We start from the raw sequence: 144,179 nt of genomic DNA on the forward strand, positions 1-144,179 counted from the left end.
ATTGAACCCCAGAGACTTGGCAGTATCTGAACCACTGCGTTCTGTTCTGTTTGAATCCAGCTGCTTGAACGTAATATAGTGGAACACAACCATTGAAATAAAACAAAGGATCAACCTGTTAGGGGAGAATTCAAACCAAATACCCTATAGTACGAGCCTGACCCTGAAGTTCTCGTGTACATTTAAAAATCCTCATTGACTCCAAATTATTGCCTGCAAAAAGCACTATTTTACTTTCAGTGATTTCAGTAGGGATTTTTGTTAATTTACAGTGCTACAAGGCTTATTCAGACACTGACCCCCTTCACCAGCGGAGAGGGAGACTCCTTCAGGAAATGATGCAGATAAAAACCCAAAGAGCTGCCCAAAATTGCCCTCTGGAGGATCTTCCCTCAGCAGTCAGCCTAGCAAGCTCAGGGGGATCAACTTCCCCAAGCCCAAATTAGCTTTGTAAAGATTCCCTTATATTTTTCTTTTAGCTCTCTTATAATTTTCAGGGTACCTTTCCTCATAAAACTTACTCATTTTTCCTTTGGTAAAAACTGCCATTTCCTCCTCCTCTGCTGCATTCCTTGCAAAAAAACCCAAATAAACCCATGACTCCTTAAAAATGGTTTTCACTGTCACTGTACTGCAACAGACCTGTTAATGAACATAACAAATTAGTTCTGGGTGTAACTCTATTAAAATTAACTTCCCTCAGACAGCAATTTAACTTGATTTATCGTGTACCTATTTGATACTTCAGACTACTCTGCAGCTGCTGGAATCAGAGCCAGGCTGCGTTGCATGCGCTTTGCCAAGTGCCTGCATGGCTCCAGGAAATGCCAGGGCGTTATTTACATGCTCTCCTTAAAGCCAAGGACTCTGGGGGCTCCTGCAGGATGCAGGCACTGACCCAGGGCTGGTATTTGCAGTGACAGCTCAGCTCAGACCGACGCATTCTCCTGCGCAAGAAGCAGCCGTGCATTTTGGTGGCTGTGAAATGCGGGGACAGCAGGTCCTCAGTGCTCCAGTCCTGCGAGCCCTTACACGAGGTGACAAATTCTGGTCCCATGCACAGCTCACCTAAGTAAATGGCACCTGCACTGATCTTGCCAGCAGAGAGAAGGGTTTCACTCACTCGAATAAAACTAATGCTTTTTAATACAGTTTCTGTGTGTTGATGGTGGAGTTATTACTGATTCTATCAAAACTTTGAGGATCTGGTTTTATTTCCCATTTAATAAACAGGTGGCTTAATGTTGTTGAGAGAGGTCTGCTGAAATAAGACATACCACTGCATGTTCATAATTAATGGATATGAAAAGGATTACACCTACAAAAATGGGTGAGTCCCAATGTGCAAGGCACATCAGTAATGGTTGCACTTTGTTGCTTTTCCCTGGAAGAAAGAACACAAATGATGCTGCACATCTGAGGCACTCTGGGGTTCAGCCTCTGGTATTTTCAACACATTCCTACAGTAAACATTTTACACTTGATACATGGAGTTGCTGTTTACACATTCAATTTAAATATAATATTTGGAAATTACAAACTAATTTAAAAAAAAAACTATAGAGCTGCTTAAAAATATGAAGATAAGATTTAAAGTCGCTGCCCATAAAACAGTATGCTTTGATGTTACCTTTACAGCAATATTATTAAAGCAAATCTCAATGAAATTGTATCTGTCCCTGGGCTTTTCAGCCTGAATGAAAACATACATCTGTCAGTGTATTATTCTCCTGGACTTTACAGTGATCCCTAAAATGATGGGACCAAAGGAGAACTACAAATGGAAAGAGATCAAAAGTCAGAAGCTGAAGGCATAGCAGCTGTAGGGCAAACACCACAAAGAAACAGCCATGCCAAATGTTAGCACCCCTGGAAAAAAGACTGAAATTGGAAACTGATAACTCCTGATCTCTTTAAAAGCAAACAAACAACAAAACAGGCCATTCCTCTGACTCCTAACTGCAGCCTGAACAATGATTTAACCAAATTTTCAACTGACACTTTACTGATAAACTTTAATACTGATTACTTTAATAATCAGTAACATCAACTTAGCCAGAGCCGATATGCTGTGACAGCGAGCAAAACTGGCTGCTGATATGTGTGTAATATACCCTGCAAGTGTTTGGTCTTTATAATGTAAGATACAGTGCTGTATCTTTATTAAAAAGAGAGGGCTGCTTTTTTAATTTTAAGAAATGTTAATGGAGGAGTTGTGCTATCACTGAAGCAGTGGGAGTCACGAAGTTAATTAGACTTGGATGAGATTGTATCCAGCCTGATTCATCCCATTTAATTTAATTTACTAGCAAAATCTGGTCCTGAAATGCACTGTGAGCAAAAGACATACCTGAGAAAGCAATTTGGATTTTGTTTATGTGAAAAGTGCTACAAACTCATAAATCACCTTTGCAATTTAGATGGGCCACTTGTTCCTGAGAGGGGAGGGCATGTCTTCATATCAAGGACAAACTGGAGATGATGACTAGGATTTTAGAGGACAGGAGAACAACATGACTAAATGAGAAGACATCAGCTCACAACCTGATTGGGGCTGATGATATCAAGAGACACCTTCAACAAGTCTGAACCTTGGCAATCAGCAAGTTACAAAAGCTGGCACAAGTAGCTGGGAGCAGAGTGCAGCTGGGAATACACAGAATCCTGGCTCTGGCTACAACTCCATTCCAGCTGATCCATGAAACCTGATCAGCAGCTGTTTTGCAAAATACAAAGTAGTAGCATTAAAAAGAAAAGACATCTGCAATAAGCTGAATAGTTTCAGCTGAGTTTCCTCCCCCCTTGAGAGCTGTAAATTCAGGTATGATAAAAGGACTGTACTCTCTGGTGGCATCAGGAATCACCCCCTGCACGTCCATGCCGAGCCATCTTTATCTGAAAAATCAACACCTCACAGACTTTAATCAGCTGTGGCTGTTTCTGGAGGTTTTCTGTTAGCATTGTCTCCTTGGGGAATGTTAATGGCTTTCCTTTGCTCCCTGGTCATTGAACAGACATCCCGTCCCAGCAGGAGCTCTCATGCCAAATCACAGATACTCAGTAAATTGCATTCTGCTTGCAGAAGCAATGCTTTGCAAGAATTATTATAGTATCTTTTATCTTGTTAACCCTTAACAGTTTTAGAACAGATTTCTCCACTACTTAAAAATACTCAAAATTCACAACTCTAACTTGTAGACTCATTAGCATTATTTACCTGGAATTAGTGTTCCATTATACTTGTTCAGACAGTGTCCATATTCCAAACACACATCCAAACCCCAAAGAAAGTAAAAAAAAGGCACATAAACATTAAATATTTGTAGAAACAGAATCTGATATAAACAAGCAAACACACTGCTGCAACTATAACTTACAAAAAGAAACATAGAAACTAAGCAAAAAATGCAAAAAGCAACTCTATACATGTGCAAATCAACTTGCATATATGAAATAAATGAGGTTTTTATTGGCATTTTTAAACAGTGTGTATTTACCAACTTTACCTTTCAAAGGCAAGCCTTTTATGTTAATTTTAATAAATATGTAAATGCTTCTCTCAAGTTTTCTAATCTCGTAGGAACAAGATTTTTGAAAAAAAACTAGGTCACATACAAAAATACAAAATTTTAAAACAAAGAATGTCTTGATATGAGAGATATGTTTAAAAGCTTGTAAAATGGTTTTGTATTCAATTTTTGACATTTTTTTCCCCATCAATCACAGATCAATATATTCAAATGCAGTCATGCAAAAACCTGGCTTCTGAGCAAAGGAAGCTGCAAGCTTTACTCTCAGACTGACGACAGCAGCACAGTCCCATCTCTAACTTCCTTGTTTAAGTGCAAGAATTGGACTACACCTTTATTCTTTAATTAGGAAAGAAAATACTTATGGAACCTGGACAGAAGGCTGCCCGCTATCCTGAAATGTGGATATATATTATAGGTTTTTGTAAATTACTCAGACTTTCAAATAGTCCCACATGGATTTGCCTGAGTGCTTATATGCAGAAGGATTCACTTATCTACCTGCATGAAGGAACACGCTGTGCGATGGGAGTGCTGAACGGAGTTGAGTGAGCAATGCTTGCAAAGTTTATGCACTTACAGTTCTCACATGATAATCTCCTTTTACAGAAATTTAGACTGAAGCTGTAGGTCTTGGTTCTTTTTTCTTTAAGATTAATGAATCTTCTCTACAGGTTTCAGTGGAAATCGGATCAGAGACAAGTGACTCTGAACCCAATTTGGATGTTGTGTCCCTGGCTGAAATGCAAGCGGCATCGGTGCTGCTGTTTCATTTTTGCCAGAATGCAGTAATTCAGTTCAGCAGACTAGAAACAGTGCTACAGCATGGAAAAACAGAGCTTAGAATAAACTCTCCCTGCTGTGGTAAAGGCAAACTTAGCATTGAGCAAAGCACTAGACCAGAAAATCTTATAATAACAAATACCAAATCCCTCCCATCTTTAAAGGTTTAGAGGCAAAATCAAATGCAGTGTGTCATGGGGGCCATACAGCAAGGGGGGAACAAGCAAATATGTATTTACAGCAAAGAATTACACTACAGCAAAACCCACGTTTTGCATTCTTCAGGTGCGCACGCACAAATCTTTGTTTCCGACATAGTTCTGTGATATCTCAGTCCAAACTAAATTCCTGCCTGAAGAACCTCAGGCTGAACTGGCAAAGACAAGTCCTACTATTGCCTTTACTTTTGGCACCAGCTGGAAGTACATACACTTAGATACTCAGGCTTTTCTAGTTGCACAGATATGCACAGGTAGGCAGGGGATATTTCATATAAATACAGAATTCATTGTTGCGCCTGCTCAGACCCATTTCCAATCATCCTCCCCCAGCTTTGCCAGGGTAGTAAAACTATTGCAAACTTTTGCAATATACATTTGTGCTGACTGAAGCAAATGCTGAGCTGTGGCAGCAGGAAGGATTTTCATACTGGTTTGCATTTGTTTTCTTTTCGTATAAAAACTTTGCCTCCCATTAAAGAACCCAGCTGTTCTGTTTCTGAAAAATTACTCTAAAATACAGTAGATTTTCCCACCATCAAACCCAGATCCTGGTGGCCCTGCTGTTCAACAGCTCCCACAGACCCTTTTTGGATACTCAACAATCCCCCAGGATTAGGCTCCTGTGTAGTCCAGAGGGATGTTATGGAGTGTTACAGGAGTGCTACACTGTCAGGAGTGCTGAGGCAGGAAACCAGAGGCTTGAAAAGGTTCATTCATTGCTTTCAAATTTAAACTTTAAATGTATATTGGGCTGGAGAATTTATCCAAGGTGAAATAGCATCTGCCTTGCTTGGTCTTTGGTAGGTCGCTAGACCCATCAATATTCCCACACAGATAATGAATGCCACTTACAAAAACAATCTGAACCAACCAGATATATCCAAGAAAGGAAAATGTAAAGTATCTATACTTTTCATGATTACCTGGTGACGCTGGTTAATCTTTATGAAAAAAATGTTTGTCTTGATTTGAGGGTTTTTTCCAGCATAGTGAGAGCGTGTCCCAGTTGCAAACCTGCAGACACTGCAGATTTGTTTCTCACTAATCTTAGCACATAATTTCCTGACTACAAATGGTGCTGTCAAGCACGTCACCTTCTGCTGAAAATAACAAAAATTACTTCTATAAAAAGAAGGCAGTTAAGAAGAGTTAACTTGCTGCTCTAAAAAACTGAAGTTTGATTTGAATTCTGAACTCCTGAATTGTTTCTTTCCCCTAAATTTGTAATTGGTGTGCTTGCTAAAAAAAAATAAAAAGGAAACAAACAAGCCCCTAAAACTAGAAAATCAAACAAGGAACCCATGAGATTGATCAATGCTTTTCTTTGCAGTACTTTGTTTCCTCTTACTTATTCTTCAGAAAAAATTTCTCTTTAAAAACCGAGCTAGTTATGAAGACATTTTACATTTCTACCATACAATAATTATAGTTAGCTTAGTTTTACCTTTCTATGTCATTCAGCAACACTTTAACTACTGGAAGCCATAGCAAAATGAGGTTCTAACGATAATATTGCTCCAATATGCTGAATACTTTTTGCTTCACACAGTATTTCTAGTAGACAGACTACAACAGAAGCATGGGCAAATTCCGAGGATTTACTCTCTAAATGGGACCAGTAAACTGTGATGAGTCCATTCCAAAAATGGCAGTATGTTTTTGTAGCTTTTCCACACTGAAGAATGCCACAGCCCTTGCAGTTATCCAGTCACCAAGATGTGTCACATGCTGTCAACTGCCTGTTTGCTCATTCGTTACACTCTGTTTAGACTGCTCTGATGCAGCAGCTGTGATGCAGACAATACCTTGTTGTATACAAAGATTCAATAAAAAAAAAAAAAAAAAAGGAAAAAAACCAGAACTGGGCCCAAATAACCCAATAATAGGGTACAGACCTCTCTTGTGATTCCAAGTTTTTGTGAAGTAAACGACTTTGTAGCCATTCAAGCTAAAGCTGTACCCAAACCAGTGCACCTAGAATAAAATGTTAGTCCTTCCTTCCTGGCACCCCCCTCCCTCAAGCACACTTTTTTCAATTTTCTACTGGAATGAAGTTTAAATACTTCAGCTAATCATGATGAGGGATGTCCTAACTCATTAAAAAATAGAAAACACTTCACCCAAACAACAAAACCAGAAATTTGATAGGTCTGGAAATTTTCTACAACCTATTCTGCGCTGTCATCTTCAAATCACTGTCGAACATGAAACTTGTTTCTCTTTGCAAACAGGTGAAGAAGTCTGAAGAGTTACACTGCAAACGTCCTTACAGGAAAAACAGATCAGTGAGCTGTCTATTATGAACCCCTCCTCTCTTAGAAGACAATTCTGCCCAGCAATGATAGCTCTGCCTGCAGCGAAAAAACCTGGACAAAAGTGCAGGAAGTAATAAGTAGCTCCTCTCCAAACTACTTACATTTTGTCCCCAACTCAAAGCAGCCCTGCTGCTGCTATAGGCAGTCTTTGCAAAGAGCGACCTGCCCCTTGATATAGTCTCTGCAGGGGCAGACCCTTCTGTGGGTGGGGTGGGATCCAGCACAGCTGAACAGTAACAGGTCACCTTGGAAAACACAGTGCTTCCTTCTTGCATCAAAAGAGGGGACCAGAATATCATTTGCAGACTCCATGGTGAGACATTCGATGTTATGCCTGAAAAGCAAAGCACATGATCTAAATCACACTGGAGTTTATAGGAGTTTGGTACAGTTTTCATCCTTCCTCGCTAAAAATAAAAGAAAATGCTATATTATATCCTAGATCAAGTACATTTACAACTACAGCTTTCCAGAACGTAACTTTCTTTTCTCCTGTGCAGATTTTCTCTGCAGAGGGCAGTGCTGCCTTTTCAGCTTCACTGAACTTCATCAAAGAAGTTAAAAAGGAAAAAAATGCTTTTGACTATTCCCCAAAACCTAATATTTAAATACACCGTGGATTTTCAGTAAGACAAACCCAGAGAATCTAAAAGCGGGTGATAATTCTCTCTAATTTCAGCAGGGCTTTCTCCCAGGGAAATCCACACAGTGCCACGCAGCCCTGGGCAGCTCCAGGTGAGTGAGCTGGACTGTGAGGATGAGGGATGAAGGATGAGGGATGCTGCTGGACTACAGTGGGAGCTGGGCAGAGCAGGGCCTGTCACTCCCAGGAACCTGCCAGAAACAGCAAGCTGGAAAATGAAATGAAATGCCATTTTCTGACCACAAAGCTTAAGCAGGAGGGTAGCAATTCCAGCGGAGCCTTGTTTTTCACTTATTCTGGAAACATTGGTAGCTCTCAGCACTTAACAGATTTTTTTTTCCCACAGAACTATGATTTTGTCTAGACAGCTAGAAAAGAAACCTGACCAGGTTTTTATATGAGCTGCTTCTGAACTCCACTGGAAATTATAACTTTTCAAACAAAATACAATTTTGTTTGAATTTAGCAAAAAGTGGGGATAGAAAACCTGGAAAGCAGATTCCCTAGCAGCCATTTGTGGGAGACTAGTTTTGAGAGCTTTGTTTTCATTCTGAAAGGAACACAGACATATTCCCAAAGAGATAGCACCTGAAAGCAACATTCACTTCTTTATTGCATAGCTGGTGAGCTTTATACATCAGCACCGATACCTCTAATGTCCAAGGGTTTACAATTCTTTACCCTGGACAATAGTGACAAAAGGTTTGCAGGAAGAGTCATTGCTAATTGCCATAGAATACGGTGTTTCAATGGGGATGCTGAGCGTGACCAAAGAGGCAGATCAAAAAACAAAAGCAAGACTTTATAGAAGTTATTTTTAAAATAATGGTGCACACACAGAGGAGACAGAGGGGGAAAGGCAGAGATGTGAATTTTTGCTTTGGTGCCGTACTCCTCCCTGCAAACACTCTCAGCACAGCAGTCACCACTGCCATGCACTGCCAAAAAGCACTGCCAGCACCCTCGCAGCTGCTGCAGCCAAACAGTGCTTTTCTCCCCACCTTCCCTTCTCACACAAGTCATGCATCAAATTTTATGTGTGGCAAAGACCAGTGCAATAAAAAGAGACAAAACAACATGCCTGTGCTTTTAAGTACTTACCTAAGCAAAGCTTTGTCCTTGTTAAGATGTTGGAAGAAGGAAGGCTCACAGATGAGCTGGCTTTCCTGACAAACCTGTTTACAGGATTTTCCGGGTTCAGCAATTTTTACTTGAAGGGCACTTAATGGAGGCCACATCACCTGCCCGTGACAGAAATCCTGCAGTGACAGAGGAGATTTTATTGTGATGTGTTTGGTCCCTTGACAGCAATTTTCACCATTAGTAAAATAAGTGGTTATCACCCAAACAATCATCTTGCACCTCACTTTAGTTGTATTAAAGTCAATAATTTAAGCACATTTAAAAAGAATATTTAATCTTTAGCAGGAGGAAATTACCACCTTTGATTTTTAATTTAAATGTAGTATCATTCTTCCCAAAGAAGCTTCTTTCCTACCCTTACCTTTTTAAATTTATCCTAAGCAACTCTAGCCAGTCCCTTTCCTTCCACACACCCAACCCATTTTGCATTTATCTCAGAGATTCCTGTTTCACTAACTTACTGCAGGCAGAAATATTTTCATAACAGCACAAATATCAGGAGGATGTTCTCGTGGGAGAAGAATTCCAGAGGCCAGTTAGGAGAGAAATGCCTCAAGTTGCCCATGGGAAGAGACATGTGGGAATGATCTGGGGACTCAGTGCTATGGAGTGAGCTGAACTCATAAAAAAATGAAGATTTCTGTAAAGCAACCAGGAGTTTGTTTGTTCTTTACGGCTGAACTGATGCTAATTCAAAATGCTTTCCCAACACTGAAAAAAACCTGGTTATAAATAATATCTGCAGTCAGGTGTCACCACAGTGGGAAGAGGGAGGGAAGAAATGACACCCAAACACACCTGCTCACAAAAACTATTCAAAGCCAAGTTCTGATGGTCTTGACATTTAAAATGAAAAAAAGCAAAGAAAATTTTAATCACTGGTTTTATATAACATTCCACAGTACCCAAGATTGTATTTTAACATTTGGCAACTCTCATCAAAAGGTGATAAAACAATTTTGGCCTGGTCCATCGAGGTTTGCTTTCTCTGGATAATGACAAAACTTGTATGAACAGGTCCCTCACTGTGACCCAAAGCCCCCAGTGATCTAGCAGTTCTCAATATCAGTTTGAAGTTTTTTTATTCCATTTAGATTTCCTCTGTTGAAAGAGGAAGTTTTCATACTTCCAGGTCTAACCGTAAATTTAGTATTATACAACCATGAAACAAAGAATATCCTGAGGTGGAAGGGATCCATGAATTTCAAGGTGAGACAGGCCTAGCCCTGCTGTCACAGGAGGTGTCCTCCTTCCTCTGTCATTTCTTGCTCTTGGATGAATGGCCTCACTGACTTTGCCAAGCTCTGGTGCTCAGCTGACCCTTTGCTGAGCCAAGTCAGTTTTCTAACCTAGTAGAGCCCTGCCAAAAACATTTTCTGCTGGGTTACCAAGTACTCTTCTTGACCACTTCTTTCAAAGTCAGCCTGTGTGTTCCACCAGCCCAGTCTGCCCCATCCAACAGCTCCCAGATTTGCAGCAGGGAATCCCTGCTGCTTCGGCTGCAGTTGTATGGCTGCTCCTTTGATGGCAGTGCCAAAATTTAAGCAGTCCCACCCTTTGGTTCCCATCCTGTGCTGCTGCTTTGCAGAGCAGACACAACTGTCTTTGCAACCACAGAGCAAACAGGATGGATTTAGCAGATGGCCTGGATGCACCTCACAGCCACGCTGGGCTGCTGGCAGGGGCAGTGGAGTAGCTTAGAGTGAAAGCTGGTTTAATCCAACTGAAGGTGGCACTGCTAAATGTGAAACCACAGCTCACAATAGTTCTCTTACCTTACACCATAAAGACCTTTAGCCTAGCTGCTGGATCTGAAGGTTCAGGGCATTCACCAAACCTTTCTTGTAAACACTGTCCTCCCTCCTGACCCTGAGATAAGGCCTCAGAAGAGGAACTCCAAATACCTCCTTTAAATCCTACAGTTTCACTGTTCCACAGAGTGACTTGTGGGTGAGCGTATCTGGCCCCATCCTCTTCGCACTCAAACATCCCCTGAAGACCACAAGGGGTCAATGTACCCCACAGCCTCTGAACCTGACTAGCTCCAGGCATCTTTATTCCTGTTTCCAGCTCACGCTGCTTTCTCTGTTCTGCCTGCCTCCCACCACAAACTCCTCAAAATAAGGTCTCAGCTTTTATTTTTGCTTCATCTGACACATTAATCAGGTGCAGTGCTAAGCACATGGAGCTAATAATGATGCTTGAGCATCTTGGGGGCTCTGAAACGCCACTGACTTTTGACAATTAGTCAAAGCAATGATCAAAATTGCAATGCTCTACTGATTTCTGAGAAGCACAAAGCAGGGCTTAGCCCTTGGGGGAGGGCCAGAGGGGAGAGACAGGTTTCCCCCACGGGTGCTATCTCTAGACTGTCTCTTTTTCTCCCTTACACTGAGCTCCGTTTCTTCTTGTATTGACAAAAACTCTCAATTATAGCTAACTGAGGTAGAAGAACAAAAAGCAGAAGAGATACTTTTACAGGTTATGTCATCAATACAGCAGTAAAAAGTTTTAAGTGTTTATTGGTAGGAAACTGGAAATAGCTGTGCCATGTTAACTGCACTTCTGACCTGGAACTGTGTTATTCTTTATGACTGCTTTTAGTACCACACACTTACAGAAATACAGGTACACAGAAGCGTGTCCAGTGCTTTTGAAAGAAAAACTGGCAATTAAATGACATATCAGAGACAAAAGTTATTCCCATCTCTCTTCTGCACCAGCCAGAACAAAAGGGAGAGCTGGCTCCTGCAACAGATCTGGCTTGGGCAGAAGTCCAAGCAAACATACAGTCTCTAGAAACCAGGATCCCATGTAAATCTCTGCAGTTTATTACTCCAACTCAACATCTTCAGCTGCTCTCAGCTGGCAGTATGCACAGGGACCAAAAGTCCTTTAAGTAACTGGTTTCCAAACCATTTAAAGCTTTATCGGTTGAAACTAAATACTTGAAAAATCTGCCCAGAGGCTGTAGCCCAACTGCAATTCTACCAAAGAGTATCAGTATTTACCTGATCCCTCATGATACAAAGCTTTTTTTTGCGTACACTGTTAAAGAAGTCACATACACACTGAAAAATTACTTTGCCTTTCTGCTTTCATGTAACACCAAGGTCTGCACAACTATTATTTCTACTTGGACAGTAACAACACTGAGAAGCTTTAAAATGGAGAGGGTCCTTCCTTTCCAACATACACCAAGATTGTCATCCCACAATAAAAGCTCATACCTGTTTTTCAATAAATGCATTCATCCTCTGAAGCATTCCCTCACATGTGAATTCATAGGGCAAATAAGGGTCAATCTGTGGAAACAAGAGTGTGTTAAGATTAGAGGGTTTTTTGTTTCAATCAACTTTGTGTGTTTCAAATACTCCATTACAGCTCAAGTAGCAACAATAAATACAAATAAACTCATTAACAAATCACAATTTTACTAAACCATCAGCAGTTTAAGCTGAGTTTTGCTCCTTTTTAAAGGCTGTAAAAGTTGCTTTAAGGAAACTCAAGGTGTATTGCAAAGTGGCAGATGTAAAGCCTGCCTGAGATCCTATGGGATTCCAGAGCTTCTGTTTTAACTAAGTTTCAGTTCTGAAGCTGAAGTGACAAAAAAGAAAGTGATACCTTTGAAAATTACTTCAAACTTTTTTTTTTCCCCCACCTTGAACTGCCCTCATTACCATTCCACACCAAAAGTGCACAAGCACTTCTGTGGTAGTTATGTCAAGGCTACAAAATCAGTCAACAGAGCTGAGCAGTATTTGAAGAATTTGCAATGCTCTAAGGATCAACAACGAAACTTCCTCACTGAATGCACAGAAAATATAAACTGCTGTACAATTCACATATGAAATTTACATTTCTATACAAATTCACCCATGTTTATATTTTTTCAAGAAAAAACCTGACATATCCAGTACTAAAACATGATAATTTAGAAACCACAGATACGTAATAATCATTTTTTCCTCCAATATCCTATCAAAGTGCAGTCATCAGACTAACATTAGGAAGCACTCTACATGCAGTACACACTACACCCTCAAGCGTTGATGGCAAATCAAGGACACATTTCTCACCTTTTGATTCAAAATTAATTTCACAGCCTTCTCAACTTCAGAAAGATCATTGATGTCTACAGTCCAGACATGGGGCTTCCCAATGTAAACTTCAGCATAGGGATGCTGAGATGACAACTGAAATAAAGAAATGATAATGATAAAAACTAATGTATCGAGATATTCTTACCTCTCACTCTTTTAATCACACTTTTTGGATGAAATGCAGCAGGATAATGCAAGCATTCAGCTAGAATCTAACAGTCACCATCACACCTTCTGAGTTATCTTTCAGATTTTCTCTTATTTAAAGAGTGAATTTAGCTGGAAAACCAAAAATCAGATAGTGCAGACCACAAGTAACATATGTGCAACCTCCAGTTTGAGGCTTTGATGCTCACAATGATCCACGTGACAGAGGACTTGAAATTACACCATGACTCTGCTTCCCCACAGCTCATCCACAGAGCCACCCTCCTTTTTTACAACCCATCTCTGCCACCAGTCCTGGTCAGACCTGCATGACTGGCTCCCAGAGATGTCACCCTCACCCTCTCTGTCTCTCCTTCAGATAATGTCCTCATCCTGTTTCTCCTTCAGATTTCAAGCATTTCCAAAGTTCTGTGAGCAACAGTATATAGAGAATAATTTCTATCACACAGGATGAATTCACTGCTGATAGTACAAGAGTAATATGACCTCAGGAAGGGTGTTCACTGAATTTGTTTTCTGACAAAGTGGTGAGGAAAATATCACTTAAGGTAACTAAGAAGAGCTGTATTAGAGTTCCTTTCAGAACCTGCAGGACAGCACTAAAAGTAATTTTTGTAACAGGCTGCCCAGGAGTGAAAAGGAACATGGAAATGAACACACTGGAAGGGAGCAAAAGCTACAGAAGAGGGGAGTGGTTCACACCAGCCTCAGAAGACAATTGTTTTTTAAATAAATACCAAAAAACCCCCACAGGATAGATTATTTATAGACATTGTTTATACAGCTGCCTCTTTATGCTATCTTTATTCAAACTGCATGAAATCTGAAGCAGAAAACTGTATCCGTTGGGCAGAACCTTCTCCTGCACGAGGCAAACACTGTACTTGAGCTCTTCCTCAAGTGAATGCAGGAAACTACTGCATTCACTACTAAAATTATTAAAAAAACTAATTTTCTTTTTTTTTTTTAAATTTGCCTATTGCATTTTGCTTGTGGATGAGGCAAGCCAGTCTTATAGTTACACAGTAGAAATCTGTGCTGTGAGAGCAGTGCTCCAGGGGACTCTCCACGGGCTCCCACCTCACGGCTCAGGCAGTGGGGTGGAGAAGAGGACTGACATATTCTAACCTTTTTATTTTCAATAGTATTTCTACTGCAACTAGAACTGTATGTACTTAAAAATTTGAGTTTCCAAGACTGAGTTCCCAGGGTGCTTATGTCTGCACTTCATAGGCAGAAGCTGCATTCCTACTGCTTTCTGTAACAACAAAGAACTTCCTACTGCTCCTTAAAAAATATGAATATAACCCAGTGTTTTAAATTCCACAAAGCTTTAGGAATATTCTTTAGACTTCTTCTCTACCGTCCCAGACAGACAGATGGCAACATTAAAGCCAGATCTGATCTGGAAGATGAACCACTAAATTTCTCAGACTAGTACTTGGTTTAAGTATTAAGAGTAACCAGCAACATAGTTTTACTGTATGAGTTTTTCTGTATCGATACTATTAAAAACATTAAGACTATTTATTTCCTAGTACTGAGATACTTTGGCTAGCTGAGGCTTATTTTTTTTTAGACATGCTCCCTCTGTATATAACTAAAATATATAAGAATTCCTATAAATAAATTTGGAATTAATTTCTAATTTCATGTTTGGGTTTTTTTCCTTCATAAAGGGAACAAATGAAAGAAACCATATCCATCAAGTACACACTTCAAACAGATTAAGCATACAATGTTTTCTTTCTTTGGCAGGAGGTGGGCTGGAATGGAGAAGAAATATGGGTAAAAATACTGGTATAAAACAAAATGCTTGAGGATGATTTTTCCTTTTTCTTTTTTTTCTTGTCTCTCTCCTTCAGCAAAATCCTGTCTCAAGATAAAACAGCTGCTGACCTAAAAAAAATAAATTATAATTTCCAGGTTTTTTATAGTTTACAGTACCCCATCATGGGGGTAGAGGGGACACCTCCTCCCCAAAATTCTACCTAGAAAAATAGAGAAACAGTAAATTGCAAAAGTTACTTTACAGAAGGACTAAACACAGACTTTATCTTCATATTTGTGTATGGATAACCACATCACAGAACTGCACAAGCTCTTTTTGTTCTCCTTTAACACTTGAAAAAACCGAGAGAAGCATTTAAGGACTTTCTTAATCCTAAAGAACCAGTACACGGATTACCGGCAATCAGATCTAAATGCAGTTGTGAAAACCAGTTAGAGAAAAGATTACTGTCAAGACAGGTCAGCAGAGCATGTGAACACAGCAATATTCCTGATGGATATACATTATGTTACTTTGGACTGGGGCAGTCAATAGGGATTATTTTTCTGTACAAATCAGGTGCATGGCATTTCTGTTAGTGCTGACACATGCCATCGGGATTTACCATGGCATTCCAAGCACTGAAATTCCTACTAAGGAGTTAGGTGGGTTTGGATTATTTACTGAGCACGACCAATTATAGTGTCTGGGCACAGAACAACTGGAAACAAGACAAACAGTCGAGGAACCCACCAGAAGAAAAGGTTTGAGAGGTGCCAAGACCAAGGAGAAGGTTAAACAGGATTTTGTTTCCTTACTTCTGTCTCCTTTATTAGCAACACAAACTGTGAGAGGGGCAAGTTTCAGTTTGTATTCGACAGGAATTCAATGTATAACAAACTAAAAGGCGATTACAGTCCTGGATCACAAAAATCATAATTTATGTTACTGGTTTAAAATGGGAAACTGCCTTTTGTTCAACCAGCTGATGCTGATCAGAATGCAATTTATATGGCCCAAGAGTAACCTGAATTGGGAAATAAGGCTGTACAAAGTTCTCATCATCTACATATTACCTGAGAGCTTTCCCTTCAGGTAAATATGTAAAGGAAATATGTATATACACCCATGAACAAGCCATGGTCACAGACAAAAGTGCTGATGTCAGAAACAGCTACGTGACTGTTAAATGCTTGCAAGTGGTACAGGCTGAATTTTACCTACACTGAAGACGAAAAATATTCCGAAGTCAGTGCCAGGATGAGGGGTTAGTTTACTTTGCCTCATTTTTTTCTTACTAGAGTCTAAACACATTGGCTGTTTTGAAAGTTTGAAGTTTGGTTTTCTTGTTCTCTTCAAGAGTCAGTTCTCCAAAAGTCTCCAGTGTTTAACCACAAACATGATGGGCTGTGAACATCAATACCTCAGCTCAACAGTGCCTTGAACAGGTCTTTTCTGGAGAAAAAAATAAATCCCAAAACACACACAACCACCCACAAATGCCATTTTCATAATTTACTTCAGTGCCTATTTACTTCCTGCACAGTACACTGCAATGTCTGTTTCTTCCACAAAATAAAACCACTTTCAAATGACACATCATGTGTCAAATGATGATCTGTTCCCAGGCAGAACATCAGATTTTCATATGAAACTTCAGTTCTATCAATAAGAAGTAACAAAATGTACATATAGGCAAATCTAGAGGTAAAGTTTAACAGTATATTAACAAAAACATTTTGATTATCCTATAAAAATAAGGACTAATAATCCCATCAATGGCTAAAGAAAAAAGCAGTTGCACACCTTTGGCAATAAACCATGAACATTTATGCAATTTTCCCTACACTGTGTTGCTAAAAAGAAATCACCAAGACTGATAAAGCTTACCTCTCGGAGTGTAGGTTTGCCTTTGAAAAAATCTGTGTTTTTGCTACTTTTTGGTGGGTTAAATCTTAAATTTAGAAAAGCACATCCATTAGCAATGGCCTCTAAGGGAGCCGGTCCTTCATATGGAAATCCAAGACCAACAAACAGCTGAAAAACAGAAAACAAGGTCTGTCTTAATTTTTGTTATTTACAAGAACACAAAGCTGAGTGCTAGTTTAAAATAAACAATAACGCATTCTAAATGTACCAGCTTAAAAAAAAAAAAGTAATGTTAAGAATAAAATGGGACAAATTCAACAGCTCACCTCCTCCCACCCAAGCAGTAATGGAATGTCCTGTAAAACACATTTGACAATAATCTTCTGTAATGAGCTGAGGTGGTTTTTCATGGAGCTGAGGCAACAACAGACCCTTTCACTTATTTTTTGAAGAAAAACCGAAGTTAGTGGTTTGACTGGGGTTGAAAAGAAACTGTTAGTGCTTTCCTACAGGTACAGGTTCTACCGCGGCAGACTCATGGAACAGCTACACTAGTGTTTTCCCCCTCTTCCAAACCTGCTGGGTTTGCCAACATGAACTTGCTCCTGGCACACTAATTAAGGCTCCTAATTAAAACGGTAGGTGGCAGCAAACATCAGCTCACAGCGCTGTACCGAAGCAGCAAGAGCCTGCACAGGCTTCAGAGGGTTCAACGCCTCCAAGGGAAACTAGAGCAAAAAAGCATCCTAAAGCTTTCCTTACATCGCCTGAGATTACAGGTGCTCTGGAAAATGAAAAGACATTAAATGTTTTTTTCAGGGTTGCCTGAAAAAATCTTGACCCTTTTCCTGGCCAAACATAATTAACTCCCCTGAATTAAATATAGGATTCTTCATCTTCATTTGACTGTCCAGATATAATGGGAGAAATACAAGCTCTGATTTGTAACAGCAATTTCTTGGCACTGCTGCATAACTTAATGTATGTATAGAGAGAGCTACTGCCTTTTACAAGAAAATAAAGCACAACCTTCATAACTATTAGGATCATGTATTCAGGATGTATGTATTCAAAGAGGTCAAAATATACTATTCTGTATTAAATCTTCTGCAACATGGAAATGAATCCTGCTAAAAGAACATTCACAGCTGGAGGCTCTTCCTAGGAGCTGGTGCATAAACCTGTAGTCAGTCTTGTCGTGCACAGGCACTGCAGCATCAATCCTCTCCAACCCATGGCAACAACAGTATAAATTCAGAGTTGGCTCATTTAAAAAAATGCATGTTAACACTTCTCAGCACAGTTGAGGACATACGATTTGCACTGCATGGAGCTGAATATTGTTATTTCAGTTTTCAATATTCAGGTTTAAAAAGTTGCCTGCTTGCAAAAAGTTTCCCAGCTATCTCACTGATTTAAATCTTACAGAAACTCTCCCATGGCTGATAAAAAAAAGATCTGGAAGACTATCTCCATTATCTAAATTCAGGTTTTATATATGGCATAAGACATCTGACCCGTCAGTCAGATGAGATGCATATTAAATTTCATCTAAAAAGAGGTTGAATTTACAGAAAGGTATGTCTTGAAAATAATGACTTATGGATATGGAACCATTTCATGCAATCTGCACATAAAATATTATTTATTTAAACTACTCCTTAGTTCAGGCAGAAAACCAGCTGAGAACCAGCAATTAAACCCATCTGAAGTATCAATTCTCCTATGATCCTGTGTTCGTCTGTTAGGTAGGGAATGTTGAGTTGTTTGCTTAGTTTTGCACTTTTTTAATAAACTGCTGCTGTGCACTGCTGAGTTCCGTGTCTTACTGGTCCATTTATTTAGGAGGAAGCTCCACGGGGAAAGAAACATGGGTTTATGTTTTGACAGCACAGAGCATACTGTCATCACTTAATCTATAATAAATAGCTTACCACCTGTTTCTCATCCATTTTCCAACCTCACCTCTAAGCAGCACTGCACCTTTGAAAGAAGAAAGATGTGTCTGATCACTAGAACAGTGTGTGTGTGCTGCCTGTTGGCCCAAGGTTGCAACAGCTGCCTGTAGCTCCCCTAAGTCCTTTTTTCAGCCCTCCAAAATCTTCCATCAGTCTCCATTCTCATCGTCATCAAGTCAGCTGAAATTCCCAAACTCAATCTAGACCCTGCCCCTGAAAATTGTCCTTTATGAAGTGGAAGGTGTCCTTGCTTGTGGTAGGGGGGTTGGAACTAGATGATCTTTAAGGTTCTTTGCAACCCAACCATTCTGGGAGTCTCTATGATTAACGTTTCTTGGTCAGCCATATTTTTGTACGGTATAAAGAGCAAAGCTGAGAAATACCTTAAATGCCTTTGAGAGAGTTTTGTTAATTCTGATTAAAAGAGCAGGTATTAAGAGAACATAGGCCATTTTTGTAACTCGCAATGCTCTCATTTGCTAATCATTTGAATTACATGCACCTTGTTATTTCCAGAAAGGCTAAAACAATCTGTCAAGGTACTTCCTAAGAGAATGTAAAAAATCCTGCAAGTCACTAATTGAAAAACAAGTAAAAAAAGAAAAAAGTAGAAATAACAGTCAACAGTTTTCAGGTACCATCCATCCTCAGTACAGCTGAGGCTGTGAGGAAGACAAGGCTCTGTCCCACAAAGAGTAAAGATTTAGAACAGACTGTTTTTCCACTATTTTTTGATATAGATGTACACTGTTGTCTCCACCACACTATGGTTTTTAGGATACTTTCTTACCAGTCACTATGTCTGGTAACCCATTCCACCATGGAGAGGCACCTCCAACCCACAGCTGAAGATCTACATTGCAAAACTCCAGATGTGAGTGACCATGTTGGTAACATCACAGTGGGTACATGTGGCTAAAAATATTAGCCCTGATCTCACTTTGTTAGCTGTAGCAGAATTGCTATGCAGGATAGAATTCCTTTATGCTCTGCTAGTTGATTAGTGCTTGAAACCATTTCATGTTCCGTATGTGAGCATTTTGCTCACCTTTCAAATACTTCTTAAAGCAAGAACCATCATTTTTCCTGCAGTGCTTTAAGTGGGCACATGGCACAACCAGCTCTGTAGGCTGATGCCTCATGCAATGTGATGATTGCCAGGAGGAGATTACAGTATACAAGTATATCTAAAAGGGATAACAGCAAATAAATGCAGACGTAAAATCATCATGGTGACAGCAGTGTGGGTTTTTTAGGAAAACATTCCTTTTTAGTAAGGTCTGCTACTCAGATGTGTCTGTAGGTCTGCATGAACCAAAAAAGGGTATTTGTATCTGCAATCTTACTTGCCCAATTTGAGTAAAGCAGGTATTGGAACCTTCAAGCAGGAATACTTAGGTTTTCATAAAAAAGGTTCTTCAGGAACCCTTTCTGCCTTTGCAATGAACTGAGCCCCTCGTTTGGAATTTCAGAATTTTGAGTTGGCCACCCAGCATCACACTAGTCAAGACACCACTCTTTTCTGATTATAATGTAGGCAGTCCTCTCAAAGTGTAGTATTCAAGTGGAGACTTTCTGGCACAAAAAGTGACTCACAACCACTCCTGTGAAAAAACAGTGTGCTGTTATTTTTTTTGGAAACCATTGACTTTCAGTTGATGCTAAGCAATTTGTGGAGTTTACAGGACCATATCAAACTATTATTAAAATGAGTAAGCAAACAAACAGGCTTTCTAAATTATAGCCAAAAGTATAAAATAAGGAGTGAATGCTTTACTTCAGTGACTGTAATTACAAGTAGCTGAATATTTAAGAGAAAAAATTTCATATTCCAGAGACTAAATGCTATAGTTCCATGAACAGGAGTGTTTATCTTCTCCTCTCCCCCTTCTGACATTACTGCACTTTATCTAATTTATTCTGTCAGGTTGGTAGGTTTATCACCACTTTTATATGTCTCCTTACTGAACTTATATATTATCTTCTAAACTACAGAAAGAGGAATATAGCAAAGGTTAACTATCTTGCTATATTTTCCTCATGAATATAAAATACTTTCTGGAAAAGTCAATTCTTTTGTGATTGAAACAACTTGAGAATAGAATCACTAGTTAAATGTCCTTTCAGCTGATTTTGTGAAGCGTGTGGAAGTAAAAATAGATAGTCCTTCATAAAAGGCAATATGAAAACCAGCTTGTTTTCCTGTTTCTGTCTAGGCAGGGTGTTGCTCCTGCTTTTATTAATCACCATTCAGAAATCATAAATCCCACTCAGAAAAAGAATTTGAGCTCCCTCAAAAATGTACAGTGACCTGAAGTAAAAAGTTGCATCTGAAACTTTCTCAAAAGGAGAAATATTTCTCAAGAATTCAATACTGGTTCTTCCAAGACAGTCTAGTCCAACTCCTCCAGCTGCCCACTTGGCAAGGAGCCATGAAAGTTGCCAGGAAGGCTGCCAGCTCGCCTACCCTATTTTCCTCAGACGTGATGAATGGCTTTACATCTTCTCATTAGAAACTGTAGACATGTCTCGTTTTTGTCATGCACTACACAGCTGAACTGGTCATGATGAGGCTCAAACAGCCCCCTCCTAACTGGAAAACTCACTTATTCTGAAATGTGTTGCTTTATAACACACACCAGAATGAAATGGCAGCTGCATGCTTCTGAGAATAACTGTGTCCTACAGAGACCAAATACATTTTGGGAATGCAAAGCTCTGACTAAGAATCACAGGACTGAGCCACTACCTATTGGTATTTTGCTGTCTAAGGGCAAAATGAACCAGTTCAACATAAACTGACGCTTCTGAGTACACTGAACCATCTAATTTGTTGAAGTATTATTTAGCTCTCACTCTGTGAAAACCAGAACAGTTGTCAGCTGACCTAACAAAAACTTGCTAACACAGTGTTGACATCACAAGCAATGACAGAGGATTCTTGCCTTTGGTCTCAAAATATCTGAAAGCTTCTGGAAGCCTAAAGACAAAGGTTGCTGCTGGGAGACAGCAACAGCAGCCCTTGATGGTCCCGGCCAGCATTGTACCCACAGATGTTCCCAGCCCAGAGTTATGGTTCTGATTATTCACACACTTGCAGCAAATGGATAGTCTGGTGACAAAACCTCCTTAACTAAATTCATTAGGGAACTCTGGCCATGTTGCCTAGTGAATAAAGTGATTATGGTAAAAAAGTGTCCTCCTACATCACTGCATGCATGTGCACACAAACACCGGGCTCCTCAGGGCACAAAGCTCCCATTTAAGTCAGCCTGATTTTTGTGGAAAACCTGCACTTGTTTTAGAAATTCAAGCCATGATCCATTTGATATAAACACAACTGACCCACACAGACAGCAGATGGCCACTAGTGACAAGTGAGTGGTGTTTTATAATCAGCTACATTCAAGTATTGTCTCTTAAAGGGTATCAGAATCTGAAACTGTGAACATACAAGCAACAAGAAGACTTAGAATAAGTACATGTGTTGATCAACACTGACAGGTAACCATATGCTAGGGCAGAACAGCCAGAATACCTATGGTATACGAAGCATCAGCCAGCAAAAAACATAAACCCCACAACTCCCTGCACACCCTCCCCAATCCACCTTCAACTAAAAATGTCCAAAAAAATTAGATGGTAATCTCAGTTTCCACTTTCAAACCCCGGATGCTGCTGTTTCACTTCTTCTGTTCAATTAGATACATTGAAACAGTATCAGACAGGAATAATAAGCAAAATTCCTGATGCAGTAAGCCATATTTAATTTCATTTCAGTGCAACATTAGAAATACATCGCACTCCCATTTCCCTGACAATAATAACTATGAGGAAAAGCAGATGGACTATTAATGGCTTATTATCAAGGCAAAGTTTTGTTAGCCTAGCTGCATCATAAATAAATAATTTCCTTAAAAGGAAAACAGCTTTTGTCATTTGCAAACCTGCTAACAAAAGTTCAGAAAAGCCACATAAAAATACTATTTGCAGATGTAATTTTTAAAAAAAGCTTATTAAGAAATATTGTATTAAAAAGATAATTGAGGATAATTGATAAAAATATGAATTCCTTATACAGGGTTCTGAAACACACTGATGTGTTTCTTAGTGTCATCTACTAAGAAATGCAGCAAATACTCAGACGATTTTCCCCACCATTATGAAGGAAAAACCTGACCATAACCAATGCCGAACAATAGTAGAGAAAATCATGAAAACCTAAAGTGCTTGTAGGACTCTTGATAACAGTACAATGCAGATCCATGCTTTTCACCAAATACTTCTTGTGGAAAATAAGCAACTTACTGTCTTGGGAGCACTTCATAATCACAAGACAGTCTCTTCCATCTGATATTCCTATTACTAGTCAAAATTGAGTGAAGCTACTCTGCTACTTCCTGTGTCACAGAATCCATGCAACTAAGCTGCATAATACGTAGGTATCAACTTGAATTTGTCCTAAATTGAATGTGTCTTTACATTGCATCTTCGAACACAACAAATATAACCAATAACAACTAGATGAGCTATCTAGCTAATATTGAAAAGCAAGTCTTTTATTGTGATACATGTAAGATGGCTGATAAAGAACTAGAGGAAGACACAGGCAAACATAACTATTATTATGAACTGCTACTTGTAAATTATAAGGACTGAATAATTCTACAAGAATTCCATTAGCTTCTTTTACTATTTCAGTGAATAGAAGACATTTTTTTTTCAGGAGGCACTGTTTGTGCTTGGGGTTATTACAAGGTCAATATTCTTCCCACATTATGATTAACACAGGGATTTCCTACTCCACACAGGCAAAAGCTGTGTAATCTCAGATTATCTATGACGAAAGTAAATGTTGACTTTTTAATATGCAACATTATGTGTATCTGTATGCATCAAGTACATACACACAGTGGTTGCCTTTAAAAACTCATAATTTACCAACAGCTGTCACACAGAGATGTCAAATTACAAACATTTTCCCAAGTACTTAAAGACGGAGATCTCTACATTTGTGTGGGAAGCCTGGGAGTTGCTTGCTTTTTTTTTTTTTTTTTTTTTTTTTTTAATAGATTTTTCTGTAGAAGTGCACAGCAAGAAACTATCAACAGGGACGCAGTTCCACAGATTTTGCTAATTTTAAACATACAACCCTCTTCTTTCACCAACTTAAAGTTAAACATCCTATTTAAATGTAAACTACTGAAGTGTTCTAATGTTGTAAAGTGCCACAAAGATTACAGGAATGGCACAGAATCCCAACAAAGCATTTTAACTATGGGGACAGCAGTTATTTATTTCGATTATATATCGTCCCTTATCTTGAGTTCCCTTGACTCTAGAGCTACAGGCAAAGCACACCACAAAAAGCATGCTCTTTTGCTCACTCTCTCTGCACAGCTGAAGCAGAGGAAGGACATGAATGGCAAATGAAGTGCTTGCTTTTCTTTTCTCCCTGAGAGAGCAGGGTTGCTCTGGGTTAAAGTCATTGCTAGGGCAGAGCAAGCATGCGACTGCACTGCTTTCGGCTGTTACCTAACTTTGACCTCAGGGATGGGAAACAAAGCACACTCTCAGCTGATAATCTCCTTGAGCTGAATATCACATTGAAGAAAATGAAAAATGCATTTATCCCTGTTTCTCAAGTTGGTTGTTAAATGTGCCTATAGGTTGTCACGCCAATTTTCTAATAAGAGCTGTCAATCCAAAAAACAGGGACACGATGAGAAATGTATTCTTAGCACACAGAGGACGACTTAAGATCCTTTACATTTGATAATTTTTTTGCCAGTGCTTTTAAATTAGGAGCTTATTCATAGGACGTGAAATGCATGCACTCCAGACACTGCCTATCTGGAGCTATTTTTGTCACCACTCCCACTTGACAAACTTACTTTGGTTTCTCTCAGTAGAAACTGCAAATCCCGCCCACTGAGTATCCCATGGTTTTTTACATAGCCAGGAATATACATAGTGCTTGTCCCATGAACAGTTCCATGGACCTCCATATAGGTGTGGATGACATCCAGATAAGCCTTCTTATCCTGTAATGGCAATGATAAAATATTTTCAGTCTTTACAAATTTGAAGCAGCAATATTCAATCCAGTATTCAAAAGCCAGCAAGAGAAGTTCACTCATTCTTATTTGATCTCTCTATTTCATCTTTCATTATATTATTAGTTTTGTTTTCTTCTAGACTGGAAGTAAACTGCAGCTTTTTCATTCATAGTCTAGGTATAAATAAATCTATACCAAGGTTCTCTTAATTTTTAACTGGACAAAAACCAGGTCACCACCAGACAGCTGCAATCTCAGCATGCCTAAACAACACTTGGCCTAAAAATACTAAAACCTCATTTTGAAATAGCAATTTTTCACTGTTTTTGTCAGAGACGCACAAGAATTAGTCTACCTTCTTTGTCAAGAACACTGTGAATGTCACCTTAGTAAGATGTAGTCTTGCCAACTGAAGAACTGAACACACACCTTTATCTAAATAGCCATTATTTGAGTCCCATGAGATGCCTACAAATATTCCACTTACCTTAAGTTTCAAAGGCATTTTGGAAAAAATGCAGACAAGAGTAAAGGCTTTAGTGTTGTATTTAAAAAAAAAATTATGAAAAAACTGTACACCATTCTAATTTGCAAACAAGATTTACTTTAATTTTCAATGCCATATGTTTTTTGAGTTTTAAAGACTACTGGCATTCCAAAGGCAATTAGCTAAAGACAGTATTTACATGCAGTACGCAGCACAGATCAGAAGACTCTCCCTCAATATTTGCACATAGTCTTAGTAATAGCTCTAAAATCAGGCAACAAGTTTCTACACTTCTTGGCAGCGAGTTTTTAAGAATTCTACTTTCACTCACTATTTTTGTCATGTAAATTCTGTTCCTCCACAGCCCTGTGTGAAAGCTGGCCAAAAATTTTACTGAAGTTCATTCAAAGGGCAAGTAGACTGGTGAAAATCCTGTCTTTTCAGATCCTGGAGGAGCAGTAAAGTATCAGGCCAAGGTGAATGAATGCTATCACTTCTTACAGTTTCCTTGCTAAATGAATTGTTGGGATGGATTTGAATGCACAGGGTATTTAATGTACATAATGATGGGCTCCTTGCTTTAGCCCTCTCGGTTGGGGACCCTGGCTGTGCTGAAGTGGAGGACCTGCCTCATTAATAAATCTCCTTACTCTGGCAGCTATGCCAAGGCTGCACTGGCCAGACAATGTCCTGGGCTAAGTATTATATAAAATGGCCAAAAGATGAAGACAAAGATGCTTTTTTGTTCAATGTGGCTGCTGGTATTATTAATTAACACAAATTATTCAAAAAACTAAAAGCTTGCTCCATTTTTTTGTTTTTCCCTTTACTTCAGATTTGAATTGAACATTAACTGTCCATAACATTAACTGGGAACATTACTTAAACATATGACTAACTTCTTTCATGATTCAGAGTCTAAAACCACAGATAAAACATTTAGAATCCCAAAGAGAATCAAAGTCCAAGCAAAGCCTCACTCCTTTATTTCCTTACTTACTTCAAGTCAAAAGCAACTGCTTTCATAACCATCTATCAAGCACCATAAAAATATTATCAGCACCTTATACCTTGCCTACATCTCACATTTCTCTCCTTTCGCAATTAATTTCCACATTCCTTGCAGAGTGTTATTTTTGATCATAAAGGTATCTATTGTAAGAAGCCAAAATAATTCACAAAAATAATCAGGACACTGATTCTGAACACTAAAAACACTGAAGTGGAAAATGAGAGAGTGTAAATATGACATTTATAAATAGAAAGGCTACATGTAAATAAATCAAGAAATTTGACTTGCAAACGAAATATTAACACTCCTTCTACTATTTATGCACTTCTTGAGTTTGCCTGCTAGGGAGCAGGTATAATTATTCTTTTATCTTAAATCATTTGACAGTAAACTCCAGATTTTTACTTTCTCCAAAATAAATGCAAAGAAGAATTACTGCTGGCTAGTAATGCAAACCCAGCATTCTCTGCAGTGTGCACCTAACTGCACTTATCATCCTGCTGTCCACACTGCAAACCAAGACTTTGAGCACGGAAGATAATCACATTAAAAGAAAGCAAGTTATTTCTCCTCAGAATCAAAATGGAAGTGTAACAGTGAGTAACAGCTATACAAACCTTTTCTGAAACAATTTTTCAGCAGCTAAAATAAACATGCCATTCAGGAAAGTACTTTTTGTTGATCACTGACTGCAGAACTGTTATTACTGTTCATCAATCATTTCCACCGACTTTTAAAAGCACCATGATAAGGCCTTTCTCATCAAGTGACAACTATTTGATAAGTCTTACCTAGGACAATATTGACAAGAAGGCACAGTATGAAGAGGTGAAATTTTAAGTTTGGTGTGTGAAAAATTTAAATACAAAAGCTAAAAAAACTCATCAAGAATTAAACTCTGCTCTTAGTTTTCTTGAGGTAGTAGATGGTGGTAATTAACAACTCTGCTTTACCAACACTTTTCAGTTCAAGGCAATGACAGTGTTTTGCAATTTTGGACCACCTGGGTGCCTTCACAGAACACCAAAAAGTCAGCACTGAATGAAACTAAGAAGCACATACGCATAACTACTTGCCAACGGGATTACAGAAGAGCTTCAATCAGTGTTCTAAACTGCTTTATGGGTTGAAAGTTCAGACTGTAAAATGTATGTAAAAGAGCCCATATATCCAGCCTCACTTTCTTATATTGAAAAATTCAGGGGGCAATGGTTTCATAAAGTATGAAAAATGTAATTCAGAAAAGTTAGTACTGGGATACATCTTTGTATGTATCCTAAATGCATACTGTTGAGTCTAGAAGTCCTAACATCTTGTGGCTTATCTGTCGAAGCGTCAAGTCAAAAATAAGCCAAAATGCAGTGTACCTGCAATGTTTGACAATTGAGACTGTGATGCAAACATAATCTCTGTTCAGGAACTGTCATCAAAGGCTGTTCAAGACATCCCTGAATAATGAAAATCCTGTCTACGAGGGAGCTAGAAGAGAGCACAAGTGCTGAGGAGTATTAAGAGAGTTAAATACATAGTGTTTAACTGTAAGAGTTTTACAGTGCTAAATCACAAAGAGTAGATGATGTCCCTGGGAGCTTAAATATGAAATTTTAAAACTGCTAGCCACTAAATTTAAAAATAGATGTGGAGAAGATTTAGTGATTCCTGACTAACAAGTGTGAATTCTACACTGAACAAATTATCTGAAATTTCAATAAAGTGTTAACTATGTGACTATGTAAACCCATCAAAATTACAATAGTCAATTCTTCCTGTCCAAGGAAATCCTCTCTCCCTAGTAGTGTTCTCTAAAAAGAAGCCAAGCAGCATGTAGAAAATCTTTAAGAATCTTAAAGGGACTAAATCTCTTTGGGAGAGATTGGGAATCACTCTTGTGAATGAACAGTCATCATGAGAAAGAGAACAGAGTAGTGACAAAAGTGTGCTGTCAATACACACTATTCAGAGGTGCAAAACTGAAACTAACTTCAAAATGTTGCAGAAAAACATCATAATACTGAACACTTGAAGTTTTGAAGCTTTTTGAAAAAGGCCCCTCAGTAATCTCAGTAAGAGACACAGTGACAAGAAAACAGACTATCAAATAAATTCAACATAACTAAAGAGACACACATGTTGAAAACCAGTCCTCACTTCATGCATGAAAAAAAACCTGAGCTACCCAGAGTCACTCAAGAATGAAAGCTTTGCATTACAATAATATATGATCATGGTCCATGAAAAAAACCAGTCCATTGTTCAGTAGTAGTCAGTCCATCCACCAACCAAGTAAAATGATAGGAATTATTTGGAAAGGAATTGAAAAATAAAGGGAATATTATTGAACTGTTCTATAAAAAGTTCTTCTCTCCCTCCTCGGATATCTCTGCACTTCTGGTCCCTTTTCTCAAAAAGAAGCTGAAAACACAGAACACAGTTCTGAGAGGGGTAAGAAGGATTCAAGATACAGGATGGTTTCCACTGTTACATACGGAAATCTGTAACAAAGTCATTAACAATTCTCCAGTTTGAAAGGGACAACCTGACAGAACATGAGAGAGGTTTACAAACCCATAATTGGCATAAAAAACTGATGGAGGCAGGTTTAGAAAAATCCCAAAGTTAACAACTCCTTCTGCAAAAGGTCAGAGATTTGAGGGACTCCGTGACAGAGAAAGTTGCAAAGGCAAAAAAATGTTTGCATAGGTTCATGATCAAATAAGTACTTTGAAGTCACCTCTTACTGAGATCTCAAAAATGTGCCGACAGTTTATCAATAGAGAAACAGATTTAGAAAATACACTGAATTAGAAAAGCTGGAAAGAGAGAGAATATGCAAAGAAAGTATTATGCAAGTTTGCCATGCTCTTGCTCTTCCCTGAATGTCCATTTATGGCTTCTTTTTTAGGCATCTCTTCATAAAACACACATTGGCACATACATAATTTTTGCACAAAAAATGAATAAAACATCTCAGCAAAGACTTCGATTCTTCAATCTTTGCCAGAAATCCTTATTCAGCTCCTTATCCTCATCTTTATTTATTTCATCCATGAAGGTTTGAGTTTTTTTAAACACTAACATTTTTATAAGAGTTGACAATTTCATTGTCATGCAATGCACACTAACACCTAGGCAGGAATTTCCTGTCCTTTGAATGGAAATTTCCACAACTAACAATGAGACATCGTTGTGCATTCTAAGTGGTGAAGCAGAAAAGTTCAGGGGTACAGAAGAAAATAGAGTGGGGTCACAGGAAGAAAAGGTTGTGTTGGTTTTTTGCTAACCAAATACTTCTGGATGACTGTGTGGATCAGTACTGCAAGGCTTCACTAATTCATTTTGCAGCTCAAGAGTTCTGTAAAATGAGAAGCTGATCACTGATCTGTTTGAAAGGTAAATATTCATAAAAAACACTTCTCTTTCTTTCTTCATACTAAATTAAATTCTGATTTTCATAATAAATATTCAAGAATAAGCCTTTAAAAATGTACATGCATGCATGCTTATTTACTGCACCTATAACTGCTGGTGTGCTTTGATTTACTTGGCTTTCTGATCCATACTTCTTTCAGAAGGAAATGGTGAATTTCAGAAATGTTGCTTAAGTAAAGTGTCTGGCTCATTTCAATTTGTTATGTGACATAAAGCAGGACAGTGCTCCTGGTGTCTGATGACAGCAACTAAAGAGTTTTGATCAACTGATAGGCACACAGTGCTGCTGTACATTTGGAGGAACATAGAATACAAAGAGGATGAGACAAGTTTTTGAATGCACTGACCACATAGGACAGAAAAGATGCAAAGGAACTTTTGTCCCTTTCCTAATGTTTCTTTTATTTAAAAAGTAGAAACGAAATGTTCATTCAAAGTACATTGCTAAATATGAGGTACAAAAACCAATCAGAAGAAAGGGAAGGCAATATTGCAAGCAGTAAGACACTGATTTCTGCCTGTAACAGAACTATTCCTACAAGTATAATTTTTCCTCTCTGACTTTCCTCCCACTTCATGCATATGATGGGAATATTATATGTCATCTGGAGTTCTAAAGCGGAGACATTAGTAAGAACAGCCTCGTTGATGTGCTTTGCCATTGAGAACAAACTAAAGATAACCATTTCCAATCTCCAGTGCTTCTAAACTTGTTATGTAGACAGTGTATATATTTAAGAAGAATGCCCATCTTGTCGAGTGGCATTAGTAACAAATTCACATGTTATTTTGCCTCTAAATAGACAAATATTTTCAAGACAGCTCCAATACTCTATAATAAATACTAAAGCAATCATCATACACTTATGTTATGCGTTAATGACTATTTTCTGATACAAGCAACGCTCTGACTTCTCTCACAGTCCCCACAAAAGAGAGATAGCAAATAATGCAAAATGAACCTCGACTCTTTCTTCTTTCTAGGATTAAAGGTAAAATTAGTGGAATATAATGACAGGAAGTTGCAGGAAGAAGACCAAAGAAAAGACAGACCAAAACAGGAGCTAAGGCAACATAAAAGGCTTCAAACATTCTTTTTAATTGAAATGTTCTGTAATTAAAGCCAATTTTGATAATGGAGAGCATTATGGGTTTCACTCACATTTTACTCATTCCTTTTTTTTTTTTCCCATTTTGGCAGGAATAGGACTCTCTTTACTCCTTAGTACCGCCAGAAATGCCAGACAAAACCCCAAACCTTTATAACAAACACATCCAAAACTTGGCAAATGTTGCCCTTGACAGCTTACCTCTAAATATAACCCTTAGGAATGTGGTAAAATTCTTTAGAGTCTCCTATTTGTAATCCTCAACCCACTTAAGACTGATCTAGTTATTAGAGGAAAATAAACAAGATTTCTCTTATGCTCTCTGCAGCACAAATCCTTCCTGACCTCCAGCAAGGCGTACCCGGACTTGCTGACCTTAACATGGGATGAATGTTACTGAGTCAGGTATAGCCACACAAGAAAAGAACCCATGTCCATGGCTATATAAAACCATGACAGCAGTTGGCTATACCAGCCCCACCCCCAGGGAAAAATGGTCCCATGCATACTTCAGTTCCACTTCAACCTGCTTTGTTAAAAATTAAACAATTTATTCACAACTGCTGTTCCCCAAAAACACCACAGTCTATGGAAGTGGGACACTTTCCCCTCCACATTGTGCTTCCCTAATGACTGATCAGACCCAGCAGTGACACGTGTATTCTGTGGAGATTACACTTCTTGTTAATTGGCCATGTTCAATATAAAGAACAGGAGCAGGATAAATAGATTAGTCTGGCTCCTTACAAGACATGGTGGCAGATGAAAAGAGCACTGAACAGGGAAAATGAAGGAAACGTGAAATAAGCAAATTACACAGACACAAGATTAGTTCAGGCTTTCTCTTGATCAGAAGAATTGGATTTTATCACTCCAGATAAGACAAGCCACACTGTAACTGATTCAAAGTCTGTCTGCAGTGATTTGCACTTTATATACAAGTGCACATGTGCATGACTGCAGTTACAATCTGCAAGTTACAGTTTTAATGTGCTTGATGTTACAAGAATACAGTACCCGTTTTAATATGGCCAGATATCCAATCACATATATTGGAAAAAACAAGACAGGCAATACCAAGAGAAACAGAGCACTGACTTGAAAAGCAGCACTTCTAAAACATGATACAAGGGGCTTGGCAGAGAAATCGCCTAAACATGAGTTCACAGTGGTGAAAAGGGGATCTGCCTAACAATGCACATAGTATTTCCTTTTGGATTTGGTGCTGGTATGGCCCACGTGCCCTTTGCTAACATTCACATTTCAAGAGGAATGTGAATAATCCTGAGAAGGTTCAGAGAAAACAGACATGTGAGATCACTTAAGGATTAGGAAGCACAAAGCTCTCAGGGGTTCAGCATATACAGGCTTTTCAGGAGATGACTCCAGGTTACTTTGACCTCAATCGATATATTCCTACAGGGAAACAGAACAGAAACATCAGCAGGTCAGTAGAGAAAGTCTAACTCCTACTAGGACTGGAAATTACCATATCTAAACTTGTACCAGAAACAATGCAAAGTCTTAATGGAGAAGGCAATTATTTGACAACTTTACCAGACGAAACAGTGGGGTTTAAACTGTGTGCTATTTAAAAGTCAAAATTGGATGTTCTTTTCCAAAAAGCCATGTTTTGGTCTTAATGAGTCCATGAATAAGTGTGCCATACAGAATCTGAGACTAGGTAGTCACAAATCTCCCCTCTGGGCATATCAACTATTAATACATATTTTTGAATTCATGCAGACTAAATAAACTGAGAAAGATATATATGTCAGTGAAAAAAAACCCCTGGTGACTAAGCAACTATGTTGTTCCTTAAATCCAACTAGGATTCAACAGGTTGTTCTGCTGATGTGCACTACTAATCAGGTCAGGAAGTTTAAATGCTTATGGCAAGCAGCTGTTCCTGAGAGACTGATAATGAGATCAGGAACTAAAAGTACAAGAGCCTAAGCTAGAAAAAGACTTGAAGAGAGGATCTCAGCTCTGCTCCAGCATTCTGCAGACAGAAGAGACTGCAGACAGGGGCATTATAACTTGTTCTATACCATGAGCCAAATACAATAACCGTCACAGTATTAACTACATATTTTTCTCAGCACAGAAGCCAAGCATTCAGCTCTACCTTTTCTGCTACCACTGGCAACATTTTACTGTTTGTCTTCAGTTTTAGGTTTGTTTTACCTCACAGATTGATCATTTACTTGTAGGTATCACTTTTCAAGAATTTACTCTGTATAATCTCAGTCAGACTAGATGTGGTTCAGAAAACCGTGCAAGACCAATATTCTCATGCCAAGGAAGAGAAAAGAAAAGAAAATATAAGACATGGGTGCTCTCACACTCTCATATTGTTTGGTCTTATGTATGGCACATGTCCTGATCAGTTCCTTTTTCAGTTGACAAGAGGCTTAGAATAAGGTCTTTTTAGGCAAGAGGGAAGGCACACAGAGGACACGGGCATGCAGAGCATGTGGGCACACAGAGATAGAGGTAACTTGGAAGAAATTCAGCTATTAGTAAGCAATCTCTTTGGAAACTGCATAAGAGAGACACTCCCAGGGGTGTCAGCCTGGAAGAAGGAGCTATAAAAAAGGACTGTGGACAAAAGAAAAGGACCACTGTGACTTAATAACACAATATATTTTAACTTGGTGAAAATATGACCTAATCTCAGTGTTGTTTTTCTGCTGCTCTGGTCTGCAGATGGGAGACAATACAATAATTGCAATATTAAAGAAACAAAACTCTGGTACTATTACAGGAAAGAAAATAAGATTGCTCACTTCTAAGGCTTTTAGTGAAATGTAATTTCCACTTCAAAGTGCTGCATATTTTTGGTTGCAGATATAAGAAAAGAAATAACTGAAATACACATTTGCTTATGACTGATTAAAGGTCACAAAGACTTCGACACCTTCAATTTCCCATTATGTTTACCAGCTTCCACATTTTCCAAAATTATTCTCATATCAAGACTATAAGACTATTTTCATTCTATCAGGAAGGTATACATAAATAGCAAAGGATCCACATCATTCTAGTCAGAAGTTTCCTATCAAAAAGACTTCAAAATGTTAAACTGAATTATTTAAATATATTTATTTTCAGGAAAATGGGTTTAGACAGAAGGGATACTTTTAAATTAAAAGTTATGCTTTATTCTACCGATCAAAATAAATTTGCTCGGGCATATGAGTATAGAAAACTCACCTTCCAGAAATTATCTACTTTGCCATAGACAAGAGATTGATTCTGCCTTTTGATGTCATTAATATGCTTAATGTCACTGGAATTCAGGTGCTGCTCTACCACAAATCCAAGGAAGCTGTTATCTGGAGTGTGAGCTGTAAGAAACAGAGCATATTCAACACCTTTGAAAGTACCAACTAATGTTACAATAGAGTGAATGCTGTCAGAAAGGAAGTTATAAGGAACATATTATTCAACAGATCATCTCCTTCATATTAATACTGAAAGATAAATTTGCTTGCTTTATTATCAAAACCAGTTCTTATATTTCTGCCCATGTGCCTACTGAAGTAAGCAGCTATTTTCTGCCTTGTTTCTGATAATAAAAATTCTGCAGCTAGGTTGATTCCAACGATAATGATTTTTTCTGTGTGTGCTAAGCTTTATTTTATTATTAGAGATAAAAGAAACAGAAGAAATCTAGCCTGACAATCTCAGAGATGCAATACCAACAATTTGAAAACCCCCTGGATTTATGCTTGTTATCAAAGCTGTTTGTTGCTCAATGGCATAAATAAATTTTACTGAATTTCTTGGGTTCACCTCTTACACCAGAATTGCTAACACCAACCATCCAACTCATTGTGTATTATGTATCCATGCTAATTACTGGCCAACAAAGTAACACCATGTAAATCAGAATATGAATTTCATTGCCTAATTCACCCAGATATAGCAATCATAAAATATTGAAAGGTAGCAAGTGAAGTTGGCAAAATTGTTCTTAATCCAATGCCCAGACAACAAAAGTGCACACAAAGGATAAGCAATTTACTCATAGTTTTTTCTATATTATTTTTAGCCTCTGTTGGTCTTTTTCCAGCAGTGACTTCCAGCAACACTGGCCACTGTTCTCCTTCTACAGAGACATGGACATTTAGACTCATTAAAACTGTTGTTTTGTTTGGGTTTTTTTTTGTGGACAGGGTGTTTAATTCCAGGGATGGACTCCAACATTCAAGGCTTCAGGCAAACATCCATGCCTACTATATAAAAGTTACTCCAACATGTGGGTTTTTTTGGCCTCTCTGAAAAGTATCATAACCTCACACAAAAAGGCTGCAATAAACACAGGATCTCCCCTACAAGTCTCCCCTGTAATTCTGGCACACAAGCTGACAATTATTAAGCACATTTTGCAAAGTTAAAGAATCCAAACCAAAAACAAACAAACAAACAAACAACTCCAAAGACGACACCCTAGGCACTCACGCTACACGCAATGTTAAATTTATAGTCAGTTATTAAAAGAAAAATTTATTGCAATTATGAGGTTTTGCTTTTTGATTCCTGAAAATTAGCCAACTGGATAATGCAGTAGAAGACAGAAACCATACACTGTGTACACATCCCTCTGCATTATATTCAGTCTTTCAAATGACACTGCTTTTCACAAAAAATGCCTCAGCAACTGTTTTGCACTCACTTAGACCCAAGGACTTTTTAGAATTTTGCATAGGAAATGGCACATAGCAAATATGCCTGAAAAGGGGCATTTTTCCATCCTTTCATATTTTTGGATGAGAGACTGCATTCAAAGGAGAGGCAAGGCAGTACACTCTCAAAAGAAAAATAAACCTTTGTTAAAGTTAGATTTAGAACTGGTGGAATTCAGTGCCTCAAACATCACTGACAGGAAGCACTCGGATTTTTAAGCAAGGTCATGCAGTTTTAAAAGTACCAGTGCTGGTATTTTGTGTAAAAGTATTTGAACTAAAAAAAAAGAAACAAAAACCATAAAAAGGGAGAAAACGTCTCATGCTTCTGGAAAACTCAGAGAACAGTCAAGCACTTGGTAATATGCCCACGTTTGAATATGACATGCTTGTGGCTCAGTAATAATTTTCTGCCCTTATAATCAAAGTTCTCAAAACATAATAGAGTCTAGAGTTCTTGGGAAGCTGTCCAGGGTTCCAATCTGCCATAAAATCTTTACTGATGCATAATATGCACTTTTAATCACAACCTCATAAAGATGGTGTTATCTCTGCAGCAGAGAACAAACAACAAATATAAACTTTAAATATCACAAAACACGTCAACTTTTCTGCACCTAGTAAAAAAAAAAGTAAGATCCTTGAACAATCTACAGCACTGGAACCACTCAGGTTTCATAATGAGTTTGCCTGCAATCTATTTACCACTTTTCCTGCAAAGGAAAACCCACAGTCATTTCCAGTAGTAAAAACTGGAAACAGTTACTTATTAAGATTCCAATATATTCATATGCTTTGGAAAATTCATTATGAAGTGATTTTCTCTGAACGAGAGGCTGTAACAGCAGTCTGTACTGTCACAAAAGAGATCTCTAGAGAGATTTACTTTTTTCTGCATTTCATGGAGTGGGACTGAGTGGTGCACACACACAGCTGTACCACAAGTATTCATCCAACTATTTTCCTCAAGTGCATCACCACCCTTGGTGTTATCTTGAATAGGACCTCACGTACAAATTTCCCAACAGCTGGACTACTTAAATAAAGCACGATTGAGCTCCTTTTCTGTTTAGGACATACACCAATAAATATTAGCAAATGTGGATACGAAACAAGCTCTGCTTACTAATGTCCAGAGACAAACTCTGCAACCACTTCCAAGTCACATTTCACACCACATGTTTTGTTACTTGCTTCCAAACAACTGTGAATGCAGTCTTTTATCTTTTGAACAACCTTCACTTATATTTCTCCTGAAAAACTTGCGGAGCAAATGTTGACAGACAAAATATGCCTCTCTCAAGAATTTTACAGGGCAACTGAAATCAAAAGCGTGTCAAGCAGACTGCAGAATGTATAATTCTGCTGTGAAAAGCAGAAAAGTTTGAAAGACTTGACTATGAAGTCTGATGAGAAGGAACAGTGCGTGCCCTGGCCTGAGTCTCAGACGAGGACCAGCCCCAAACTGTGGAGGTCGGCTGGTCATTACCAAGTGTTTCCTTACAGATTTGGGCTGAGCAGCTGCTGCACACAACATACACTGCCCTAAGCCTCACTTAACCCTCCAGCCAGCTGGCAGTAGTGACTTTCTGCACCTTTCAGAGATAACACACTTAAACTACTACTACCATGTGTAAACTACTACTACCATGTGTAAGACAAAGACCCTTTGATTCTAGAACCTATGCCATAAAGTCAAAGACTAGGTCTAGAGCAGGTCACAGTAATCATTTAATATGACCCAATTTATAGAGAATTTATATTAATTTTTTGTTTGTTTTGTTTCTTTTTTAGGTTTGGTTGTGGGATTTTTTGGAAGATATTTATTGATGCTTGGAAGATCTACAGCAATGCTGAAATCTACTGCTTATTTTTCAATAGCTTTGTACATTGCTGGCATTTAAATGTTAATCAGCTCCCCTCAGGATAAATACTCACAACATGAAAACCCATTAGGTGAAAATTTTGAGAAAGCCACAAGAAAGAAGAGGCAAAAATTTTTTTTTGCTGAGCGTTTATCAATCCTAAATGCAAAGAAATTGCAAAGGAATGGCGCTTCTCACTTGCTGAGGGACAGAAGCAGAAATAGAACACTATAGCTAACACAGTTACAATTTTCTGTTCAACATCATGAAATGCAGGAGTGCAGCTTATAAAAACATAATCAAGCAAGTCCGTCAAAAATCTATTGCTCCATTGTGAGATTAGAGAAGTCAAAACTAACAAAAGCTCACTGACACTTGAGGGAAAAGCCAAGCACCGCTTTCCACAGGCATCCAGAGAAAAAAGTTCCTTACCACTCTTTATATTAGGTTGATATTCTTATTTTCTGATTGCTGGATAAAAGCATGACAGAGCTTTAGCACAGCCCACAGACACTTAACTACATGATTCTGCCCATTTAGCAGCTGCATTTTATTAAACCATGAATTCGTCTTTCACGATAAAAAGATTCTTCCTAATGACAGCACTCCTTTTTTTAAAGTTCTAAATTATTTATAAACAGAGGGGTACTTACGGAACATTGTATAAAACTGCTGTGGATTAAGGTTCCACTTTCCCCATGGTGTCTTGTGCCCTTTAGACTGGGCATAGTGGGCGTGGTTAAACTCTGGTTCAGTTCCAAAGGAATCCAGAACTCTTAGCATACACCTAAAAGAGAAAAAAAAAAATTACTGTAGGTACACATACATATGTATATTTAAGAATATATATATATAGCTACGATAATTAACATGTGTTTTGTCTTCGCAACTGTGGATGGTGTAAAAACTGAAGGTACATTTTAATTACAAATGTTTCCGTTCATATTACTTTCACAAAGACATTATGAACAGAAAATTCAAGGATATATCAGACATTCAAATAAAAACCCTGGAGCTTATTTTGGGTTTCTTTGTTCTTACAGAATGAAGTTATGCTTTGGCATCCAAGTAGAGCTTATTGGAATGCTACAGTGGTCACCTGCATTTCCTAAGGCTCTGAAGTAGAATTTAGGCAGAAGAAGAGAGGATTCTTCATCTATTTTCTGAAGTTCTCAACCATTACCACAAAATAAAGTGCAGCAGCTGAGGGCCACATGCCAAGAAGATCAGAGCAGAACACTACATTGTCTTTAGACAATTGTATTTAGGCTCCAGGTTCTGCTCTTAGACCTACTGGAGAAGCATTGAAAACAGTTTAATTTGCTGAGCTCTTGCAGTCAGACAGACCATTTATTTGTTTATGAAACATTTTATCACAGACTTTTGAAGAAACAATATAGTAGTCAAATGCCTGCAAAAACCAGCATACAGAGAGAAACTCTGGCACTGGATCACAAAGAGCCTGGGATGAGAGAATTACACTCTTTATTTAAACTCCTATTAATGACTTGAAAAAGAAATCACTTCATTTACAGGTGTCTCCTTTCAAAAAAAAGGCCCTTAGTACAGAACAGGCAGAAAAAGTCTCAGTGTGAAGAAGACAGCACGTTATAGCATGTACATCCTAGAAGTTATGTTTCCAAAATGTAGCCTGCCAGACCTTTGACATGGCCTGGGCAGGAACTTTATGGTCATCACATTGGCCACTGGCTCCACTGCAAATGAACTGGATTATATGGCTCCAAAGCTGCTGACCCTGCCATTCTTCAAACCCCTAGAAACAATATTTCAGAAAAGATTTATACAGGATGTGCTTCCACACCATGTGCAATTGTGTTATAAACACATGAACTCTTATCACTGCATATTGTATCACCAGGCTTGTACATGCTGAGGAAAAAACACAACCTCATGGGTGGCAGAGAAGGGAGTTGGCTGCAAAAGTTAATGCTAATAATGGCTTTATTTTCCCCAGTTTTCAACATTTCCCATGTGAAAAAATTTAGCCCTCAAAAGGCTAAAGAACTTAGCTCCAACCACTTTTTGGCTTTAAAAGACGAAAGAATTTAGTCGCCAAAATACATTTACATATTTCTTATATACTGCTCATTTCTCTGAAGTATTCATTAATTTAGGAACTAGAAAAAAGACCCAGCAACATTTAAACTCTCATATGAAATGCTACCTTTGTATTTCAAAGTACAAATTGATCAAAATTACATTCTTTTAAACCTTCACAGAGATCTTTCAAGCAAAAAGAAAGTCAAAGTATACAACACATTATGATTCACCAAACAACAAAGTTGACAGATCAGTTTCTGTACAGTGTTTTATGTCAACTGTTCTCAATGAAAATATTTTACAACAGTGGCAATTATCTCTGCATCATACAAAATACTCCAGTAGGACCAAAACAACTTCTGCACTGATGAATCATTCAGTAATAAAAACCCTTATTTCTTGGCAGGCCTTAAAACAAAATTCCTCGCAAATATACAGCTTTTGGCCAGGTACTTGAGTACAGGGAAATGAAAAATGGGATAAAGCTACTGAAGAACTTCAACATTACTGGAGTTTGTCAAATCATATAAGTAAGGAGCACTATGTTGCTCCAAGTGCTTTGTTTCCTCTTTTTCCTGTATCCAGATTTAAGATATGTAGCACTAACGGTTCACAGGGACACATGGAACTATATCCAGTACACACAGGGTCTCTGAATCAGGGTAGGAAATGTCATGCATCAGAAAGCTAAACCAGAAAGCAGGGAAAACAAAAAATATTTACGTGATTCAGGAATAAAATAAGTCAGAAAAAAGATTGTAGCAAAAGGTGCAAGTGTGTGCAGAAATAGTATGAGAGATCAAAGCTTCAAGTGGTGAAATTAATCCCTGAAATGCAGTAGAAAAGAATTGCTAAAGATTCAAATCCTAGAAACGAATGTAATTAACACCAGTTATGCTGAACTGACATTTTAATATATGTAGGAATACCTCAATTGTTTACCCTAGTACCATATTCTCCATTTGTTTCACTTCATGGTTTAAATGTCTTTCAATATTTTTTTATTTATTTTCGCATACAATGCCTTAGCATCTCTAAAGTGAAATAATTACTTTTGAAAATGACAAAACTTTTTTTTTAATTAAATCAGGGATATATTTTAAATAAAAATCTTAATTTGGTGTACTTTTAAATTCAGTTTTTCACTCTGTTACCCCCTTCCTTCCTAAAATGTCACCTAGCTTTAGCAGTGAAGCTGCAAAGAACTACAGCGTGCCCTGAAATTGGTGTCAGACTGATAAGTCTATTCTCTGCCTAATTAAAAAGATGACTGGTGGGTAGCAAACTGCTTTAGAAACATCCATATTAAACTCTCTTTTTTGTGTAACACATTACAAGTTACCATTTTGGCGCTTATAAAAAAAATTAAACAAAAGTAACCCAGGATTATTTAAAGGGAGCTTTTTTCCATAAATATTGGGCAGAAGCACAATCTTAACTGGGGTGTCCTAGTGGAAGTATTTATACACATTTATTCATACACATTCTCCCATCTGATGTTATAATTTTTCTCTAGTTCCATCTACTTCAACTCTGTTTAAACAAGCAACCCGGTGCAGCATAAACTGTTAAATAAAGAGTACATAAAAGCAGTGGCTGCAGACACCTTCCTGGGAGTAGGGTGGTTGAAATCCAACCAGTTCTGCTTTGGAAGCTCTGTAGGTGCCCTGAGCTCTGGCACTGCAACATGCCAGCACAGACACACGGACTCCAGTCTGTCCTGACGTATGTCCAGCCAGCTCAGACCAGGAGCAGCTCCTATGTGCCCATGGAAATTCTCAGAGACAGACATACATTAACTTTCAGGTCACACAGTACTTGCATTTAAAATGCAAAAACTTAAGTTAGAAAATAACCCTCCTAAAACAGATGTATTCTAGAGAACATACATGAAGCAGGAACGCTGCTCATTTTTCAGGATAGCTGTCATGTTAATTGATTTCAAGAAAAAAGCCAGTTGGATTTTTGGCATATGGGAATGAGTCATTGCTAGAGAGACTGTAGAAAAGTGAAAAAATACCAGATTCTTATATGATGTATGGAGGATGTGGGTGCTAAGAAAGGCAATGGGCTACACTTCTCTAACTATATTAAGCTACTAATTTTTATGTTGTTTCATTGCACATAAACTGCATTAAAATATCCCAACTTCAGAGCTGAAAAACCCAGCATGTCCAGGCATTCTTCTGCTTGAAAACAAGGTGCACTCGAAAATGAGATCTGTTTTGCAATATTCATGCTATTTACAGCACCAATTATACCACAGATAAAGCAAGTACTACCAAAAGTCACTGGTGCTACAGAGCTCAGCTGTACAAAGCAGTATTTCAGAAATACCCTCTCCCCAAAGCAGGGTCATCCTTTCGAGATAACAGTTCTAGAAACCTGATTTGCAATTACCAAAAATTACCTCAGGGTTCAAGTTCACCCAGAAAGATTATATAAAGCACTCTTACCAAGAGACTGTTCTGAAGGCAGAGGGTTATTCCACTACTTTATTCTGAAGTGAATAAAAACATTTTAAATCATTTGTATTTGAGTCTGGTCTGCATAAACCAGACTGAGCTGACCTGCACATGTCTAATAAGAAACACTTCTTTAAAGACAAACAAATATTTCTAGTGACATCAAATACAACTGAGAGAGAAAACAAAGTTTGTAAAGAACATGGGCTATGCAGCAGCTTTATTTTTGATAATGTTTATTTTACTGAAATTAATTAAACAGAAACACACAACTATACTGTTATACTACACTTAGTGTTTTCAAGTTAAAAATATTTTGATGACAAAATTTATGAGCTAACTCAGGATACTGAGAGAAAAAAAAATGATTGCAAGAGGATCCTGAAATAGGAGACAGCATGCATGAAGCTATGAATTAATTCTCCTGCTTTAATCAATTTCGTAGTCTCTGCTAGACTCTGGACCCTGTTTTGGACACTGAACTTTAGACAAAGGATCAAGTAATTAGATTCACAGCAAATGCAACAAGTTTGATGAAAGGTGTACAAAACCTGAATTTTGTATGTAATGATTCAAACTCCTGAATCTATTTTTTAAAAAACAAATTGAAGTAAAAGCAGTATATAAGACATTCTAGAGTCTGGCAGAGAGGAGAAAAAAGTAATTTGTTCACCAGAACCATACTAGATAAGCAATAATGGGCACTTTGCAAGAAACTAGGCCAAGAAAAACACTTTAAAGAAAATCTTAGCTACATAAAACAATATGCTGGGGCATCTTTTGCAGTCTTCAGTAAAAGATTGGGCAAAAGTCTCTCTATATATTTTTCAGTAAGGTCATGGACTAGATGAGGTTCCTCTCCATTCCATCAAATCCAGTATTGTAGAAGAAAGGCAATAAGATATTCTTAATTCAAAAGCCTGACAAAAACTACTACTCTACCTAAGGTATTTAGAATTAAATCCAGTTCTGTTCTCCTAATCCAGAAAACATCAGCCTTTACCACAAAATAGGAATCAATGAAAAGTGGATTGATAATTCAAGATTTAATGATTCTGTGAAATAGAAAAGAAAAATTGAACAGCTAATCTAATAATCTCAGTATCATGGTGTATTTCCTTATCTTTGTTATAGAATATATCAAGTAGGAAATTGAAAGTAAACAGGAAGAAACATTTAAAATGTATAAGAAAGTTTCATATGCTGACCACAGTACTGGATGTGATTGCCTAGTGACAATTACCTCTGGCAGACAGACAACCAACTGTAGCTCAGTGGAAAATGGGATTATCTTTATTAGCAGGCTGTTAAAAACTAGAATATCCGTTTACTCCCCTGCTTCAAAAAAGAGATTAAGAGTAATCTAATCTGCAATGTTGATCACAGTACTCCCACTTAAAATCACACTGGAAAGATCCAATGCTCTAGAAAATCCTGGGGTTGTAAGAACACACTTCTTCTGCCTGCAGTGAACACCTTTCAATATCTTCCTTCAAGTAGCATTTACTGGATTTATGGATCATAAAACACACCTAATTCAACTAGGCAGAGAAGAATCAAAGTCAGTAATTTAGATCTGGTTTTCTTTTGTGCTGATAGGTATTTGTACAACACACAGGAGGCTTGCTGATCTAAAGTTATCGACAAAAAAAAATGAGGTTCTAAAACTGCAGACACTAAGGAGACTGTACAAAGTTATTTCTTCTGACCCTCATCTTCTGTTTTTAATGGAAGGATGTTTATAGACTAAAGAAGCAACAATAACTGCTGTTTATTCTTCCGGCCTGCCCCTAAAGACAACTCTCAGTATCTTAAGGAATGGAACAAAGAAAATTGCATTGGGCAATACAATAAGAATAGATAAATCTCCAGGATCATTGATCCAGTACAGTTATAAACATCAATAAGAAAAACATGCCTCTCAGCTCATCTACTAATTTACAGAACATAGCAGTGGTGGGGGCTCGGTAAAGAAGTGAGGGAAAGAGGGGCAAAGATGATAGCTGAAGAAGATAATACAATTCATTAAGATTAAAAATGCTTGAATCCAAGAATCTCAAGCTTGTTGGAGGGGATAATGATGGTATGCAAGAAACAGGTAATAAATAGCTCCTTTATACCTCAGAGCTAAAGACAACAGAGAACCACATTTACACTTTTAAAGAAATTCAAGTTCAGATGAGTGGACTCACTTCAGTATTTTTACATGTGTGATTCAACAAAAGCTCTTTAAAAAAGCAGTTTAGAGGTCAAATAAGTGTATACTTACTGGTAATGAACCCATGATGGACCAAGGGTTTTTTTAAACTGAGTGAGTCCCACGATATCAATGTAAATGAGTTCTACAATTTTATCTCCCTGTGTAGGGCAGCCAGATCTGTTACCTACAACCTTCTTCATAATCCTAAACAAAAAAAGAAGGAATATGGAAAAACATTACTTTCAAATACCTTGAGTTGATGCTGTAATACTACTTATTCCAATAATTCCAGTTTCCAAAAAAGGGTTACTCTTTTACTGTTTCCAAATCTCAAACCACATAAGAACACTCAAATGCAAGAGATGCTCAGAACTTATTAAAGAATGTTCATATCTCATTAAAGTGATAATTTTCATGAAAAATCTCACCTAGTTTAAACAAGAGAGTAATATGGTTGGAATGTTTAAAACCAGTGTACTTTAAATTACTGAAGTTATATTTAAATTATAAAAGTTATTTAAAACAAGTTCTGACTTCCACTGGCAGTTTTATAGTACAAGAGTTCTCTATGAAACAGTGTTCTCATGTTTGTTAATAAAAAATGAAAGCTACAGAAAAAGTGTATCTGCTCATGCTTAAAACAGATGTTTTATGTCTAATGCTGAACTAGTAGGAAAAGCAGGACAACCAAGAGTGAGGTAGAAATTTGACCTGACATAAGCAATTAACTACATCAAAAATAATGTGTTTAAAGGATTTAAACTTTTATTTTAAAGTGAGATACTGAGTGAAGAATAGCAGAAACTGAAGAAGAGGACACAGAATTAGGGTAGTCTGTAACATTTCCTAGCGCAGCTTGTTAAAGCACCTGGAATGTTAAAGTCTAAGCTGCTTAGTTTGAATTTTACAACATTCATTTATGAAGTCCCAGGAGCCTGGAGCTACAATGAAAACACATTATCCTTTCCATGGCACATATACTTAGCTCCTGAAAATAATCTTATCGTCTGTTTAGTGAATTATCATTTTCATTTTATGCTTCAAGAAATTATATACTGCTAATAGAAGCTTCAAGAGTTTACAATTCTTTTCTTTTAATGCCAGTTTCAAAAGTGAAAGTAATCTCCTTACTCCTTGAGCTCTGCCAGTGAAGCTGAAATCCTGATGTCATGGCCCAGTAAGTAGAGAGATGTAATTAAATCACTCCACTGGACTAATTCACCAAGTGGGCCACCACTAAACGCATTTTCTGCAATCTTGAATCCAGATTCTTTTGTCAAAAGCCCCAAATGAACAAGGATCTGAAAAGGAAAGTCACATGTTTGAGTTATCGACATTAAACATGCAACTGTTATACCTTAGGGTATTTTTTCTTTCTATTAAATTCCAACTATGGCCAAAAAAAATCCCCAAAACATCAACGAAAATGACCCAATACTTCCACCCCAATAATTTAATTTTATAATGAAGGCAAAGACTAAGAATCTCAAGCAAGGAGCTGAGATGCAGTCAGCCAGGCTTAAGAGAGGGTAGAAACATTCCTGTGCCTGGCCTGCTGCCATGAAGAGCTGGCTCCAGTAAGAACAAGGTAGGAAGGGAAACCTGTTGCTGTGTTTACAACTTTTGGCTTTATCTTAATTAGTTGAGATAATTAAAAAAAATAATTACATCAAATTAAATAGACCTTTTTCAAGAATCTCATGGTTTTAAAATGGAACTCACTACAGGAGGTCTAAACTGATCCAATCCAAAGTTGTGGACCACTTTCAGTCTACTCAAATCTAAACCTGATGTACACCATTTAAAGTCTGAATTTTGGACAACAAAGATGTACAGCTCCTATGACTACGTAAAAACTCCAGCAGTAAATTTGCAGCTTCTCCCTTTAGAAACTTCTACGTAGTCTCTGTTTTATCCAAAACTAAAGAGGTCAGAAAATTCACTCCCAGACTGACTTATGGAAAGCACGTAAAACTTCTGTAAAGCAAACTCCCATTGTAACATAATATCAAGCAGCAAAATATTTCTTGAAAAGAGGCACAAGCACAAACAGGAGCCTTTAAGACGTGTTTGGTATTTTCACTCTGAAATAAGAAGCTTGAAAGAGCCTATAAAACCACAAGTGACAGGAATAAAAACGTCCTCATTTACCTTTTTTCGTTTTCTTTTCTCCAAATTCTGTTTTTCTGCAAGTGATTTGATTGCTTCAATCCAGGTATCAGCCATTCGTCTGATGCGCAACATCATCCACCTGAACTCCTCATGTCTTGACATCATTTTGTAGAGATTATCAAAGTTGATGCGAATTTCAGCCTTCAATTAAAGCATTAATGAAAAACCCCAAACATTAGTTATCCTTCAGTGTACTTTCCAGAAGTGGTAAAAATGCTCAGATGTGAACTTTGTGCTTTATATCTTTTCTTTTATAAAAAGAAATAGAGAAAAAGGATGCACTCCTAGCACAAGTAGAGATTTTAGTCCAAATATTAAAGATATATTTAAACAGACATTTATGAGCTACATAAATTACTGTTATTTTTATTAGTGGCATTTGGTAGCTCAGAATATGTTTACAATGTTTCACAATGTGTTTCTTTCTGTTTATTTTTGCTCATGTGCTTCAAAAGGAGATTAAAGTACGTCTAAAACGCAATATAGAACAATATGCTGAAGAGTCATGTATACCATGAATCTTCCAAATACAAGAATATCTCCAAGTATCCTATAAAGGAAGAAAAATTACTAGGGTATAATTTTTAAAGGAAATACTCATTTAAAAGCTGATCTAAGAACAACTGGTTTTGCAAAATGAGATAGCCTATATCTATGTTATGTAAGCAATGTTCATACACAGCCCAGCAATTATCTTAAATTATCTTAAAACACCTAAGTGCTACATAGGCTGTAAGAATTTAGAAACAACTCTATGTGCTGTGGTGTTTTTACAGGGAAAAAAATTAGGAGTAATCAAAATGTTACTACAAATCTGAAATGGATATAAGCCTTTTCCAGTAAGGCACTTTTATAAAAAGGGTCCAGATTTATGGGACAATATAAATGGACAGCTTCACATATAGTTAATACTGATGAGCAGTCTATCAATTTGTAATTTTTCTCACTATTTGTGCACACTATTTCATAAATTTAAACACAAAAATGTTTTTAATGGAAATCTACCACAATACAATGACTGGAGAAGATACATGAGCTTCATATATACAGTCCAAGAGGAATAAAAATTATAAATTCTAGTCTTATTAGCATTTATGTGGCACAGGATTCCAGGATATTTTGCATGAATCACAATTACTGAACTATTTCTCATGTTTGTTCTTATTAAGAACATGGTTGTTCTTACCACTGTTTTTTGATCAGTCTCTTCATTAGGATTTTTTGCTCTCCAAGGTAAACGAGGACACCAATTTTCAACCTGTAAAATAATCATACAAAATAAATCATCCTATTCTACTTTCAGCTGATCTAGCAAAGCCTCTCACTGCCTTTACTTTACACCTTTCTTTGGCTTAAACAGGGCATCAGCTGATAATACAGTAACCACTTCAATGTAGAACTGCTTTTTGCAAGAAAAAGACTTTTTGCAATTCAATACTGTTTTAACCTTGCAGATTTGCAACCAAAAGTTGCATTTAGATATTCATTCATGATAATGAAAACAGAAGATCAAATCCTTTCAATACAGAGGTCAATTGTTAAATGCTCAAAATACAGTTTCTCTGAGCAGTTCTTAAATGTTTTCAAGAAGTTTTTTATGCTTCTAGACCTTACAACAATATGTATTTTGGAACATTTCCCATCTTTATAAAAAGACAAAGCTTGATAAACCCAGGGATCAAAGTTCTACCTTGTAACAATCTAGACAAAAAAAAAGAAGAATCATAGAATCAAAGCCACCACATTTGAGGGGTATGAACAATATAATTATAACATAAGTAACAATATTCGCAAGTATGAACAGCTGTAATTCTTAGAGAAACATGACCAATGCAAATGCAATACTTCTACTATTGGCCACTAGAAAAGTACCACAGTGAGTTAGGGAAGAAACAGCAAATGGATGCAAGTCACTGAAAGCTCCTGTGCTCTCCTCAGGGATCTTGCTTGTCCGGTAGAATCCTTATTATTCATGTGCCTTAGGAAATGAGACCATTTGCTTTGGGAAGCAGGAATCTCACGGCTGGAGGCAAAACCATGAAAGCTGAAACATGACTGTACTGTGAAAAGGGAGAAATGCAAAAAGCTATTGGCCAGCTAAGATACCCCATCACTACTCATTAAGTTCACAGCTCCCAGAGAATTAGAAGTCAGACTTGCTTTTATGGTTCTCCCAAACGCAGACCTGTCAAAACACAATTTTACCTTAATCATGCTGCAGTAAGCCTGAAGCATTACAGATTAAAGGCTTAAGATCATACCATATGATTGCCTAGAAGACCAATCACATGAAAATAAATGAATAGCCATCATAACCTCATTAAAGAGAAGAAATGTATCAAACTTAGGTTCCTCAAAGAAATGATAGAAAGCTAAATTTGAATGCTCTTATTTAATCTACTCAGCGTGTTTAATACAACGCTTGAAAGTAGTGACTTATCAACCTCCTCTGAAAATATCTGATTCTTCCGTGGTCTCCAACTCTGGAACCATACTAGAAATTGTAGCAATCAACAGTCCTACCTTCTAAGACCATAAACTTGTAGAATCATTGGCAGAAAGGAGTTGCAAGCTCCATGTCACAAATCATGCACAGTCGCAAACTCTCCCTCTTTCTTTGTTTTAATAATACAAATTTTGCATTATTCTTAGTGTTAACACTGATCTAAATTAAGATATGACATTTCAAGGACTACCGTATGTGCCCCTTTTCTGGCTTCATGTATTTCACATTGCACCACCAGGCATCCTAAAGGAATTGTAGATTTTTCAGAGCTGCCAAGGACAGTTAGCTGCATGCCTCACTGACTGAAAAACAAATACAGTTCTTTAGTGCTTTTAGAAACAGTCCCTCTAGTCTAAATTACATTACAGTAATTCTCATCATAAATAAACACTTGAGGAGTAGATTCAAAGTACTATCAGTGTCTGCAGTTGGTCTGCCTCTCATTTTTCCCTATTGACATTCAGTCAATTCCTCTCTCATTGGAAGGACCATCAGAAGATTTTTTTTGCTACTCTTAAAAGTATGTCAGTTGTTTTGTTATTTTCAGGACTGATAAATGCACTGGGAAGCAGCATTGGCATTTTCTTAGAGAAACAGGAAAATTCTGCTCATTTTTATAAGCCAGTGGCTCACAAAGAGCTGTTGGATGGGGGATAATAATTCGCAAGTGCACCAAGAAAGCAAAGATGAAGCAAACCGGTCTGACATACTATGAGAAGGGGAAAGAAGAAACAACATTATTAATTAATTCAATGTACTGACACAAGGGAAAGTGGACATGGAGAGGTAAAATACTGACTGACAAAACAGCCAAACCAGGATTACCTTAGTAGTGAATTTCAGGCATTCTTGGTCAAAAAAGATGAGGGATACACAAGCCCCCGTGGAAGTAATGTTAAGGCACATGCAAGAAAAGGAGGTGATCCAAGACAGCCAGAATGGCTTCTCCAAAGGAAAACCATGCCTGACCAATCTGGTGGCCTTCTGTAGTAGGTCAGGGCAATCCCAGCCAGGAGCTGAGTCTAGGAGAAGAAGTCACTGAGAGCAGCCCTGTGGAGAAGGACTTCAGGGTTCCTGTGGATGAAAAGCTGGACATGAGCCAACAGTGTGTGCTTGCAGTCCAGAAGGTCAAACACATCCTAGAGAAGCTGTGGATGCCTCAGCCCTGGAAATATTCAATACCAGGTTGGATAGAGCCCTGAGCAATCTGATCTAGTGGGTGACATCCCTGCCCATGAAAGGGAGGTTGGAAGTAGATGAGCTTTAAGGTCACTTCCAACCCAAGCCTTTCTATGATTGTGTACCAATTTGATGCAAACATCAGGATGCAAACCCATATGATAGTAAAACCAACCAAAATGCTAATACAAATTCTGTTGTTCAGAACAAGAGCTAATTTTGCAGATAATTAAAGAATCAACTGGAAGTGATAAGTGACAAATAGGCATTGGCAGCGATGCAAGTTCAAGTTCCTGGTGCCTGGAACTTGCTTTTCTCCCCTTGCTTCCAAATTACCTAAAGAAAGCCTATTGGCTTTCACTGAAACTATCAGGGACAAGAGAGCCATAGAGCATAGAATATTACACAAAGAATTAGGGACTTTGATTTGCAATACATCTTGTGGAAGCTCCTAATACAGAACAGGGCAGGGACAGGGGGACGGACTCACAACACCTGCTTTGGTTGAAAACTCAAAACAAAAGTTTTGCAGAAAATGCAACAGCATTCAAGTGTGACTTGTCCCAGGCCAGAAATAACTATGATTAAAACCCATGTACAGTGGCGGGAAAAAAGTGTGTGTGAATGTGTGTATAGATGTGATTATAAACAGGAAGATGATGTAGCACGTACTAATGCTGCAAGATGCAGTTACAGATTTGGTATCATTCCATTCATACACACCTTTTCGCTGTCATTGGCAATGATGACAGAAAGGATTATGATATCACTAAAGCAGGTCCAAATGAAAACTCCATCACAAATATAGAAATACTTCATCTTTGTATTTGTTTAGGTACAGAATACCTTCATGCAACAAATATGAGCAAGGTGAAGGAGGGCAGTGGTGTTCATTTGGATCCTGCTCTTCGAATTGTTAGTTTGATCATTTAAGACCAAACACTGAAGTTGTCTCCAAAGAAGAAACCAGGACTCCTCTTCCACCTTTCCAGGACAACCTTCTTCTTACTGGGTTACCATCAGTTCTTTCTCTATGGTTGGTCTCCATAGTCACCAACTGTTGTACTGTCATTTAAATGATTTAATAGGAAGGATGTGACACCAGACAGATTAGCAGTCAAAGACGACTGTTGGGAAGCAGCAATTGCAGATCTGAAGACAGATAATTTTTTGGATGAGTGATATAAATGCCAAGCTATTATTCAGAACACACTATATTTATCTTTGTGCTGTCGTATTTTCGAATCAGACCAGCTGTGCCTCCTGTAGCTGGTACTGAATTCTATGCCAATCAAATGCATTAGGTAGTCTTTGATCATGCTCAGGAAGCTATATGCACCTGAGAAGTCAAGTGTTCCCTACTTGGTTTTGAATCACATTAGTCACAGCCCTGCCTGGAGTATATACAGCCAGCTCCTTAAAGGTTAAGTTGCATAGCACTTTAGAAGTTCAAAATTTAAGTGCTACATGATTGCAGGTATTAGTGAAAAGCTGGTGTTCTGAATTGCTTTGAGGTGTACATGGCTAAATTTGTGACAAAAAAACCCAAACAAGAAAACCCAAGAAATTTGATGAGTATGTTTTATAGAAGCTTTGCAGGTATTCCAGTAACTCTTCTTCAGAAACTTACTGAAACTGAGGTAGAGATTGCAGCACTTGACTCTATTACAGAGCAAGTACTTCAAGCACAGTTATAAGAACCTGGCAAACATCTGTAGCACTGGAGTAGTCTAAGCATCTTCCACATTAAATCAAAGTATACTCTGCCAGCAGCTCTCCAAATCCAAAATTTCAGAAAGTCCTTTATGCTTTTAAAGAGTCACAGTGTGAGTTGAATAAAGCAGAGGCTGAAGGGTACACTCTCTGAGCACCTAGGATAATATTCATTTTGGATTCTTCTAAAGGGCAGGTGCAGCCCATCTACGGGGAAGAAAAAGCAACTTTCTTTGCAGATCAGGTGAACACACTACTGCTCAGTGTACTCCTATCCATGGTACAGTGTTGACCTTAAGTATCTTACGTCAGTCACAGAGTGAAACATACACCACCATCACCCCCCAAACAGTGCAATATCTGGTGAAAGAAGGTTCATCTTTAAATTTATTAGGCAGTATGAAGGCAGGCAGAGAAGAGAACATGCAACATTCACTTACAAATCCCTTTGAGAATTTAATGTGAAAGAACTGCTTCTTCACTTTCTCAACTCCTGTATTTTGTTTAGCATTTCCTCAGTGACAAGTGTCATTTCGAAAGTGTTACAGAATCTGCAATGTGCAAGATGACTGACTGCCTGTTTAGTGAAATGGAGGAGTGTACAGGTATCTCAAGATTTGGTTGTTTCCAAAGGCAATCTCAAACATTGGGTGTGGGGTACCCACAGCCCCAGTGACATTGCAACACAACATTTTATTACTTAATCAAGTTGCATTGATTGATTTCATCGATCAACAAATGGTCTCTCATCTAACTTCAGTAATGTCCACTAAATTTGGTAAGTCTTTTACACTGGCATTTATGCCTTTTCCAACAAGACATAAAAAGACTAGTCCTAGTTTAAGGTGACAGAAGCAGAAAAGGTAACTGAGAACAAATCACTCAAATTCAGGCCAATAAACTAATAAACAATTCGGGGACAAAGTGCTGACTATCATCAGCATTTAAATTTCTTAGGGACACTTGTAAGATGACTAAATAAGTCTAAACTTTTTCTGCTTCATATTTCAGAAGACAACATAGTTTTTGTCAAATTTCTGAGTATTTACACAGAATTCAAAGAAGTTGGTTTGATGTTACATTACACTGAAGAAATGCAAACCATTAACTCCATGTCACAGATTAGCTTACACATGGAGCCAAAGTTGTGGACAGGGGACTTCCACATAATGTGAGCACACTGCAGTAAAATAGAAAACCCACAAGGATTTAAGGAACTTCTATAATTACGATTCCCAGGAGTTTTCACTAAAATGTGCCTCAGACTACAACTTTCATTCTGGAAACAAACTGATGTTCAAAATCACCTTTGGTTTGTATTTTTCTGCTTTATCCCTCAAAGCAGAAATAACTGTAAAGAAAATTACTCCCACAACCAAACTATATGTTCTGTTTCCACCAAGTCTGAAGGACTGAAAACAAGAATTCTCTGCAGCAAATGTGCAAAAGCTACAGGAGTCTCAAAGACTGGAATTCAAAACAGCTTTAAGTCTTTTGAAGCACTGGATTCCAAGATGGATACCAAAAATTACACTTGGACCTGAAAGGGGAGTTGGAGATTTAAAGTCTGGGATTTTAAAGAGACCTGCCTGGCTCCAGCAAGTAAACACCAGTGTCATGATCCCTGGGAGGTAGTAACTTGTATCACAGCTCCTTGCTGACCACCAGGCACAGCACAAGCCCCACTCGCGTGTGCAAAGCAGTCCTCTCAGAGAAAGCAAATATGCAGATAAAGAAAAAAAAAAAAAAGAACTATAAGCCCCCTTCATTTTTTTTTTTAAAGCTGGAAAACAGCATGAAAAATTCATTTTCTAGAAGATATTTTTAAAAACTTCCTTCTTCAGCTGCAAACTGACATTTTGCAGCGAAATATATTTTGGTACTGCCTAAAAATTAATTTTTTCACGTTTTTCCCCAGAGGCAATGCCATCCGTGAAAATTATAACTGTGCCAATATCATTACAGTGTAAAAAACCTGCCTGTTTCATAACTAAATTAAAGGAAAGTAACTTCTCTATGGGCAAGTTTGCATCATGGTTAAAAGGAAGCAAGTCCAACCATCCAGATAGTTTAGCATTAATTTAACTTCCTTTTTAATTTGTGCTGTTTCTAATCCCTGTTTTGCTCTGTTCAAGACTCTGTTCGAACCTGTTTTTGCTATTCAGACCATTTGTGCCTCCAGTCTTCAAAGGCTTCAGCACAATTAGTGTTTTGAAGACCAGAGGGTGGTGAGGCCCTGGTACAGGTTGCCCAGACAGGTTGTGGATGCCCCATCCCTGCAAATGTCCAAGGCCAGGCTGGATGGGGTTTGGAGCAACATGGACTAATGGAAGGTGTCCTTGCCCGTGGCAGTGGGTTGGTAAGTCTTAAGGTCCCTTCCAACCCAAGCCATTCTGTGATTCTATGAACACACAGGTGCCTGTAATGCATCAGGAATGATCCAGTGCCTGCAGCAAGACAAAAACGCAAAATTTCTTGCAGCTTCATCTGCAAGTTTGTATGGGGGACAGCTTTAAATCAAACACATAAGCCTGAATGTGCTTTCCTTGGCTTGCCACACTTGCCACATTCTGGTACAGCAGGCAGGACACAAGAACACTGGAGAAAGGCTGTTCCTGTTTCTGCAGGAGTGCCATCCAAAATAAGGCAGAGGAGGCAGAACTGCTAATACCTGCACTTGTGCAGGCTCTTCAGAAGAGAAGACTTGGGACAGCCTGAACTTTGACAATACTATTTCTATTTTGCAAACACACATGGCAGAAGGCTGGGTTTTATTCCAACCATTTGTTTCTAAAGCTTAACATAAACTGTGGGAAAGTTACTTTGTGCCTCTGTGGTTCTGACCCATATTACACACCAAAATGCCATATTTTGGGCTTCATTGTTTACAAGTTTAAAATTGCATAACAAAGAGTACTAGATGAGCATAATGTAATACCCTAACTGAACTGCTTCAGAAGGAAAAGGTAGATCCAAAAGAGTATGACACAGCAAAGACGCTTGTCACACTAGATTGTAGAGCAAAAGTAGACATATGCACGATTTGATGCACATTTTGTCTTTTCAAACTGAGGTTGTGCAGAATTTGATGCATACATTGCCTTTTCAAACACAGCATGCACGCACACAACCATCTTACTCCTATACTGTAACCCTGAAGTAAAAAAAGAAAAATCTTAAGAGTAATATCCTTTCCAGTACCCTAATGCATTTTAATATTTTAAATCAGCAGTTTTGACTTGAGAGCTCTGTAGACACATTTATCATTCAGCTCTGCAACCATGCTATAAACTGTCAACTCTTCATCACTGTCCACTTTGACAAATTACTCTAGCAACAGCATTTCCAAGTTACCCCTAGCAGCCAACACACCTCATAAATCCATATCATTGTGGTGTTATTAGAATTTCATTTCACGCTTGCATTCGCAAACATTTAAGCTTTCAACCTCTGCTGCTGGGCATTAATCATTAAATTAATCATAGGATTAAGAATGCCAAATTTAAACTCAAGGTTAATAACATGCTCACCCAATATTAGTTTTACATTCTGTCATAAGAAAACACTTTAAAAAAAAAGGACAGGACCTTTGTCTGGAGTTGCCAAATATGCACAGACTAATTGCACTGTTGTTCCTTCATGAAATTAAAAGCTGCCCAAATTTAATATTGCTGCTTAAAGAAAAAATTCAAATCCCAAGACCCTGGAAAAAACAACCATTTGGCCTCTGTAAGTCTGCTCACATTTGGCCATGAAAGATCAATTATGAAAAAGCTAACACCATTGACTGAGTTTTCAAAACTGATGATCAGAGAAGACTGTCATGTAAGAAACTGTGGTTTAACAGAAATACAAATAATAAATGTCATTGAAGAATGTTAGATTCTCTCATTCAGTTGAAATATATCTTAATTTTTAAGATATATCTGCATTAAAAACATGAAGTACCTGCTGGTTGACAGAATACTAATGACCAAACATAACTCTGCTGATGCTAAAACAAGACCTTCTAGTAGAAGACTTAGATCAACCTCAGATGATTATGAAACCATATCTCTAACTTCTATGATAAATAACAAGATAAATAATATAGTCATCCTGTGTCTTTTCCTTCTCTAGCTTCACAGCCCATGAATAAATCAACACTTGGTACTGGAAATGCAATGAGTCAAAACTGTGATTCAACCCACCCTTTTTCACATCTTCAGATACATGTTTTGGAAATGCATTTAACTATTGCTGGGGCAAGCAATGCCATCAAAAGCTCAATGACAGTCAACTGAGTAAATTAACAGCAACTGCTTTCATTACAACTGAGTTACTTATTATAATAGACTTACTGTTCTAATCTCAGATATATAATTTAAGAAACCAGCCTCACACTGCCAATCCTGCAGAAGCTAGGAAATTAATATTAGTTTTCAATTCTGCAGCCACATTGGCTCTTGCAGTTCTTTAGAAGCAGTAAGCCACTAGATATCAATACTACCCATAAGATCAGTTGCTGTAAGTTATTGAAATTTTACTAATAAGAAAGAGGCTAAGTGATCGAATACACTTGACTGCTTCCAGCACACATACTCCAAGACAGAAATAGAGCAAGAAACAATTAACAAAATTCATTCTTGGAAAACAAGTGTTGCTCAGGAAATAGAGAGAAACCCAGCAGGACAAGCACCCGACTCCGCTGTGTACAAGACAGTTTTGGTTCTGATAGATACTTCAGCCAATATACTGCAACTTCACTCAAAAACTCAATGTTCAGGGGTTTTTGTTTTCTTTTAACAGATCCTGCAATTCAGAGTCTCCAAACAGGAAGAGGCCATGCTGCTTAGGACAATTTACCAACTAGTTCCACTTTCCAAATTTTACATTCCAAATGCCTTCCCTAAAATGCCTCCCTATTAGTACCTCAGAAGCTACACTGAAATCAATAGAAAAAGTGTTCAAAGGCAAAGATCTAAGACTGAGCTTCATATTTGGGTTTAACAGAACACCTAGTGTGGACTCCCTAGAGAGTTGCTGCTTACATCACTTCAGTTACAAACATTAGAATTCTCCAGGCTAGAAGCCCCTGGAGAGCTTATGAATAATAGCAATGCATGTCATAATAATTCTGTTTTAATAAGTTTTTCCTCTTCATTGAGTTTTTCTGAAGAAAATTATGATTTCATTTGAGAAAAGTACAGTTACCGAAACTTTGAAGGCAATATGACGTTCCCCTTCTGCAGATTAAAAGACTACTGACCTCACTGAGGTAAATAAAAAAGGAGCACGTGGACCCATCTACACCATAACTTGCATAACAGGGATCAGATCGCCACATATCTTTCATCCACTGCAACAGAACAAAAAACACAGTCTGTTAGGTCTAAGTACAATGAAATAACTTTCACACCAAACTCAGGAATAACAGAGGAAGTTGAAAGCGACTATAAACAATGAGATAAAAATTAAAATATTACAAAATAACAAAAAAGGGATTTTATTAATATTTTGTAGTATGCTGCATCTCTGCTTTCAGTTACACTGGGGAAGCAACAGCATAGCAGATGTGAGCACAGTTTATACAAAGTGGTAACCAGGCAAGCAGAGACAAATACCAAAAGGAGAATATAATCAAGATCCAGACACATGACTGTGGCTGCACTGTAAGTGTTCCCCATGATATACTCTAGAATTTAACAGATCATTTCAGTTACCAAGACTGAAATCTGCCCAATTCTGCCAGGATTATGCCATTTTGGCAGAAGAAACTCATTAACTGCAATTCATATTTTTATATTCAAATAATGCAAGACATAGTCACTATGTGACCAGTTTGTCAAAACAGATTGAAACACAGACCAGAGATTCAAAACATATAGATTTTTTTAAAAATCTCACAGTTGAAGAATTTTATTTAGAGAAATAAAGGCAACGTAATTTCACAAATACTTTGGTAGTTAAGCGATTTTACTATTGTACCTCACTAGGCATAGAATCACAGAATGGTTTGGGTTGGAAGGGACCTTAAAGACCGCCTTGTTCCAACACCCCCTTCCACTAGACCAGGTTGCTCCAAGCCCCATCCAACCTGGCCTTGAACACTTCCAGGGATGTGACACCCACAACAATAAAGCAGTATCCTTACATTTGACATGTATATTGGGGAAAAAAACTCCAAACACTCCATCTCTGCAAGTTTGGGGGGGGTTGTTTGTCTGTTTTTCTTGGGGGGGAGGGGGGTGTGTTTTTTGGTTGTTTGGGGTTTTTTTCTCTTTCCAACCAAAGTCTGATGGCTTTGGTTATTTGGCCTTTCTAAACACATTATTACTAAAATATAGGATTTATGTAGAACCCATGTAGAATTTATGTAGAATTTACTGTGAATCCCAGACTTCTGGGTGCATAGTTAGGGCACTGCCTAGCTCATGTGCAGAAGAGGCAAAACGCTTTCAACAGAAAAGGAGAAGACAGGAACCACACAGCGATGTGGGCAAAGAGAGGAAAGAAGTGTAAACCTATGTCTTACTGAAACAGAGAAAGGGTTGGAGCGAGAGACCCACAGAATCACAATCCTGGGGTGGGAGAATGTCAAATTACTCATCATGGGGAAAAAAACAGGGCTTTTCAAAAAGGAGAAGTTTTTGAATGACAAGATATAATTCAAATAATAAGGCATTTCAATAAATAAAATAGCATTTTATTATGATATGGCAACTTTTTTCTGTCTTAGGAGGATGTCATTTTATTTCTCTGCAGTAGTAGTATTAAAGGCTTGAGGTGAGCAATGCTGTAGTGACATATACTCCTAAAGATCCTCTTTTTAACGGAACACACATAAGATTCAAACCAGTTCACTTACCCTTATTTTCCCTTCACAGTGAGGAAAACCATCCATAGGAGGCAATTCACACTGCTCTTGGGCTCCATTTATGAGATCTAAAGAAAAACACAGACCATAACTGAATTTCATTTTACATAGCCTAATGAATCCCGCCTTTTATTTTCACCAATCAACAATCTAGACTGACTGAAGGGTCCTACTGTGTAATATTTGTTATAACATAAAATTTGTGCTTCTTTTTGACTATAGAAGAAAATGGTTGCGCACATTTAAACTCTGACTTGAAGTGAAAGTGCTGAATTACAAAAACTGATCTATGAAGACTTAAAAATTAAGCTAATCCATACTGAGAATAACAAGAAGAAAATATCTTTCTAATCAAAGTGTGCTTAAAACTACTAATTGCAACAATTTGTTTTGAATTGTTAAATACTTATAAGATGTATATTGCTCTTAAATATAAAAACTAGTTTTTCAAGTTCTGTTATCATTTTATCAAATACCAATGATCCAAAACTTGGTATCAGATATATGACCCAATTAATAAATGTTGCAATATGATCTAATTTTACAACTGAGTAGCACTACATCACATCTCATAAGAAATATTTCCTATAGTCTCCCATGATTTTTTTCATTCTAGATTACTGCAAAACATTAAAGAGTAGCAACACTTCTAGTTCATGAGCCAAGGAAAAAACAGCAGTTTTAAAGTCCACATCAAGTCCAGGAAGGGACTTTCTTCTTAGAAGAACCCTATAATTCAGGTCTTTAAGGCAAGAAAAACTATTACCACAGTGGAGAGATTCTTGCCAAAGGCAGTGGAGGATAAGGTTTTCAATTTAGGTAGTTCATCCCACAGTTATCTATATTATACCTGTATGATTTCTTTATTTTCCCACGGGCAAGAATCAAGATCATTAAAGCCAGACATCCATCAATCTAAGAACACTTCATGCTGTGGTAAAAGTGCATGATTTTATGCACAATATGCTAATTAGAAAGCCCAGAAGAAAATAAAAAAAAGCTGCAGTATTAGAATGAAGTAGCAGCAAGAGTGGTGGATAAAAGTTAGAATGCGGCATTACAGTATTATACACAAAAAAACACCACCTGGTCTAGCAGCACATAGGTTTTTCTGCACGGAGTTTTGCATATAGTTTCTTTCTTTTTTTTTTTTTTTTTTGGACATAGTTTCTTTTAAAGATAAAACTTGAAATGTGAGTTGCAAAATTGAGTTGATGAGAGAAAGAAGAATCACGCCAGGAAGGTGACACTTCTTTGGCAGTCTCTGCAGCAGGAGTAGTTTCACAAACTGAGCTGTACTGCCAATGACAATAGCACTGAAGGAAAGTAGTCTGTATGATGACTTTGTAATTTCAAACCAATAAGCACTTTCAAAATATTCTCTCTGTCTTCTTATCCTTGTGGGATTCTTGCAGACTAGACCATTGACATCTAAGGCTCTGATTTCTGCTCTGAGTAAGAACATACAGAGCATGCATACAGATAGCAGCAATTTAAAAGTATGCTCTCAGTCAGTGCAGCTACATAAGAATGGGACTTTTTGTGGATTTTTTCTTTCTTTATTTTTTTTTTTAATACAAACTCATTGGCCTGAATGCAAAGTAAGAGCTTTATGTAAGGCATGTCAAATTCAAATCTTCCTAAAATAAGAAAAGACGTCTGAAATCTATGATACATCAGAGATGGACCTCAAATACAGGGAAAGTTCAACTTTCAGCATCATATTGAATTTAGGGCTGAAAATGCTGAACGGCTGGGTACAGCTTGCCAACAGGAATGATCCATCAATTTTGCCATTTAAAATAAAAAAAATTCTTCTATCTCAAGCTAATTATGCTATCATATGATGGCTTTCTACTTCAAAAGGTTAGTCAAGAAAACCCCCTCTTCTTCTGAAGTCCTTCTAAGTATAACTTTTTATTTTACAGCATTCAGTACCAAGTACCATGTTGCATTTAAATGGGTATCCCATGGTCTGTCAAAGAAAGAAAGGACAGAGAAAAAAAATACAATGGTCTCATTTTTGGAAGATACACAACTGTAGTCTACCTGTTTGCTTTTGTCATGCATAAACAGGTTTTCCGCATCCAAGTGTGTTTTTGTAGATGGGCAGTGATCTGTGCTACTATTTATTACTCACAAGGTTTTACAGGATCCCTGTATTTGCAAGATCTACTTGCAAGAACAAAACCTGCCCTCTTCCAACAGTCACAGATTGCAGGAGCCACACACTTCAACAGCTCCCATCAGCTGCTGTATCTGTATGTACCACATACAGATACTTTTCAAGCAGAAAGCCAACTCTCCCAGCCCTCCCTGTTCTTGTCCATTCCAAGAAGTAAAAAAGAAGAGACAGACATTTTTGTCAGCACAAGCTACAGATTTTTCCAGGCTTCTGGTCTCCCCTGTGGCCAGCAGCACTAGGTGTTTTCCACAGCAGCCCCACTCTTGCTCTTCCATTGGGATGACTTCCAGATAAACAGCGTATTGATCTCTCTGGGATAATCTCTATGTACAGCTTGTACAGAACACTAATGCCCACCTTTATCACCCCTAACCATGTTAAAATGCATAGTGAAATACTAATGTCTCCAATAGTATTACCAAGAGCACCTGACAGATTTCCCCTCCTTGCCAGTAAAAGTAAACACTCCTAGGATTCACCTTCCTCAAAAATGTTAGTCTTTTTTCCAACATAGTCCACAGACTATGAAGATGCTTTACACACTCATGAGCTCCCCGCTCCATCTTCCCATTCAGCCTTACTATGGATCTATATCCCAAACACCTACATCAACTTTCACTTGCTTCATTTGCAGCTACTAATCAGGTAATAGCATAGTGAAGGCAATTCTATAAAGCTTAAATATAAACTGTAACATGAAACAATTTACATAAAGTATTATCCAGAGCAGAACAAAATGTAGCAATATATGCATACAAGAGGAAACGAATGTGAAAGAACAGGAGAAGGAACAGAGAAATGCAACTCTGTTCCGTCTGAGTACTCCCCAGAGAAGAAGCCTTTCCTTTGTATCTCTTCACAGGAAGTCAGCTGATGCAATCAGACTGGAAACACATCTACATCAAGGATTGCTGTCCAAAGCAACCACTGCCTGCAGAAATGGGCAAGTCAGAACTGGTTTCCACACATAAGACTCAGAATTCAATGCAGAACTCTGAATTCATTACTGAATAATTTTGATGGTTCCAGTCAACTAATACTTGCACTGAAGTCATACCCTTTCTTCTTGAACACAGTCAGTGACAGTTCCAGGTTGAGAAACACCCCTCCCAACTTTTCTTTTCTTTTTAATGGTCAGAACCTGCACAAAGAATTAGATTTCTGCTCCTCTTGCTGCTCACTACTAACTAGGCAACAAAAAGGTTCCTTTCCCATCCTCACTAAGCTACGTGATCTGAATTGTAGTTATAAACAAAGGAACCGTCCTGCAAAGCAGGAGCAGCAGAAGCAGCAATGGTTGGACAGCACTGCCTGGCATGTCTTGAGCTCAGTGTGGGACCACACTGACACATGAGCTCACTCCCTTATTCATGCACAGCCTTCAGCCATCCACACTAAATAGGAGTTGGCTCTTCTTAAACAGAAATCCAGGAGGTGAACAAATCTTGCATATCTCATGGACAGCTAGGACCAAGCTCAACCAGATACCAGCAATTTACACTTCTAAACGGATTACAAAGACAAGGGGGATGAAGAGTGGAACCCTGGAGATGCAGATCTACACATCAGGATCTTTCAAAACATGAAAAACCAAGTATTAAAATACAAGTCAAGACTTTAGAGTTTTTCATCATTTGGAGAGAACAAAAACCTCAAACACTAATAATTTCTGAAAATTCTTATTAAAAGGACTAGATATATGTATTATGCTGTTAGCAAATTCATGTTGGATAGTCTTTTCCTGAAGGGGAAAAATACATTATTAAGCCAGACATTAAAGTGGAAAAGAGTATTTGAGAAACCAAAAGGATTTTTATCCTTAATTAGGATTTATGTAATTTAAAATGCAAATTTTGAGATCTCTTTTCCCAGCCAAAACTTAGAACTTACAGCCAAAAGTTAGATATACAGCAACTGTCAAGTTAGTACAAAGAAACAGAAGTTAATATACACACTTTTTTCTCTTTAAACTTCATGTGAGCCACGATGTTAATTTCTATTTTACACCTGTTTTTGAAGTCATGAGCAGCTTATCTCCTCTTGACTGCTGTTATGCAAAGACATAATTATTAGACATTTATCTCATACAATGTTACATTAAAAACCAACACATTGATAAATTGAAAACACTAATGTATGTTATAAATCTAAGAGTATGCAGTTGTCACAGACAATGCTAGAAAAACTGAAAAATATTGATAAAACACCAACCTAGCGCAGATTTAAAAAAACCTCTTTAAATACTGTGCACTGTTTGTGAGGTTCTGGGATGTTTAAAATATAACTAACAAACTCAATCCCCATGTTTAGAAGGGAGCCATATGTTCACTTCACAAATGATGTACAGCTTTGCATCAGACATTGTTAGTGCACAGCAGGTGAACCTGAACTTGTGAACAATCATCAGTTATTTCAGTGCAAAGTCTGGCACGTCAGCATGAACAACATGGCAGATTTAAGTTAAGCCACCTAACCTTGCATGGGAAAAGATGCTTCTTCCTTGTTGCTCAATAAGAGCAACTACACCTGCTAGAGCCCCAGTCCTCTGATATTACTCTCTCTAAACACCAGTTCACAGGTACAGGTCTTCATTGTCTCTTGCAATAAAACTCCACATCCATAGGGGGTTTTTTAGTGAAGGTCTACAACACCCAGATGAGAATTATGTGGTTAAAAGCACAGTATGTGACAAGGAATTGATTTTTTGTTTGCTTCCAAGTTACTCTTTAACAAAACAATAAAAATGAGCAGTAGCGAGTGCTGCACATATATTTTATCCCTTTCCTATATTGCACACATTCTTCAAATAATGTGCTTTGTAACAGGCTAAAAAATTCTGCCTCAATTTTCTCCATCAGACAGTTAGAAGTCTAGAAATATTCCACTAAGACAGTAAGCTGAAAAAGAGTTATAATTAGTCACTCAGTAATGACTGCTGTTTGATAGGTACTCTGTTTGTCATAAAAGTTTTAAAATAGTTAAATAATATTAGTTAAAGAAAATGAAAAGGCTGCAATACTGCTGAAGCTGCAAGTTGTGACACCAGAAGCCCACCTACTCTGCTAAAGCCCAACCAGCATTCTTTAAAGAATGGAAATATATTAAGAATATAACATGACACAAAAATTGATATACTTTGGAACTTTGAGGCTAAAACTCAGATTTTTAGACTAGCAGAAAAAAGCATATTAGAGTATCTTTGATGACACATAGCACAGGTTATAGATCAAATCAAAAGTGTTGCCATCAGCAGATATCATAAAATCAGGAACCTCCTTAGTATTACAAGGTCAGAGTAATCATATCCATTCAAACCTATTTGAAAAATTTTATCTCTGTTCTCCTTCTGGTTTTGATCATTACATGTAAGTACTATTCTTACTTGAATTCATGAAATTCTTCTCTTGCTTCTATCTCAGTTCTGAAATCTCGTATCTATGGTAAGACATAGACTGTAGTTAAGGCTAGTTTAGTTTGTGTAAGGTCTCCTTTCCCTTCTCCCACTAATTAACACATTCTGAATTCAATTCACATTTTTTATCTCCAGCTGGTAAGATTTCTTTTAAGAGAGAATTTGCAGTGTGAGCTGAAAGCACTAACAACATATTCAATGAAATGAGCTAAAGGTTTCAAGACTTTTAAATGCAGAGCACAAAATGCTTTCTACTAACATTTTAGAAACTTCAGTAGCAAAGCATTGGGATGATTTAAAGAAGATTAACTTTTCTACTGCTAGTCCATCCTCACACTTGCTGTGCTGCTGTGCTCCATTAACGCCACTGAAATCAATGCAGTGTTAGGAGAATTCAAGTTGTAGTCAAGTGGTTAATCAAAATGCAGCCCAGGGGACCACTAACAGCCCCCTCCAGCATCAGTGATACAGCTTTGCACTGCAGTGGAAAACATTCACGTGTGGTCTTCTGCACAGCCACTACACTGTGCTGCAACAGTCAGGTTTGAAAGCACACAAATCTCTCCACCTCCACACTACTGCCTTTGTGGGAGGCAGACAGCACAATGGGAAAAATTTCTTAATATTATATACAGTGGGGGAAAAGAATACAATGCATAAGTCACAATAAACATGAGTCAAAGCAAAGCATCACCTTGAGAAAGCTGCAATTTTGGCTACTAGAGCCAGTGCAGCCCCACACCCTCTTGCACCTGGTACACACTGATGCTCTGTGGGGACAGCCAGTTTGTTTTCTAAGGCACAACACACCACGTTAACTAAAAGCCTACTGTAGTCCTCAAGACAGGAGAGTAGCTTTAAAAATTAAAATAGTATGCAATGTCTTAGCTTTTTTTAGTCTAGCGTGTCTCTGCAAGTACAGGACTATGTTGTAAGTGTGGTTGCAGACTGCTAAAACTAACAAGGCTGTTACACGTGTAACAAAATTCATCAGAGCCCATGGAAACAAATCCTCTCATCGTGAGGTTACCTGTGTCTTCCCCCCAAAACCTAAAAGGTTTCAGTGGGGCAGCTCCAAGTTTTTAAGAATAAGGACATGGAAACACCATGACAAAGGTCCTTCTCACCATATAACATTAAATAAAAACCCCCTTCTTACAGCACTGCCAAAGCTGACTTGTCAGCCTGCCTTGCCACATATTCACAAAGGATGCCAGATATTTGACAGGCATCCAAGCCATCATGTCTTAAATGACAAGTATATACTGAAGTCTGCATCCTAATGAGTGACTTTAAAGATGTTAAGACTAAAGTTGTTAAAAGAGAACTCAACAGCCAATACAGTAGAAGAAGTTAATGTGTAAGGCAGAAAAAGCTGTGGGAACTTTGAACAGATATAGCAAAAAAATTCTCCCTCATTGAGCAGTGCTACCCACAGGAACTTGACACTGAACTGCTGTTAGTTTTAGCAAGAGCTTTCCAAGCACCAGCTACATACAAGGGGGTATCTGAGGAGGATTTAACGTGAACTTCCACTTGTTCATTTTTATGGGATCAAAGACACAATTAAAATCCTTCGAAGTGACCCTTTTCCAGGCAAATGAACACTTTGTAAACAACAGGTCTGACACAGTTTTCAGTGCAATTATACTATCTGAGGCATTAGATGGTCATGCTTATCAAAAATTTAGCTTTTCACTGAACAAGCACAGTAGAGTGATGACAGCGCCCTCAGAGCACCTTGGCCCTTGCTTTAAATCAATATTTGTATTTTTAAAAAACTATTTTGCAAAATGTACTTTAAGAATTAATACCACTATTATTTAGCAATGTTTTAAAGCCTGAGGAACAGAAACAGTTTCTTTTAGTTTGCTTAAATGAAGTTTTTCCATAGCTGCTGGAACACAGCAAGAGTTCACAATTCAGAAAAACACTCCACCAATCACCTAAAACAAACCTAACCCACAACACACAAACCCCATACCTCCTGTTTACCAAAGAAATTCTCATGAAGAAAACAGAGGGCTGATTCTCTGACCATGTTTGTGCAAGCAGATTGCCCCATCTGATGAAATACATGAAATATGCTAGCGCAATTCTGTCCCACAAATATCAAGGATTTCTTTCATAGTTGAATAGCACAACTGTTATAACCCAAGTTGCCAAAACCAAACTGATCTTGTGCCTGTCACAGGGAACCAAAGATGCGGCTACAACAGTAGCAGCTGTGTAGCCAAGCTCTGCTTGAAAGTGCAATGGTTTCATATTTCCTCATTTCCATTTAATCATCTCCACAACAGCAACTTTGAGGGTGTCAACTGTGGCTGTGCCTCAAAGCTTCCTGTCCTAAAGGCTGATGAAAACTCTTATCTGTTAGATATCCAAGGTTTAGATTAATACTTTCCTGTGTGGTATGGGAATATATTAACCTCCCACAAATGCAAAAAGGATGGCTATCAAATATCTCAGAAGCTTTTCAGATATAACTTGGATAAATAGAGAAAAGAGGGAAGGAAAGAAGATTTTATTGCTTTCAAAACAAATCAGCCGATGCCTCATAAGCGCCTTAACAATTCACTCTTTCATAAACGAAATGGAGGTTCTGAAAAAGCAGTTGAAAATTGTCAGTATCAAAACCACCATATTGTTTGATCTTTTTGCCGAGGGAAGAAGAAAAAGCAAAATATGGTTATGATTTTACACATGGATCTAAAGAGGAAAAAAAAAAAGTAACACCTAACCTCCCACTCAAGCTACCTAAACGCTCACGGCTTTCCTTTTGAACATAATCTATGCAGCCTCACCCTCTAGCACAGGTCCCACTCTCAGCTCCTTTAGGACTAGTATTAAAGACATTTATGATACTGAGAGCTCATGCTGTATTATCCTCTCATACAACCCAAAAGAGAAGAGAAGCTGTTTTGCTCTTGGGCTTCCCTTAATGAAAGATTCCACAAAACTAACTTCTGAGGAAGAACTAGGTGCAGTACCACACTAAAAAAAACATTAAACCTAAACGCAGTGAGGATATGAATGCACACTACAGTCTACATATACATAACCATTAGATTAAGAGTCACAGAATCACAGAGTGGTTTGAGTTGGAAGGGACCTTAGAGATCATCTAGTTCCGATCCCCCTGCCATGGGCGGGGACATCTTCCACCAGACCAGGTTGCTTCAGTCCCCTTCCTGTCTGATCTTGAACACTTCCAGGGATGGGGTGTTCACAGTCTCTCTGGGCAACCTGTGCCTGTGTCTCCCTACTCAAAGATTTTCTTCCTAATATCTAACCTAAACCCACCCTCCTCTTGTCCTGTCACCCCATGCCCTTGTAAGAAGTCCCTCTCCATCTCTCTTGTAAGCCCCCTCTAGGTACTGGAAGGGGCTCTAAGGTCTCCCCAGAGCCTCTTCTTCTCCAAGTTGCACAGCCCCAGTCTCTCAGCCTGTCTTCAGTAGGAGAGATGCTCTCGCCTTGTGATCAAAACTCAAAAATGAATCAAAAGAAAGTTCGAGTTCCCCTACTTCAGAGGCAGTTAAATTACAGTCTTTGCTAAATCCTCAGCAAGTCCTCCTACCAACTGTTATCACCTTCTTATCATGAATGAGCATAATCCAGATGGATTTTCTGCAGATCCTTTTATCTGCCAAAAACTCTCCACACCACCACAGAGTGGTATTTTCCATGGCAGATTTCACCACTACCATCTCAGTTCTACATCACACTTGATAGCCAGAGGTGGAACAATTTAAAAAAAACCAAAACAAACCCAAAGCACTTTTCTCCATGTCTCACCAAATAAAGAGTATAACTGTTGAAGAGATCTTTGTAAAGTAATGAATACCTTGATTTCCAAGCAGCCCTTAAATTTTAAATAATCATATTCTTAAGATGCCTGCATGTCTGCCCGAAGTACAACTATAAATCTTGGTCAAATAATATATTTTTCTTATGGCAGGTAATCTCTAAATACCAACATATCTCAAGTTTCAGTATAGTAATGAAGAGGCTACTCTATTGAAAGAAAAGTTCATGGGCTCTGTAGCAAGTAATACCTATCACATAAATTGCTCATTCAGGCTACAGCGGTCAAAGCACAGGCTAAAAACTATCAAAACTGTTTTAAAGAAGTCAAAATATTTCTATTAGGTTGTTACAAGGCACAAATAACCACAATGGCTACTGTTTGGCCACAGATTCTTCAACTTCTAGCTATATGAATAATTCAAAACAAAGACTTTTTTTCCAAACTGCTAAATAGTTTGATTATTTCCCATGCCAGTGCCTCCTTTTTCTTTTGCTGTCAGGCTCTTTCAGAGAAGTTATTGCTCATTCCTTCAAGAAGTAATTTATAATGGATTATAAACTCCAGGTAAGAACACGTCCCAGTCTGACACTGGATCTCCCTAGCTTTTGTGGCTCCCATTGCCTTATACATTGAAGACTACACCCTCTTTTGTTGAACAGCATTAAAAAAAAGTAAATCTTTGCTGGTTTATTAACTTCTATACTTGCAGAGAGGCTTTGGAAGGAGAAATGTTGACTAATCATCATAATCTCTGTTCTTTCCTAGTTTGCAGATGAGGACTACTTTTTTCTTTTGTAAAAGTGTTATTACCACTGAAAATACACAATGAAGAAAAGCTTGTGGCATATTCAGATTGAGCAGTCTAGCCTGCCACCGTAATATTTTTCTTATCATTTAAAACTGACTATGTTTTGCTCTTGGGTTTGTCATAATCAGCAGTGAGGACAAATACTTATACCATAACCACCTTCTTATTTTAACACTTTTATCTACTTGGGTAGTATATAACACAGTAAACTTTACACAAGGTCAGTGAGGACAAAATGCAGATCTTGGGATGATTTGTGACTCCACTATTTACTACCAAGGTTTACAAGCAGTGTCAATAGATTTTAGGGTGAGTTCAAGCCTGCATGAAGCTCCATTTATTTCAGAAAGGCTTTCCACAAGTAAAGGGACATGCTTATACAGATTATATAATCAGAGGTCCCAGTGTACTGTGACAGCTCAATCCAAAAAAAAAAATAAATGCATGAAGTAGCTCCGCTGGAAGCAGGACTCTTGTAGGAAAGTCTGCTAATGACACTGCACTGTTGCACTGATGAATGAGGCTATTAAATGCTTAATTTACTTCAGAGGTTAAAGAAAAAAAGAGAAAAGATTTGCAAAAAATATAAACTCAAGAAGTCTTTAAAAAGTTACCAGAATTATTAAACACGATGCTACTAGGATGCTCCATAAATTCTATTGTTGTCCAGACAGGAAGAGCAAAATTATTAACAATAGCTACCATGAATCTGTCTAAAGTCGGCATTAAAATACTACAGCTGGTAAAGAGAGGAAGGGTCATCCTAACATGCTTGATTTCTGTGATCACAGCATAACAGCTGAATATTACAAAGAAAACAATGGAAGTATTGTGTATTTGTATACATACATGTTTCAGATCCAGGAAAACTACAAACTGTTGGGTAACAAAATGCCTTTACTACAATTTTCAGATTACCTCAAATGCTCTAGAACAAGAAAAAAAAAGGATGTTTTCGAAATATTACAGACAAAACCAACACTGCAACTGGTATTGTAATCACAATGTACTCATCCAGCTTATTTTCTGAAAAATTCCTTCCTGAGAGAGAAGATATTTATATTATGATTATACTGGAATCATACGGCTTCCAGAGTTTGCTGTCAGGAAACTACTACCAAGGCAGAAGTAGAAACAAGTCTTTCATTTCCTTTTGGCTGCCTCTGGTCAGAGTAATTGCAACTGATTGCTTCAAATGGATGAGGAGCAGGCACTTGACACAAGATTAGATCCAAGCTCTACTCTAACCATTGGTACTATCCAGCCTGGAGATACCTGACCAGTAACATCATCTAGTCATCAGAACAATACACTAACTGAAACTTAAGAAACTGTTACCAAAAGGTTTTTCTGTTGTGGTTGTTTAATAGTTTCTTCAGACACTTTAAACTCAGTGTACCAAGAATCAAAGGTAAAAAACTGAACCTCTAATAAGACGAATCATGTTCTTTGTCACAGAGCAAGCCTCAGGCAGCAAAAAGCTATGCAAACACTGCAAACTGAAAACTCCTAGCAGGCTCCAGAACTGTGAATCTAGTCAACTCCAAGAATAACAAACAAAATTAAAATAACCCTAAGAACTGATGAAAGATGTTTCCTCTAGTCAGACAAGAACAATGAACCTTTGCCTATAAATGTTAAAGCAACAACATGAGTATGTATCTTCCAATTATCTGTAAATCTGTTGAAATAACAGCATCAAGGCTCTCTTTTGTCCAGCTACAAAAAGAAAACATACAGGGATGTTTCTCATTTTATATATAGCCCAGAAACTATAACAGTGCTGTACTCCCTCACCTTCCATCGCAGTGGAATATTTTCCAACAAAGACTTTGTGCTCTATGTCTTGTGGCAGCAACATGGCTCAGCCTATTAGTAACCTGCAGGTGCTACACCTCTTCAGCTACTTCTTCCTAATCTGCCCTCACTTTAACCAAGACAAGAGAGACAGAGGTGGAAGGAAAGGTACCACAAGGCAAGCTGTAGTAAAACACACGTGCAAAGGGCTGTTGCAAATTCCTATAAGCATATTGTTACTACATGGCAAGAGAGACACAAAGGGCAGGGCACTACCCTACCAAAAGGTACCATTTGTTTCTCTGTTTTGACAGATTTAAGTAGGTAACATACTCTTAACAGAAACATATATTTTTACAAGAAAACCAAGCACAGGCATGACTTAGGAGCACAGTTATCAACCTATTTACCAAGTTGCCCTAACTCTTCTGCTCTGCTCCCTTTTTGGGACTGCAAAGATCATTAGCAGGGCAGACTCAGACCTTCCTACTAGTCAGGACTCTCAGCATCTGTTTAGACTTGGTGGCAGAACAAAACAGTCCATTCACTGAAGACAAAATTAGTGACTTCAAATGACTTGTCAAAACATGTTTTTATTTAAGATGAAGGTACCAGGTAGGCAATCTCTCTGTATCAAATCCGAAGAGCCATTAAGCACTATAGGGAAGTACATTTTTAAATCATGACCAGTAATAAATACAATTAATGTTTTCTTTCACTTAATAATCAACAAAGTGCATATGGTAGAATTTCACAGCAGATTCATACCAACCCAAATAGTTAGGCTTAGAGAGAAAACATCTGCCCACTTTCATCGTTCTAAAGCGAAACCACTTAAAGCACGAAACATCTACTATAAACAGGTGGACTGTACCCCTTTGGTAGAGAATTTGATTTTCTTCATGTGTTCAAGTTACCACAGAAGAAAGTCTTCCTCTGAGCTTAGATTTTAGATTGCTGTTGATAAAGGCTAGACTTCGAATTTCGTTTTCTAAGACATTCCATGTACTTAACACTGAAAAATCATGTTATGGTCAAGAGAGAAAAATATAGATTAAAGAGCCCATAAATACTTTTAGTAATTGCCATACCCACCTGCTACATTAAGCTTTTCAACTGCTCCTAAGATGGGAGTAGAAGTAGTAGTATTGTTGGTAGAGTTTGCTCCTGTTCCATTAAGGACAAGATTTTCCACCTTGGACTCCAGTTTCCCAATGCGCTGCAAGATATTATCCAACAGGACAGCAAGAGTCTTCTTCAAATCTGCAAAGGAAAATGAAAAGTTAAATTGCTTAATAATGCAATGCACACTTGTCAGACAGGATCAAAAAACAGATAAAAGAACAAGACTAGATTATATATAAACTCTTTCTCAGCGCAAATCTTCGCCATTAGCAGTTCTGTGCACCCACATTCCTTACCATGTTCAGCTTCACATACAAGTTTCCCTGGATGTGGAACTTGCCGTCCATTTTATAAAGCACACTGGAACTCATATGGACATCCATGTTCAAGGTAAAGTGTGCTCCCTCATGGAGACACACATAGGAATAGAAAAATGCATGTTTTGTAATAGCTCAAGCAATAAGAAGCTGCTTAAATAATAATGAGTCTACACTTAAATCCATATTCAAGCACTATCAGCAGAACAGTCAGTTCTTCAGTCACCTGGAAACTAAAATCCCCATTCCAAAAGGGGTAGCTTTGAGCCCCAGTTCAAAAACCTTCTCCTGCATCTTCTCCACATAACCAGCTTCTCCACTGGCAAAACATCCAAACACACATTTAAGTTCAACCTTTCTGTCCTATTCACAAAACAAAAATCAGGTGTTTCTTTTCTTCAGTCTCTTAGTGATAGCCCCTATTTGGTCTGACAGCACTTCCTTGCTGTGCAAAGCAATAAACAATAACAGGAGTTTGCATATCAAACAACAACACAGAAAGAGCTCTCTGATATTTTTTTCTTTTGCTTTTATTTTGTTCAGATTCCTTGAAGGAACACAGAGAGTTTCGCAAGCTAAAAGAACTGTGGGCAAGTGGAGAAAGCTAGACCACTATCAGAGTAAACTGCATAATTATAATGGCAACAAGCCAAGATGCTGAAAGTATTGTTCTTTTTTCATTTACCTTTGTAAAGATTAAAGAATTTGGCACGAGGAATTTACATTATTTTCCCATTTAATTACATAAAATAATTACATGTATATACATATAATACATTTTCTGTTTTCCAGAACTTTAGAATCAAATAACTTTCTGATCTGTAATAGAAAATTTCTCCATACACCTGAAAAGATTCCATTGTTTCTATATCAGTTGTATTTTTGCCACATTTATTTTGTGCTCCTTCTTTTTTTAATTTTATCTCAATTCTTGTGCAAAAGACAGAGTAAATAACAAAACACTATTACTTTTAGAAACCTTATAATTCTTTTTTCCAAATAAAAGGAGAGTTATATTTATTCCATGGAACTATAAAGTAGGTCTTTTTCTTTATAACTCTGTGCTTTCCTTTGTCCTGTAAAGATCAGAAAGGGGAATCTGAAGCACTAGTCATCTGGACTGTTTTAAAGGGGGTTCGGAAGTCATTTAATTGCATAGTGTGCAGAAGAAAAGGAAAGAATGGACTCAACATGAATAAAACCATGGTACAGAAGGATGAAAAAAGTCTAGGAAAAAAAGTAGTAAAAATAATTCAGGAAACAGAGAGGAAGAAACATAGCATACATAAAGGCAGACACAGATCATAGAGAAAAAAATGGCTACAAATTATTATTTTTTAACTCTAATACCAAAAAACTGATATGAGAGACTGCTTGGCAGAACAAAAAGGCAAGTGGAGGCTAGTTTGAAAAGAGGTGGGCAGAAGCACAGATTCACAAAAATTTTTGTAAAAAAAATATTTACTGCTATAAAAAAGAATCTAATTTTCACTGTGTATATCTGGACTATAACTTTTAAAAGAAAAGTGTTTCATCCACCTACCTGGCAGGTGACTATATGGTAGAATGAAAAAGTGAGAAAGTAAACAAGCTGTGGAACCACAATTAAGGAATGGCTAAAAAACCTTTTGGGTAGGTAAAAGCAGCCAAATCAAGTAAACATTAAACTTATTCTTGAACATGGAAATCACAGCTGTGCTTACACTTAAAGAAACCAGAGCATAATATTAAAAGAAATAAAAAGGCTAATTTAGCAAGAGCACTAATTTTCATAAAACAGTAAAGCAATCTACCAATTTTTATTAACATCAGTCATTAATGTGTTTATTCCTGAACAGCTAACCTGATCATTTGCTAGCAACAAACCATTTGGTATGTAAAACAGGAAAAATTAACTTACTTATTAAGTAATTACCTTACTCAGATTCATAAAGTATTATTTAATATGGTGTTATTGACTCACCACAGTGAGCCTGTAATATTTTAAATAAATACATTACCATTATTTTGCATCTTTCCAAACTACTTTATTGAAAATGTTAAGTTTGGCCAGGTGTTGAAGTCTTTAGTCTTGGCCACAGACTTGAAATTTCTACACAAAACTTAGCTTTACCTTCACAGAAGTGTTACAAAGTTATTTTACCCACTTTCAAATGCAGTTTAACTTCTCCTGGGGAACTTGACCACTGTCTGGCAGCAAGTCAACTTCTTCCTCAGCGGGATTTGGAACAGGAAATGAATGCCTCAGGCTACGAGCTGCAGGGGGAACTTAGCTTAAGGATATCCTGAACCCTCAGACCTCGCTCAGGCACATACTAATGCAGTTACCTTTCAACACCTGGAGCCAGACTATTTGGGGTTTGTTGCTGCCTTTTTTCTTCTTCAGTTCACCTACCGTCAAGCAGCCTTACACAATAACAGGACACTGGTGATGGCTATAAAGCAGACAGAGTTTTGTTTTAAACCCATGAACACAATCCTCTAGAGACCTCTACTTGCTTGCAGGTCTTCAATCCAAATATTGATCTAGTACCACTCTATTTTGCTTGTGTTGCTTTGTAAGACTACAGTGCCAGCATAGTTCAACTTGCAGTCACAAATCAGGAGTTACAGAGCAAGGCTGTTATTCAAGCGACGAAGCAACACAATTGTTAGCAATGTTCGGGATAATAATCTCAGCCTTACAGGCAACCAAATGCACACAAACTCCAAAAACTCACTTTTTAGAAGAAAAAAAGAGGTAACAGAAACAAGACATGGACAGAACCTCCCAGCAAGATATTTTCACTGCATGCACCAAAAGGTAAAGAGCATTAAGAGAAAACTAGAGAAAAATGTGCAGCTGTTATCTTTTGCATCCTAGTCTATATTCTTTGTCCAAGCATACAAGAACATCTATCCAGTTTCTTCAGAGCTGAATATTAAAGCAACTATAAAAGGAAACAAACCTAGATCATTAATTAACCATTAGCTTTCCGAACAGCCTGAAAGAACATAGGTAAGTAGGAAAGAAAGTGAGTCTGAAAAATGTTAAACCAGTAAGGTGCATGATGTGATCTTATCAGATTGAAAAAGGGGCTACATCTAACCTGAAATTGGATTATATTTTTATTTTGATACTCTTTTCTGGTAATATGCTTTGTTTTTTTCTACTTACTTTATCTCAGACATGCAAACTTAACTCTCGTGTACAAACTGGAAGAGAATCAGCATTAAAACCTACTGCCGAACAAAGCACTCAAAGTTCTCTGCCCTGAGGCAAATAGGATATATTTAAGCCTAATTTAAGATTATGCCAGATATAAACTTAAACATTAAGTAAATTGACTGAACATAGAAGTGAAATAGAGAAGAAGAAATAAACATAGCAGGTCTCTATCCACAGGGAATTTCTTAGATCACTGACATGCAAACTGAAAAGCCTTGCAAGCTTCTCAAGAACATCAAAAAAGTTTTTTAAAATGAAGTTCTAACAAATAACCTAAGGCATACTGGATATAGCTACTAGATAGATGTAAAAACAATTAGCAGACAGCTTCATTTCCAAGTGACTGGAAATGTAAAATTTGTCCTATTTCATACTTATAAGGGAAGACCACTTTCTCCATCGGTACAGAAAATCCACAGGGCGAAGAACTGTCAATTGAGCAGCATTATGAAATAAAATATTTGGACAACTTAGGAAAAAAGCCTTAATCACATTATTATGTCATTTAGAGAACACACTTACCGTAAGCTGTCACTGTCCCCACGTAAGGTCCATCAACCACATTTTTATTTTCTTCAGCTAAAGCTTTGATATATCTTTTGCTGAGATCCAAAATTTGCTCACGCAGGACTGAACTGCTTTCATGTTGTGTTTGCTGCTGAATAGTAAAATGTAGAAGCATCATTCCCCAAATAAACCCAAAAGTCACTAGAAAAAAGCCAAGTTTCTGAGAGGACAGCTTCCATGGAGAGAATGCCATGATTCCCAACAGCTTCACACAGTTACTACAAAGGTTCCTAAATCATGAAGCCAAACAGTAAGTTCATGGTCCAGGTATATAAATATCACAGAGCAGGACTCAGTCTTATTCCAACTCCTTTGTCAATGCATATCCGTGTTTCAGGTCGATCCTGTTGCAAGGAGAAAGAAAAGAAGCATAGTTACCACAAGTGAAGTTTTCACTAGCCATACGAGGTCCTCCCTGTAACTGGCAGAAAACAGGAGGAGACAATATGCTGGCTTTGTAAATGTTTAATTTGCATGTCTCATCATTGTAGTGTACTAGCCAGAGCACAAAGAGGATGAGAAAAGCCCTGGAAAGACAACAGAGCAGGAGGGATGTGCCTGAGCAGGTGTGGAACATGCCACAGGATCTGGATCAAATTCAATGCTTGAAGCAGTCTCTAAGCTGAATTCCAAGGTAAGACTGCTATTACGTACTTAGTTTTGTGTGTGTATGCAAAACTTTGTGATGGTGCCAGTGCAGCAATTTAAGACAATTCTCAATGTAATTCAGTTCTCAGAAAACAAGTAATTTTAGCTGGCAGTGACACTGCTCGGAGTTCCTGGCAAGGGCTACGGCATATGGCTAGATAGGTGATCAGGAAATCAGACTCCCTCAGGGGTAAAGAGGAAAAAAGAAATCTACATTATTTAAGCCAATACACTCTCCTGCCTTACACTGCAAGCAGGTAGAAGGCTGGAATAATCGCTTGCTCCTGTGTGGTCCCTGCCATGCATTGTTACTCCTTATTCATAAAACATAGTCCAATGACTTTGCCTTTTGCAACCATTCTGGTTGCAAAATGTCCGAATGCTACACATCTTGTGTACACAAACTAATATTCTCAGAGCTCTTCACACACTAGGTAAAAAGAATTGTAGTAACAGCCTTCAAGACACAGTAGGACCATCTTTTCATGGAAAACTCAAATTTAAAACCTGGTATAAACAACCCAAAGGCAAGGAAAGGTCTGTGATGAGGGTTAGAGGCAGGGTCTTTAGCTGAAAGCCACCAGAAGAAAGGTAATTAAAGGCAATTAAGTGTAACCTATCATGTTAGAACACAGATTTGGTAAAATGTTATCCTTTTAACTTCATAATGCTCCCAGACAGGATTAGAGAACATAATGTTCCCTTCCATTCTGCACTTGCATAGATAATGCAGATGCTGCTCTGTTTTAATAGGATAATTACACAGATGCCTGCTAGCAGTGCTCCCTGCTTGTTAAAATTCCCTTTGGATCTTCTGCTTCCAGTCGAACCAGGAGTTCTGCAGAGGGACAGGAACACTTTTGGAGCACTTATCTTCCAACATGTCCTGTGTTTGCCCGTTTCACACACACGATGGATTGTAGAAGTGAATGTGCATTACCTAGTAGACTAAAAGCAGGCAAGGGAGAGACTGTCCCATGCACTTACATTGCTAAAAGAACAATCTGCAGCTGTCTTTTGCTTAAGGAGGAATGGTACAGAGAAATTAATTCCAAGTACAGTGAAAACTATTATAAAGCCCTCAAGTTGACTTTTTCCACACTTAGAATATCTCAACAAAGAAAATGAACAGTCTCAACAGAGAAAATGAAGGACTCCATTAATGCTGCTCTCCATAAAGCAGTTAATTTTCCAAGAAATGGTAGAGGGAAGTTTTACTTCTTTATGTTTTATTTAACCATAGCTTTGGGATATTCTTGAGTTGACTGAATAGTTATATCATTAAAATTTGAATGTTTTACTATTCTTTTACAATATCTGGTGTGATAAAATATAGAAAATTCCATAGTTTAAAACAACATCAAAACTTTAAAAATACATCCAAAATATTTCAGACAAACTCCCACAATGACTTAATTTCAAGTAAGAACTGCCAGCATCCTCTATGGCAATAAGATCTGTGGTTAAACAGTCAATATTTCTTCCCCAGTTATGAGTTGTCTGTGAAGTGGAAAACACTGAATAAGAAAGTAAACCTATCACCACCCCGTTTTAACAGACAAATGCTAATGACTTTTTATGACTAGTTGTTTAGGGGAAAAAACCTCTGAACATAATAACATTAAAAACAGAAATTAAAAAATGCAAGTTTTCACAGTCTTCTTTTTAAAGTTTTAGAACAGAAACAAGGATGGTATAAGGAACAGTGTATATAACACTGAACTATGAGAATGATCTACTTAAATAGAGCTGCTGACTTTTTTATTCCATTTATCAACAGAAAAATACATCTTAAATCCACTCAAAAACTGTAACAAGGTAGACAGCAAATGTTAAAGTACTGCTCTAAGAAAGGACTTATATTAATTGATAGATGGAAGACTGGCATTCAGTATTTCAACAAACAAACAAATCCCCAAAAAACCAAACCCAAACACCACCAACCACCTTTACTTTTTCCTTAAGCAATTCCAGTGGTCAGCAACTCAATGAATGCCCAACGACATATACTTAACTAATTAAGTTTACAGCACTGCTGGTGGTCAAGGTGGTTTGTGAAGTGCACAGTAGAATCTCTGTGCTTCCCAGAGCTTCCATGGCCGGCTGCACTGACTTGGGTATATGTTTAACCCTAGGTTTGACAGCTGTCAAGGTCTGCAACACAACTATTCCACAGCTAATGATTACCACATACCTGTAATGACTCATTATTTGGTACCTAAGTGGACAGTGGACAGAAGATATCAAGGGGTTATGCGGAATTCTAGAAGACAGCAGCACAGAAATGTCTCTTTTTATTTCTGTTTTGACAGGAAATTAATAACTGAGCTGACCAAGAGTTGAAGCAATAAGCACACTTCTGTCTACTATAATCACTGATAGATTTTGACTGACAAGTTATCTTCCTGCTCATATCAAGCAAGCCATTCCCAACTTAAGGCAGTAGAGTATTTCCCTCATTCTCCCTCATGCCTTATAAATGTTCCCAAAGGAGCCAATCCTGTTAACTACTAAGGCCTTTTCCTAGTCTAGTCTCCAAAACGCACAATAGGAGTCATGTTTAAAGAGAATATGGAAGCACATATTTCTTCATTCCTCTAAATAATGACAGGTGTTCTTTTTTGCCACCCCCACCCCCTTTGTCTTAAGCTTTGGAAAGATGTGGTCTCACTCTTAAGTATAACTCTTGAAATAATTCCAGCACCCTCTGGAAACTGGATGTTATAGTTGGGAGGTTGGTTGTGAAAGTGTTAGGAAGATAATTGCTCCTGACTTAATCAGAGCAGCTAAATGTACCAAAACTAAACACCAAGCGTGAAAAACACAGACACACACACAAATTAAAAGATATATAAGGCAAGAATACCTTTACTAAACATCTCTGTTATGTTCTTCCTCAAATTCAACTCTAACTACCAAAATCGCACCACATCTGAAACAACATGATGGCATGATGGGGGGAGAGGGGAAGGTTGTTGTTTGAGTTTTTTGGGGGTTGTTTTGGTATTTTGTTTTCAAAACAGATTAACTACATCTTCTGCGAAAAACATACAACAATTTAAAACAAAACTGCCCCTACCCTGGACAAAAATGATTAGCAGATTTCTTTGGAAAGAGGCTAAACTTACACCCATTTACATAGGCACAAAAATGTTAAAGTACTAAAAGTACTATTAGAGTGCTTCATTAAAAACACATTTTTTCCTGTTCTATGTTTAATGAAACGCTGTCCAACAGCTGGTCATTTCATTAGTTAGAGAGGATAACATTACCATGCTGATGTCATCACAACAAAAGAACCCTGACACTATTTAAAATCAACTCAGATAAGTATCCCAATGCTAAAGTAATCCATACATGAGGGATGCAAACCACACATTTCTCGGCATTTTAAGACTTTGCTATTTTTTTAATGCTTAAAATAGAGTACATGTGAACAGATTTTGGTGACACATATCCATGTATTCCTCTTCACTTTTAAAGAAGGAGAATTAATCATCTACAAGAGATTAAGCAAAGTCTCTTTTTAAGTATGTACATATACACAGCTTGATGCTCTCTGTCCAATCTGTAGCTAGATTAGAAACAATACTTACTCAGGGTAAGATTAGAACACCACTATCCTCAGGATACTCAGGATTAAATTGTTCATTAGTTGAATGCAGTGCTCATGACTAGCTACATAGTTATAAAACCTTAATTGTCTGCAGCCAAAACAGAAGCTTTTGCACCCATAAAAGCAACAGCTTGAGTCATACTTAATTATTAGTTTGTTATGAACTCAAACATAAGCAACCTTACACAGCATGACTAGCAAACTAAGTATAAGCATTTTTGTACCAAGTGGCTCAGTAAAAATAGTATTGCCACTGCTAGGAACAGGTCTGTGTTCCAATGCCAAATGTGCAAGGACAAAATTCTGGTCTCTGATGCTTAAGAAATTATTCAGAGAACTTATTGGGGAGCTAGAGCTGGGTACCAGATGCCTCTTGCTACAGCTTACACATGAGATAAGAACAAAGACCTGGAAAATAAGGGCACAGGTTTGAAAGAAGAGTGGCCCAAAACCGTAAACTACTCAGTGATGGTCAATTATCAGTCACTGATGAACCTTGAGTTTTGGGGGAAAAAACCCCTGCTTTTCTTTTAATAGCAGCAAAAGCTTAAAAGGAGGCATAAAACTGCTAAGCAATAAGAAAATCCATCTTCTAGAGAGGCACCAGCCTCACACATCTGGTCATCAAGGACCATAACCATCAGTGCTAAACACAGGCACCAGCTCTGTGGTACCCTGTGCTCATTATGGGACTGTTACAGACTAATTACTTTGACTAGGCAGTGGTAATGGTTAGGAATGAGTAAAACCTAGCCATTAGCAACATGTATTGTTAATGAATATCACCCTAACCAAGTTTTGTTATAAAGCTGACTTAAAGCTGCTTTGTTTTATCAGCCTTCTAAGCCCTCAGTCACAGGAATCTCTCATTCTCCTCTTGCACACACAACCGCCGTGTGTTCAGTTGCAACATTGTGCCACCCTGCCTGACTCTGCAGTTTGTTACTGTATTACAAACAGCTCCAAGAGGTGCTCTCAACCAACCGCCTTCCCCCCAGGATCCTAATGCAAATCCTGATCTATTTTCCAGAATGTTTCCTGAAGAGGGCAAGCTGCACTTCTGTTTGCAACTGTTTGATTCTGTGGAACAAGTTGTTACATACCAGCCAAGGCAACACATCAAGACGTGAATGTCCTCTATTCTCTTGAAGGGTGTGTTAACCTAAAAGCTACGATAATTCAAGTGTCAAGCCAGTGCGCTGCCAGAGTTACAGCCAGAAATCTCAGTGGTGAGTGAAAACACCTGCCATATCCCAGCACTTCTCTGCTGAGGGATGACAGGAGCCATGCTTCATGTGGAACCTGACGTAATGCATCTTAAAAGGGATAGGCAATCCTCTAAAACCTCCTTTCTAGGAATGATAAGTCCAAACTGGGACTACTATGTTTTAAGAGTTTAAACCAGACAAGCTTCCAATATACATAAACTAGAATCCCAGGCTGATGTTAACCACTGTCTCCTACTGCAGCTGCATTGCTTAAACAGATGTGCACTATACCCCAACCGAATGCAAATTAATGGATTTCCTGGTACTGCAGTTGTTTATTTCTGCGGGAATATGGGAATATCTCAGCAGATGTCCCACCCCAGCTGGCCAATCTGTGTTCTGAAACAGTGCAATCCGTGATGTGTTGCCCTCCTCCTCCCCTCCACTTATTGTAAGATGTTGGCTTCCATTAGTTATTTTGGAGGATGAACCTACCTTTCCTTCTTTCAAAATACAGCTTAAACAACGGGATAAGCTACAGCTTTCTACTTAATGCAGGCAAGTGAAATCAAAGAGCAATCACATGCTCTGTTGGTAGAAGATAAGAAAGGATCAGAGAAGAAAAAAGAAACCCGATTTCTGATAAGATTACTTGCATTTCAACACGATGTGTGCTCACATTGTCAAGCATCTCCATACCACACACATTTTGACTTCAGTACTGACATGGCAATTAAATAATCACTAAACTTAGGAAATATATTGTACTAACATACAACCATGCACACATCTAAACAAAACTTCAGACCCTCTAAATAATGATTGTTTAGAAGCACTTCAGGTGCTGTTTAGCCACTGACCATGTCAAATGCATAAAGCAGAGGGCAGACAGCAGGACAACCAAAGGCTGAACCCACACCTGCTCAGAGTGCCAAGTGCTGTATCCTGCCTGACTGGGTCACAGCAACAAAGGAAGAAAATTTATTTTAATAGTTCAAGTCATAAATGTGACAGCACCTCAAAACATTTTTGTTTACATTAAAACAAACTTTCTTCAGTTGATCAGTCCAATAAAAGACAAAATCCATGACAGAATGTTCTGGAAGGAACAGAAACACGGCAGAAAAGCTGATAATATTAACCCACACCTACAAGTCCTAGGTCTAGGGGAGGGTTTCCAGTTGGTTGAAGGTGTACATAGTGCCTACATATCTCACAGGTGGGTTCCTCAGGAAGAAGAGGCAGCTGAAAAATCATGCAACTATACCAGACTCATCTGGCAATCAATATTTATGCACACCTTTGCTAACTACACATTTTATAATTTAAGTTCCTTAATATATAAAATGCATAAACCCATTTCCTTAACTGTATTATGGAGTCTTAGTTTTGCCCTTTCTTTTGCTGCTCAATTTTATTTTCAGCAATGCTTCTGCCAACCCATTCTTTCCTTCTAGCTGACAGATATCACTGTGTCTTCTCGCTCACCACCCATTTACAGTTGATGTGGCACCATGTACTGTGCCTGAAGTGGCAATTTGGGATGCAATCCCATGAAGTGAGAAAAGCAAAGCAACACTGGGTCTCAACGGATGCAGCAGGACAGATGGACTGAGGGAGAGTAAGAGTATAAATACTCCAGTTTGGGGTTTTTTTAGGTTGGGGAGGCATGTTTGCTTTTGTGCATGTGCATGTAGTAGAAATTGGCAGGAGGTGGTGGGATGAAAGTTAAAAGAAGGAAAAGCAGCCCTTTGATAAGGTGACATAAAAACAAGTAAATTTTCATCCTGAGCAAGCAGCTTGCCTTCACTTTCAAAAATAAATTTCTCCAATTAGAAACAATTTGGGTGGCATCCCACCTTAATTCCCTCATGTGTGTCCATGGTTTTACAGAGCACTCTGAAACGTTTCCAGTTTTCTACCTAGCACATCACTTTCCGTAGCCAAGTCCTACAGAAATTAAACCATCAGATGTTGTTCCTTTCATGTTGTTTGCTTACCATGATATTTCAGGGAGGAAAGAGTAAAGAAGGGAGGAAGGTTTACACAACAGATAAAGAAAAAAGGGATTATAAGAAAATCCATAAGGAAAAATCCTTATGTATTGAAACCCTTACAGTACAAATAGTATTTATTGATTAGAAAGACTCCAGACAATGCATTTAAAGACACAATCACAAACTAACCAAATCTTCTTTCAATAAAGTGCTTAGAGATCAAAAAACTGAATCAATGTTAGGACTAGGAATAGGACTTCAATAAACTTCAGAAAAATCAGAAATGTTATTGACCTTGAACACACAAAAGAAATGTACATTTTTACAGCCATTTACAGTCAAAGTACAAGGAATATTAATAACCTTCATCTTGCTACTCCATTAAAACCATATGCCCAAAATAGCATTTTCTCACTTAAAAAGAACATTTTGGGATGTCAGCATGCTGATCGAGATTAATAGTTTTTGTGCTTTTTGGTTGTTTTTTTTTTTGAAAGAAATTACCTTACATAGGCTGAGAGCCCCAGTCATCATCAACAAAATCCCCTAAACCCAGGGAAAAAAAAGCATCCATGAGTCATGCTTTCATGCCTTCAAGAGTCCCTGAAGTCCACTGAACAAATAAGCCTTCAAGTTACTTCATTAATTTTAATGAATTTTAAAAATAGGACTCATGGCTAGTAAGTTTTATCATCTTTCTAGCATGGATCAAGTACATTTTTCTCTTCCCCTCCTTGCAACTCCCCTCAGTCAAAGGCTAATATATGACATCCTCTTGTGTCATTCTGAATTTTACATTTGGCATTTGTCCTCTGAAGGGTACGTGCTGAGAAGCATGGCCTTTTTTTTTCAGATCACCTGGATGTTCTCCAAAGTTAAGAGCAAAAAGTCCTTGGTTCTTACAAAGCAATCCCATGAGTGCAACTTGGTTTCTGGTAATTCTCCCCAATTTCTTCAGGACACAGTATAACTGTGGTAGCAAGAGTTACAAGCATTGCTATGAACTTATTCATAAAACTATTTTTAATGAATAATAAAGTTACCTTCAGCTTTATAATCAAAGCAACCAAATTATGTTTGGTTTATTAACTTATGTTAATAAACTAAGTTTATTATATAGAAATTGGATCCATTAGCTCATTGCTTACATCAAGCAGATACTCCAGGCTCCCATCTCACCCACTACTATTAACCACAAATCAGTCTGTTACATCACATCTTGCAGTCTGTCCAAGAGAAAAAACAAGTAACACTCAACAGGAGCTCTGTCCAACTCACAGAGCAAAGTCAAAACCTTCTTTGTATTCAGCAAGAAAGCTCTCATCGATGTGGATGCCCAGCTATCAACCCTTCTAAAATCGATGGTCAACACACTAAACGTAGTTTTCAGCAATTGTGCTGGACCCCAGACAGGCAGCAAAAAATAAAGTACAAGTTTTAAGGAAAGATCCAAACACATTCATGCTCAAAATACTCACTACATTGTACTGAAAAAGTTTTTCAAAAATAGACGACAAAATATATAAGTATATCCGTGTAAAAAAATTAACTTTCTTGGATATTTTACCACTTGTTGGGGGTGGTATATAATTAAAGCAAAACAAAATTCTCATTAAATTTGCTTTAAATTAATTGTTGCTAGAGGATTCTACACACAAACTTTTTGCAAAGGACAAATGACGAGGAAAAAGAAGAGTCAAGTCAAAATAGAGGAAAGTAGAAATAAATATATAGAAAATTATTATGTGCATGCTATTAAGCAAGTGTGTATCAGATCACAGGGAGGAAAAAAACCCAAACTATCTAAGCTCAACATTAAATAAGTCTTCAGAAATATTTATCTCTTGTTGCTTTAGAATGTCTTGAACCTGGGTCAAAGTATAACATTTCTTCCAATGGATTTGTTCTTGGCAGGCACTTTGAACACATTCCAGCTTATGTGGCTAGACAAATGGCTGGAAGTACAAGCTGCATCTCCAAAGTACAAAATTTAATGGAATTAAAATTTCAACACTGTCACCTGTTTGGAAGCAACAGTGCTGCTGATTATTCCATTGCCCTAGTTTCTGCATTTAAGACCTTTTCTTTATTATTGAAAGGATGAAGTTGCAATTTGTTTAATCTCTAATTTGAAGGTTAGCAGGACAGCAAAATATTTTAACCTATTTCCTGCATCACCTGTATATACCCTGCTGCTCAATGTTGGTATTTGTCAACAGATGATACCACTCAAGACTAGAGATCATTAAAATGAAAGCTGTTAATGTTTCTTATTTTTCTCTTTGCAAGTAGCAACAATTTGTCAGACAGAGATGTCAAAATGTTTAAAGGGACACACATGGAGTTCTGCACATGTCCCATAAAGCCTGGTTAGAAACCTACAGTCAAACGGGACAGAACTTTAAAGCAAAGGGCTTGAAAGGATTGTTAAAGGAAGTAAACTAAAGTTTTGATACCTACACTGTTCTGATCCATCCAGCCATAAGAAAACAAATATTATGAACCTTCACATAAAACCTCTCTGCACATGATTTTCACAATGTTGATACGAATTTTAAAGCTTTACCATAAACCACAACAAATACTGAACGACATTGGCCATGACCACAAAGGCATTTTCTAAGGAGAGCCAATACAAGGCCAAGCACGACCACATTCCAGCCTGTCACCACTGTACTGCCGGGAGGCCATCAGCTTTCCAGTTATCTGCAAGATCTAATAAACTATATGAGCCTCCTTTGCAAACAAATGAGCTGTACTTAGTATAGCGTAGGGTACAACTTGGGAACTATTTTGAGTAGGTGGAAAACAGCCTCCCCTCTTTCACCATCCCTAGACAGCTGTAGAACAACTTGTACTGGCAGACTCTGAGGAATAGCTCTGTTTCAGCTGTAGCTAAATAGGGGGGAAAAAAAAGAAAAAAAGTGACGTGTAGAAAACAGCCAGTACAGGCAGCGTAAGGAAAATCAATCAGTAACAGGACTTTGTAGTTTCTCTCTAGACCACTGCGAGGCAGGGAGAGGTGAGAGGACACACGACTCCACCAGCACAATTCAGAAATAATGTGAAAGTGTCCCAGCAAACAACTCGGGTTTCTGAGCTGATGTTCCGCACAACACAGCACTAAAGGATGGACGCAGAACTCCATAAGCTCTCCTTACTGCATATACCCCATCATTAACAGCAGTGTTCCTCTTTTTAACTTCTCTCACTCCCAGGTTTTCAGGTCCTCTAGACAGCGATAGTCTACTATTACTTGAAAAAGCTATTTCATCTGCTGGTTCTGGTCCACGGTGCAGTAATGGCTTGGGTAATGAACTTTCTTTAATGCCTCGGTGCTTTTTATAAATAATCCAAATTACTGGAGAGACCTCCTTTCCAAAGCATGCTTTGTTGAGGCTATTATCAATACTCCCATTCAAGGTTTGGTAGCAGAAGTAGCTTCATTTTCAGTGCTGAAAGCAAACCTTTATTCCCCCTGCACAGCAGTTCCAAAGTAAATGTAAATGTTAGCATTTTGGAAAATTTAATTATTTACAATATTGAATGCTTCAGTGGTCACAAATTTCCTCTTTCTTCTCAAAGGTTCTAGTTAGAATTCAAGCAAGAAGTAAATGAGAAAATGAAGCCTGAAGTCTGTCTTTAGTAGACATAAAAATCACACCTTAGGTCTCAAAATCTCTATTTATGTTAGCAAGTACCACAGCAGAACAGGAACACATCTGCAAAAAAAACCTGATAGGTTTTGAGAATGTGACATTCACACCATTGGTATTTCAGCTCAGGGCTGTGGGTGTTAGTACCAAAGGACAGTGCTGTGGATTGTATCTAGTCTGGTCTTCAAGACCAAATACCAACAGTTCGAGGACATCATTTGCATTCCTGGAATATTTTCATTAAAGAGGAATTCAGTTTGTGATTTCTATTAGTACTCCCCTATATAAATCAAAGTATTATTAGCAGGGTTATCAATTATCTTCAAAAAGCACATCTCATTCAAATCTATGTTTGAGAACATGTTAAACTACTGAGTCACCAAACTCATTCATACCATAGACACTCATCACGGAAACGGCCAAAGAAATAAATTCATAAATCAATTGCCTGCAGTTATTCTCTCAAGTAACAATTTGTAATGTTAATGGCCAAAAAGGTTTATAAAAGCCCTATCCCTTTGTTTACATGTATTTTGGTTAGAGACCGGCACACAATCGCAGATCGACTAGGAGAGAACACACTTGGAACCAGACTTTGGCTTCCGCTTGAACGAGCGGTAACTGCATCAAACAGGATTTCTTGAGTTCCTGCAGCAGGAAACCTGTTAAGGCTGCTCATGCCACGTACAGCCCTCTGACCATTGAAACAAAATGCAAATACTTCAAAGAACAGCAGCAATTCAGTTTTCTGCATTTTATTTTTTTCCATCAACTTTTCTGATTCCATGTCTTTCCTTAATGTACTAGCAGGGGCTTTCTGAGCCAGCTACTAATTCACAGAAAGCTTGCAAAAATTTCACAACCAGTTTAACTGAAAGTCCAACGGGAATTGAAAGTATGAAGGACAAAACTGGATGATTGAAAGAGCCCTCTTTCATTGGGAAATTAGAAGAGAACAAGATCAAAGAGACCAAAATTTTGTATTCACACATTCTGTGAGTAATAGATTACAGATAAATAATATTATCAATAGGAAAACAAAGCTCAGGTCTTCCTTTTAATTATGAGCAAGAACTAGCAAATGTCATCAGCATTTCATTGATGCAGATATAGATGAAATTGCAGAACAGACAGGAGAAGAAAGTTGTAGAGAAAACACCAGGTAATAAGAAGGGGGAAAACCAACTTGAAAATCTGAGGAGTGGGGTGGTGGAAATCGGTGCAAGACTAAGTGAGACTAAACTGAAAAGTGAGGAAGGAGGAAGAAAAACAAATACCCCGAGCGAGGAGATGGGGTAAGAAAACATTTCAATGCAAGTCTAAGAGAGAGTAAACAAAATGAAAAGGTACCAGAAAGAGCAGCTGACAGACAAACTGATCAGCTGAATACACTGGGTCAGGCAAGACCAAGAAAACACAGAACATTAAACAATACTAAATCAATATTATGAGTGATATGCCAACAGACACAAAGGGGACTATTAAGTGCAACTGGTAAAGCATAACTAATCATTTTCCATACACAAATAGGGCTGTGCCCACTGATAGAGAAAACAGTTTACTTGTCAAAAGAGTTATTGCTATCTCCTGATACACTTAAGCTGCTAAAACTTTCACCTTGAGCAAGAAATAGGTGGAGTTTTTAGTTTAGAAGAAAGCCACAAACAGTGAATAGAACTTCCTATTTCAAGACCTTCCTTAAATAACATATTCAAGGTAATGGGAAATTCCTTCAGAACTCCTATTCCTCAATATTACCATTAGTCTTACCAAAATATCAACTTCACTAAAAAATTAACTTCTCATAGGGTCAGCTCTCTATGCACTTTATCTCCCAAACACTTGCATCAACTCACAGCATAAGGATCTGGACATTAGTAAACAGGGTATGTTCCACTACATGTATACACATTCACAAGTGTGATATTTTCTAGAGCTGTCAGGAGTCAGCAGGGACAAAATGTAACATTATCTTTGCATGAGACATTACGGGTTTATGTTAAGGTTGCTGCACAGGCAGTAAGAGGATGCTGGAGACAGATAGTAACAGGAAATAAAACCACAGACACTGCAAGAACATATTCAAGACCTACATTCATGATTAGGAATATATTTGGTATAAATTACATATTAAGCATTTACAACTTGAGAACTCCAAGGTCGAGGGTCACATTAATTACTTAAATAAACTGATGAACATCTTTCCACATGATCAGTGAAAATTCAGAGTAATACTTTCAAATATTCTAGAATAACCACCCTCTAACACATTTTACAGTCACATAAGCAGCAATACTAAGAAACACTGTAAACCCACAGAGTTAACCACAGGTGACAGAAGAGATAGAACTAACCATCTTTTAGAGACTTTGGTAATTTCCATTAGTTCCTCCACATTTATTTTGAGAATAAATTCCCCTCAACGGTCTGACAATGCATAATTAATTACATTCATTGACACTGAGGTTAGAACATTAGTCAAGTGTTGTCACATTACATATTGCACAAGAGTGTCATGAGGCTTTTTTCTGATACTATTAAATCTGAAGATGTCCAAAAAAGATGTTTTTAAAGCCACCCTTGTCCACAGTTGTATTTTAACAAATATAGAGTTAAGTGCAGTTTTCTTCAGGAGTCAGTTGGCTGCTCTGTTACTAGCATGACACTACCTTCCAGCCTATTTTCAAAGTTTGTGTGCATTCACTTTGTGTCAGGCTTTCAAATTCTACTTTGCTAACAACAAAATCTGCTTTCTGAAGGTTAGTAAACATACTTCATCACAGGCAGCAACGCTTTCACATCTTGCACTGGGAATCATCCACACCGTTATGCTTTAACAGGTGGCTGCGTAGTAAGTGTCAAGCAAAGAAACACTTACTTGCATAACATCCTTTTTGCATTTTTATGTAAGCACATACCAAGAAGCACAAAGTGCTAGAGAACAGAATGATTTTGGTGCACATCAGATTTTTCACATTTCTTTATCAATTATGACTTAAATACCTCATGTTTGCTCTTCCCCTTTGCTTATATGACATCAAAACTTCAAACTCAAAATCCAGCAAAGAATAACCCACCAAATACTTGGTACTTGCCATGCTTTTATAGAAGCAGGAACTGTGATTATTTAGTTTCTGAGTAGTATAATGTACTAGAGGCAAAACTTAATTAAAAAAAAAAAGTCTCATTCTTCACTGAAGGCCAAGACATCTCTGAGGCAACCCTCAACATTAAAAAAGGAACAGTTTACAATAACTAGTGGAGGAAAAAATAAAAAAATAAATCAATAAATGTATTTTTGACAAACACACACAACTACTGCACATGAGATTTAAAAAAAAATACTAAGCAAGACTTTTATAAAATCTGCTATACGAAAATACAGAAGTAAACAACCCTTCAGACTGCAAAATAATGAAAAGAAAACCTGGTAGGTTGGTATTTAAGATTTCAGTCTTTTTAGGGGATAAGGAAAAGGAAGGAGTTTGAAGGACTAAGTAGGAACCAAAAATAACAAAGATCTAACATTAGTAGCGGGTGAAAGATAAACGTCCAAGAAGTTTTATGAGCAAAACTGAAGTGACACTGCAAACACTGCAAGCAAATAACCATAAGGCAGATTAAAAATGCAAGCTAGCAAGCCTTAAGGAAGTGTCAGCAAAACCACTAAAAAAAACCCTCCCCACACTACAGCCAACTCCAAGAAACCCATTTCCAAAGAACAAGAGCAGATAGTTTTTCCCTTTCAAAAAGAGAAAGGCGCCAAGACATCCCACAATTTTTATTCAAGAACCTTGACAAGATTTCTAAACTTGGCGTTGCATAACTACAAAAACCCCCAGTCATCCACTGAATTCAATTTATCTAAAATAAAAATATATTCCCTAACATTTCCTATTCTTTCTCCTCTGCTCAAGTTTTTTTATTGCAATATGGTAAGAAAGTTTCAGAAGATCAGGTTTGGAACGAATATTATATTAAATACCTGTTGTGCAATTTTTCAAGAAATCAAAACCCAAAATAAAAAGGAATGAATTGAAGCAAGGAAGAAAACTAGCAACCCCTAGTTTTCAACAGATTGCATCATCTTATGCACCACTTACAACAAAAAACAGAACTAAAAGAAACTGAAAAAATAAGGCTGGTTACAAGTTCCAGTGACAGATAATACATTCATCTCCACCTGACCTAAGCTCCCAATTAAAGCAAGAGGGAGAAACTAGCTCATCCAGTGGAATTGTTAAAGGCTAAATAGTTAAGAGGTTTTGAGTCAATATATAAAATGAAAGGACAAAAGGACACAGTACAGCTCAAGTAAAACGTATACACAAAATAAGATAAACATATAAATGCAATTCCTGTGAATCACAAAAACCCCACAATCCTGACCATATTTTTCGCAAGTCAAGTTGCAATCCCTACATGTATTTTTCTGTCTCGAAAGTTAAAATGCTAGGTACCTAAATGTATAAAACTGGACAATATGGTACAGGCTGAAGAACAGCAATAGAATCATTTAAAAAAAGAAAGGAAGAGAAATTACCACAGTTGCTACCTCCTAGTCAAGTGGTTGGATTTCACAGGAGTACAAAATGAATATGTCAGAATTTTTAAAGCTAGACCTCCCATTTCAGACTAGTATTTGCATTACAGTAAATCCTACGTATGGATTAGGAGACCTTGGTTTCTCCAGTACCAAGGACAAAGATCTGCCTTGTGCCCAGCAATAAAACCATGCAAACAGAGATAAGAATGACTGGACAAACACAAAGAAACCAACCTCAGGAAGTATCACTACTGAGACTGAGAGTCTCATTTCATTTTTTATCCTCTAGTCATCACAGCAGACTTTTCAGAAGAGATCTGAGGACAGTGAAGTAGTTTTATGGAGATTAAAGGGAGAATTCTTAATTGTGGTAGGGAGGAACGAAGGAGAAAGCAAAAAGATGCCTTTGCACAGTCTCTATCTATAGGAAAGCCTCATGTGGGCAGCACATGGCCCAGGGGGAGGTAGGAAGCAACCCCTTATGGCTGAGTAGGACGGGGAGTCTGAATGTAAAGAGAAGAAGATGATGTTTCAGTGGGGGGAACAGGAGTGGAAGGATGGGTAAGGGGAACACAGTCAGACCAATATGTACAGGAAAATACAGAACTTGAGAGTTGTCAGCACAGTCAGCCTAGAGAAAAATCCTATTACACTAAACTGAGATTAGAAAGGGGGGAGGTGTGTTTGCCTGTTAAAACATTTATGTTACATGACAGGATGAAAATGGCCATATATCACAGAAAGTATGTCAAAACTGCAAGATTCAGGCTCTCTTTTTTTTCCCCTTTCTTTTTTTTAATATTCTCACATTTGCAACATGGAAAGAGAGTCTGATACTGTGGCTAGGAAAGACTGGGAATGGAAATGAAAATGGTTTCAAGAACATGAAGTTTGATTTATTAGTTTAATGGAGCCTTACTGTGCAATATAGGAATTACATGTAAGAAGAGTATGTCATTGCAAAAATAACGGTCATTTACAGTTTTTATTATTAAATAAAAAAGCTCTGTTACTTCCCACGTTTAATCACTATGTCTAATAAGAAACAAGAACAAATTCTGAATCTCTGCCAATACCAACATTGTCCTTTACTACAGAAGTGTGCCTTAAATGGAGGTAACACACAAAGAAAAATAAGGGAGATTTTGTCAGTCATGCCAGATGACTGTCAATAAAAAAAAAGCTCAGAATTCATTAACAGTTTCTAAAATATTTTCCTTCTAAATTTCAAAGAATAGATGTCTTAGAAGCATAACTACAGAAGTGTTGTTTTTATTTTAAAAAGGCTTCTTTTTGCATTTATCATTAAAAACTTTTAAAGCACAAAAGGTCCTGTTCCTGAATTTTAATGTATCCAATAGGTTAAAGAGTCCTACAGAAATCCTCCATGTTATGCAAAGTACTGTCCTTGAAAGTTTTTGTTGTTTCTACCCTTGAGCCCACAACATCAGGATTTCTTTTAATTAACTGAGAACTACAAGGCAAGCTCTGGAAAAAAAAAAAGTCCCTTTAATTATAGCAACTGTCAACAGCACAGCAAAAATTTTAAAGAAATCTCAATAAATATGCAAAGAGGTGCCTAAGAGATTTATGAACACGCCCAAATACACAACTCCCACAGCACTTAATGAGACACTCCCGAGTACTCCTGTAGGTGTCTGAACACCTTCTGCAAAGCATACTCAAGGATATGTCTGAGCATACTTCACACCTGTAGTCCCCATCAATGTCAGCTTGGTATTGTGGGCTTTTGGCACCTCTACAAAAGCCTACACACTTAAGTAATTTCTGATTATCTCCATCTGTGCACATTTATTCTTGTATAAAAGCATCTCATCTCTGTTTATAGTTTAAATCTCAAGCCTGGACCTCGGGCTCACACATGCAGACAGGAATACTAACAGCAATTTATAAAAGAGTAGGAGTGAGGTCTGAATTTTTCAGCACCAGCTTATTCCTTCCCTCTCTCCACCATCTTTCTTAATGTGCTAAAGGGGGAGGGAAATAAAAAAAAAAAAGGGAAAATTTCTTTAGGGTTTGGCATATAATACTTGCTACATTTGGAAAGTCAATTTAAATCACAGCTGTAACAAGAATTCATGAGAATAAGAAAGCTTTTACTGATATTTGAAAACTGTTACTGGAAGTCAGCTTTTCAACTGCTTCTTGGGATTTGCTTAAACACTGAAAAAAATGAAGAGACCCACATTTTAAGCCTTACACGCTCCCAATTATCCTCATAACAAGAAATCATAGTTCAATGCTCTGCTTTTTATATTGTATCAGTTTATCACCGGAATTTAGGATATTTTTATAGTAATGTATTTTACATTTTACATGCCATGAATATACATTCCTAATATCTACTGTATATTAAAAAAATGAATGCAAAAATAGTTCTGATACAGAGTAACATCACGACCTAAGAAGAATCTGAAGAGAAAGGAAGTATATATATATGTGATGAAAGTCACGGGAAGTAATTTTCCACCACTTGTCTTTTGAGAGGGTAGTCAAAACCTGTTTAATTTTGGTATTCAGGAAAATTTGATCAGTTCAAGGACTATCTATTCCCACATAAGTGTATATATTTAGTAAATTTTTTGTTGGCAATATCTTCAGAACATTCATATTAACAGATGGAACAAAAATGTAGTTCATAGGCAGGACAGACTGACCTTCCAGCACAGGACTCATTTAACCCACGGGCAGATGGGTCAGCACACTTTAGAAACATGGCACCAGATAGTTCAGGAAAAGTTTGTCTGGGTTAGTCACTCAAACCTGAAGACCTACAGTGTTACAACTTCTTTGAGTCCTGAAGACTCCTAATAATTCAATAAAACATAGATATTACAGCCAGGACTTCTGCACCAAAATGCTGATCAGCTGAGATCATGCCGATGCATGAGAATTTGTTGCTGTTCCTACACTTAACATTACTAAGAAACGTGGCCTTCTTGAAAACAGGACAAGACTGACAAAAACCCTGCAGAGGCTGCACCAGGCAGAGATGCTGCTGTGTTTTCCTGAAGCTCATTAGAATTGCACAGCTGATGCCACACAGTGACAGTCCCGAGGGATCTGGCACAGGTTGCAGTCAAGGTAAGGAAAAAAACATGAGGAGACAAACCTTGGAAATCCTTTTATCCTTTGCAAACTGAAGTAGATTCAGTTAACAGTGGAAGCAGGTGAATGGGTTATCACTCACAAGGTGGTCAAGCACTGGCTGCCCAGGGAAGTGGAGAAGTCACCATCCTTGCAGAGATGTATAAGTCATGCAGATATGGCTCTTAGGGACGTGGTTTAGAGGTGAACTTGGCAGTGCTACATTAATTAGAAGCTGGTCTAAGGAAAAGGATTATACCATCTACAGAAAAAAAAATAAATCATGGTTCACAGCAATTTAAGAAGGTATAATTTCCATCATTCAGAAATCCACCTCAATGATGTTACTCTAACTGAAAGTGCAGTTGTTTACATTACTGAGATAATGAGGACTACTATAAAATCATCTCCACTCAAGCATTTTGTTTCTTTTTTTTGTTAAACAGTGAAAGTAACAGACAGTTTTAGTTAGGAAAATGAAATATAACCACTGAGTGGTTACACTGACAACACTTGAGAACTCACCATTTAATGCATTTCAGCCCCTTTTTATAAAAAATCATTAACAATGTACTCCTTTGCAGAAGTACAAGAAAAAGAGTGATCCAAAATCAGCATTTCTCTTTTTATATTTATGTTTTCAGCATTATGCCTGATTTCTCCACCATCCTTAACTCCTACTGCAGTGCCTAGCAAGGCCCCATTGTTACAGCCCTGCCAAGTGATTGAGCAAGTCTTTGAATTTCTTATTTTGAAAAATAAGCTTAGGAAAAAATAAACTCTTTTCAACTTCTTTAAAACTTATTTGGTTGAACAAGAACATTGTGTTTCTCACCACAAAAAGCAAGCTTGTTTTCAAACACCTGTTAAGTGTTCATTTACATAAAAGCAAGATCACTTTTGACAATGAAGGATTTCATATCCAGTTTTTAAAATGGCAGTTGGCTTCCCCCTGCCCCATCTGAGTATTTAATTACCTTAGTCTACTGATACACTGAGCCACCACTACAAAAATCCCATGCAACTCATATTCATACATAAAAATTAATAAGGTTCCTCCAAAGCTTCTCTTCTCCAGACTGGACAGTCCTACCTCTCTCAGCCTCTTCTCCCATGCCAGATTCTCCAGTCTCTTCACAGGTATAACTTCTCCACTCAAAAGTTAAGTAGGTAAGGCAACTCATTTTGACAGACTTAAAACCCACTCAAATCCAAACACTTCAAACCAGACACACCTCTCAAAATGGTGTACATTAACATGGGAATTCTAGAAGTATCCATAAAAATTGTGGAAGGAATTTAGTCAATAGTCCTGTTTAGTATGGCACCAGTACTATTCTTCACAGAGAAATGGTACTTAGATACACTATAACATGAAATGCCAGGCATAAAGTGACTCAGGGTTTAAGGACAATTTACAGTTTCAACTGTGTTGTTAAATGTGAAGGTGTTTTAAAAAACAACAGGAAATTTAATGCTTCTCACACTTATTTGAAGAATTATACTGTTACAACCATAAGCCTGTATTTGCTTATCTCGGAAGCCTTGATTTAGTGTAAGTGAAACATTTTCAACACAATTGTAAATACCAAAGAACAGCACCAATATTAGTCTATATACAACTAAACTCAGACTTAGCAACACCAGCAGGAGTCAACATCAACCAAGTGAGAACATACACACTGGAGACACAGTCCAAGGTTCCAAGCTGGCATACTGTACAGGCTTTTAAAGGCTTACTAAAGCTTCAAAGAATAAATTAATAAGTTTCACGCTTCAAATATCTATTCCAAGAATCTTACTTGATTTCCATGCAGTTGGCTTTTACTAACAACCCATACAGATAAAGAATCTTGGAGCCAATACCAAAATTCTTGCAAACATTCACTAGAAAAAGACATTAAAATCTTGTAAAACATTTTTTGTTTGTTTGGTTGGTTTTTTTTCCCTAAGCAATAAGCATACCTTCATCAACACAATTTCTAACAAGTATCACATGCAAGTAAATGTATTTTGGCCACAAACCTTGGCTGCCTGTAACCAAGCAAATGGCACAAGTCTTCTGAAACTGCTTTGAAAACACTTCACTAAACAGCTTTTCATAATTACAGTATTTTATCAATGAAATTTTATGCAGGTTACTACAGAGCCCATTCCGTTTCCCAGACAGTCCTGGAATACACTGCACAGTATCTGTAAGTAAGTGTGTGAAAAGGATCTACTTTAATCCTTATCGATTAAGGACTACTTTGATAAGTTCTCATATTTATGTGTACTGTATTCTAGTGTTGCCTCATTTCAGGTCCCTTTCTAAAGAGCAGTCTTCCCACTGACTCTTTTCAATAGTACCTTACTTTATCCTCAGAAAAGGATTCTGGCTTTGATAAGTTGCATTATGAATAAGGCTTCAAATTCTCCTTAAAAATATCTGTTCCCAAGCATACACATATGCACTCCTCAGGAATATGTTGAAAGTGAGCAAGAACTTCACTAGGACCTCTTAAAACATATACAAATATTCCCTAGTATAATGGACGTGCTTAAACCCATGCAAACACGTACAAATTAAGTGAAAACTACTCCCAGAAATACCCTGCTTTTGATACCTCACAATCTGAGTTGTGTGATTAAAAATAAAATAAAAATTATCCAAACAACATTAATGTCTAGGCAGCATTGTCTCTTCCATGTGACTACTGCCAGTATATCTAAACCAGGTAAGTAAAGAGCAGAAAGCTGAAGCGCCATGTGATTTATACAATATTCAGATCAGCTGCATATAGATGATTAAATAAGTTTACCAAATCTCTACAACTTCAACTTTTTCAGATTTAAAACCCACAAATCACGTTCTGCAGGTATTTTATATTATTTATTTATATATTGTGGGAGCAAATAAAAACCACAAGTCCACAAGTGATATACAGAAACTGAAGAGGAAAGCAGAGGGAAAAGGAAGATAAGGAAGTAGATGTGGACAGTTGTTAAGGCAGTTCTGAAGGGCCAAAGAGGCACAGAAAGCCTCAGTGAGAGATAATGCTCCATCTACCCCAAGAGCTGATTGATGACGGTAGTTTCAGTTTCTTCACTGAACACACACTCAGTAACTCTCTAGACTTGGTGTGGAAGGCAACATGGGAAAAAAAGAAAAAAAAAGAGATAAGAACCACTCTTCTCTGCAGATCTGCAAAGTTTGTCTCGACTTGCGTGGGAGAACTCCTGGGACTCAGTTGCTGCCATTCATTGCTAACAGTGCCCACAGACCTGCAGCCTTTTCTGCTTTCAGGAGACAAGAGCATGACTGTAACTGTGGGTTCCAGGATGCAGGGATGTCACATAAGGCATGACATCGCCCAAGTGAACGTGACATCCTCCTACTCCCCTCCCGTTCACTTCAGCCCCCATTACCAATGACACGAAGATCTCACCAAGCCATTCTGAGAATTCTCTGTGTAATGGCAATAGAAGAGGTTTCAGTCTACAGAGCGTGTATTGCAAGGGCTCTGTTGAGGCAGTAAAACTTGGGGCTGGGCAGACCCACAGCAGTTTACAGCAAGCTCAGTCCAATACATGTCCTTTCCCTGAAAAAGGCAAAACCTATTAATATTAGTAGGCCAAAACTGCAACAAAGCCCACACAGTTTAAGCAACATTGTCAATACAACATGGTATTACTTATAAACTTTATACTTTCAGTGTAAGTTCTCATTTCTCTACCTCAATTTCCCCATGACAGAGGGCATAGAAAAAGGAACCAAAACAGCTACAGGAGCTACAGTCCTACATATAACATTCCATTAAAGCTACAATGGCCTTTATTTTTCTGCTTCCTTACACTTTTCACAAAGTTTAATAAAAAATCACAAAGGTGACCTCACAAATAGGACTGGTAAGCAGTATGGTCTCAATCTGCAGGAACAGGTGACCAAATGCTTACCTTCCAAATTAACACACAAAGCAGATGGCAACTCCTCACCAAGCATGGAATTGAAGAACAAGGCTCTCTCTGCCATACGCTACAAGCACATGAAAGATACTGCTAACAAGGAGAAAACATCTGGAAGATAGTGTTTATATATGGAACACAGTTGTTGAGTAAGCAAATGGAAGTGTGAATTTGCATTTGTTAGCTTATCTATAGTCTGGCTGCTTTGCCACAAGGCAAAGCAAGAAAAATCCAGAATGAAAGACTCAAAACATTCTTAGGGCAATGTGTACACAATGCTTTCCCACACCTGTTTTAGATAGTGTGCAAAATTAACAACTTCAATGGAAGATTTTACTTTTGTTTAAGCATTAAAGAAAAATAGCATTTTTTAAACCTATGCACACAGAAAATCATTATGTAGCAGAAAGCCACAGCACGAGACAGTGTGAAATAAGTAATCAATCCATTGCGTTTTCTGTACACTTTCCAGTTTTAATTCTAAAGGAAAACAGGAAGAATTTAAGGGCCTGTTGGTTTTCAGATGAAAATCCTATTCCTAAACAGGATTAGCTGGTAACCTAAAAATATCAGTCAGTAATCTCCAAAAGTCATAAGCTCAAGTACCCCACAAAGTCTTATACCAATCACTAACTAAAAGAAATTAGGTCAGAATACAAATCAGATCACACTAGAGTAGCATCAATCTTCTTATTTCAGAGCTGTCACATTTTAAATCTTTCATACAGTTTCCACATAAATTATTAAAAACAGAGATCTGCCTCTGAACAGAGATGAACCCAACATGACAATCTAGTTTAATGTTACAGTTTAAAAAAAGACATATTAAAATGTTTATTTTCAGTCACTTAAGACATATATCTCTAAATGCACCCTGTGAAGCAAACAAAAAAGGCTATCTGACAGACTGCTTTAGTTTCCTTAAAATGATCTGGGGTCAGGTAGCAGTACTTCTGACACTGCAATGGCCTACTGTCCCTGTACCCTCCCATACCTTATTTTCTATATATAAAATATAATAAACAGCATATCTTTGAATAAACTGCAAATCTTTGAAATCTATTGATGTAAATCCATACCACAAAATCACTCTCTCTACTATATCCTGGTTTCTTTTTCACAATGACAATAGTCTTCTAAGATGCAGACTCTGGGATCCTACCTACCATGTCAACTATTTGAGCATATTACAATAATTTGCATCTGGAAATCATTAGCTGTACTGTTAAAGAAGTGGCCACTTCAGCTCACATTAAGTTCCACATCTTGACTGACTGTCATTTGGGCAAGGAACTCAAAGATTCAATGAAAGCATCTCACTGGAACTGTGTTCCCAGAACTGGCATCACTGACTTACTGACAACTATCACAATTTTTAGTGGCTTTTAAAGTTGGTGCAGTGTACTGGCTGACACAGCTGATAAGGAGAGGCAATAAGTAGCTATGACCAGAGAACAAGTTTCAGCTACATCTTTTAGATATAGGCTGTCTCTTTCCATAATGAGAAGCTGCATGCTATCCAAGTCCTATGACATCTTCAACTCTAAAATTCACACTTTATCTACAAACTTGTCAACAAAACCAAACCAACTGGGTAACTAATGGCAGCAAGTCACTTTAACACTCTTATTTTGACTAATTTTATGGTGACATTTATGAGCTACATGAATCAGTGGCATAAACCTACATAACACATAACAAACTAGAGGTGACTGCTAATTAAACAATAGTTTAAATTTGTGCCATGCAGAACAGACCTCTTATTAAGTATCACCATTTTTGACTTCTTATATAGCAAGTTTCTGTCTATTCCTGGCTGAGTTACAATGATTATCACAAGTCTACAGACTGGAAACTCCTTTGGGAAGGGACATTTATTGACTGCAGTTTGAGAAAATACAAGAAATGTCATGAGAAAAGCCAAACAAAGTATTCACTCCTCATACACAACCACCAAAAACCACCCCCCCAAAGAAAATCCCAATCAAAAACCAACAAAAACAAATCCAAGGACCAAACCCTGCCCACTGATCTAACCAGTGGCCACTGCTTCATCTTCGCTAGAAGACTCAAGCTCCCCTTCCTCATGTACTCTGAGCCCATCAGAAACTAAAGTATTCTCAGCATAACCTGGCATATAAACAGTGCTCTGTAGACATCGGGTGCAACAAGAAGACAGCTGTATCACAATATCAGTTGTACAAATGGCACTGAACAAGCAGTTGTTTTGTTTGACTTCGTTCTGGTTTTCTCCGCCTTGGATCAGTTTGCTTGCAATGGACCATCTCTGTTAATTTTAGCTGCAGTCCTCAGTCATTCTGGATCAAGAGAAATCCAAATACTTTCTCAGGAACCCATATTCACAGGCATATAACATCACACTGCTTAACTCTAAGCATGCTGACAAACCAAGTTTGCATATTCTTGCTACAGGCAACGTAGAGAAATCCGAGTTCTCTTTATACCACAGTCTAGCAGTGATGCATAAAAAACAATCAAACCCTGAAGTGAAGAAACATTAACTTCATGCTCCCTTGTGATACAGCATTATAGATATGGGAGAATAAAGCAAAAACAGCCAACACAAAGTCAGTTTGGATGCATGGCCTGAGGAAGAGCTGTGCGACCCAACTTCCACAGACTGTCGTGGAAAACAGAAATGTGAGGCCTTTATTTTGGCAAAGTGGGCTGACAAAAAGGTTTGCCAAGACAGTTAAATTTTCTTGCTGCCACAGCTGTCAGAGAGCACTCCTGCCTGGCTTGTCACTTGTCTTCAAAAACTAAAGGAGAAGTTCCACAAAAAAAAGTTAAGCTCTTTTCCTCTTTTCTCCCCACCTCCCCCAGAGCTAAAAATTATTAAAAAAAGCACAGGCAACTATAAAAGCCATCAACAAGAGAGAGGAATGAGTACAACTAAAAAAAGACAATAATGTAACCCCCAAATTTCAGGCAGACAATTGAACACAGTATCCAGGGGTTGATTTCAATATAAGCAAGGTTGCAAGAGCATCATGTTACAACCTAAGCCCTAAGAGCAAGTTTCTTTAGACAGTCATATCAAAATATTAATTTCCTAATGCAGGAAAGAAAGCAGTTCAAAGCTCCAGCTGAAACATGTCTGTCTGAGTAATCATCTAACCTTTGTTCACTGTTAAAAGCTCGGTGGACTTTGTTAATGTTTATAACATTACAAAGCATTAGGCCTCCATGAATTGCTTACCTCCTCATTTGGAAATGGGTACAAAGACTGATGTTGCTTTTCAATGAAAGAAGAAACGTCTAAAATATCTTGTCAGCTCTAGCCAAAGAAATATTCTTCAGAAGAACTACAGAGCTCTTCAGTTCCAGAAAAGCACAGCTCCCATGATCTTAGAGCTACTGCTCATGGGTTTATCCCTTGATGAAAGTACTGTCAGTGACAGAGTACCTGAGTGGGACAACTCTAGAACAACCCTAACATTTCTCAGTAGTTACATCATGTCTTTTATGAATCAAAACAATTTTACTAATGTTAATGTCAGAATTATCTTCTGACACAAAATCCACAGAACTTCGTTACAACTGTAAAGAATTAATTAGACCTTCACCAGCCTAACACTTTCTTTATCAATGATATTTAAACAAAATAGTACTGCTTTGACAAAGCACAGAGGTCAAATGAATCGGCTTATACAGGCCAGCTAATCAAGTATGTGCCAGTGTACTGTGGACACATTATCCTGAAAATATATTAATAGTTGCATGCCAGTCCTAATTCAAAGAAAGTTATGACTTGCACAGTAGCTAAGTCTTCATAATCACAAACACACAACTTCCTTAAATCCTGGAAATGCGTATTCAGAGTTTAAGAGGGAAGGCGTGGAGACAAAGCCCCATAGGTGACTTATTTTCTGCCAAGGGCAAAAAACATCAGGCATTCTCAAAAGGACTGAGATGGCTCTGAACATTTTAGAGGAGGATGTTCTGAGCACATTCAGCAAAAATCCACTAAGAACTCAGGAGTCAGAGAGAGCTTCCACAGAAATAACAGCTCCTTTCAAAAAAAAAAAAAAAATCAGGGTAATTATAGAGGAAAAAGTGCATACACATAAGGAAATAGGAAAGGACAGAAGAAAATAGTTGGCAGAACATCAAGATTTTTAGATTCAAATTGGGAAATACAATGCCTTCATTTTCCTCATTTCTCTCGAGCTGTTAGCAATCCGTAATGTATTTTGCATCTTTGTAATATTGTTCCTAAATTAAGTAGGATTTACCAAATGCTTTAAGTACATATTCTGATATTAGATACTTACTCCAAAACAAGTTAGTGGGTAGTTAACATTAGTGGGTAGTTTTGCTATCATCATAATTAAGACCTGGGAAAAAAAAAAAAGGTTTTTTTGGAACTATATCAAAGAGTAGTGAGGTCTGTTGTCTACATAGTTCTTTGAAGGTGGTCATAATGGGCCATAACAAAGGAATTGTGATCACCTTGGTTAAAATCTGAAGAATTGTAAATAAAGATCACAACTGCTTATATTTGAGCTGAAGTACTTAGGCTGGAAAAAAGTATACATCCACCATCTGGTGCACAGTAATTACAGAAATTAAAACCACATTTCTGTGGCCCGCCTTTAACAATTTTTACTGATACAGTAATACTTGATCTTCTTAGGGAACGTAATCTAAACTCATGCTGTTAAATGAACATAAGACTATCCACTGTATGGCGTAAGCAGTTCATTACGCTGGAATCTTTAAAAACACTTGCTTGCTCCTTAGTAATAACAGAAACAGTTTCTGTAGGTTTACGTCACGCCGTTAAATTTAATCCACAGCCAAGGCAAGTTAATTTCACACCTGCTGAGCGATATCGTGATGGATGGCACCACAGCAGGTCATTAATTTTCTTTCCTTTTGATTAATTTCACACCATACACTGGACACAGTCTTTTGAGTTACGATGTCTGAGTGCAGTGCTTAATTCTTGCAAAGGGCTAAATCAGTTTTTGACTGCTTGCCAAAATGCAAAGAACCCAGATGTGATACAAGTGAAAGGAAGCTTCACTAGGCTTGGCACTGAACTCTGACATGGCTACAGGTGTGGCATCAGTAGTGCAAATAGCAGTGAAACTACTAAAACAATCAAGAAGTTAAATTTAGCACCTTTTTGCCCCAGAAACCCTCCCATCAGTTGGTTACTGACTTTACACCTAACAAGGCATAAAGATTTACTAAGACTACCATCTCTCTTGTTCTAAAAAGAAAAAAGAAAAAATCAAAATTACACCAGGTGAAAGAAGTAAAAGCAGAGGAAGGAAAAGTTAACATTCAAAGATGACAACAGCAGCAGCCTCTGTTGCCACCAGAGCAGAAGGGGAAGCTGCAGGTCATTTTGTCCCTCAGTAATCAGTGAAGACATCTGGGTCCTTTGGAGGCCTTGGTACCCACAGGAGAGGGTCCAGCCACAGCAGACCGCTGAGCTTAGCCAACAGCTCACCACGGAGAACAGGCTAAACTCTCTCCACTTATCCTGCTGCTCCAAGCCGCTCACTCTCACACCCTCCTTTGTGCTAGATGTGCCAAATCCACAGATCCCTCGATGAGCTGATTCAGATCATGAAAACAAAAGAAGCCTTTTTCTTACATTAGCTTTCTGCTTGTTTTGCAAACCAAGCTGTCTAACAGATGGGTCAGGTGTGTATCAGAGCTTGTGAAAATGAAAAGGAGAAATTGTATCTTTTGGTAGCAACGAACTGTTTAGCTTAGCCCTTCTCCCCCTTTTAGGGAGTGATTCAAAGCAGCAGCCCCAAAAGCCTCATCCTCTCTATTGACTATGGAAGGACCTGAGCTTCTTAAACTCAGATTAAGATGTGCTTTTGTCCCTTCTTTTCCCTTTCTCCATGCACCCCAACAATCTACAGCACAGCTAATATCAGGGAACCGTTATTGCTCGTAACTCCTCCAAAGCTTTCTCTCTTTTGTTCTTACTTTCTGATCATGAAGAATAATATTTAGGAAACACAAAAGCCCTCATACTTACCAGCAGCCATTTCTGGTAACAGTAAATATTGCAACGAAGTCAAAATAGTGGAGAGAGCAACATGGAAAATAATTCTGTGATTTGACAAATGTAAATCACATAGGACACGTGATTCAGTATGCATGGCTTAAATCCCTCAGTGTGACAGGCTGAGGAGAGGAAGGCACAAGCTATTCTGGATCCATCTGTGCTAGCAGACTTCTCCAACCAGAAGTCACTGCCCCCTCACATCTGCCCATGGAATTAACCTGAGTGTTCGTTAGACATTTCAGTCAAAATAAGTTAGGCAATAATTAATTTGCTATTTCATCTACCAAGGTGGTCTGGTTATTTTGATTAGCATAGTTCAAGCTGTATAGACTGGCCCTTCCATAAAGATTGCAGGAATCTTTCCTAAAATCATTCTGTTGTCCTCTTCTGGTTCATCATACTGACTGACATTACCACTCACTGTCAGTTACTTGATCAAAGGCTCTGCATAAAGCTTGAATAGATGCTCATTTCATGTGTTATAATGGTACCTGTTTATTTGCCAACATGCAGTTTTCAGCATGAACTGAAAAATTTTACTGTCAACTCCTATAAAGAACCGAAACATAGGATGAACTCGAAGCTGGATTAGTAGGACTTAGTTGCTGAATGGAAATTCAAAGTAAATTATCTCAATCATCACAAGCTGCAAGCAACTCCCATTGCTAGCAACCAATTATGCCAATTCTGGCAGTCAGGAGTATCAAAGGAAGGGTTACAGCTCCAACCTCATTTGCAGCAGTATGTACCTCTTCCTCATCATCACATGGTTCCCGCAACAAATGGGAAACTGAACATTTCAGTCCTTTCCCCAATTACCCAAAACACAGTATAAAAAAAGAGTTTGAGAGAGAACCAGGTTTTTGATGTCTACATTTTTGGATGTCTAGAGGACACCTCTGTACTTCCCTTTGTATCTCAGTTCTGAAGGTCTGCAGAATAAACAACTCCCTTTCTACCTAAGGTAGCTGTTATCTACCTTTGTAGCTGTTATCTCTCTGGCCTCCTTCTCCCTACAGAAACATGCAATCATTCTCCTCTTTCCTCAGTTTGGCCTTTTTCAGGTGCTTCAGGAAACTGAAAACCCAACAAACACACAGGTCATGCTGCTCAAACTATCAGCTTCCTCTCCTTCCCTGAAAAGGGTGGTACTTTCAGTGAAGAGACACTTAAGCTGCCTGCATATCATTTGAAATTAGGAAACAAAAGAAGCCCAACTGTCAAGCCAGGTCTTAAAATGTGGGGGTTTTTTCCATCTCACAAAGATAATAAATAATTAAGGTGAAATTTCCCCTAAGTGCATAGATTAATGCTTACCAAATCCCTTTAATTATTACAGCAATTTGTGAACTAAAACCTAAGTGCAATAAAGAATGAATTTTAAATTGCTATATGTTTGCATATATTCATTATGCACATCACCATATGTCAGGCAGAATCTCTGAAGGTAAATCTCAAACAAGTGATTACCACTGAAGCAACATGATGGAGAATAAAGTAGACAAGTGATATATTTAGCTTCATCCTATCTGTGTCCCTAGAGAAAAGCGTTCCTTCTAGTGTGGGAAGTAGAGAGGAAAAAAAAAAAAGGTTAGAAAATTAAAACATGTTTTTTCCCCAATAGTAATGACCCACTTTAAATAGTCTTATGTAACTATAAAATGAGATTATATTTGCCTTGTCATGGATTTAATCTTATGTTTTCTAGTCTGAACCATATCAGAAGGTTATTTACCTCATTTGTCTACCACAGTTTTCTGAATTTTCTCAAACCAATTAAATAAAAAAAGACAACCCAAACCTGGTGAGGTAATTTTGCACTTGGCTGAACTGTACAAGGATTATATAATCTGAAGCTATGTAATTATGTTAAATACCTGTTACTCTCTTCTTAAGTTTTCATCAGCCCTGGAATTCCCCCATGTGTGCTCTTCAGCGTGTTCTCAAGCATGAATATTGAACTTTTCTCCCTCCAATGCTGGGAACACAAGTCAGTTCTTAGAACACTTGCTATAAACTGAAGCACTGTCATTAAAGGAAATGGTTTTCCAAAAACAAGCAGAAACAGATCCACTTTGGTAAGTATTTTCTAAAAAGGGCACAGAAAACTTAGCATTTACAAATCTCTGCCACTGCAACAGAAGTCAGTCTAGATGTTGTTTGCAATTGTATGGATGGAAGAGAAAAAAGTGTACCTTCTAGCAGAAATTCTTGCTGTGCACTAACTAAAAGCTCCTTCACACAATAGACAGACATTTGAAAACACCTCACATGTACAACAATATATCCACATATCTGTCAAACATTATATGAATAAGAGGGACAAGATTTACAAGGCAGTTAAGTCAGAATTCCAAGGTCCATTCAAACACATTAGGTCAGTACTTAGCTTAGTTCTCTTGTGTTTCAACAATACAGATGCATTATAAGAATATAAATGTAAGCATGAAGGCTTTCTTCCTCCTTCCCCACAACACTAAAAAAAAAATTAAAAAATATTTCCTAAATAGCATCCTAAAGCCATATGGTTTCCAGAATCAGAAAGGAAATTCAATAGACAATATTGTCCATCTCTAGAATGGTGACAGTGAAAAACTGTGTATTTTCATCTAACAAGATCCAAATTTTCTTCCTAGAAGCAAGCTCATATTAGCTAGGTAAATGCACATGACATGAAATAAACCTACAACCCTGAGACATGAATACTCATCTATAAATTCACTTGCAGACAATGCATTTGAAAATTATTACAATCCAGCAGTTAATGTAAACGCACAAGGCTGCCAAAAAGATCACTTACAGCTCTGAGCAGAATTTAAATGGTCTTGAAACAGTACCATAGTAGTAGCAGAGAGTAACCCAGAGACCACTACACTGACACTACCACAGATGAATGGATTTCTTTACTGTTTAGTCAAACCTAATGAAGAGAAAAGCATAGGTAGAGATAGAGGAATAGATTTTCTAATATTAGGAAAATACTCTTCTCTTTCCACTCACTGGGGAAACTTGCTGGCAAATGTATCTTTAAAATTTGATACAAAAAACCTTCCTCTTTTAAGGCCTGTATCACTGGGCTACATTGATATATCTCTGCAGCAGCCAGGATTTGACACATAACCTGCAAATAACTATTCAAGGCATTATCTTGGCACATTTCAACACACAGAGCAGACCATTTGCTTTGTAAGCTACAACCACCAGGATCCAACACAGACCATCCTACCACTGCGTCATATCTTAACCCATGGCTTACACCTGGGTTCCACTGCCTGAACCAGATAAATGTGCACTTGAGCCACATGTGTGCAGAGGACAACAGTACCTCTAACTCTGGGGGTACACACCGAAACCCAACAGGGCCACTCAAGTGACTCAGTGGCTGCAAGAGTTCAAGGCCAGGTTGGCTGGGGCTTGGAGCAACCTGGCATAGTGGAAGGTGTTCCTGTTCATGGCAGGGAGTTGGAATGAGATGAGCTTTAAGGTCCCTTCCAACCCAAACCGTTCTGTGATTCATTCTATTATGAGGTCTAGTCTTAAAGAGAACTGTTCAAGCTACTAGCCTGACAAAATAAAGAATAAATTTTTTTCAGTAACATTTTCCTCTGTATTTCAGAGGAATATGATATTTTTTTCTACAGCTTTTATCAATAGCTTCCAGACTTTACTCCAATTTAGGCTGCTGTTTTAATGCTGAGAAAGGTCATATCCTATAGTTTGGACTCAACACAGGTTTAGATCTGAAGAGTGCTTTGGAAGTCATCTCTTATGTTCTTATAATAACTATTTTGATCCAAAATTATTATTGCATAAAGTAATTTTGGTATATGAATTTTTAACTACTTTATTTTCCAAATCTCAGAAAATATCTGACCTTCAAGACAGCTGAGCAAATAAGTTGTTTATCCCATGGTTAAAGGTTTAATTTAACTCCTAACCTCTCTCCAATTAACCGCATTCTTCCTGCTCTTCATTCTCAAGTTTGCTTTATGTTAAAGAGAGCAGTATCTGACCAGTTAATTTAATGACTCCTTAAGAACAACACCCTGTAAGATTCTTTAAAATTGGAAGGATTTTTCCTTCATTTAGTTTAAAAAATAAAAAGCAAAAACAATTATTGCTTCATGGCTTTAAGTATCTAGCTGCTATGACATTCACAATTCCACAACAGACACCTAAAATCTGTTTACAATGAAAGTTCAAGGAGGGACTCAAAATAGCCAGCTTACGAAAGAAGCAGCTTAATTATGAAATTAAAAGTTAGCATAGATTTACCAGACATTTCAGAAGATAGTATTTTAAAAGTTGTTTAAATTCAGATTTATTTGATGCCTTGTTCTGCTCAGTTTTCCAACATTCTAACAGATCATTGAGACAATATAAAGTGTCAAACTTACATTTTCTCCATAATACTTTCATTTGTTTATCCTGGCTGGCTTTTTTGGGAGGTATAACGATAGCCTTAGATGAGTTTCCTATACATATATTTCGAATAATCAAGCCAAATAAATTATTGCAATAACATATTGAATATATTGGAAAAAATATGAAAGTTAATTCTAATGCAAATAACCCCCAAGGGGAAAAAAAAATCTGTAGATCTGGACAAACTACAGGACATTCATGGATTACCCACTTCTTCAATGTGCTCCTTTCATTATCTGGAGATTCAGAGCTTGTTGAACACGGGCTGCAAGTCATACCTTCAGTAAAAATGGCCTCAGTCATTAGAGACATCTCCTGAGGTCATCTGAAAAAGCCCCATTAGAAAAAAAGAGAAAGAGGATCTGTGTGAAAGTTATTGTTGTGACAAAGAAAAAGATGCAAGATCAACTGGCCCTTTGAAGGCATGCAATCAATGCTTGAAATCACCTGTTTTCATAAATAGGCAATGAACAATCCAACAGAAAGGTTTGAGTTCATCTTGTGTCTATTATTAGCTGATTATAACAAAGACTCAGCACAACTGCACATATACCACTCAGAGACTTCATCAAGTTTGACTTAATTGTACAGAAAAAAAAAAATCCATCCAGGCTTGTTGGGTAGGTGGGGCAGGATGAGGGGTTCTATTTTAGTCCAACACTTGAAGACAAGGAGTTCAGCAAATATATTTCCTAACTGGTTTAATAAAGAATCAGGTTACACTAACTGAAAAAGAATTTCAGAAGTACACTTTCAGGGATGGGAAGGAATGCATGAGACAAAGCTTATGTGTAATGTGTGTTAAAAAATTTTAAGTCATATGGTGAAATCTCATCCTCGAAGATGAGATGTTTGAAGTAAAAAGGCAAAAGTCACTCAAGAGTCTGGACTGAGATGGAAATCATGGGTTTTTTTACACACACAGCATAGAATACAGAAAGCCTTCCTCACACATAACTGAAATTCAGCTTGACCAACAGCTAAAAGCAATACAATGCCAAAGCCAAAACAAGAAAATTAATTGAGAAATAGTTGAATTATAACACACCTTCTGATTAAGAGATTACATACACTGAAATCTTCACAGCCTAATAATAGAAGGCTACTTCCAGGGCTGAACAGAACAAAAAATACATTGTTGTCTGCATAGCTCCTGAAGACCAAATGAAAAGAGAGCACAACATGATTAGTCCTTCAGTCTTGTAGGGTGTAGAACAGTGGAGGCAGTGGGAAAAGCAATAATTAGGTAGCAGTGACAAAGAAACATGCTTCAAATGTGTGATTCTGTGATTCTGTGAAATTACACCAAGTAGGGAAGGAAGGCAACAGACACAAGCCAAGATGGAAAGAAAGAGTAGGACCAAAACCCTGAAACCTGTTACACAGTATTCTGTACATTTCTAACACTCCTCATTTTTAATTTATTTTTTTTAACCAGTTTTACAGCTCAAATATTGGTGTACTTTCCCTGACAGTATAAATAAATCTTATTAAGGAAATAAAGACCTTAACATCATAATAAACTGGACAACTATTAGCAGTGCACTCAGCCACACATCAAAGATAGTGAGACTATATTAGAAAAAAAAAAAAAAAGGAAAATAACAACATTTGACAGATTTCTTCCTCCATTTGTCAAATGCAAGGATGGCAGAGCCGGTCAGTAAAAAACAAACAATGAAAAGGTTTTAATTCTGCATTTTTATGGCCTGGACAAACATCTTTATCCTGAGCAATAGGCTTGATCCCCATAGTACAGGCAAGGTAGACATTGCAAGGTTCCTGGAGTAATTTCTGCCAAACTACAATGCTGCATCAGCAGTCTTTTTAATTAAATGTCAAATTTTAGTTATTTAAAGAATAAAGTGGGTGGCATACTTAAAAATACTTTGTAGCTTGTCAAAGGGGAAGAGTACACCTTCATTAAAAAACTATTTTCATAATACACACCTAAAATCAATAGTGTGAAATCTTAGTTGTATATTAGGAATTTATACAGTGAGAAGGATTTTTGTTTTAATTTGAATAAACAAACATAAAAATGTATATTGAAAATACTTACATAGACTAAGTCTTCTGGCAAAATAACCCAAACAAAACAACAAACACCACATTTATTTGCTACATAAAGCTGGGGCCATTTGACCCGCTGGACAGAGCATTAACCAATATTAACCCTCTGCTAAACTAACATTTTAAGAAGTAATAAGAACACAATCTTCTAAATTAGACTGATGTTCAAACACCCCAAGCCAGTACTGTCACTGAAAGCTGCATCATTATCCTCCTCCAGCCTCCTTGGCCAGCCCGCATGGCTGGAAGGTGAGGACAGGAGAGGAATGGTGTTGTTTTGAAACATGAACGGCCAAATGCCAGAAAGCCATTTACAGCCACAATACTTTGTCAGCCAGGTCACTGCACTGGCATGTAAATGCATTGATAAGAAATGGGGAGGGATTGGTGTGAGGGAACAAATTTCATCTAACTGCAGTTTAGTGAAGACCAGGAAGACTACTGACATTCCCATATAAAAGCACCACCAAGTGCTGGTGTTAATTCTCCTGCATTAGAGGAACAGAATATTTGATTAGCATAAGGTAGTACAAATTATAAAAGAGTGTTATAATACTACTGAGTTACACAGAGTATTCTGAACACCATATCCTGACGTAATAAGCCTTCAGCTGGGCAACTGAATTCAAGTTTGCCATATCCACTGGGAACAATACTCAAGGGTAGAACAGACCTGAGGTACAAACAACAGTCTGACTGGAGACCAAGACAATTCTAACAAAACTAAATACTAACAGTGGATGGGAAAAACAATCCATACTTCAAGTACATGGGATTCAGAAAACTTGCACTTCAAATGTAGGGGGAAAAAATGCCCCTGCTAATTTATATTTTTTAAAACCCCAAATAATCAGCAAGTAGATTCTTCAGATCTCAATTTAAACTCCCTTTTTAAGCCTAAGTAACACAAAATTCATGTAGAACAATTTTCCTCATATATATAAATTACAATACTATTTTTCAAGTACAGCTCTTTTAAAATTAATCTTTTTTTTTTTCATTTATAAGACTCACTGTTTTCTTTGCTCTAGATGTGACCACTTACATGCCAATATCTCAGTAAGTAAGAAAGTGTTCTCAGACATGTTTTAAGTAACTTAACAGTGGCATTCTTCTGTAACATTACACAGTGCACAAGCTATGCAACTGGTACATATGGAAACTACGATGCCAGGAAATGAATCAAGGTACAAGGACTTTAATAGAAGCTGAACAGAAGCTAAACCTGTTACAAGCATTTGCTGTGCATCAGCCAGTACAGCCCTCAAAGGAAAGTTTAAATGTACACTTGGGCCTCATTGTACTAGTTTCAACATACAGAGCCAGAGGTTTAAACAGCATCAGCTCCAAAAGAGCTTAAGTAAACTGCAATATGCCTTTTACACCAGTACAGAACTTTACCCACTGCAGTTAAACTCTCATTACATCATTGCAAAAATCCAATCCTTTCACCATAGGCTGGTGGCAAACTGAATCCCTGCTGGTAATTTATCAACAGTGCTGAAACAACTGCTCACTTACTGGACATTCAGGAGCCAGCATGGATCAGCTACTGAACTGAAATTCCAAACTTCCAGCGGGCAGGTACTATTTTCACAGAACTTCATCTCAGATGCAAGTATGCAGCAATCTGTAATGGACTCCAGCAGAAGTACCAAGCCCTCATGCATCTTCCAGCCTGAAGCTCTTGCTTGCTCCCTCAAATATTTTTTACCTTACCTTGGTGAGAATTTTGGTATGGCAGGTCAGGTGAAAGTTACTGTAACCTTTTCCCCAAAGGAATCATGGGTAGCCCTATTAGGTTATCAATCCAGAACCCAAGGAGAGTCACTTCAGAGACTCAAAGACTTCAGAAAGACTAACAACTGGAGCCAAAAAAATGAGATTGATACACTGCCCAAGAGGTCTCACACCACCGAGATCTAGATTCAGTCATACGTCAAATCCTTTAGTCAAACTAAAAATTCACGCAACCCAGTTTCACTTCTCACACCATTAAAAAATTCAAAAGTTTTTATTTTATTGATTATTAAATTTCTTGAACACATGAATGCTAAGCTACTGAAAAAAAGTAGGGAAAGTATTCTAACAAGAAATTCAGGTTACTAACCTTCCTATAAGGAGTAGAACTTATCTTTCAAGATAAGTTATGCTAACGAAACAAAGAATTTTTTTCCTATAAATAAACTCTATTGGTATTTAACAAAATGCCTATTAGAGATAACAATCTAATATTTTAATTTAAAGCATGACCATAAACATATTTAAAGTACAACCATAACATATGGTAACTTGATTACAGGCTCCTAAAATTGGGCTAAGTGTTCAAAACTGGCTGATTTTATCTATAAGTAAAATAGCTGTTAGCTTGAGCAGAAAAGACATTGGAAGTATTCTCCTGAATGTTTTTTTGCAGTCTAGTAAATGAAAAGCAGCTGTATAACACAAATAGATATGAAGTGTAAACAGAATGATACTGCATTTCACCATGCTCTTGGAGGATCAATAATACTGATTGAGAAACTGCATTTCATGAAAAGAAACACAGGGAAGTAAACTGCTCATTTTTACAAGGACTTAGAAAACCAAATCAATGTGCTAAGGGGCTGATTGTAATAATGTAATTTTAATAATGTGGTCAAATATCCTGTAAAACCTAGACTGAAGTCTGAGTGGCAAAATCGAGAAATCTTTTTTTCCACTCCACAGAGTGTTCTCCATCCTTTTGCTATTCTGTCAGATCAGGAAACACAAATACCGATTTCGCTGACTAAATCTTGCCAAAATACAGGAGTGACAATACTTAATTAAATCTAAGAAGAAATAAAGCATTAAATATTCTAATTTGGCTACATGTCTATTCAAATTTAATGCCCAAGATTTAAATTAGTTTGACTTACAGACAAACAGTTTGGGTGCTTCAAAAGCCTTTCTCAAACAACTCTATTTGCTCAGTACTCCAAATATTTTTTTCAGATTTTTCCTGATCTCTCTGGAACTTTTTTCCATGATCCCTGCAACAGAAGTAAGTATTTTAACATTTCCTACCTTATCTTCCATCAACACACAGAAACTGAGAAATATTCATTTTTCTCCTCCTTCTCATTGCTTGCAATGGTGCCTTATTTGGACTGCTCTCCTACTTGTTTCTTAAGCATCTTATTGCTAGCCAAGGAATAGCCCCATTCATTTTGCAGCCCCTCTTTCTGCCAAAATCAACTGTGAATGCACTATATGTCTACCATTGGCCAAACGCATTTTTGTCAGGGTTGTGAGAGTGTTTCAAAAGCCGAGAGGCTGGAGGTTTTGGAAGTGTGCCTTATTTTGTGTGTGTGTATGCCTTCGTGTCCGAAGTAGATAGGAAAGTTTGTATTCAATACAATGTATTAGAACCTACAGAGAGTACTGCGGTCAAGCTCCTTCATCTTTACAGCAGGAGTTTGCCAAATAGGTGTGGAAGTTCCTCTGTCAGGAATATTTCATGTATTTCCTAGGCCTGAAATACATCTGCCTACTTAGTTTCTCTCTTTTTTTTTTTTTTCCCCAAGGAGAAAGCTCTTTTGCCAGGTGGCTCATAAATTCAAAGATCTGGTAAAAACACCCAACCAAACATAAACACAGAGCAAGTAAATACTCTATATTCCTTCTAAGAAAAGGGGGCCCATTTTCATGCACAACTCATACTAAACACAAGACAGAAAGAAAACTCATCCCGAGAATCTGAGTTGATGAATATCTGGTTGCTGCTCTCTGATGAATGTTTCTAGACATATTCTATGTTTTCTGTATATATTGCTATTTTAATTATTAAAACCAGCAAGCTTCAATTACATCAAGACAGAAATGAGCACATCAAACCCACATCACGAGAAGCAAACTATTTCATGTTCATGTTACTTGGAGTAATATTTTAGGGGCATTAGTACTGGAAGCATTTCTTCTGGGCAGAAAGAGCCTTCACACTACAGTGCACTGAAACAGTGTGGGACTTTCATTCTACAGTTAGGTCATGCAAACACTTTCACTCAGCATTCAGTACAATCTTATTACAGTGCCTCGGTATGGAATGAATAAACAATGTCAAACCTGGATAACCACCAGGTTAGAAACATTCCTCACATTTATTCCAGGTTTTGGTTTGTGGTTTGTTTTTTTTAAACTTCCAGAAAAAAAGTAACGAATTGATATGACTGAATTAGATACAAAGGTGTAGTGGTACAGCATAAAACTTTCTCGAGAAACTTAGAACTAGTATTTTCATTCTTCTTAATCTACAATATAGAAAATTAAGTCATTGCACAAACTGTACTTGAACAGGGCCTATCAAGAAAGACTCATGGAAATTACTTAAAAAGCTTGTTAGGAGGTAGATAATCTGTTCAAATATTTTTGTTATGAATACCATATCAATGCTCAAATTCACTGAATGAAGGAGTTATGTGTATTTTTAACTCATGTATCCCATGCAGACAAGTTTTATGTAACTAAAGAAATATTTCTGATAGACTGCACATTTTACTCTTCATTTTACCAAAAAACAAAAAAAAAAAAAAAAAGGAAAAGGTCAAAATAGCAGAGTAAATACAAGTTTAGTTATGTAGGTCCTTAATATTTGAAATTATGTTCCAAGTAGATTACATGCATTCTGCAGAGTTCAAGGGAAACTTCCAAAAACTGCATTGAACTGTATTATTTCTCAGCAGAAAAGGAACAGACAGAGAAAGGGAGGGGACAGAAAAAAAAGAGAGAGGGATAGGACACAATTTTAAACTCCAGAGAACTACTGCCTAAGTCAATATAAGCAGATGCCTTTGCATTAACAAGGATCTCCTGTAAGAGTGTGTTAATCCACTCTGGTCACACATATTGCAGACAAGAGGACTATCACATAAGATGGCAGAGTCCAAAGGTTCAGAATCTTGAAATGGGAAATGGCCAAAAAGCATCCAGCTCACAAAATATAATCTTAGGCAGGCATGATAATTCACTGCACCTTGTACCTTTTATGACAACTTAAAATCATAAAATCATTTAAGGTGGGAAAGGTACTTGAGATTATGGAGTCCAAAGTCTTTGAATACTTCCAGGACTGCTGACTCAACCAGTCTCCTGGGCAGCCTGTTCCAGTGCCTGACAACCCTTTTGGTGAAGAGGTTTTCCTAGCATGCAATCTACTACTTGATTAGTAGCTTTCTGAGAATGTTTTGCTAGAACCCCAATACAGGTTATATAAAAAGCTGGACCAGTCACAATGCATTTATGAAGAGAGGAACACAACCTTAACAGGTAATGAAAAACAAGCAGCAATAAACTTCATTACCTAACTATACCAAGAGTGAAAAAAAAGGTTTTAATTGTAAACTATTCTAGGGAAACATAAAGGAGCACATTACATGTCAAAAATTATATATATAAATAAATGTAACAAACTACATGACCCATGAGCAACTACCAATAAAAATAAAATCAGGTTCAGCCTGCTACTTACAATCTAGGAAAATCCCTTTGTCTCAAGGACAAGGTCAAAAGAGGTGGTTGATAGCTTTGAAAGATTAGAGCCTTTTATTAGGATATAAAAATCAGTAAGACAAACGTCAGTAGGTTAGATTAATAACCAAGGTTAAACAGTTTGGAATGCCTGTGGGATGTATGAAGAAATACAGTTAGCTAACAGGAATAAGAGGTCCTTATGAGACTCAAAGGGCCAGGATCACAGGATTCTTAACTCATATAAATAATAAGTCAAATGAATCACACCACTGATTTAAGTTTTCCTCATGAAAATGACTTTGCTACTTAAGAGTACTCTAAGAGGGAATCCCTGTCCCCCAAATAACTTCCTCTTCTCTGTTCACTGCAGTGTCTCCCTAGTACACAAGCCAACACAGATGCACTATTACACCATCGCTTTAGCAGAAGTTTCTCAAAGGAGCTACGCCCTGATCTGAGCGCACAGACAGACCTTGGGATTGAAGGATTGACCTGATTAAAGCAGACTAGACTTCTCCTTGTGGAAAGATAAGAACACAACCCCACAAATTCATCTCAAGACAGCTGAACCATTCCAGCTTAAATAAAAGAATAAGGCTATCCGCTCCGATAAAAGTTTGCATTGTCACAAAAAGCCACTGCACCTTACCTGGGAGGCTGTGTCAGCACTTGTGTTACCAATTCTTCATCATTATGGTGGCTCCTCTTCAAATGCCACCCATTAAGAGAGCCTATGTCCAAAACCCTTCAACTAAATTAGTCTAAATTTGTACAAAACTCTTTGTAGCCACGAATTACAATATGTAAATTATCGATTCACATGAACAAACCAGAAATAGTCAAAAAAAAAAGGCAAAAAAAAATAGAAGTGATGGAAATCAAACCACTACACTAAAACACAATCTGAACAAGATTTATTCCTCACAGAAGTTATACCTCCTTACATTACAGGTCTGGGCTCTTCAAGAAATGAAAGTGAAACAGATAAGGAACTTCAGAACTGAAACTTCAGTATTCTATGCCAATAATAGGAGGCTTAAAGAGGAAAACAAGGGGGTTTTGAGTGTGCATGCATACATGCAGAGGCAAATATGAAGGTCTACTTTTTCTTCTGAAGTATGGAAGATGAGATTTGTTAGGTTTTGGTGGGGGTTTTTTTGTTTGTTTAAGTTCATGTGCATATGTGGTATATGAAACACAGAGATGCACAAATATTAACTTTGCCAAAGTAGAGAGGAATAAAGAATGACCTTATTCCATTCCAGTTGAGAATTTTTTGAAATTGAGGATGCAGTAATTGCAAAACTGCCTGATTCCTGAAAAAGTTTCCACTCATCAGATTCCCAGCTGATTAGCAGTGTGCAGCATATTCATTTCCTTCAGCAGATGCTTCTGATGTTCGTTACCAAGAATTGCTGCTGGAGTACTGCTCTGGTTCCAAAAGAGGCTAAGTAGAAGAGTTCAGCAGACACTTTGGGAATAATATAACTGAAAATACTATCAGCACCTAACACTCTGATATTCATCAGTGTATTTCTTTCCACCCTCTATTTAAGAGGTTACGCAAACACTAAGTCAGACAATCTGTTGGCAAACAACCATAATGTTTGCCACTGGATCTCCCTTATGACTGCTCTTCCTCTCAAAAAAACTGAACTAATTCTCCCATCCTCTCATGAAACACTAAGACAGTCTCCTTTAGATCTCAATCTGCTCAAAACATGAACACTGTATTCGCATAAGCCTTCAAAACACCTACCACATAGCTAATAATCAAGTTACAATATCGGCGAAGGACAACAACGACGACTCCTGAAGTTCTAATAAAATTTCAAAGCCAAGATGAGGAAGAAAACTGCATACTAAGCTATTGTATTCAACAGAAGCAAAACCAGAGTAAACTTGTTGGATGATGGCAGCATACAACACCAAAAATGTAACCCTGCAAATGAATTTTAAAAAAATTAATTTCAAAGTTGAAGGGAAACAAGCACTAATAAAATCCCACATACTATTTCAAGCATAGATGTTAACAGTATAAAGCTTTCTTTTTTATACAAGGGAAAAGAACGGAATCTGGTTGGAGGGAGATGACTTAAAACTGGGGAGCAATTGTCTTTATTCAAAGTCATTTTAAGAATTCAGAACACTTCATTATTTTGCCAGATTCTATTTCATGAAGCAGATTAAGGATTTTACATGATTTCCACTCAGTGTTGCTGGCTGCTTCCCAAGTTTTAGGCAGTTTAGTTTGGGGAGCTTAAACAACCTGATCTTCTTATATTCAGCATTCAGTCACTTTGTCTTTCAGCATCTTTTCAGTCCAGGCTGTATAAGCTGCCTTCCTCCAGGACAGCAAGATGGATTTATCACCCAGAAAAGAAGAAGCATATGTTCTTATTTAATCCTTATTCTGTTCGTACAAAATAAATCCATATTTTACAGAAGAGCAACAGAAAACAGTGTGCACACATTAAATCATGAAGCATAGACATTCTTTTCACTAAACATACTGTTCCATGGCTATTTTAAGAGTAAACTACTCCCTACATCATCTCATACAGGTAAAGATAAGGAAGCAGTAGTGAAATTTACCTTGTATGCAACAAAACCACCAGAAAAAAAAAGGTGAAGGTTTTTCTTCACCTACTAATATGCTTGGTACAACCAGCACTAATTATGTGAACTGTGGGTGCTGCAGTAAGGAGAGTTTCTCATGAAGTACAGTCAGAGTCATTACAGAGAGATGAAGAAAGAAAAAGGTAAATCATCCATTCAGACTAAATTGAACTTCGTGTCCCCAGGCAAAATGGTTTCAATAATAAAAAACAAGAACGAACTGGTTCCTCCTTTTTTGAAAGCTTTTTATGAAACAGCAGAAGTATTTTGAAAGAACCGAGATCACCTCATTGATTTAGGAGCAAAGATATACCCACAGCCTGCAAACGACTTCAAACGCTGTCCTCCTGAGGACAAAGATTAGCAGACTGAGTACCAGTGATTCCCTCCACCCTACTTGCATTTTCTACACACAAAGCTGTTTGTTGAGATAAAGCATTTGCACAGCACTAAGTCAAAATTCATTCCTGTATTTAGGATTATGAGTCATGCTGGAAAAGCTATCATACTATTTCATGGGGACAAGGTGACAGAGCTTTTTAGACAAATAAGACTGTATAATAACAAGAATCTTAAGAGTAAGTCTTCATTTAAAGAGTATTCTATCATTGCTGCAATTATCAAGAGAAATTGATGTAACAAGACCTAATGCAAGAATGGAGAATTCATTTTCTCAGGTTTGCTGACCACAATACCTGAAAGAAAAAAATATTCTCAGAAGATGAGATGATTTTGTACCACATCTGGAAAAGATGGAACTTATGGTCCTTATGTTAACAGGGAGAAAAGCCTCTACCAAGATTTAGTTCCTCAAAACTAAGTGATATTTATTCTTCCCTAAATATTAAAAAGTAAGTCTACCTTAAACAGCTGCTAAAACTCAAGGGAGACAATAAAACAGACCCCACAAATACTTGTTTAATATAGGTTCGCACACCTAGACAATCACATCAGGTCACTCCCTGCTTCTCAGAGACAAGACAAATCCCTGCGATCAAACCACAACATGATGTTGATGTGTAAGAAATAACGAACCTGGCAAATGAAAAGCACTGTTATTTCCAGTCTAAAGCTCAATGCATCTCTGGTAAAAAAGAAAAAAAAAAAAGTAGCAGACATGGCAGCCCAAAGCAAATTTGGCAAAGAGATGATAGCTTTCAGGAACCTTTTTCTCAAATTCACTTCCTAGAGGTTCACAAAGCATTGGAGAGGGAACAAAACCAGCAACCGGGTGGAACCGAGAGCTGGTAAATGGCATTGTCAGGGGGAGAGATTTCAACAGACTCTCGCCCGGGATTCATCCTCCCACCCACCGCACCGCCACCCGCGCTCGCCAAAACCTCCCACGGCCGCTCCGTCCCCGCGGGGCGCGCCCGGGGCGGGCACCGCGGGGCTCCCGGGGCCGCCCCCTCCTCCGCAGACCCCCCTCCCCTGCCCCGCCGGGCCGGGGGGCGCCGCCGCCGCTCCCCGAAGGTCGTTCCGCAAGGTGACGGGGGCGGCCGGGCCGCGACGAGCACGGGCCCCGCCGCGCCGGGGCGGCTGCGGGGCGATGCCCTCCATCCCTCCCGCTCCGCACCGGGGGCGATGCGACCGCGGCACTGGGCGGGCGGGCGGCCCCCTCGCCGGCGCGGCGACCCCCGCAGCGGGGCTGGGTGCGGCGGCGGCAGCTGCACCCCCCTGGTCCCCGCAGCCCGGGGGGGTCTCGGCTCACCTGGTGGCGGTGCCCGCAGGTCCCCGCGCCGAGCGCAGCGCAGCGCCCATGGCCGAGCGCGGGCGGAGGCGCGGCCGCGCCCGCCGGGGGACGGGCCAGGCGGGGGCGGGCGGGCGCCGGGGAGCGTCTGCAAAGTGCCGGCCGCGCTCGGGGAGCGGGAGGAGAGAGGGAGGGGCGGGCGGGCGAGCGGAAACGCCTGTGACAGGCACAGGCAGAGCGAGGGAGCGTCTGCAAAGTGCGCGCCCGGCGCGGGGGCGAGGGGAAAACCTCCCGGGAATGGGCACCGGGAATGGGGATGAGCAGGGGCGCCGTCACCCGTGCGCAGCCGCCGCCCGCCGCGGTGAGTCCGCGGAGGCGGCTCCCGGCCTCCTCTGCCTCCTCCTGGCTCGTTCTCCTCCGCAAATTCATGAGGTCAGGCGCGGCTCCCGACTCTGGCAGCGATGCGGTTTTGTCCGCGGTAAGCGGACGCATTGCATCAGCCAGCGTTTTACTGAGCGTTAGATACAGGTATTTTTATTTATTCATCCACTTAGGTCGTCTTAAGAACTCTCTACAAGCTCCTAGAAGTTCACTTCTGAGAGCCATTAGCGCAAAAAAAAGCTACTGTTTTTTGCAATAAAATGACTATTTTGTACTGGCGAGACGGTCTCTATTTAGCACAGCTTCAGAGCGGTCTATTTTCCCAAGCCTGCATAATGGCTAATAGAAGCTGGGTGACATCTCGTGGCCAATCCTGCTCTCTGGTATGGATAGAGGCTTCTTTCACTAGGAGAAGATCAAGATAAAAGTGGAAAAAAAAAATGTTTCTACTTACCTCCACAGCCTAATATAAGTTAAAGGGAGATACGTATAGGTTATAATCAGATGCAGAACTCTAATCAATGTCTGTTACATATTCTTCACATGCCGTGAATCATTAGAAAATGTTTACCAAAAAAAAAATAAAAATCATGTAAGTGAGTATGGTTTTGGTGACAACTCACAAAAATCCCAGCTGGTGTTCAGTGCTATTCATCTGGGGTTTCTCCACACAGGACATAAAATGGTGATGTACACAATGCATGCTGAAGGACACTTGTCTGCACCCACAAGCATCTGCAATAATGCTGTGCAATCTGGAGTTTTAGTTTTCACCCAGCATTATGCTCTGTTCCTGGTTGGAAGCACTTGCTGGCATTTAATGAGAGGTTACGGATTTGAAAATTTGACAAGGAGTTGAATGATCAAAGCTTTGGATATCTTTCTGTGTGAGATGGGTAACTTTTAAAATTATCTCCTGTGGCTTGTGGAACAGGCTTTTGTCACAAGGAAACAAAGCAGGTAATATAACAGCAACTACAGCACTTTCCATTTATTATGCTTTTAGTTTACATAGCTCGTATGCAGTCACTTTTGAGTTTTATATGTTCTGATATAGAAATATTATATATCAGAAAACATCAACACTGGTCACTTAGCAGAGCTCTTACCAAAGGAAACAGCAGCCCTCATTAGCCAACAGTTTTCAAACTGGATCATAGCAACTAGATCCTCCTTTCAGGAATAGGAAGTTACACTGGATATTCCACAGTATTTATATCTGACACAGCTAAAAGAAAAAAAAGAAAAGGAATTTATGAGCAAACTGTGTACATCGATTAAGGAAGTGAAAGCTGTGTAGGTGAGTGAGCTCCCTGCTCAAGAAGTGTTTCTTGAGAAAGACTGGATTCTTATAACATAAGGAACAAGAGACTGAAAGAAGAGAGAACATAAACCCCCGCAGCACTGAAGTTTTAGGAGAATCTGAGAGCAGTAGAGCACTTACATGTTTGTTCCTCGTTTTAGCGTGTGACAAGTACACCACCAATTATTCAGATTTTGCTGTCTCAGGCCTGTCCCACATTTAAAGCTTCACCCACCTTCTTGCTCATTCCCTGCCCGTGGGAAGAGAGTGTGGGTGGAGGCCCCAGGTGAGGCTGATTAGGACCATTAAGGCCTGTTATTGCAATCAGAGCCCTGTTCCTGGCATCTCACCTTGCCTGTTTGCATCTTTCCAGCTCCAGACTCCATGCATGTACTGATCCCATCATCCTTGGGTGCAGAGAGGAATGATTACAGAAGCAATTAAAGAAGATGGCTGATACCTCTGTTTGATGTGTGAGAACACCCAAACATAGCATAAGGCTAGGACTGAGCCCCTTAGCTATATCTGTTAATAGAGAACTTTTGGGTTATTGTGAGGTGTATGTTATTAATGAGGAAAACAATTATATTCTGGTAGAGACATTCAATATATCAGCTGCTGATACTGTTTTCCTGTTTCATTTTATGTCCAAAGGTTGTGGACAAAGCCCTGCCCTGACTGGATAACAAAAACTCCCTTGATTTTGTGCCTGTCACAGCTTTGGAGTGGTAGAGAACTCAAACAGATGAGGTGAAGAAGTCACAGCTATAGTAACTTCAGCTTGCTTACTGTGCACTCAACATAATGGACAGAAGTGATCCTTAGAAGACATTGAACACATTTCGGACTTTCCATGTTTAGAGACCAATTCTTTGGCACATCTCTATACTGAATTCTGGAGAATTCTGATTATGGACCAGCAGTGGATGATAACCTAAATGTAAGTGCACAGAAGTCACCAGTGCTAACTCCAGATTTGCTTAATGTCACCTTTAAAGTAGCATACTTGTTGAATTTTCCATCTCTTTTTGTTCAAAGAATGAACCACTGTAACATAGAGAAACGTGTCTAGAGCATAAAAGAATTCTGTAATTATTGACAGGCAATACCTACACAAGCCTTTCCCTAGTGAAGTATGTGAAAGCTGTGTTCCCTTTTGACTTGTAACACTGTATAACAAAATTACAGCACACATATAAAATATAGTTTGCCTTTCCTGGTAGAAAAATCTGTTATTACAAAATATACATTATTAGAGAATATAGATACAGAAAATACTTTTAATATAAAAATGTCTTTCTTGTGAGGTGGACTACATCTAACATACCTGCCTTTGTTCTGGTTCATATCCCCATCTTGTCTCAGGTAGACAGACACAGTGTTACATCATGTTATACTTGTATTGCTACAGCACTAATCACTACAGCACCTGGGATAGGAACTAGAGACCATTTGCATTATAATCTTCATCTCTTTTAGAGCCCCCTTGCCTGGTTTCTGGAAGGTCTCCCTCCCTCTATTCAGAGTTTCTTTCCTTCTTTTATAACTCCTCCATATGCTCCCCTGAATAAAGGATTCTTAGCTTTGCAGATACTAAGTGGACTCTTTGGTGGCGGGCTGAATATTTTATTATTAATGTTGAACACGACTTCAATAAAACAAAAAAAGAGAAGAGGAAAAAGAAGAAGGTAAAACTGAAATTTGAACCAGAGATAAGAAAGACCTTCCTGAAGAGTATCTTTGCCTGTTCATAGCCAAACACAATAAGCATGTCTTGAGGCTTCCAAGATATGCTTTTAAAGCTTTCTGTTTGATGTCTCCCTCAGCTTTATTGATACAATTGAATTTACTGCAAAATGATAACTGACTCAACGGTCAGCACAGTCTCCTCTGTGCTGGAGATCAGAAAACTCATGTGTTCTTGTTCAAGAACGTGCCTTGCTTTTTTGTTTGATTGCTCTGATTTCTAAGGACCTCATCTATATTTTTTGAAATACAGTACAATATACTTCTGAAGAGCTGCCATATTCAACCCTAGTAATATTCTGATCACAAAGTGATATTTTGAAAAGTCACCCTCTCTCTGTTGCTTCTTAACCACATTTCAAAGTTGCTGTAGAACAACCTTGGTTTAACTCTGATTAAATATCAAAATATTAGGAAATAGAAAATATTCCTGTCCTTTCCCCATATTCAGGCACACACGCCCCTTCCCCCTCACCCACCCCCCGTTTTAACATGAGTAAGACTTTGCAGTTAGGCTTTAACTGCATCCTTTTTGCCAAGGTTTTATGGATACTGAAAAGTCAGATTTTTAAAAGGTATCATTAACACTGCCCAGTACAGAAAAAACTCCCAAAAGCCCCCAACAACAACAAAAAAAAATGCAAACAAAAAACCCCTACCCAAAACAAAACCATACAAAAAACCCAATAAAAGTAAAGCAAACTAATAAATTATTATTTGACTCTTTCCTTTGAAAATTTTATTCTGTCCCCTGTCCGTAAATGTAACAACTGGGATATAAAATTTTCCATCACCAGAAAATTTTGATCGATATTGCAGCAGATCTACCCATTACCACAGATGTTGTAAATATAAATTGTACTATTCCATTACCTTTGCACTGAGTTATCAAACAGGACATAAACTCTTGGCTTTAGGTACCAAACCAGACGTTTCTAATAAGTATTTAATGTGTGCGGTAAGTGTACTAAGGAACTCCCCATTTGCAGGAAATTATTTTAGATTTCAGACATCACAGTAACATTTCAGTGCAAAGTGGCATTTAATTCTAAAATTTCACAGGCACACTATAAATCTGGTAGAGCTGATTATCCACTGTCTTAATCACTTTGTAGTAATTAATAAGAATGGTGATATTTTACATCCACCTGTCATACAGGTTTGAATGACAGCTCAGGGTACAAGGGATACTCTGTGTTCTCGTCCAAATGCAAACTGAAATTCCATCATGATTTACTTTACAGATTTCATTGGACTTGGGGGAATTAAAACCAAGTCATTGGCCACTCATGGAGATTTGCCAGAGAGACTGAGCAGCAGATAAATTATTAAGGTATAGAAAGGAGAAAGACTAAGAAAGAATAAAAGCAGTGAGGACATAGTAAGAAATATGGATGGGTTATTTGTGTTGGTGTTCACTATGGAGGTAGTAATTTTCTAAGTTTCCCCTGCAGTAATATATTTATGAAGCTGTTGTCTCAAACTAAAGAATCAATAGAAGACTTATTAGATTGAATCAGTAAAATTAACAGTACCAGGACTTGATGGTATTTGTGTTTTGAAGCAACTTAGGTATGAAAATTCTGAGTGGTTGTCTCTGCTACATTGTCTTATCAACCTCTTTTTGTAATTATCAGAAGCACCAATTTCAGAAAGACCTGTAGTGTTCACTCTGAAAATTGGAAGTGGATGGCTTAGTCTGATGTCGTCCCCAATGAATCTGCAGAAAATGTACTTAGGCTGTCTATAGATAGCATATGTATGACAGTTTAATATCTATACATGATCCTCATCTGCAGAGCTAACCAATAAGCTCACAGGTTGTTTTATTATTTGAAGGAGTTAGTAAGCATTGTTCTAATACAGATAATAGTCTCTGCTCAGATATCTGTAAACTTTTCCACAAAATCTTGAGCAAACAGAGCAAATTGTGTCACTAAATGAATGACATCTTCATGGGATATAAGGCGCTTAAAAATATAGGAGTAGAAAAAGATAGAAAACAAAAGTAGAAATAGAAATGTGGGATCATTTCTCTGTGGATGGAGTTTGGAATCTCTGAGAACCTTGTTTTGTGACCTTGCTTTTTAGCATATTTGTAAATGTTCTGGAAAGAGGATGAATATTGAGGTGACTATTGCACATGACATAAAATTGCTGAGGAAAAAATCTAAATCTGATTGCAAATTGTTGTAGAAGGATACTATGATACTACGTGAAAGGACTATAAAAGAGCATATATGATTTAGTGTTGACAAGTGCTTTGCATGATAAATGCAAAATTACATTAAAAATGAAAAGTGACTGCCTATATAACCAAATGGACTTTTGATATTACTAATCAGAAATGAGATGGTGAAATTGCTTTGAGGAGTCTCTGAAAATGTCAGCTCCATGTCCAATAGTGATCCAAAAACAGAATGCTGGAAATTATTAAGAAAGGATTTGTGAAAAAAACAAAACATCCCATTGTCTGTAAAGATCTTTGGCACACTGATTTGTATCCATCAGTTCTCTTTCTCTACTACAAAAAATATGTAGGAAAGGAATGAAGGATGATGGGAGTGATCAGAGACTTCAAATTACATCATATGAGAAGAGATGAACCTGATTAGAAATTAGAGAAGAAGACAGCTCGGGGAAGAAGTGATAAAGATTGACTAAAATAAGATTATGAAATCACAGGTCATACAAGGATGAAAGAGGTGGAATTGTTGAGTGTTCGGCAAAGCAAAACAATCTGTGGCACTCAGTGAAATTTGGAATAGTGGATTTCAAATAAAGAAAATTAAATACTCATCCAGGCAAAATTTAAATTAAATTGTAGAATCTGCATGATTTTCTGGATGCCAAAAATATAAATGGATGCAAAAAGTAGTTGCATAGTTCAAGGATAAGAGGTCCTTTAGCGGCCATTAAATAGGTAGCAACTTTCAAGAAACCTCTAGTCGCTGACTGATAGGAAGCTCAGAAAACATTCCCTGGGAGGCATGATTCTGATTTTGTCCTGTTTCTTACACTGCTACACACTAAGTGTCTTCTCATGTTCTTTCTTCAAGATACTGAGCAGCTGGTCCTTCATCTGCCTCAGAGCATCTGCTACAATGTCCTTATTCCTTCCTTTTATTTGACAACTCATCTGGGCATCTGCTTCTTTCCTAAGGTCTGAATCCCTCACCTTAAAAGAAATGACCTAAATAGGACATAACGCCTTTCTTTTATGATGAAATTCAACCTCTTCAAGGTGCAGAAATGCTCCAGTTCAGGAAGGACTAACAATTTGTAGACTCCATTCTTCTTTCTGGCTTTATAGGTCCTGTGCAGGTCCTGGCATATTTTGAACAGTGAACTGGAATGACTTCAAAATAACAGTTTTAAATAATTTTGGAAATTTTACTTTGCTGTGCCCCAGGTGAGCTTTACATATATATATATATATATAAACACATGTATATACATATGTGTATATGTATATATCCATATATCCGTGTCTCTTTACCCCCACTTGTGGCTGTTGTACTGCATCTCACAGAACTGTGTCTCATGGACAAAATCTGGAAAATCTTGATTGGGAAGAGTGGAATTCCTAATTTTTAATTGATAAGTGCCCTTAGTGTTACACTGTGGTTGTGGCCAGTGTAATGTAGTGCTAAATTTGAAATACAGAGTATCTGGTTAGATCTCTGCTACATTATTGCAAGTATAACAAAGGACTCCAGGTCAATGCCAAAATGAAATTATGAAGTTAATTATTTTTCAGCCTTAACTTAGTTAAATGTATTTGGTTTTCTGTTGCTGTTGGATACCCAAAGCAAACACTAGGATCCAAATTTTTGAATCTGGTTTTACAGTTTGAACCAGGATATCAGTTGTGATTTCAGCATCGGGCCAACTGCTTTAGGTAGCAACACATCTAGGAAATACGCTATCTCCTATAAATCTCCAGAACTTTTGACAGACTTCCCAATCTGGATATTACTATTGTACATGCCTATAACTTTCTTAAGTGATCCTTGATTGTTGGTTTTTTTCTTTAAAATATTTTATTAACTTGTTAATTTGAAACTCAGAAGTATGTACAGACTCAGAAATGTACCTTATCTTTACTCTCCACTAGCAATAAATGCATTATCACACAAGGGTGAAGAAAACACGTCATGTAGGCAACCACTGAAATTGGCATCTTTTCTCTGTCAAGTAGCCAGGTGACATTTCATTTATGGAAACTGTTAAACCAGAGCATTAACAACAGATTCAGTTTACTTTCTATCTACTTAAAAGAGAACTGTTGTCACTATTTTGGCAATTAATGTTTGAAAGTGGGAGGCACTTGATTTATAAAAGACATTAAACTGGAGTCTGCTTTGTAAAGCTAGGGACTGATTATAAAACTTCACAAAAAAGGAAACGATTTTTAGCAATTTATGAACTGTGACAAGAGTGTCTTGCTTCAATGGGCGGTAGATGAAGCTGCTGTTATTAGAAACAAACTCACACTGTGAGATATAGATCATCAGTTTTGAACACTCTTTTCTTCTCAGTCCCTCAAATGAAGGAAATTTTATGTAGGGTACTGATTCACTGCGGTGTATCCCATGCCTGAAATCCTGGATTATTTTCCAGCACCAGGAAATTATTTACAGTAATTCTTGACTGTTATTTACAAGACTGGCAATAAAAATGGGAGTTCTTGACTGTGGAATTATAACATATGAGTGCTTACTTTTAGGCTTTTGGCTGGTTAAGCAGATCTAGTAGGTCCCCTTTCATCTAATTTAAAAATTGAAAAGGTTGAGAGTCCTGTGGTCAATGAAATACAGGGTCATGAGTATTTATATTTTCTTAGTGTTATTAATAAAGAAAAAAAACAGACTGGCTAAGGTCTGAACAATACTGAGCACGTGTTTGCATTGTTTGGTGGTAAATGAAAATTTTGGTGGAATTTTAATTGCTAAATGATAAATTTAATTTGTAGGTTGCTCTAAATGATGTCTCCCTGATAGGGATTTAAAGTATCATCTGGAAAACTAATCTGACTTTGGTGAGAATCTTTTAGGTGCTTTTAGTTGTCTGGAACTGCTGATTTTTTTCAATATGTGGTCCCACAAAGTTTGTACAACAAAGACTATATGTGCAAACTTTCAAGCACTGTGAAAGTCACAGAGGAATGCCTATCCATCTGGAACTTCAGTGACCTCTAAGTCTTTTCATGTTGTTACTGAACACTTCTGGAAATAGAGTATCCGTGAATAGGATTCCTATTGCAAGAAAGAGGAAAGCACCTTTAATTTTATGTTTTTATGGGTTTAGTGATTGACTATACAAAATTTAGCCCAAAGTCAATATTCACCTAACATATTTAGAAATCTCAAAATACAATGGAATTATTAATTTGACTCTTAAAAGAATTTATTAAATTAAATTTCTTCATTACTTCCTAAAAGGATAATCACATATTCTCTGTTCTACCATTGACTTTGTTCTCCTCACAAATCTTGTTATTTTAATATATTTAATTGTTCATTTAATGTATTAATTAATAAAACCAGTCATCAGTGGAATATTTTACAGTGAAGCTTAAGGAAATCACTTTCTAACGTACCAAGATCCCAGATCGACTCAAGGCTTTGTAAATATGACAAAAATCAACTTGAACTGCAGTCAGAAAGGAACTGGGATCAAATGTGGAATATAATGCATTGAACTTGCAGCAGTTTGTCCAGTTTAATCAATGTTATCTGTGTGAAAAGTCTGCTAGAAAATGGGTAGATAGTTTTTCTTCTGGAATTCAGATCTTCTGTGGATTGTTCAAACATGGAAACAAGCCTATATCTTTTTTTCCCTTACTCTTTGCCATCATTATAAAAAAAAAACCAGTCTCAAGAATATTCAAGAGGACAGTCTCCAAATCCATTTCTCCTGTCATTCCAGTCTTTGACCCATAGCAGTCTCTGTGGACAGGAAATATTTAGATATATTGGTTATCCCTGGATGTACATCCCAATGTTAAGCAGCTGCAGACAAGCTTTGAGTTTCCTAGTACAACTGAGACCCTGGAATTTTAATGTGTTCCTAATTAGGTCCCTTGCTTCCAGTGGCTTTCCTCCCTGGTCTCCTTACACATTCTAGAGTATATTTCTCAAAGGTAATTGTATCTCCCTGGACATATATTCCTAACAAGCCTGAGATCCAGGGAAAGATTGGGTGGCTCCATCCAAGTGTGTGGAACTGGATATTGACCAGTTTTACAGCCGAGATACTATTTCAGCATCAAACTTCTAAGTCTCGTTTGTTGCTAGAGAAGGATCACTGCACAAAAGCTTCATCAGCCCAGGTTGGAGAGGTGTGACTGAGAGTTTCAGGTTATAACCCACTGACCCATAGCAGCCTCACATTTGCTCATGGTAGAGGCCCTAGAGGGAATCATTTAGATCTTAGCAAGCTGGAAAATGTGTCTGTCTAGGGGTGGCACTGAATTCCCTTTAATCTACTGTGTGTGATCACATTTTTTCATTTTTAGGTTACCTATGTGGTTTAGCAGAGTTGCAAGTGATTTAGGATATGCATGCAGTTTAAAAAACTCTGGCTAAATAATATACAAATAAGCGTTTGAAGTCTTGTTTTTGTAAAAGTCATTAGGACCTGGGCTTATTGACAAGTAACAAAGACAAATATTCAGTCAGAAGAGCCAGTGTTGGAAGAAATGTCATCTTTTTCTGTGTATTACAGGGAGGTAGATCACTGAGATACAGGGTGCTTGAAGGAAATCAGGTATTTTTCATGTGCTAGCTAATTTATCATTAGTCATTGCAGGTTAAGTTACATCAGCAGTCTGTCAGATTAAGTAGATGAAATATTGACTTTAATAAATCTAATCTTGTCCTTGCCAGCTGGAGCTGGAGTTGTAAAGGAAGGATGGTACCAATAGTGTAGTAATTACCAGACCCATCCTATGAGCTCAGACAGATGTAACTGCAGATGATTGTGGCAGACATAAAGCGAGGTTCAAACCGGTTCTTCCTTCAGGAAGAACTTGTAAAGTGACCACAGTTTTAGCCCAGAGGCTTAGATGCTCTGTGATGCATTGGTGAGTCTTTGATAATTTTCTGAAGAGCTTTAGATTGGTCATTTATTGTAAAGTTGCTTAAAAACAGTAAAGTGCCTTCTGAGGATATACACACAACTTTTAATTGCCTACTTTATATCAACATTTTTATATCACTGAAAATCCCCAACAAAACCCTCTCTGATGAAAACATTCTGTATGAAAACAGCTGCTAAAATAGAAACTAATTTAACAGCAAATTCTGGACAAACAATATCTACACTTGTAAATGTAGAAGCTTGTGGCATTTCCATTTTAGACAGCATGTATTTTTTTAGAAATACATACGTACTACATTTGCTTTCATGAAAATTAATCATAATATACTCATTTATACGTACTTACTAAAAAAACTCAGAAACTTTTTAATTTTCATGTTCTTACAAGTACAAACTTAAAGCAATTATAAATAGAAAAGACCAGTCAAGGCATGTTTGTCCTGCTGCAAATGCAGAATCTCCCTTTCTCACACAGTGCGTTGTTTTGCTAATGTTTCATTTTATCTGGCTTTAAGAACATTCCAAATGCTTACACTTCATTTAGCTTGACGAATCATATTTAACTGATATTCTGGAATCTAACAGCTCTTTGCTCTTATGTCATTAATTCCTTCATTTTCAGTTTAAGGTAACCACTTTCAGTTGTTTCCATTTACATAACTCAGAATAATTCCACTCATGTATTTTTGATCTTTCAAATGTTTTGGGAAATAACACATTTTAATATAAAATACAAAGCTGGTAACCTTCATTAGGCTGTTAATTTGCCCCTGAAAACGTACTTTTTAAAAATCTATTACAAATTTCTATACAAATTCCTTTTTCCTAACTGTTTTCTGGATATTCTTTTTTATTTTTCTACTTCTGCTCCTCTTTCTTCCCACTGATTAGGTTCAAATGCCAGCAGGGATTAGTAGCTGACTACCTTCAAGGGAGATGTCAGATTTTCGATAAAAATAAGAGTTTGAAAGAATGGAAATATGACCCATTATGGGAGAGGAAATCTGAAGTCACAGTCCTCTGACATCTCAATGATTTTTTCAGAGCTAGAGAGAGTTCAGATGGTTTGATGATCTCTGTGGGATATTCTGCTTAATCTGCTGTCAATTACAGAAAATAATTACAAACTAGACTGGAAATCACGTAAACTGAGTTATTCTGAGCTCAGCAGATTGTTGAGCAGTAGGTCCAGAAATGCTAGAATCACAGGATAATGGGATTATAGGCTTTAACTAATTTCCATAAAACATCACTGCTGCTCTTTTGGACAGTGCTTTTCAGTGCTTATTCATGCAAAATACCACCAGGAAATATGAATAAAAGGAGTATCTTCTTATGAGTGATTGTTACCATTAAAGAATACTATTCAGAATTTACGATAGAAGAGCTGATAAATCCAGGTCATGGACTCCATGACTGTTCCAAATGGCCCTTTAACATATGATCTCAAAATTTGCTTAGTCTTCCTCATTAGTCATCTATGTGAATCTGAAATCATCAAACAGCTTTCACATAAAACTTCAACAAAGTTAATGCCACAGATTCCAGCTTTTTCCCCTCTATTTCAGTCTTCATTTTTGAAACACAGTTATATTGCTAACCTTGCTTTTCAGTCTTGTTCTTCTTTGGCCAAATTAGATTTTGAGCCTATTAACTATGACAGTGTCCTGTTGAATATCAATCAGAAGGGAAGGGAGTCTGTCATGCACAGCATAGGAAACTATATAAAGGATGATAGCATCCTTCACTTCTGGGTACAGGCTGATCGGAAAAGCGCAAAAGAAATGTTGCCCTTATGGGAGCCATTACATAATTGCTTATCGCATTGTGAGGATTTGCACCTTCCTCTGAGATGCAGTAAAGGCAGACTACCGGGCTTGATGGCCCAGTAGTCTGATCTGCAATGACAATGCTTTATGTTCTGATATATGTGAACTGTCAGTGTCTATACTGAAAAAATAAAAAAATAAGTTGTTGGTGAGTGAAGAGTAAGGCATGCGGAAAGAGATTTCTAAAGGAACAGTTCTCATTTGTTAGTATGCAGTGAACCACCACTGTGGAAACAAGGCAACAAATGGCAGAGCTCTATGTAGAACAATTTACCATAACAACTAGAGTTCAGTTATTTAGTTTTACTTACTTAGTTATATGAGAAAGCACTGCTATATGAAATAAAGCAGCTTTTTTAGGGAGGCAAAACTTAAATTGCAGAAGTGTTTAGTGTTGGAGTAATTAACAGACTAGTTGCAGTTACACAAATAGTAAAAATTTCTAAGTACTTCATAAAATAATACTTAGAATCCAGAAAAATTGATTGGCATGTCCTTAGTAATGAATTTCCTGGTGCAAATGCATAAGGATACGTACGGAAGTTGGTCATGTGGGTGGTGTCTGGTGAGCATGGCTGGTTTTCTCTATGTAAGAGTTGTTAAGGGTCTTTGTTATTGGAAGGTAATTGCATATATGTATGTGTAGATGACTTGGTTGTTTGAAGAGCTGAGCTCTGTGAGATGATGAGTGTTGTAAGGTCCTGTCGACTCTTAGGACAGAGTTTTGCATGGGCTCTAAATGTTAAAAAAACCAAAGGGCATCACTGTTGTAGCTGATTTTACTTTTGAAATGCTCAATTTCTGTTATAAACAGAACAAAATAAATCCAGCATCAGATAGCACATTCCTTAAGGACTGGCAGCTCCTGCTAACTACATGATTTAGGCGGAATGAAGAAACAACAAAATAAACTGCCTGAAAAATATTGCAAATACAAAGACTGATGCACAGTGAGTATCATTTAGGGCATTGCTTTGGTACCCACTTTTCAGAGACCAAAAAGGTTCTAATTTGTCACAAGAGGTTTCTATCACATACCTCCTGTTTGATGTGACAGTCTGTTACTTCCTTTTGCATTGTTGTTGATTGAGTGAAACAGTTCATGCTACGTCCTGTCATGTTGTCCAACCATGGCTTCAGAGACTTCCCAAACACAGCACACAGCCGCAGGTTCTGCAAAGGCTACATACTGAAAATACTGCTGAAGAGGAGGGTTTGATTTTAACTTGTTCTAGCAGAAACTTGCCTTGATTAAGAAAAAAAAAAGTTAACTCTCTTCTGTCCTAGAAAACATTATCATATCCCTTACAGGCAAGTACATTTAAAATGATAGTAAATGAGACAGTTTTACAATCTTTATTTTGAAATTAATCTTTTTACACATTATAATTACTTTAGGTACATGAATAATATATACAGGTACTATTGTTTGCTTTTATTCTTTCTGGATTTTTCTCACCATCTAAATTAAAAAATTAATCTTCTAATATATTGTTAGACCTTTTTTCTTCTTCTTAATCTTTTTTATCACTCTCCAAAGATATAGTAAAACCGCTGTTACAGAAGTCAGTGTGCGTAGCATGTTATTGCCTGGATTAATTGCCTGGGGCTGAAAACTGATGAATCTTGGATTTTAGAATAATGGAATTTAATGCTTAACTCTTCTGCAGAAATTATATATATGACCTTTGCCAAGTCAGTTTGGCCATGGTCCAGCAAAAATTTAAACATTTATGCAATTAGAAACAGACGTTTATTTATTTGAAGGGGCATCAAGGTGTTAATTGCACTGTGCCTCTGTTTCTCTCTTCTTCTTACTTTTTATAGTTTAGATAGTAAAAGCCCAAGTGTATATAAAAGTGTGTATAAACCATATCTAGAACAACAGAGTTCCTGGTCCCTGCTGATTTCAGGGAAATGCTCTTACACATCCTGCTCACTGCACTCCCGTTGACCCTAATGGAAGTGTTTGCATGAATAATTTGAGCTCTTTGTATAATCACATAGGAAAATGGTATTGCCCTGGGAAAAAAGGAATGGGTCCGCCTTTCCTTGCAGGATACATGTTCTTCATTGCAGTAGGTTTGATCTCTCAGTGTAGCCTTCTATTCTCTGACCTCAGTGTCAAAAAGCTTTTTGTTGTTGGGTTTCCTTTAACTTGTTCCCCGATGTCTGATGCAACCAATGGCAATAAAAGAAAGAAAACAAAGAAATTTAGAATTCTATTAAGAGGCAAAGAAACAATTCCCAGAGCTGTCCATTGGCTTAAATAACTGTGTAAGTAATTTGCCAGAAGACATCTAGTGGACTCTTTCAAAAGTGAAATCAGCTACAGCAGTGGTGTCTTTTTTGTTTGTTTTTCCTGTCTCATTATCTCAACGAATACATTGGTTTAGTGCTTTCTTGTATTATGGATGTATGTGCAGTTCAGACCTCTGCAAACCCTAAGGTATCAGTTATTAAGGAAGAAGTGAATATGCTAGTTGAGTATGTACCATAAAATGTTACGGATGTGCTAGGAAGTATTTTTATAAATATAAAATCAGAGGAAAAATCAAGAAGTGAAAACTAGTTTAAAGCTCAGGTAAAATAAGAGGCGGTCTGAATTGTCAGTGAAATTTTCTCAATTCATGTTTACAGATTTAAATTCAGGGAACGGTTTCTATGGTTTTCAACTACACATACTGAGTGCATCTCTAAGAATATGCCTGAATTTGGTGCAGCAAGAACTTATTGCAGTTAGAAGTGCCCATTAGTAAAAATCATTATACACTTACACACATGTGAATCCCTGTTTATTTATATATATTTATGCCTTTGGAACAATAGTGAGAGAAAAGGAATGTATGAAATTTAGACTAGGCAAGAACAAATTCTTTACACTTCAGCAAACAATTTGCCTTTGTGCACCAGCACTCCAGTTTCATGCCTTTCTCTTGAACCTCTTTGTAACACAGTCTGTAATACTTAGGTGAAATAGCAGCTTCCCTTCTGTGAAGGGGAATTCCCTTGGTTTATTGGTCCCCTGAGGCAGGTAAGTCACTCTAGGGACAGAGATAAGGCAGTGCTTCTGGGTGGGCCATGATGAAGGAAGTATATCTGCAGAAGAAGATGGGGATGGGGAAGAAGGTCAGGGAGTAGTGAGTATTGTTCCAAAAGGGTTTGCAAAGCAGACTGTGAATACTCCTAAAAGAACTGCTGTACATCAATTCCCTATATGCTTTCCTTTTAAACATAAAACAACAGTTCCAGTGGAGAAAGTTAAGTGCTTGAACTGAGCAAATGGTTCAAGAAAGAGTTAAAAAAAAAGAAAAAAAAAAAAGGAAAAGAGTATGAGTATAAAAATGGGGGAAAAATTAGGTTGCAGGAAGATTGCATCATTCTCTCAAACAGCACTATATGAATAGATGACAGCAGCAAGCCTCTGTATCTTCTAGACTTTGTTTATAAAGATGTATGTGCTGGAATATTGCTTACTATGGTAATTTTATTTTAAAAATTGATCTAGTTCTAGGATTCTGTTAATGAATCAGTTATATACACATCAGAAAGCACTGATGCAAGTTAAATCTTCACTGTTACAGTTAGGATCAAACCTGTTGCCTGCTCTTTATTTGGTATCCCTGCTTTGCTCCCCTACTCCCCAGCTCTTTGGCACAAACTGAGATGTGAAACAGCATCCTGACCTCCTAGAAGTGCTCTAAAATCATACTATTGTCATTAGTGCCTTCTAACTGAGTAGCCTTGCTGGCAATACAAAACCAAGGCATTCTTTGTCCTGTGAAAGATTCCCCCAAGCCATGATCAATCTAGGAAGTGCTGCTGGATCCATGGATGTTAGCGGTTCCATCAGGCCCTGCATCTGTGTAGTACAGTGTCCCTGCTGCTCCTGTTGTCTGTCCAGTTTTTTTTAAACCAAGTAATCTCTCTTTCAAAGACAGGAGATGCTTGACAGCCCCATTTTTTTTTTTTACTTTCTGAGGCTAATCATGACCATTCTGAAATTTTCAAAATACACTTTCCATTTATAACAGTCCTTCAGTTAATTAAACCCTGACAACTTTCATGTGTTTCCTTTACACACTGGCAGCACTGACATGCTGTCCTTGAAAACATCTTTTAGTCAGCTGAAAGTGCTTTAGTCAGCTCCTCTGCTTTGGCTGAGGCTTTGGAGGTGGGACAGAGTAAATTTTTTTCAAAGCAGCCCTCATGGTGCTGTGTTTTGGATCAGGGACTAAAGCAGTGTTGGTAACAAACCAGTGTTTGGCTGTTGCTGAGCAGTCCTTGCACACAGGCAAGGTTTTCTCTTTTTCCTGCTCTGCTCTCTCAGTGAGTAGGCTGGGGCAGGGGGAAAGAACTTGGGAGGGGACCCAAAATGACCAAAGGGATATTCCATGCCAAATAATGTCATGCTCAGCATTGATCCCAAACTAGGGGAAGGGGGTTTTTGAGGAGGTGGCTATTGCTCAGAGACTGGCTGGGCATTGCTGTACTTGAGGGAAGTGGTGAGTGATGGCCTTTGCAATATTTGTTTTGGGTTTTTTCTACCACTTTCAGTTATTAAACTGACTTTATCTGGGCTGGCGAATTTTCTCACTTCTGCTCTTCCAAATCTCTCCCTCATCTTGTGGTGCAGCTGCTGGATGCAGTCAACCCACCACAAGAAGGAATTAAGAAAAAAAGGGTGGGGGACAAAAAGGACTAGGCCCTCATTATTACAAAATTTTATACTCTGTCTACCACATGGAAATACCCCTCTGGCTAGTCTACCATGACAAAACATTAGAAGTTCTAGAATCTCTTACCATATGATTTACCAGAGGGACTTCTTAAGCAATCTTACTGTGCTGGGAACCACCATATTTCTGGTTTGGGTTCTGTCAATGTATCTTGCAAAAAGAAATAGCATCTTATAGTAAAAAAAGTATATAAACATCATAGTTGGAGACCAGGAAGAGGTTTGAGATAAAGCATAATATATTTACAGAAAATTACCTGTTAGATAATTGAAAAATTGGTATTAGTATAAGAATTATAAACATAATTCCTGAATGGCTTAAAGCACCTCATTTAGAATTAAAAGGAGATTATGCTGAAAGCATAAATATAGTACTGGAGAAGGAATAATAGCGAATCTACTCTGTTGTGGTAGTAACCAGTTTTATTTCGTATTTTTGCTAAGAACTATGGGATAAAATGTTGCCCTGAAGATGGAGAAGACTGAATTTCCCAAAGGGACTTGCAAATGCCTGAGGAATGCTAAACTACCTCGCTTGTAGAAATGCATTTCAATTTAGTAATATAAAATGCAAACTCCTGATTTAGGTAGATAAAAAGAGTGTTTGCTGTCAGCTGGATGATTACCTGTTCAAAATTCAGTAGCAGAGAAGACTCAAATTGGACAGACCTGACTATATGATGCAGCCCTGAAAAAAAAATCTTTGCTGAGTTGAGTGAGTAGAGATGAGGGGAGATGGATCCCTCCTGTAAGAGCCAGATGCAATAATAAATACTGTTCTCACTATATACAGGAACTCCTGTTTGAGAAGGATAAATGAATGCCATAATGTAAGCCAGAAAAAATCTACAAAGGCCAACAGTCTAGGACGAAGTCGTTTTATCCTGAGAAAACAGGAGTAAGATAACTTGGTTTGTTTAACTTAACAAAGCAAAGGCTTAAAGGAAATGCAATTGCTGCATATGAATGTATTGGTTGAAAAACATCAGAGAGACAAAACAACCATTTACCTAAAAGGAAAATTTAGCAGAAGAACAAATTGAGTCCTAATTACATTTAGGCAGGAAATCAGAAATTTCTAAATGTCAGATGTTTGAGTGTCTACACTGTTCTTCTAGTAAACATAGAGTAAAAATCCCTCTCTCCCCTGATATTTTTGGAGGTGTTCTTTAATATGTTTATGAAAAGGATTGCGTGACATAGCTGGCTGATAGCAGAGACTGAATTTGGGAAGTCCATTCTAGTATGTCACTGTATATATTGACAGTTTCTTCTGGGTGCCAGAAGCAGGTAAGCACAGTGTGTGAGGTGTATACAGGTACTTATACTCTCACAGAGAGCTGTCATGCTGTCAACATTACCTGTAATGAAACCACTAATCACTCAGAAGGCTCACAAAAGGCAGTTCTAATTGTTATAACTAATTCAGTTTTCCACTGCAAGGAAGAGTGCCTTATCTTTAGTTCTTAGCATTTGGAAGCTTTTAGCTTAATCAACACGTTTAAGTGAAGTGTCATTTCATTTTCAGTTTTTCCACTGTTCTGGACCATCACGTGTTTTGACTCTGAAAGAGTTTCAGTGAATTACTAAAATGTAATTTCATTGAATATCTAAAAAACATTCAATGCATGAAGTCCATGTAACCAGGAAGGCAACGTCAGCTTTTCCATTAAGTGTTTTAGTCAGACTTTCCCTTGGAAGGTAGAGTCCATCTCAGAAACCCCAAGATCAATACACAATGGCTGAGGAACTTTTTTTTTTTATGTAGAAAAAGATTTTAGTTTAGACTGTTCCCTGAAGCACCATTGCTTAGTAACGTTCCCAAAGCCACTTACTCTTAAATATACAAAGAGGAATTTCCTAAAAATACCTGAAAATCCAAGGTGACTAAGCACAAATACTCTTGACTCACTTGACTCACTATTACGTCTGTTTACTAAGTTCAGTTATTTTTGTGAATGCCTTTCAGAGGGCAGCTGATCTGAGGCCTCCTTAGCCTGAGAGACAGGGTTGCAGAAATGACAGTGTGTCTGGGCTAAGGTCTTAGTAAAGTAGCACTTTGAAAATCCTCAGAAATGTTCTTCTCTTCAGTTGTGTAGAGGACTCAGGATAAACTTATGAGTGCATAGGCAAGCAACTTATGCTGTCTTAGTTCTTTCCCTGCTCTATAAAAATTAGTAAGACACAATTCTGTTCCAGGCATAGAAAAAGATATACAACAATTGAAAAAGGACTTTATTCGATGGATTTTACAGTTCTTATGTGGTTTCAAATATGTGCATTGTATGTTACCCCTATAGTTGTACTGCCTGCACATGATCAGACTTGCCTCGAGTTTCTGTTCCCTGCTTTCCCCGCTCCTCCCTCTGATTGGCTGAAAAAGCTGCAGTGTGGAGAGAGCTACCATTGGTCCTCCCTTTTCTCCCGACTCCTTACTCCTATTCGTTTCCCTGGTTGTCTGTCTCATGCTCCACCCCATTTGCTGGCTCTTTCTACACCAGATCTTATATAAACCCTCCCACACCCTCAATAAACAGCCATTGCACCCGATCTTCAATCTCGATTCGGGCTCTTTGTGCAGTGTCACAGTCCCACTCCCCTCTCCCCCCGACCGTGGCACAATTCTAATAGAATGCTTTTCTCTCATGTTAAGGTGCTCTGAGTGGAAGCACTGTCCACTGTTCTCAAGTGGTTTATGAAAGGTGGAGCATGGATCTGAGGAATATAGAAGATGTTGCCTTTGTAGATGCTTGTCATGAGAGTCTACACTTTTTTCATCTACTGGCTTTCCCCACCAAGCAATCTTGGTGATCAGGGCAAATTCTTTTCATTAAAATTGGTGTCTCATCCACTGGGGTAATTTGCTCATTAGATTAAGTTGCCAATGGCAGCTTTTCTGGAGTTGAGGAAGAAAAAGAGTTTCTTTTAAATAAGTAGTTTAGTGTAAATAAGTGGTGTACTTTATCTAAGGGAAGAAAGAACATATAACATGTACATAGACAAGGTGAGGTTATTGAAAATACAACCTTAACTGTAAAGTAAGAAAATACTATCATTCGCTGTAGTCAGGAAGCACAGTGCTGAATAGACAGAAAAAAAAATTGACTTGTAAATAGGTCTTTGGGAGGTTATAACTCAAGGTACATGTATTATTCAAGAAGTAATAAGGTCTGGAATCTCCATTTGGAGATAAATATTTCATTGTGCAAGGCACTGCACAGGTAAAAATACAGGGGGGAGGGGTCTACATTGCCAACCACCTTTCAATTTAATGAGAGAACTTATACAACAAAGAAACAATGGGACTGCACCCTAACAATGACCAGATTGAAATGATGGTTAAGCTGTTGGAAGACATGGTGGTAGCTTTGCAATTTTAGTTCCTCCACTTCAGTGTTTCATATCTCCTGTTAGTGAATCATATCTTTATTTTACAGAGAGTACCTTAAAGGATGAGCAGGTGCAAGCATGATGGGAGGTTTCAGGCTGGTCATTTGCAGAATTCCTATTCTTTTTAGGTCAGATTTTTTAGACAATGAAAGTTCACATCTATTAGCTTTCATCTAGTTCAATATTTAGCAAAAATTTAAGTGGGTTATCTTGCTTTTTGAGTCTTTCTAATGCCAGAGTGCAGCTTAGTTGGATGTACAGTGACCCCACAGAGTCTGATTCACCTGCTCATATGCTGCTCTCTCAATGGTTTGCATGGGTATTTGTTGGAGGTGCCCTGATGGAGACCTATGAGTGGTAGAGAGAAGTTAGTAAAAAGAAACCAGAAGAAGAGGAAGAAAAAATATTGGAATGTACTTACACCGTGGTGCGCTGAATATGACTGTTGGGACCACGAGAGTGTTTGTTTCACTGTGCCTTTACTCCGTTGTGCAATTGTTTTATTATTAGTATATTTTATTATAAAAATGCGTTATTCCGTGCGCTGTATCCCTGTTACCCTTTTTTCTATTTGTTCAATGTAAGCCCTTTCCTTATTCATCCTACCCTGCTTCACCTGTTCTACCCAGAGACAGTTTCCCATTTGTCCATGTTCAGACAGTTCCACCCCTTGTTGCTGTTATTTGCCACTCCTGGAATACTCCTCCCACTCTCCACACTTTGTTCCACAAAAGTCCCTGCTCTCCCTATAAAAGCCAGCATCCGTGTTTAATAAACGTTTATTCTCTGTCACACCGTGACTACATGCAGAGCGATCCTCTCTGGATCTTGCATTAAGATGGGTTACAGCTCTCCTTAGAACAGATATTCTACTAATAACAGACACAGAGATAATCCAGCAGCCAAATAATTTAATCCTAGTCCTTCATTTTGTGGCCTGCTAAATGGTAGAAGGACAAGTGAATATCAGGACGAAAGAAGGTGAAAGCTTTGGTTTTGATTACTTCTTTTTATTCTTTTCATCTGCTGCTAAAAGTACCTTATTATTCAGCCCAGAGAGCAGGGACTTGTACTTTAGTAGACACGACAATAGAATATAAATAATTTACAAAGGCAGCATAGGGTATCACTGAGACCCCCTTCATCTATACTAATTAATTCAGGAAAATTAAAAAACACTAGACCACCTCAGTGATCAATACGCAATCTTTGCCCCACAAACTCTTTCTGTTAGTGCACTTAACCAATAGGTTTCGGTCATAATTTAAAAATAATAATATTTATTAAGAAGCTCTATCCTCCCTCTAACTAGTCTCTTGGGAACAGTCATGGTAAATTATACCAAACATCAAATTCAGCTAGTAACACCGCAGCATCTTCCCGCCTCGGCGCTGCCGTCCCGCACGACGCCTCTTCCGCTGTCTTCTCCGACGGCTTCTGCCGGGGCAGGAGGAGGCAGGTGGGCCCGAGAATGACCAGCTCCTCCGTACCCAAGGCAACCCGGACCCCACGCCCCCGGAGGCACATCTCCAAGCCCCTCCCCGCCCACCCACAGGCCCCCCCCCACTCCCACGAAACCCTCCAAGCTGCACTTGGACTCACCACGGCGACGCACGGCGCAGTCCCAGCCGCTGCGGGGAGCCGGGCCCTCTGGGCAAAGGCAGCTGGGCATGCGAGGCAGCGGCCAAAGAGGCTGCCGCCCTGCTTACAGGGGGCTCCGGCCGCTGCCTGGACCACAAAGCGCCTGGGACACCAGGGCACTGGCCCCGACTTACAGGGGGGCCCTGGGCCCAAAGGCCTACGGAGGCTCCTTCTCTCCGCTTCGGGGGGCACCTGACCCGCTCCCCGCTAACGGGGCGGTCGCCCCGCACAGGCTGCCAGCTGAGGGAGCGCAAAGGCTCCCAGACCCGGACCCTGCTTACAGGCGGGTCCACGCCCAGGGAGCCACGGAGCTCGGCCTTCCCCCGCAGCATCAAGTACCTGGCTCAAGGGCCAGGCACTGGGGCTCGTGGCCTAAGGCCCTGAGCTGGGCCCCGAGGGCAGGGAGGGCACACGCCCAGCCCCACGCCTGTGAGAGGCCGGGGGACCCCGCGGGACACCGGCCTGATTACAGGCGGTCCCTCCAACCGCCCGCCGAGCAGGGGGGACGCGCAAAGCCCCACTTAGGGGGCCGCCCCCCCCGAGGCCCGGCACTCCCAACAACGGCCTCGCGGCCTAAGGCCGGCGGGGACAGGGCCCCAGCCCCGACGACGGGGGGAGGCCCACGCTGGCACATCGCCAGCAGGACGGGCAGCCCCGCGGCGCGGGTGGCGGTGCCCGCGCCGCCACTAACGGGCTTCGCTCCGTCCTCGGGGACAAGGGGCAAGCCTGAGGCTCTCCTCTCCTGCTCGGCGGCAGGGCTGGCTCCCCACGGGTTGGCGCACAGAGCCCCTCTTTCCCTCCTGGGAAGTCTAAGCTACGCTGCCTACGTCTCTACGGGGCCTACAGGAGGGACCAGCTCGCTCACTCACTCACACCCACAAGACAAGGACACAAAGGGGGAACGTCCCAGAAGAGGGAGCAAGCTCTGTGCGCCAAGCCGGGGGGGAGCCGGCCCTGCCGCCGAGCGGGAGAGGACAGCCTCGGGCTTGACCCCCGGGCTGCGCACGGGCCAGAAGGGCCGCGGCGTGCTGAGGGGCAAGGGACACAGGCTGTGACACACCCCGACTACGGGGGGTCACGCTGGCCAGGGGCCGCCAGCAGGCACCCAAGGTGCCAAGGGGAAAAAGCCCTGCCCTGCTTACAGGGCGGGCTGGGGGTCGGGAGAGCTCCGTTTCCCCCCTCGGGCGCGGAGGCGGGCACTCTCGCCCTCCTTACAGGGCGGTTGCCCCTCTCTCCGGGCAGCCACAGGAGCGCGATGGCAAAAGGCCAACGCCAAGCCAAGCAAAGGACCCAGCCCTGCTTACAGGGAGGTCCGCCCAGCGCCAAGCCGGCCGGCGCAGCCGGAAGCTGCCCGCCGGACTCTTAGGGATCCCTGCCCCGGGGATGCCAGGGAGGGGCCTTTGCCCAGAGGGCCTTTCTCCCGCCCCCTCTTGAGC

The 144,179-nt window shown here is 38.2% G+C and overlaps 1 protein-coding gene and 1 long non-coding RNA gene across 3 annotated transcripts; one reads left to right on the top strand and one right to left on the bottom strand.

Annotated features, from left to right (window-relative positions):
• Positions 1-3,447: 3,447 nt before the first annotated feature.
• MGAT5 (alpha-1,6-mannosylglycoprotein 6-beta-N-acetylglucosaminyltransferase) lies at positions 3,448-120,712 on the bottom strand. Its single transcript, XM_027656248.1, has 17 exons — positions 120,633-120,712; positions 75,491-75,879; positions 71,414-71,581; positions 58,300-58,376; positions 56,701-56,790; positions 47,241-47,312; positions 46,034-46,195; positions 45,014-45,183; positions 43,952-44,086; positions 37,810-37,943; positions 33,817-33,950; positions 24,399-24,548; positions 16,568-16,714; positions 12,715-12,831; positions 11,866-11,940; positions 8,594-8,751; positions 3,448-7,183 (listed from the first exon to the last, which is right to left on the bottom strand). The coding sequence occupies exons 2-17, from the start codon at positions 75,726-75,728 to the stop codon at positions 6,985-6,987; spliced, it is 2,226 nt and encodes a 741-aa protein (XP_027512049.1). The 5' UTR covers positions 75,729-75,879; positions 120,633-120,712; the 3' UTR covers positions 3,448-6,984.
• Positions 120,713-140,139: 19,427 nt separating this feature from the next.
• Positions 140,140-141,634, top strand: LOC113953273. 2 transcript variants are annotated; one of them, XR_003529816.1, is made up of 3 exons: positions 140,140-140,414; positions 141,150-141,230; positions 141,325-141,634. It is a non-coding gene; the product is annotated as an uncharacterized LOC113953273 (long non-coding RNA). The 2 variants fall into 2 exon arrangements; XR_003529815.1 differs by lacking the exon at positions 140,140-140,414 and adding an exon at positions 140,490-140,645 and having other exon boundaries at positions 141,152-141,230.
• Positions 141,635-144,179: the final 2,545 nt, after the last annotated feature.

This window comes from Corapipo altera, unplaced genomic scaffold (assembly GCF_003945725.1).
Source record: "Corapipo altera isolate COAL_440 unplaced genomic scaffold, ASM394572v1 68, whole genome shotgun sequence".
Lineage (NCBI taxonomy): Eukaryota > Metazoa > Chordata > Aves > Passeriformes > Pipridae > Corapipo > Corapipo altera.

Excerpts from the sequence above, each read along its gene's own strand:
- MGAT5 (XM_027656248.1), bottom strand. The coding sequence starts at position 75,728 with ATGGCATTCTCTCCATGGAAGCTGTCCTCTCAGAAACTTGGCTTTTTT. Across the intron at positions 58,377-71,413 it reads TGAAAAGCTTAATGTAGCAG|ATCTCATAAATGGAGCCCAA; the intron begins GTGGGTATGGCA and ends GTTTTTCTTTAG. Across the intron at positions 16,715-24,398 it reads TTCTACTGAGAGAAACCAAA|CTGTTTGTTGGTCTTGGATT; the intron begins GTAAGTTTGTCA and ends TCTGTTTTTCAG.